This window comes from Elgaria multicarinata, chromosome 6 (assembly GCF_023053635.1).
Source record: "Elgaria multicarinata webbii isolate HBS135686 ecotype San Diego chromosome 6, rElgMul1.1.pri, whole genome shotgun sequence".
Lineage (NCBI taxonomy): Eukaryota > Metazoa > Chordata > Lepidosauria > Squamata > Anguidae > Elgaria > Elgaria multicarinata.
This window is the reverse complement of record NC_086176.1, coordinates 51,367,506-51,476,567: the sequence shown is the minus strand read 5'-3', so window position 1 is coordinate 51,476,567 and position 109,062 is coordinate 51,367,506. Positions and strand designations below refer to the sequence as shown.

General features: G+C 40.9%; 1 protein-coding gene across 5 annotated transcripts; it reads left to right on the top strand.

The window, feature by feature from the left end:
* The first annotated feature begins 1,089 nt into the window (after positions 1-1,089).
* AGTPBP1 (ATP/GTP binding carboxypeptidase 1) lies at positions 1,090-58,839 on the top strand. 5 transcript variants are annotated; one of them, XM_063129401.1, is made up of 27 exons: positions 1,090-1,104; positions 8,486-8,576; positions 16,294-16,421; positions 17,886-17,953; positions 18,561-18,628; positions 19,131-19,273; positions 23,185-23,316; positions 24,528-24,621; positions 25,395-25,432; positions 26,379-26,587; positions 27,651-27,828; positions 30,074-30,171; positions 33,003-33,119; positions 34,602-35,311; positions 36,422-36,460; positions 39,228-39,311; positions 40,666-40,752; positions 40,837-40,985; positions 41,946-42,033; positions 42,275-42,419; positions 44,394-44,547; positions 46,070-46,250; positions 49,156-49,285; positions 51,036-51,167; positions 53,299-53,475; positions 54,443-54,603; positions 55,733-58,839. In XM_063129401.1, exons 2-27 carry the CDS (start codon positions 8,545-8,547, stop codon positions 55,908-55,910), a joined length of 3,720 nt encoding a protein of 1,239 aa, XP_062985471.1. In that variant the 5' UTR covers positions 1,090-1,104; positions 8,486-8,544; the 3' UTR covers positions 55,911-58,839. The 5 variants fall into 5 exon arrangements, with proteins under 5 accessions (XP_062985471.1, XP_062985469.1, XP_062985470.1 ...); XM_063129399.1 differs by lacking the exon at positions 1,090-1,104 and adding an exon at positions 1,398-1,592 and having other exon boundaries at positions 18,561-18,624; positions 19,127-19,273; XM_063129400.1 differs by lacking the exon at positions 1,090-1,104 and adding an exon at positions 1,398-1,592.
* The last annotated feature ends 50,223 nt before the right edge of the window (positions 58,840-109,062 follow it).

Sequence of the window (109,062 nt, the reverse complement as noted above, 5' to 3'; positions counted from 1 at the left end):
AAGCACTTGATCATTCTATGGATAGCTTTATGCAGAGGTCTTGCTGCGTAAGTGCAGCTTTCTGAGGATCAGGATCTTACCCTGGCATTTCTGAGTTTAAACATTTAGAATGTTGTACCCATTAAACAGATTTCTACAGTAGTTCTAAATATGTATGTTTGAATAGTTACCTACCTATTACCCCAGAGACCTCTTTAAAAAACTAGACAAATTACATTAAAAACAACCCTAGACAAATTACATAGATAACAAAGAGTTTTGTAGTGCCTTAAAGACAGCACACTTCTATGGCCTTAGCTAGACCTAAGGTTTATCCCGGGATCGTCCCAGGGTCATCCCTGCCTGCTCCTAGGATATCCTGTGTGCCATTTACATGAACAGGGATGACCCCGGGACAATCCCCGGATAAACCTTAGGAGGTAGCTAAGGCCTATGAAGGTCTACTGAGAGCCCCATCATGTCCAATGGATTACAGCCTTAGAAGACTACAGCCCACTTGGCTTATGTTGTACCACTTTCTTAAGGTCTTTATGGTATCAGGACTCTTTGTTGTTTTGGCTATAAAACCTATAGAAAATTTCTTAAGATAGCTACACAAATCTGGAAAAGAACTAGAATTTGCATAGGGCTAAAATGCGAGAAAAATAATGATGAAAAGCTCTCAGCCCTTAACCAGCATTCAAATAAGAAATAAAAAGCTGTGTGCTCGTATCTATTATTGAAGTGGCTTCTCTGCGTACTTAAAGGCTTCAAGTTACACAGAATTCTATTTCAGGATTTCCATCTTAGGTTGCTGAAGCAAAAACTTGCCTAATGCTATCTCAATAAAAGACGCGACTGCACCATTTTGGATGTGTCTCCCTCTCTCTTGCTCGATTTAGAAAGGTGGATGCAGTTTGCATGTCCAGCACAACCGCCAAGCCTTCTGGAATTGGTTTAGCCAGACGGAAGCCACGGCTACTTTCTCTGGAACACACAGCCCTGAAATTGAAGGACAAGCTGGACGCCCTGCCATTCTCCCCGCCCCCTTTCCCAGAGGTGGCGGCACCGGTTGCCAGGAAGCGGCTCCCACAGGTGTCAAAAATGGGGGGTCGACTGAGGACGGTGGGTCTGTGCTGAAGGAAGGCGCGACCAGTCCTCCTTCCCTCCCGAGGGGGTGGGCGGGGATGGGGAGAGAGAAAAACCGCAATTCAAGGGGAAGGGCGTTTAACCGCCTGCCTTGGGCGGGGAACGAGCGCGCGAGGGCGCGCGCGCCTGCGGGTGGGCGTGCACGCGCGTGGAGAGAGGAGGAGGAGGAGAGCGCAGTGACGTCTCCAGGATGCGGACAGGTTTCTGCCGCGTCCTCCTCCTCCGCTTAGGCTTGCCGTGTGGAGAGCCCCTGGTGGGGTCGCCGCCGCCGCGGTCTCTCAGCGGGAGCGGCGTTCGGCGGCTGTGCTGCCCGGCGCGGGCCCTGCCGCCTCTCACCTGCCCCGGCCCAGACGCTCTCCCTCCATCTTTCCCTCTGGTGCGGCCGGACCTACCCGGGTGCGGCTGCGCTGAAGGTGCCCGGAGGTCGGACCTTAAAGGAAGACCACCGCCCTCGACGAAAGAAGGTGACTGACAGCCTGGGTGGAAAGGCGGGCAGGTTGGCCTCCCCTTTAACCAGTCCCTGCCGGTCGGGGGAGCTCCCGGCACCCCCTGAGCACGGACAGATAACGAAGGAGAAAGGGGAGCTTAGCCGAGGGATGGCTCTGCAAGCAGCCAGCGAGGAGGGGGGCTTAGTAGTCACGGGGGTCTCGCCAGTCATTTCCTAGAGCGACGGTGTGTTTTTGGCTGGGGCCCTTCTCCAGGCAAAGCCGTGGGCTTCACATGCATTCTTGAACCGGCAAGTTTATATTTTGTTGTTTCTCACAGGTGTTACCTCTAGGCTAGGATTGGAATCTGGCAGTATACAGCTGTGCTGTATTTTATGTTTTTAATTGTGAACTGCCCAGAGCGCTTGGGCTACTGGGCAGTATAGAAATGCAATGAATATATAAACAAATAAAGCACACTGGTTATCCAGGGTTTGCAGTGGTGCTCTTATAGTGGATGTTTTTTATTTATTAAGTTAGCTTGATTTGTTTGTGATCTCGGTGGCTTGGTTTTTAACAGAAGATTGTTTATTTATTTTGAATATTCTTCCATTTTTATTCTACCCACAAGAGGCTCTGGACCTGGTTTCCACAAGCAACTTTACTGTCACAATATCTATAGCAATGAACATTGAAGCCAGTGATATTTTTGAAACAGACCAGATCAGTAGAGCACAGGGGTTGAGAATGGGTACCTGTGTGCAGAGAATTCTATCTTTTTTTTCAATGAGGAGCGGTTTATAAATATTCTAAATAAATAAATAAATAAATTCCCATAGAGCTCAGTAGAGCCCTCTGTTTGCCTCCAGCTACCTGTGTGTTACCATTAGGGAGGGTTGTGCAGGCCTCATATCTGTATTCACCTGTTAATCTCTGGCTGATGTAAGTAAAAAGTATTTTTGAGCATGAGAAACTTCTGCTGAGACAGTGGAGTATCTGTGGCTGGATGGGAATGTGGGCACAGGCTCTCATCACCCCAACAGCTGGCTGTGCTCCATGGCATTTGCCCAGGCAAAGAAGGAAACTCAAATAGCTCTAGTGAGCCATATGAGAAACAACTTACAGAAGACATAGAAAAAGAAAGCTTCACTGTTTTTAATAAGTTTTTACACTAAAAGCCTTATAAATGTGACTTCAAAACAGTCTTCTCGTGATACTATCATGTTTATAAGTATGGAGTTCTGCACACAATTTCAAAATTAATTTATATGGTGATACAATATGCTGTTTCATAAAGAAAATGGAATATTACCCTGAAACTCTCTTATAAAAATGTCCCTGCTTGCATGTGATTTTGCCACTCTTGAAATTATGTTGTAATAAGTGCAACTGAAATTAAATCAGATGCTAGAAAATTTGTAAACTCAGTTGTATCCAATACTGGCCTTCTGTGCATAGAATACTCTTTGAGGAAGGCTCCATGACCTGAAGGGGGAGGGAAGTGAGTTTTTTTTCATTTGCATTTTCTCCTGTAGCTTCCTGTACCACCTTGCATGCTGTTGCAGAGAGTCTCCCAACCCTCTTGTGCAAATTTGGGGATGGGTTCTGGGGGCTACAAAGAGAAGGGTGAAACAAAGATTGCCCCCCTCCCATCTATCCATGGAAACTTTAGCTGGAACAAACAGCCTTATATTAATGGAAGTACACTGTATACAATCTATAAGGCTCGTTGGTAAAGTCATAGCACTGGTCTCCATCTGTCAAATCACATGGGCTTCCCCTACAGTTTCTTGTTCATGTTGAGTTGAAAAGAAAGAAGGGAACCAACCCAGGAAGAGCAGAGGTTCAAGCTGCATTGAAAATGTGGTTGATTGGGTCCAATGTGTGGAGACGCTTCACCAGCAGCACTGAGCTCCATATTCTTTGATGCAAAGTAATTTTGAGTAGCAAGAGGGAAAAGTGGAAGCTTTCTCTTTCATTTCTCCTTGTCCTGCCCCAAAAGCTCACAAATGAAGTCATGTCCTTTAGCACCACTCTTTGGCAACTACCCAGAGCTGTCTGCATTGCTAACAAAGCACTTAAACTCTTGTCTAAGCCTATCTCTTTGTCCATCAGAGGGGAAGAGATGGTCTGCAGTTTGCAACAGGCAGTTTTGTTTAATTGTTGTATATTTGTAGATGGAAGTTTAAATATTTCAGTTTGTGTAAATTTGTTGTTCAGCCTTTGAGGATTTTTAAAATAATAATAATAATAATAATAATAATAATAATAATAATGGTTATTATTACCCCATTAAAATGTATTCCCAAGAAAACTGGTATATTTTAAATACACTGGGAATTAATGAAACAATCTCTTCTTTTCCTTCATTTTTCCAATTTTCTCTTACTGTTACACTTACATCTATTCCTTCATTTTCTTCAAAATGATAACAGAAAAAACACAGTCTGAGGGTGCAATCCTGTACATACTCACTTAGGAGTAAGTCCCATTAGACCTAATGTGCCTTGCTTTTGAATAGACATGCATAGGATTGCACTGCATGAGCCTTACAAATGTCATTTGGTCATAACTAAGTCAGCTTGCATGCTCCACCTTGACGTTTTCAGGAAGACATCTACAGTCTTCATATGTATCCTTGCCTCACCCTGTTTGCTGTGAGAAGTGATTTCCCCCCCTCGTCTGTAGGCTAATTAGAAATAGAAAATGTTTTTTTATTACCTTTTTTCCATGCTCTTGCAAAGCTTTGATGCATACCCTGGCTATGAGAAGATGGGTTCTTCCAGATGAACCTTCTATCCTTTTGTCACCCTGCTTCGGTCATGGAGTTTTTGGGAGGGCAAGTCCAGATGTCATCTGTAATTTATTAGCCTGTATTTCCCTACTGCTACTTCTGTCTTTTTTCTTACTAGAAAAAAGACCTGTTAAGCAGAGAAAGATGGAATATCTGGAAATACCTGATATTCATGTTTTGTTGGAAAAAAGATCTAACTGATATAGTTATGTCCTTTATTGTGGCCTTTTATGAGCTTCCATAATTTTCTCCTAGGAGGAAGTGATATGGGCCTTGACTCTTTTGGTTTTTATTTGTTCAAGAGCTATGTGGGAACTGCTTTTTTGTGGCTTTATCCCATTATGCACTGAAATGCTTAGTTCTGGCCATGTAATTAAAGGCCTTTAATTTCATGGGTTCTTCTTATGCAATGAGGATCAGGGCAACGTCTAATGCAAGCTTGGCCCTGCATACTTGATGCTGAACTTTTAAACATTGCAGCAACACCATAGGATAAAGCCATAGAAAACTGTTTCCCATATCATTGATATAATATAAAGAGTTCCCAAAGGTACTGGTAGTTCCAGAAACACTGTTTTGGTGGGTTTTTTTGCAAGTATCTCCATCAAAGTGAGAGCCTTCTGCTTTAAAACCTGCATTAGAAATGATCATGGCAAGTAGTACGCTTCTCTTAGGTAGAAGAGAGGTCTCTTCGACATAAGAAAAAGTTTGCAATATTGTCCAGTTCATATTTTTAATTATGTAATCAAATGTAGAATCTCTAGTATTTCCATGCAAGAAAGTTCTGCGCAAAAGGAGTGCTTCCAGACAGACAGATGCTCGCACTACCAATGATAGAAACATAGAATAGTAGAGTTGGAAGGGTCTTATAAGGCCATCGAGTCCAATCCCCTGCTCAATGCAGGAATCCACCTTAAAGCATACCTGACAGATGGCTGTCCAGCTGCCTCTTGAATGCCTCTTGTTTTGGGAAGACATTGGCTTCGATCAGACAACACGATAGTCAGTGGTGGGGTTATAATCAACTCAACAGTTGTTTATCTAGGGAGTACTCCCTGCACAACATAATAATCCACCGTGGTGTGGATTAGGATCAGCATTGAGCTGACTCTTAGTCCATGCTGAGTTGACTCACTCGTCCCCCACCCTCTCTCCCCATTCAGTCTTCCCGCTAGTTTCCCATCAGCCATTGCTGCTGAAAATCTATCCTGATAGCTGGACTAGAGTGGCAGCTGCCTCTTCGACTGATCTTGCCTTGTGACTCTGTGGCTGATGAAATAACTAACTGTGGCCAAGGAAATAACCAACAGTGCCCTCCATACAACACAATAAGCAACAGTGGTTCAAATAGCCAACTCTACACATTGCTGGTTATTTGCATTCCTTATTTCAGCCAAATAATCAACTGTTGGTTAAAAAACTCCCACCACACAACACAATAACCCAAGGTGGGTTAAATAACCAACCATCGACTATTTAAACCACTACTGGTTGTTGTGTTATCTGAACTCAGTCATTGTGCAGCTATTCCATCTCCACATACCTTTTGGAGAAAGAAAAACGATGGAGGAAGCAGTGTAAAACACTGCAGGGTTACTAATGGAAGATGATGCCTGGACCCACTCTAATATTCGGTGAAAGATATACGACAATTTCACAATAAAAGCCTCAACTTAAAGCATTCAAAGGCTCATGAGAAAGATGGCCCTGGAACTGGTTTGAGGTGCATGCATATAGAATGTCTAGAAAGGGAGAATGATTGAAGAGAATAGAACTGCCTTTTGCTGGTGTATATCTGTGTCATTTCTGTTGCATTGCTTAAAATGGTTGGGTCTAGTTCTTGGGGAGACACTTGTGAGAATCTAGTAGCAAGATGCACTACACACAGGAGCTCTAAATTTTATGGGCCCTTTCTGGATCCTCTTGTAAGTGCGTATTTTTTCTGCCAGGAAAAAACAGTTAGGCCAAGTAACAATACAGGTACAATATTGAAGATGTTAGCTCTTCTTGCTACACAAAAACTTAGGAAAGTGAAAATACTTGACCATGTTTACCCAAAGGGATGATATTCTAAATAGTACAATCTTTTACTAGTTATAGCCAGATATGAATCTAAGTTTGAAGGCCTCTTAGGAATGTGATCTTTGAGTCATTATGGCAATGCACTTTTAACAATTGGGCCTGCAATTTCCATATGCAGTAAAATACAAGAAAATTGCATTCAGTTGATATGGTGGGATATTGAACTCTCATCCATGTGAATTTAGAGTCCGTATAGCATCCTTCCCCAACCATTTTCCCTTCAAATGTTTTGAACTTCAATTCCATCAGTCCCAGCAGCATGGCCAGTGGTCAAGAATGCTGGTGGTTGTAGTCCAAAATATCTGAGGCGGACCAGCTTGAGGAAGCCTGCGTGACCTCTCTGGTGATAGTGCTTCTTAGTTTCCCTGTACACAATAGTTCTGTGACAGCTGTAATAAGAACAAGACAGTATGCCCATATGCATGGGTGAATTCTTAATCTGAGCGTGGAAGGTATTCCCAAAAGTAGAGAGAAATCCATTTTCCTATAATGGAGTAGAAATATACAGGATGTCCTGAGCAGGGAGTCTTTAAAATTGCTAGTTGTGCACTTCTTCTATGTCTGAGTTTTCCACTAGCAGAATAGTCTGAATATGAACCTTCCCTGCACTGAGTTAGTCTGCTGGTTCATCTAGTCTGGTATAGTCTGCTGATGGTCTGTCCCAGCCCTCCTAATTGATCTCCTCTGTCTGGAGGTGGCAGGGATTGAAGCTGGTCCTTATGCATGCAAGCATGTTTGATGGTTGCATTATGTAAGTGCAGCGGAGTATTTTTGTGGATTGTGCGCTTAGTTTATACAATTTTGTTTTACTGACATTTAAGAAAACTAAGAACTTTTTGGAGTGGAACACAGATCACATTTATCCAATGGACTAATGACTAGCAGAGATGAATAGCTAATGGACAGCAACTTCCTGATACAAATCTAAAGTGCTATTTTCCATTGCTTGTTCCCCCATTAGAAATCTTGACGATAGTTTTCCAATAATGGCATATGCTTGGGGTCTGTTATGAAATCATTTTCAAAATAATAACATTTTAGAAACCACACTATAAGTAAATATTTTGATGGATAAAAATTGCAGTGGTGATTGTGCAAACAAACCGTACATGGTTCTTGCAAAAATAAATCGTCGTGTTTATTTAGTAAGATTTTTGAGAATATGCTGCTTTGTATTAGCCAACTCCCCCCCCCCCCGCCCAAACCCCCCTGTCCACAAGTATGGAAAACCTAGCTTTCTGTGATTTTTCCTCTCCAGAACAATTACACATACAAGAATTAAAATCTGGGTTTGTTTAGCTAAAGGCACAGACTTGGATTTGGCAAGGCTTTTGGTGATGTTATACATCAGCCTGAAGATAAGCTGAGGAGTTCCAGACATCTGCATATATAGAATTGTTGGTACCTTGTTTTGATTGGGTTATATTATGAAGTAGCTTCTATGAGGTCTGGTCAGAAAATCATGTGGTATTTCCCCAAAGGAAATTAGTGTTTGGCATGTATGAAATTTTCTGTAAGAAATCAATCTTAGACTTGAAGTATTTTTTCATTACGGACTTTGTATGGATACAGTTTGCTTTCCTATTGCTGATGAGTGAAAAACTGCAGCACGCCGAAACCTTCATAGTGTTAAGAAGGCCAGTAATTTTCCGTTCCTAACTATTCACCCTTTCCAGCAGTGTTCTCCATTAACTGGTTCTCATTGAATTTTTCCATGATCTCTGACACTTCTTGCAACTGTTGCAGCTTCAACCTCCTTAGCAAGCACCCCTGCTTTCTGATTGACCATGGCTCTTGCTAAAACCATTTCCCTGTCCCTGTGGCCCTAATGCCCCATATGAGTATGACTGGCCTAATTTGTATTTCTCTTTGTGCAGCCCAACTCAGCTTACACAGTTACTGTCTGTTTTGGTCAGATTGTGTGACTTCTGGCATGTTCCTTGAACGTTAGCCTGATTCTGACATTAGTTCTTGATTAGGTGTCATTACTACATCAGCTTCACGTGCCAAATACTGCATTTGAATATATTCTCAATCACACTTTTTTTTTTTACAGATCATCTCAGATGTTGATATGAGGTACTAATATTGATATGAAGTACGAGTCTTTCCAGGATGAATAAAGTAAAAATGGCATCAGAAAAAAGGTAAGCATGCAAAACAAAACAAAAAAGCAAATAGGATTACAAAAGAGATTGTGTAATCCTATTTGCAGGAAGGTTTTTTGATTCCTGGGATTGTATTCCTTAACGTTCACTTCTGATGTGAACATAAAATGATATTTGTGAATGTTCATTTTCACAATATGAAAACTTGAATTGTAAATTAAAATTTGCTCTGAATTAATTAGAGGGTCTGAAAAAAATCTAGGACTCTAGGATTGCATTTCTTGATGAACTTGCTTCCATGGAAGTTGCAAAGATGCACCATCTCCTTCCTCCAGGGACAAGATTTGATGAAGAACCTTTTCTTCCAAGCCATCACATAATTTGCCTTTCAGCATGAAGCTCCTGTGTCTTTCCTTCTAACAATAAGAATCACAGGCAACTAAAGCTGATCATGGTCAGCTGAAATATATGTCAATATGTAGTTTATATATCAGTTTTCACAATAAAGGTGAACCTTGAACTTGGTTTTTTAAAACCATTTTGTTTGATACATTAATAGAGTAATTTCGTATTCCTAAATTTGATAAAGAAAATACAAAAGATGAGCTTTCTTCTAAGAATAAAGGTTAAATTTTGTGTATTAAAGTTTAATCCAATTTAAGGTTAACTATCTCATCCATTTAATGATCTTCAAATCTTGTATACTTTTTAATGTTTACTATTTTTAACTGTTGTAAACCGCCCAGAGAGCTTTGGCTGTGAGGCGGTATATAAATGTAATAAATAAATAAATAAATAAATAAATAAATTTCACTTTCACTGAGGTTTTGTAGTGGGTAGATTTTATTTAAATTTAACCTAAACATAAGCGCCTAAAAGGAATTGTGCAGAAACTCATAGATCCAGTTGTTTCAATATTGTATCACTACAAAAGTAGGCATATGTTTAGTCTTTGCCCAACCTGAGAGAATAATTTGATTTTTCATTTCTATTGGTAGAACTTAAAGGACTATATTAATTAATTAGCCTTGACACAAGTTAAGAAACAATGTGTCATATTTCTGGAGTACTTGATGAGTCTGAGCTTGCTACATATGGTAGTTATTAGCAGAATACAAGTATGGCCTGAAGCAAAATGTTGTCTTTTAGGGGACTCCTGCCAGCCCTGCCCCTTTTAAGGATATTCCATTCCACCAGCAATAGCTTTCTGTTTCTTCCACTCCAAACAGTCAGTGATTCTCTAATCTCTAAACATGCTTTTGAATTTTTCTCCATTAGGTTTTATTTTCTTAAGGATTTTTTTTTGTTTCAGCAAACCTTGCAATTCTCTTAAGTCTTCTGATATCTCCCTCTTGTGCATTTAGTCCTGTTTTCCCTACATTCGGTTCAACACTCAGAGAACAACTTTACTATTAGTGTATATATGATATATGCCTTTGAAAATAGTGTGGAAATATGTATTTACATAATTTTCTGCTTTTTGCAAATCTGAGAGCACCTTGCAATCATGCTATTTTTAGAGCTGTTATCAGAATGGTCATATTAGGAAAAGATAACATTTTTTGCACATCTTTATTCTTGGGAAATACTGCATGATATTTACGTATATTGGGCGTTGCTATTTATGTGTATTGGGCTTCACATGCACAAATTACACCTGATACTAAAATGGCAAAATATGGAATTTGTATCAAATGTTCTTTTTCTAGCAATTACATAGTGGTTGTAAACTGCTTAGAGAGTTTTGACTGTGGGATGGTAGAGAAATGAAGTCATCATCAGTCACCGGCATCACATCAAAAAGTTTTACAGAAAACCTTCAGAAACTGGGCCTACCAAAATACATCCACACCAACATCCAGAAAGCAATCATACATAAATAGGTTAAAACACATTAAAACAGGTTCAATAGTCATGAAATTCCCAAATCAGTAAAAGACAGCATGACTTGGCAAAGCTCGTCATGTCCATCTAGAAAAACTGCCACGAGCGAGAAAAGAGAGATGATGATAATCATCATCATCATCATCTTCTATGCCAGAAATACTGATGATCATACCAAAATCCCCTGGGAATATTTGTTGCATATTCATCCTGGGCTAGGATATTTCCCCCCTCATTGCCACACTTAACATCAGTGAGTTCTGTCTGCATACTTGCAAGATTTTAACTTTTGTGTTAAGCATCTATATTTCACAAAAATGTTTTAATAAAATGTTTACCTTTCACAACAAACGTCTTCATAATCTCAGCTAGTCATGTAATCTCAGATACAACTTGAAGCAAAATACACATGTGTGAGAGCAGCCATTTGGGCATAATTTACTGCAAAAACCTTGATATAGAGGGGTTGTTTGTATAACATGACAGACCACGTGGATTATTTAACATTTTGAATATGCAAACCCTTCTCGGGGGTTGTGTTGTGTGAACTCGGCAACTATGGGCTATGCGAGGATTAAACAACACATGGTCTGTTTTATGGTTATGCGAGATATGTAATACAGTGCCCACGACAACCTGCGGCATAAATAATCCACAGCAAGCTGCAGCATGTCATCCAAACCCAGTCAGAGTGTCTGCAAATAAGAAAGGTGTTTGTTCAAATATCCAGAGGCTTGAATTAAAGCAAACAATTACTGAAGTATTGGAGAAATGGTTAAGTACCGGAGAAACGGAAGTATAACAAGCCATGCTTTGAATTAGCCAATAGATATTTCAAAAATAGAACTGGAATTCCCCTGTGAGTTGTACATTACAGAAAATATTTCAAAAACTCAGAAAAATACAGGTATTTTTGTCCTTGCTGAACACATTTGGTTGGATCCAAAGTTTGTACAAGTGCAAAGCTGCTCTTTCCCTACCCTTCTTTCTTCCTCATGCTTATGTACTATAAAATTTAGAAGTAGAAAGCACTTCTGGGTAGAAATTAGTGAATGTGACCTTTGAAGAATTTGCATGTAGGGTTATCACTGTTTGTATTATTGGTGAAGACATGTTGGGAAGCTGTGGCTAGTAATAGCTTCCCCTTCATGTCAATACAATGAAAAACTCATATGTTAAAATAGTTAAGTGTTCTACATGTAGGAATTTTGTATTGTGTGAAGCAGCCCTTTATCCCATATATTTTAAGGAAACCTATTTCCAAAGACGTTTAAGTGCTGCATCTGCTTGCTCCATAATAATTAAACTGATTTCAACAAAACTAACTCAGAGTAAAAGTTCCTGGTCCTGGATTTACAGGAACTGTATCCTTATGACATGAAATGGTTGCCCTGGTAACTGGCTAGGATGCAATTGTGTCTGGGACAGGCTCTAGAATTAGATCACTGTGCAAGGAACGATTAAGCTGCAGGTTACACTTAGTTTGCAGCTTGGTGAAAGAAATTAATAGAGGAATTAATGCAGACATGAGGCGTGGTCGTCGGTTCCATATCACAGTAAGGATGTTTAGACCGCTTGGGAAATGGTCAGGTACTGACAACTCTACTCACTCTTGGCAAGTAGGAAACATTCCCCGGTAAGTGAAAAAGCCTATGGGAAGTTTAAAATAATAAGGGAAGTAAACCTTCCAACTATTACTTGCTCATGTACTATAGTAATGTTTATTCATACTATCAAGTGCTCAATTCATTTTCACATCAGTCTTGAGAGTAATTGCGAGGACCTCCATAACAATTTATTTTAAGTGTAGGAACTGAAAAGGGATCACTTTCTGCATTCTTAAATTTTGTTGATGCTCTGAATAGTTAAAGCAAGCTTTCCTGAAGGTAATCCTACAGATTGTTCCATTCCTTAAATTGCTAGTTCCAACACACAACTCCAGATGGATAACACACAACTGAAGAAGTTATTAGCATTTCTGAAAGATATTAAAATAACAATTTGATTCTTCTAAAACATTCTAAAATCTTGTGTTAAAAAATAGGTAGGCAAACATTTGTTAGTGCTGCCTATTGTTAGCGCATGAGAGCAAAGTGAGGGGTGTAGGACACCTCAGGCAGCACCAGAAAGGTACCTGGGGGGTACACTGGTGCCCGCAGACACCATGTTGCCTACTGTGGCTTTAGGAACACACTGTTGAGTTTCTCCTGTGGGGAGCCAGTTGATCATCACTGACCTCCATTTATACTCCTGATTTCCTATTTGTTCTCCAGATCTTACCTGAACATTAGTACATCCTAATTCACTTGCCTGGTTCAGACAACTAAATCTTGGTGTAATAAGCCAGGATATGCAACAGGGTTCATGCACATATATGTTGCCGCTTTGGTCCTGCTTTGGTCCTTTCTTTGTACAAAGGGGAAACAAGCCAGGATGCCACAATTAGCCCTGGCTTCCTGTAACATCCAAGCTGGAAACTATGGTTAATTACAAGCCAGGATATGAAGCCATGGTTTAAATTTGGCTTCTGAAAACTGCCTTGTTCACAAATAGTGATCCATATTTCTCAGGTTAGGTGTAACCAAAAGGTATGATTACCCTACCCAGTGCCTGTTTACCCTACCCTGTGCCTGCTTGCTTTCTCTTCCCCTCCTTATTGTTTTATTATGGTTTTATTAGAATGTAAGCCTATGCGGCAGGGTCTCGCTATTTACTGTTTTACTCTGTACAGCACCATGTACATTGATGGTGCTGTATAAATAAATAAATAAATAAATAATAATAATAATAATAATAATGATTAACTGTGGTTGCCTGGCTGACTTGATCGCTTGGGGAGGAAGTGGGAGGAAAGAGGCTGCATATTTTTGTATAAAGCTCATGCATATCCTGGTTTATTAAGCCAGGTTTTGATTTTCCAAATGCAGCCACTGATATAACAACTGATCAGAAGATTTGAATAGTACATTGTATTCGTCTCTCTATATTTTATATTATATGTTTTGTTTGTTGGTAGTGGGAGATATTTTGAAATTAGTGGATTGCTCTTTGCCTTTTTCTTGGAATAAGCAGAGAGCAGTAGTTACAGGGTTGAACAATGTTTTCCCATGAGATGGTTAATAAATTTAAAAGAAGTGATTTAAATAAAGCCAGATTTCAATTAAAAATGAACACATTTAACTCACTGTGGTTCTAAGTTCGAAAGCTGTCATTGTATAGCAACTTGATTCGAAATGCACACCATTTGCTAGTTGTAGCAGAACTGTTTTACATCTGCACACTAAGGAATATTAATCCATCATAGACTTGGTAAACTAGCACTGACAACATTTATTAAACAAGTGCCAAATACTTTTTGTTTTATTGCAGATAACCATATTTCATTGTATGTATACAATAAATTGTCACTCACTATATACTGTATTGTATGTTGACAGGCAGAATGGGTTACAGTGCTTGTCCTTAAAATGTAAGAGTAGTTTCTTGTATTGCCAGAAAAAAGAAGCAAAGAAAACTATCTCCACATTTCCCTATATTTCTAGATGCCCTATATGTTCAGATTGAATGTTGGTGTTCATATAGTCAAAACAGTACTACCCACAAACATGTGCAAGGTATTGGCAGGCTTGGGGGAAAACCCAAGCTTTACCAAAGTACATTTTATTTATTTATTTATTACATATTTATACTGCCCAACAGCCCAAGCTAAACATAAAAACTGGGCAGCAGACTGATGATCTGATAGTGGCAGCGAGGTTTGTTTTTTTCCTTCCCTCACTCCTTATATGGCAAAGATTAATCTTGAAAAACTTAAAACTAACCAATTTCTATAAAAATACCATCATGGGTTGAAATTTTTCATCTGGAAACACTTTATTGGTTATCTCAATAAATGAGAAGGCAACTGTTTTGTTGTTGTTTTTAAGTGGAAGTTTATTCAAGTTATTTAGCCTCAATAAATTCCCAGTGATTTAAATTGGCTTCCGCTGTTTGTGCCAGGGGTATAGAACCTCTTTCAGCCCAAGGGCCAAATTCCATTTCAAGGAAGCTTTCAGGAGCGACATTCCAGTGGTAGGTTGGTTGGAAGGCAAAAAAGGCAGAGCCAAAATACCATGCTGTTTTAGCTTAAATTTCTTACTGCCATTAACTAAGCATTTTAAGCAATTAGAATTAGCGGGGGTCGGTGGGTAGGGGGACACTGCACAAAAGCTGGGAAACCCCCAAACAATCAGTAGTTGGGGGAAAGGGGGTGAGTCCAGGAGAAAGGCTAATGGTGATCTGGAGAACCCCAGAAGGCTGGATTGTGGCCCCTGGAGGCCTTGAGGATTCTGCATGCCCGGTCCATGCTGCGGAAAAGCAATGACAGTTCAATCCTATGTATGTCTACTCAGAAGTAAGCTCCATTGAATTCAGTGTCCAGGGAAGTGTTACGCTTGAAGCCAAAGCTATGTGTTCTTCAAAAACTTTCACACTAACTCTGTTGTTTGACCTGGATCTAGGGGCTGCTTTGGCTATTAGCCCCGACACGCTAGTCACTTTCACAACTGCTCTAGATTGTCTAACAGTCACAAACTAAATTAGGCCAGCTTGATTGAACAATGGAGCCAGTCTCAAGTAACTGATACCAATAAACACCTGTGTTTACCTGGAGTTGGGCAAGTGGAACCGGCAACAAAATGTTGTTGTTTGGAGTTCCTTGTTCCAGTGAGCTGTGCCCTCTTCTAGAATATTCTGTTCTGGGTTGTTGTTTTCATATAGTCAGTCATCATTTTGGGGTTTCTGTGAAAGTAGCCCTAGCTAAGACATGATGCATGCAGTGTAGTGGATTCTGGGAATTGTACTTTTGTTAATGGCTCTGGCAACTGCCTAGAATCCACCGCACCAGCATTCCTGTTTCTTGGCGAGGGTAGAGAGGAGGGAGAGACCGAGGCAAAGGGCGAGAAAAAAACCCTCCCTTTTGATACTATTGCTCCTGCTCTTAAAAGCAAGGGGGAGGTGGGAACGTTAGCTCTGGGATGAATTGGAGAGAGGGAGCAGGAACAAGCACAGGCCATGGCAAAAGTCATGCTTGTTTGAATCAAACCCTTTCTCCTGAGTTTGGGGGAGAACTTAAAAAAAACCCTGAGCCAAACCAAAAGTGAGTTTGCCTATTCCTAGCACCACATCGAACAATTATTTTGGAAACTGTAGAATGGAGCTGAAATGGTGAAGTTGACAAAGCTAGTAAGGACTTGCATACCCAGTAAGTTTCATAGGAAGTTGGGAACAGTATATTAATTTCAAGATAGACTAATCAACAAGTTTCTATTCATCTTTTCTAGGACAGAACTAGATGTTATAAGGGAAATGCCAGGTGCTCTACCCTACATTGTCCTTGTAGTGTTAATGGGGATGAGTTGGCATTTGAAAAGGAGGATTTATGGTGAGAACTGACCAGTTGTCCTCTGCACATGCCTTTCAGGCCACTTTTAATTCAGCTACCCATTTCACGGCTGTTGCAAAAATTGCCTGTGCAGGTTTTTGTAATCTCAGGAGAGGTTAATTACCACTTTTCTTCTACTTGCCAATTCTCCCGTGTAATTTTCCTCATAGCTTTAGACCATTGCCTCGGTAAATGCAAGTAAATGGCTTTATGTTACATATGTATTTTTCATACATTCTCATTTTAGCCCAGACGGAACCTAAAAAAAAAAAGTTTTTAAAAAGTGGCTGGGGGAAGATTGGAATAGCAAATGAATACCTGCTGTGTGTGCACACTTCACTCACATTGGGGATCGTGGCCTTAATGTTAAACTTGCCTAAAATTTTGCTCTATAAAATTGCCTATCATACTGAAAGCGGATAACAAACTATATGTGTTTATTTTCTCCAGTGTAACTAACAATTCTCGGATTGGGAGCCTGTTAACACAACTGGAGAAGAACAATGCAGAATGTTTGGTGGAAGCAGATACCACCAGATATGTTACATCAAAGATTCTTCACCTGGTTCAAAGTCAAGGTAAATGAATAAAAGCATATTGAAATGAACCATTAATTTAGGTGTATTTTGTTTTTTCTCCTCAGTTTTTAGATGTTGTATTCATCAATCTGTCATGTTCAGGAATTTACCTTTTCTTATGTGATTATTTTAAACAATAGAAAGCTGTATTCTTATTGTATTCTTACTGTTAGTCCATATTTCTGCATGTGTGGAACTGAACACTTTTTTTCTTACATAGAGGATATATTAACTTCAGCTAACATTTAAAACATTACCTTTTATAATAAAGTTCATATTCATTTATAAGCCTTGTTTGCCTTTCTTTTAATTTCAGGACTTGTTGATGTGGACGGATAGGAATTATTATATTGATAAAGGAAATTATTTTCATGGGTTGGAACAAGCATCTGTTAATTTTGCAGTCTTGATATTTTATTTTAAAACAGCTAATGACAATTAAAACAAATGATTATATTGTACTTATGTTTTTGAGCAGCCAAGAGCTGATCAGGCCAGCTCGGCACAGGATTTACCTTGTTTTTCGTCCGCTCTCAGATCTGGTTGATTAGTACAAATCAGTTTGTGAAATTCATTCCATTCTCTTCTGCCTCTTTAGGGTTTCTAGATTCCAACTGAAAGAGGATAACTATACCTTTAGGAGTTGCATGGAAGGGAGAATTTGGCTAGGATGGATTTTCTCATCGTAGTGCTGTAGCAGTGTAAGAAGCTGCATGTGGTGGAATTTCCCTTTTTGTTCATCTGGGATAGGGTCTGCAATAATCCTATTCATTCCTAGCCCTCAGTCTTCCAGCTTCCCTTCCTTCTAGTGTTCTTTCCATAGGCCCATGTGAAGATTTCCTTTAGCCTTATTTTCTTCTTTGCCCTTTTTTCAATACCATGCCATCTCCCCTACACCACCCCAATTTTCACTAGAGTCATGATTTCGAGTCCCAAACTTTCAACTTGCTCCCTCTGCCTGTCTACCCAGTACAGTCTTCTCCACTCATTCTGTTACAGCAGAAGTTAATTTCAGTTTCTGGGAAGGCTCTGCTATCTCCTCCCTTGTCAGCTGAAGTGTGGATAAAAAAAGGCTTAACATAAATAAATTAATAACCACTACATTTCTAAAGGGTTTTTTCATCCTTCTGCAAGCCTGCTGGTACCTCCCTCTTGTGCATTGGTAGTGACCTTTTGGCTATACAAAGATCAGCACTAGAATGAGTTTGCTGTTAGTTATTAGGACTGACTGATGCAAAACTTGTGGCATGTCAAGATGCATTATATTTTAACAAGTCCAGACTTGAACATTTCTAAAATATGGATCCACTAGTATTGAAAACAGTTTATTGATATTTTGTTTATGTATTTAAGCAACGATACAGTCTTTTCTACGCCTTTTTAAGTCATCCACATTTGAAATTAATTTCCTACTTATAAAATTACACATTTATACAGTAGGAAAAAATCACTTTTAACTTTCAGAAAAAATCAAGAAGGAAATGACTGCCAAAGGTTCAACAGGAATAGAAGTTCTTCTCTCAACTTTAGAGGTAACTTTTTATAGTAAATCAGTGGGCTAATATGATTCAAATTTGAATTCCTAAAACTTAGATCTTAATTGTAGTCAGAGTAACCACTTTATTCACTGGATTTTGTGAACAGAGTAAGAAGCTTTTTTTCTTTTATTTAAGGTAGATGTTTTAACTATAGCAACTTCTTTTTACACAAAAGATTCAAAACTTAACATACAAACTGTTGGTGTATTATTTAAAATAAATGGCAACTTTGGTTATTTGGCCAGTGCCACTGTTTAGCATGTAATTTTAAAACCTAGGGCCTGATGCAGCCAAAGGTAAGCCCATTTAGTCCCTCTGATGTTAGAGATCAGCAGAGATGGTATTTTTGAGATATATTTAAATATTCCTCTATTTACTTTTATTTATTTATTTTATTTATTACATTTCTATACTGCGAAATACATCGGATTCTGAAAGGAAATAGGGGGAATTTTCACGGTGTAAATGCTAAGCCTTAATAATTTCTAAGAGCTAATTTGTCCTTGTTTTCACTTTAAGTATGTGTATTTGTTTGCATTATTTACATTATGGAGGTTGTGATAGAAACACCATGAAATACTTACTATTCATTCAATTTCAGAATACAAGAGACCTCCAGGCTACACTAAATATCTTAAACATCTTAATTGAATTGGTGGCAGTAGGTAAGTTTTTATATGAAATCGTAATTGGTAGCGCCCATTTGTGCTTACAGTGCCTTTGGCCTAATAAGTGTGACTTGTTACCTTCCAATTTAAACACATGCAAAGGGGCTGTTCACATGACATAACAGCCGACTGTGGATTACCCGTGGTGTAGCTGAAGCATGTGCAGGATGCGTGAATATGCATCCCCCTCTTGAGGGTTATCATGTAGTGTGAACTTGGTGACGAAGATTAAACAACACTCATATAACACATGGTTTATTTAACCCTCACTTAACTCATGCTTGCCAGATTCACACAAAATGATAACCTGCGGGAAGGGGTTGCTTATTCAACCTGGTGCATGTAGGTGCCATGGCTTGTCCAAATGTGGTTATGCAGTTCATCTTTTTCTGACATAAAGAGAAATGATGCTTCTTTTAAATGTAACTTGCAATTATATGATAAAAAAAGGTCCGCTATATTTAAGGCTTGCTGCTGATAGCTTATATTTTAATTCTAGGCAGTAGCCGTAGAACAAGTGTCCTTGTTTCTAGAGGAGGGACACAGATCTTATTGCAGTTGCTTGTGAATGTCAGCAAAGAATCACCACCAAATGAAGAATTAATGGTGCTACTTCATTCTGTTCTTGCAAAAATTGGTCCGAAAGGTGAGTTAAACCTAAATAAAATCATGTTGCAGCTGTTGTTTGTGTTCTGGTCGGTATTGCTGGAAGAAAAATGCAGACATAGCACACAGTCCCTGAGTTATGCAAACTGGACAAAAATAGGATCACTATTAAATTCCCTTGCACCAGCAGAACACAAAAATATGCTGACTTTACATTGTCATAACTGATAAGTTGGTACTATAGTGCCAGCACAAGGGGCAAAATGGTCAGGGTTTGGGTTGTAGAATCATATATTCAGAGGCTGGTCCCATCAGTAATGCTTGCATAATGTTATGCCTGCAAAAGAAATGTTGTAACTGAAAGCATTTGCGTTGAAATTGGTGAACAGCCTGAATAACTGCCTCCATAGCTAGAAAGCAGGTTAGAGGTCTGTCTAGCTCATAACCAATGATAGCATACTCAGAAATAGCCTGGCCACTGTTTTCCATGCATTGGTAACTTCTAGATGCAATTTGTTATATGTGAAAACTATATAAGAAGACTTCTTGAAGATTTCAATTAGTACAAAATGTAGCAGCTTGGTTGCTAAGTGGTTATATGGAATATATCTTGTTCTTCACTTGTGATTTTCATGCATTGAAAGTGGAGAAGATCCACTACCATTCAACATGTACAGAGGCAAGGATCCTCCCCACATCTGATGCCATTAAAATTCAAGAATGAAGCCAGCAGCAGCAGTCAGCCACATTTTTTGTTCCAGAAGGCTCCTGTTGCTTTTCAGAATGAATGACATAGGAATATGACAGGTGCATAGATTTAGCAACAGGAACAGTTGCACTTCTTTCTTCTCTGTTGTGCCATTTTCCCAGGCACAGCCACCCTGCAGAAATAGTCCCAGTCATATATATTGCTTTCAGAACTTATTATATCACTGATGCTGTTCAATAAAAGATGTTGGTTTCAGCGGTGTGTCTGTTCTAATAGGGACCTCGCCATCCCACTTGTTCTTTGCCAAAGCTGTCTTCAGGATGGGACGCTGTGAGGTGGGCCTAGGTTTCCCCCCCCCACAACGATGCACCCACTAGGTCCACAACTTCTCCATAATCTACCCTTTGGAGCACCAGTAAGATGCGGGGGGCAGAGTCCAGCATCCTATGTCCATTCCAAACTTCCTTTGTGTTATTGCTGCCGTGATGTACTGTGCAGTTGGGCTGTGTGTGGGAAGTGGGAAAATAGATAATAAGGTCTGGTGGGAAAATAACCCGTAGATATTTGAATTCAGCCCAATGACAGCAGAAAAAGCTATCCAATTCCAATGATGAATAGATCTGGAAAAATAAAGCCACTCTGGGTCCCAGTTGAGCACACTCCTACCTGACTGAATTCATTGTTTGTTGCAGCATTTGCAAGGATTGTCTATAGAAGTACATGCCTGAAGTTGTGAATGTCTCTCTTCCCCGACCCGGGAGTCCATGGCCAGGGATTGAGGCCTCTTGTCTGCTAAGCTTCTGCTGTTCCACTGAGCAACAGCTCCACATTAGGCCTCTTCAATATCATTACTAGCCAAATCCTGAAAAGCTAGTACTGTATTTCCATCTCTTTAGGGTAGAGTATCCTCATCCTGATTTTCAAATGACCTCAGTTGAATTTGTTTGTAAAATAACAAAATTAATCTGAAAGATGAGGTTGGTGGTGACTACAGAACAGGCCTTTTGGTGGTGGTGTCTCAGTGGCTCAGTTCGGATGACATGTTAGTCAGCGGTGGACTGTTTAATCAACCATTGCTTAAACAGTCCACTGTTGACTATTGTGTCGTCTGTTGGGCAAAAGACACGCCACAGTTGGTTATTTTTTGGAAATAGTTTGGATAACCAACAGTTTGCAGAGTTGTTTTTCTTCACAACCATTGATTATCATGTTGTGTAGCGGGCTCCGTTGATTATTTCCCCTGTTAGCAGAGTCACAAGCCAAGAGTGGCAGAAACCCTGGCCACTCTAGCCCAGCAGGGCTCCATCGGCAGGGAAAATAATCCCGTGCCCGTAAATGCTTGGGGATCCCTGATTGTGCTGTCCCTGGGTGGGGCAGTGTGATCCTCAGCTCCCTATGAGCTTTCCGGCACAGGCAGAAGCTGTCCCTGGATGGGGCACCACCAATTGCGGTGCCCCACGTGTTCCCAGGGACATGCACATCCTTTGCTACCACCCCCTGCCCCTTGAGATAGACTCAAGGGGATAGAAGGAGCCCCTTCCACCCTCTCAAGATGATCCCCCAAGTAGTTCGCGGAGCGGGGGGGGGGAAGGATGCCTCCCGCAACTGGACGTGAAATGTCCAACCGTTAGAGAAATCCATCTGCCGATATCGGGAGGCAGGGAGGATGCGCAAGGATCCAAGCTGCTGCTTTGACAAGCAGGATGGATCTTTCCACATTTCGTCCCCATTCATGAGAACAGAAGGGGCAGGAGGGATGCTTGCGCCTCTGATTCCCCTGCATCCCTCCTGCCTCAGCAAAGGATTGCCCATCTGTTCTCATGATGGAGATTAGACGGGATACAGAAGAATCTGTCCTGCTCGTCACAGCAGCAGCTCAGAACTTTGTGCCCCCCTCTTTCTTAGTCATTTCCATAGCAACGGGGCAGTGTGGTAGCTGCCCCATCCCTGTTGCTGTGGAGACAAGGGTGAAGGACACATCAGTGAAGAGAGAACTTCTCCGCTGAGAAGGCATCCGTTGTCTTGGCGACCCCTTTTCCATCCCCATTTACTTTTGATCCAGAGAGTGGGGAGAGCTGACAGTCATGGTGACACATGAGGAGTCTGCTCCGGAGCTTCCTCCTTCTGCAGTAGCCGTGGCGTGCGTCCTCCAGCAAGCACCTTCCACAGAAGGAAGAAACGCCAAAGCAGTCTCCTCACATGTCACTGTGACCTTCAGCTGTCCCTGCTCTCTGGATCAAAAGTAAATGGGGACGGAAAAGGCGTCACCGAGACAACTGATGCCCTCTCAGTGGAGAAGTTCTCTCCGCGCCGATGTGTCCTTCCCCGTCAGGGCCATGGCAACAGGGAAGGGGGCAGTGTTGCTGTAGCTGCCCACTTCCCTGTTGCTATGGCCCTGATGAGGAAGGACACATTGACGCTGAGCCATGTGATCACTTGTGAGGGATGACATTGCTCAGCACTGACCATCCTTAGCCAGAGGATGAATTGCATGCCCTGACAGGCCATTTATACGTCTATTTTATTTTCGTTTTATACCAAACTTGTGTTTTTATTGTTTGATTGTATTATTTGTATGGTTTTAATATTAAGTTAGCTGCTCTGAGAATCCTGTGGGATTCCCAGAGAAGACGAGCAAATTATAGGAATAAATAATAATTCCCTGGAGCCTTAGAATCAGCTTGGGGGGTATGTTGTTGCTTTTGTTAAAGCTCTTATTTGATTAGTGTCTAAGACCTGGCCAAGAATAGATTAAAATTTGAGAGGCAGTTGAAAACATTACAAACCAAAGGGTGAACTCTTGGAAAACAAAAGTACTTTTTTCAACTGCTTGCTAAGAACGCTTGTAAATTTTGAGCTGAGGAGAATTTTCTATTGGTAAGCACCCATCAGTAGTGCTTACCACTGAAATGAGCACAAAAGCGCAACTTGGAGTTGAGAGTTAAATTAATATTATTTTCATATAAAACCCAAACTAATCCAAGAACAGGGTTGGCATTCAAGATGTGTGAGGAATTTGGGTGGTTTTGCTGTTCTGAAAATGTTGCTTGCTTAGATGTAAAGACAATAAATGGGCTGAATAATACCCATTGCTTATTGTCCTGAATTAAAAACTGTTTCTGTTTCATTCAAAGTGTTACCACTTACATGAAATTACAGTGAATGAATTAATTCTATAAATGTGTCTGAGTTAATTTGAGTTTGCGTAGGTGCTAATAATTCTGCCTCTTCTGGATTTTCAGATAGAAAATTTGGAGTAAAAGCCAGAATTAATGGTGCTTTAAATATAACGCTGAATATAGTGAAACAAAACTTACAGAATCAAAGGTTAATACTGCCTTGTCTCCAAGTGTTACGAGTATACTCAACTAATTGTAAGTACTGTATTTTTCTCCCGTCTCTCAGTTCACGTAGATGATATTATTATTATTATTATAAGATGAAAGTACCTTCATATTTATTTTTATTTATTTTATTTATTTATTTATTACATTTATATGCCATTAGTGCTAAAAGCTAGTAGAGGTGTGTTTGTGTTAGAAAAATCCGTAGGCTGTGTTTCTAATCACTAGAATTGCATGCAGTTGTGCATGCAGAAGTTCTACTCCTGTCCTTCATTGTCAGTATGTTCTCAGGAACCCATTACAACTGCCTCTGTTGAGCACTGCGTGTTAAGTCCCATTTCATGGATGATCAGGCAGTAGATTCCGCTCAGAGAAACAAGGGTCCAGGTTTATACTTAGTTACTGTAAGTGTTGCATTACCAACTATTTCAAGCTAACCAGGATTCCCTTGAAAATGGCTAGTGCTTATTATTGCTAAACATTTTTAACATGCTGGCAATGTAATGATTAACAATACTTAAGAATGAGAGGAATTCAATAACAAGAGGAGAGGGGCTTGGAGAGGGGGATCCGTGGCCCACTCCCATTCTCTTAATCATGATGAAGAGATTGTGAGTATCACTCTGCAACAGCCCTAAAAGTAAATACAATCTGGTTTGCACATAAAGGTAGCCCATGGTTTTGGGGTTGTGGACTTCTGCATTGTTGTGATGCTTGAACCCAGCCATGCTAACAAACCATGGTTTATTAACCATGATCAGCCCAGAAAGTTTCAGCTGTTCTTGTGTTGTGAACTCTGAGTTGTTTAAACCATGGTTTGCTGTTACATATGGACCCAGAACTGTTGATTGTTCATCTCCAGGCTACAGAGGCAGAGGGCAAGAGGGGTAAAAACAAACAAACAGCTGCTCTACATGCCAGTACTGCAGTGCTACAAAGATGTTTGGAGGGAGCAAGTTTTTCCTGTGATTGAAAAAACAAACCATGGTTTGGTTGATCGTTTGCCAGCTAAATCCTGGACGGGGAAACAAACCATGGGTGAAATAAACCATAGGTTAGCATTTTGTGCAAATCAAGTCATTATTTGAAGAAGGAAATGTTTCATTTTGGTGTTTTATCATCTTAATGAAATGCCATTTGGTAAGCTTGTTTTTGGTTAGATTTGCAATGTTTTAAGCGTAGGCATTCACATCCACATCTTTTGAAAATTGGTGTTAAATATGTAATCTTTTTATTTTCAGCTGTAAATGCTGTGTCATTGGGTAAGAATGGAGTTGTGGAGTTGATATTTAAGATAATTGGTCCTTTTAGCAAGAAGAATACTGGTCTTATGAAGTGAGTAGAATATCTAAATATATTAGATAGATGTGTGTGTTTCTTTAATGTTGTGGACAATATCTGAGATACAGTCATATGTAGAATTTGAAATGGGAAAAAGAGTGTGATTTTGCTAAGTAACTCTTTGTTAAGAAAATTTGATCAATTGATCATCACTCTCAAGAAGTTGCTCTTGAGACTTGACATACAAAATGACATACCAAAGCACCCTGCCCCCACTTTTTATAGGCCACACTCCAGACAATGATGTGACTTGTTCTTTGTGCCCAACAGGCTTTTGATTTCCCTGACACCCACAACAGCTGCCACCTGCTACATTCACAACACTTTGAAATAATAATAATTTGGTAATAACAGAACTACATAGAATAATCTCTCTTTAGTACAGTTATTTTTATTTGGATACGCCAAATAACACGCACCCTAATCCTATGCATTTGTGCTAGGAAGTAAGGCTCACTGATTTTCATAAAATGTCTATAGGTTTCTTTAAAATATATTGTAACCAGAATGTTTGTAAGCCAAGGAAAATTGTCTTTGAAGAGACAATCGCACCACTTATATCTGGTTTTGTGTGTACATGCTGCTTCAGAGAGTCAAATCTTATGGAATATGACACAAAAATGCTTTAAATTATTTATTTTTCAAGGAAGTATCATGTTAAAAGTTAGGACAGCAGTTTGTTTACCAATAAGTTGCTTAACTACGAGGAAGTGTCATCTAGATTTCCTAACTTGTCTATGTTTTGTTTTGTTTTTTTATTTTCACAGGGTTGCTTTAGACACCCTTGCTGCATTGCTAAAATCAAGTAAGTGTATGAGTCAATATTTTAACAAAATTACATTTAGGACATATGGAATTTGAGCAGATTAAAATACAGTTTTGCTTACAGAGATAACACTGAAAATTAACATTGTATAGAATGCAACTGACTAACTCATCTTGTGCATTGAAAGAATCAGGAACTTCATGATGGTGAGAGCAGTGGGGGATTCTGCTGAAGAAGTAGAACACAAAATACAGGAGCACACACAGATCTGTCGTCCCCATTTTGGGGGGAAATAACCAAGGTTTTGCAGTACTCAGCATGCTTCATGGAATTGTTTCCAATATCTATTTGTATTTATTTATTTAATTACAGTTTCTACCCAAACCTTTCTCCAAGTAGCTCAGGGTAGTGTACATTGCCCCTGCTCCTTCCAATTTATCCTTACAAGAACACTGTGAAGTAGGTTAGGATAAAAGGATGTGTGACTGGCCCAAAGATACCCACTGAGTTTAATTCTGAGCAGGGATTTGAATTGCAAGACTTCCCACTCAGTCTATATCCAATATGCAAACTTAAGAGTAGGCAATCTGGTGCTCTCCAGATGTTTTGGACTACAATCCCTGTCCATAGGTTTTACTTATTGGCTCTTGTGGGTCTTATAGTCCAAACATCTGGAGGGTACTAGGTTGCCTACCCCTGTTCTAACTGCTGCATCACACTGGCATTACTGACTAATTTTCAGTTTCAAGCATCTTTAAGAGCCACTTCATGTGTTTGTTTTCAGTGTTTTGCCTAAATATTTGTAATATGAGAGCAAGGCAATATAGCATATCAAACAGGTGCGCTTCTGAGAGATCCAAGCTTGGTACTGGATTGCTTTCATATTTCACAGCAGAAACAAACTCAGTTATTGGAATCTTACCTGATTTGACACTCTTAAGTATATATAGTTTCTTAACAACTCTTAAAACTTTTTCTCCCCAAGAAACGAATGCAAGGAGAGCTGTAGACAGAGGATATGTCCAAACACTTTTAACAATTTATGTAGACTGGCACCGTCATGATAGCCGGCATAGGCACATGTTGATCCGCAAAGGAATCTTGCAGTCTATTAAAAGTGTTACAAATATCAAGTTGGGCAGAAAAGCGTTTCTTGATGTCAATGGAATGAAAATTTTGTACAACACTTCACAAGTAAGTTTTAAGACCTTATCTTGCTATGAATGCATAATGAAGCCCCTTTAGATGCCATTAAAATGTCAGCAGATGTTCGCATGACACAGCAGCTAGCATGGGTTATAGTCTGTTTTGGGATTATGCGAGGATTGAATAATCCACATTCACTGGATTCACATGATACAACAAGCCCTGACTGGGAATTGCATATGTAACCTGGTGCCCATGGTTATCGCGGCTCGTCTGAACCAGGTCAATTTAAACATGAATGAAATCTTTAAAACTGTACAAATGAAATTATTGCTATCCTCCATCAGCTGAAAAATCATCATGCTTCACAGTGAATTACATTCAATCTGATCCACAACTTTTGACGTTCAAAAGTTAACAGATAGCCTGCACTTGACTATACTGCCTTTTATAGCTCACAGTTGCTAACTAGGATTATTTATTTATTTATTTTTCTAAAGCGTTTTGATCAGTCTTCAGCCAAAGACGTTCCCAGAGAAACTTATATATTTATTGAAAACTAGTATTTGCTGCAATCTGGCGTAGATTGCACTGTGCCATAAAAAAAGCCTCATTCTACCTTCTTACCTCTGAAATAAATATTGCCTATCTACAGCCAGACTTGCACACTGAAGTTGTTCAACAACCAAAGTTGGATGTCTGCGGAGCAAAAGGCTTGTTGGTAGCACTTCAAAACAGTAGATGATATCTGAGCACAGCAAATAACCTGGCTGACATTCCAGGAGAAAGTCTTCAACATAGCTAAGATCTGTGCCATTGAGTACTTTAAATTCTCCAGTACAGAAACTGTGCGCACAAGTCCCTGCACTCTGAAATAATGCCAACAGTTTTTGTTGACCCATTAAAGCAGTCTTCAAGAAGGAGATGCATGCCATGGAACTTCTGGAATAGTTTCAGCTTGTCTAGAGCCATTTCTAAATAAGACAAATATGCCATTATCAGATACTGAAGATCCTTAAAGTTCACATTTCTACTAACTGCCATTGTTCATAAATAGTAAAATGTTTGACATGCAATGCTTTATTTTATAATTGCTTATTTGTTGCAATAGGAATGCCTTGCAGTAAGAACTCTTGATCCACTAGTCAACACTTCCAGTTTAATAATGAGAAAATGCTATCCTAAAAATCGTCTTCCACTACCAACCATTAAAAGTGCTTTCCATTTTCAACTGCCTATCATCCCTGTTAATGGACCAGTGTATCAACTGTATAGTTTGCCTCCTGAAGGTATGGCTAATTTTTAAACAGAATGGTCTTCTGTGTATTTGTTCTCTGAGAGTACTTTAGAAAAGTATCTAGATATACAAACTTACAATTGTATATTCCTTTGCTTTTCATTGCTTTTAAGGGAGGACTCCTGAAATCCTAATATTACACAGTTCAGTATAGATTCTATCTTTTAAAGCTGTACGCCTGTTTTTAAAGGAAAGGAATGGAAAATATTATATTGTATGACTCTGCTTGAAATTTATATCTTGCATGTAAATAGGAGACTAAAATGTGACACAGTTTCCATTTTCAGCTATTAACCAAAGCAATACTTTCAGCTTAATAATGGGCCTGTTCAGAAGAAATCTTAAACCCTGCTGGTTAAGGCTTTTGGTTAAGTAACAGGGTTTAAGGTATCTTGTGCAATTCATTTTGCTAAACCCTGCTCACTCACTAACCACAGTCGGACCGTCTGCAGCAGGGTTAGCAACTCTCATCATGGCTTAAAGTGTTGTGTGCGACAGCACGGCTTGTGGTTAGTGCTAACCCTAGAGTTTCACTAACCACAGAACCTGAAGTGTCGTCTAAACAGGCCCAATGATTTATTAAGGTAACAATACATCTCAGTTATTTTAGTTTGTCCCAGTAGGTTGTATTCATTTGTTGTGGAAATGGAAGACAGTTCATACAATGAATGTTTCCTTTCCCAATTCTCCCCCATGGAGTGTACTCCCTGAAAACCCTCTCTCTCTCTTGAGGGTGTGCAGTGGTCCTGAACAGTGAGGGCTGTGTTGTACAAGGCTGCAGTGGGAGGGAGGAATCCTCCAAATTTAGGTGGAGAGATTGATTGCACAAGCTGCCTTCCATATGTGCAACCATTGGATACAAACCAGGCATACATTGCCTATTGAAATCTTTTTAAAATCTTTAATAGATACGATTGATCTGAAGCATTAGATTAAATTGTATACTGTAAATCCACACTTCATATCTTTATTAATCCAGATTTCAAAAAGTTAAGAGAATGCTTGTTTGCATATGTCAAAAGTGAAAGTGCTTTGTGCAATGTCAATCATGTTAGGCTTGAAGTTTACAACGGGTAGATGTACCCATTGGGGACTAGCCAGGTGTATTGATGGATAGCTCCTTGACGGATAGCTGAAACAGGAAAGGTGTTATGCAGCCATTCATGTGTTGCAAGGTATGCTTTTTCCGAGAAAGAAACAAATTTCTATATAAGAAGGTGATGCTGATAGGGCTGGCATTAAAAGGTGCATCCTAGTCTGACCAGCCGTAGCAGTTGCTACTCAGGCTGTAGCTGGCTGACATCTTTCTCCATTTATCAATCTGCTTCTCCTGTACCTACCTCTATGCTGTTGATTTCATTATTGCTGCCAGTTTTCCTTCCCTTGTGGGGAGTTGACTGCCTTTGCTGTGGGTACAGTTTTTACAGAGTCATGATATTAATTTTTGCGCAACTTTCCCACTTCCCATTTTAGCACTTACGGTACTGACTCTGAATTTAGAAAGTAAATGGCCTGTTGTAACACAGTGGAGCCTCCACATGTGTCTCAATCCTATGTTGATACGAAAGATACTTGCTGTAAATGGCCATGCAAATGTGAACTTTCAAGGCTTTTTTTTAAAGTGAGAAGTATGCAATAAAATACTGTTAAGCTGTCAAAGTGTGTAGATCAGGTGTTATTTTCAAATCACGAAACTTTGTGAATTCTGTTTATTTTGGCTGGATCCTGAGAAGCACCAGCAGAAAGAAGTCAATGGAAGGTGGTTTTTCCATCTTCTTCTCCTCTCAACAGCTCTCAAAGCTCCCTGTCCCCAAAAGCCTCCTTACACCTTGAATTGATTTGGGCAAGGCCCAAGGGGCTGAGAGGGATGGGGGTATGCTGAAAATTGGATGGAGGCACCTTCTGTGAGTGGCAAGCCCTTCTCAGCACTCACCTCACAGCTCATTCCATTCAGGAAGGGTAATCCAGGTGAGGGGCTGCTGGGGGAGAGGCACTACTGTGGTCCTAATGACCCTCTTGATCATCTTTCCAGGAAAATGTTTAATGATTTGTTTCTGTAGCATGGAGAATCTGGGTAATTAATAGACAGCACATGATCTCATGGGAATTTTAATTCACAAGTACTATTAGGTTTCCATTGGTTAGTGAAAAGTTTCACATGCATCATTTTTTTTCTGGGATGTACATGTTGTAGAAAACGTACATCTGCCCTACTTATAGAGCATTTTATATCACAGTGGATGACGTAGTAGATGAAAGTGATGACAATGATGACACTGAAACAGAATCTGAGGTTGAAAATGATAATGAAGATGACATAGATCAACATTTTAAGGTTAGTAATTGAATTGAGGAAATAAACTCATACCATATTCGGAAATATTTTTATTACTTTTATGAAAAATTGCTTCTATATGCAATATGTTTTCAAAATCATAAATACATTAATTACATTGTACTGTTTACAGATGAATTATCAAAACACTATGGGGAAATGACAGTGAAACAAATTTAGATTTGTATCAAGTAAGCTTAGATCTGTGTTTTTGATTGCAGTATTTCACAAACTTGCTGAATTCTGCCTAATCCTTCAAAACTTCTAAACTTTTCTTCTTGTTTAACTAGTACAAACTACCTGTTTAGCAGGAGAGTATCCAGAGATCCCCGTGGGCAGCGTTCTGCTGCATATATGAATTTGTAGGTTGGGGCAAAAGAATAATATCAAAGATGGTTCCAGCAGCAACTCTTCCCCCATGACATCCATACTCTTGCTGGCTCAAGTCCCCCAATTTATTCATTATCCCCTGCAGCAATGATCCTGTTCTGGCAGCCAAGTTACAATACAGGCAGCACCTATGCATGAATATAGAGCAGCGGTGAGCAGAAAGTAGATCTAGTTCTATTGTTGGATCTCTGGGTGACTTGCAGTATATTGGAACATTTTCTGACTCCCAATTGTGTACCAACCACACCATGACTCCCCATCACACTAAATTATGCTACTGAAATGAAGAAAGTCTTGGGGTGACCAAGAGTAGGTTTTTGTTTTCATGGACTGTAAGCTCTGTTCAGTTTTGTTACTCAGAACAAATTTCTGGTTTCAGACTTTTTAAATTCTAAGTTAATGTCTTTTGCTCCAGTTGGTGCATTTTAAGTTTCTAGTAAATAACAAACTAGGTTCTAGAGTCCCAGTACTACCTGTACCCCACAGCAATGTGGGGGTGCTAGCAATTGTGGGGAATTAGGCAATGTGTCTAGAAATACATCCTAAGAAAATTTCTTATGGCTTCCCACCCTGGGGGACTTGCTCCAAAATATGAGAATTTAGATTGTACTGTAGAATAACAGTTTTCATGCATACTACTGTTCTTTTTAAGAACTCATACCTTTGCTTTTTAACAATATATTTTTGTAAAAATATGATTATTTTCACTAGGAGGAGGAGGAGGATGATGATGATGATGATGATGATGATGATGATGATGATGATGATTAATTTTGTGGAATAGTATAATGCAACATTATACCATTCTACAAATACAAAATAATTTCCCAAGTCCATTTTAAATTATGCTTGGTATCTGTATCTCAGTAATGTACCAGTCTGCTGTCAAACCTGAAACATTCCATATGTTTATGGCTCATATACACTCTTGATCGCTGTTTGTGTTAGCAAGATCATCATCCATGTAAATCAGTGCTGCATATCTTTCACTTTGAAGCTGCTCAGTTGAGTTGATATCATTATTGTCTTATAACTTGCATAGCAGTCACTTTTAAAGGGAATGTATGAACACACATTCAGAATATAAGTCAGATTTTACCTCTGTTTGAATATCCACACTCTCCTTTAGTGAACTAAAAAGCTTATGAAATATTATAAAATAATTGGGATCTAAAGTTTTCAACCATGATCTCTTATGCATAATGTTTTCTGAATTACCAGTGCTAACTAATACTATCCCACTAACATGAGCAATGTTAATATTAAAGTAGCTGTGTCACATTAAGACTGTTGCCCTGATGCAGAGAACTGTGTCCTCAGCTGCTTGCTTGAAGCTTTTATGTACATAGGGCTTCATGCTCAATTGATGGAGGGAGCCATCAATTTACATGCTTAAAGGAATCTCCATGCAGATGATTCCCTTGTTTGATATGAACATGAGAGCACTTGCAAATAAGAAAATATGATATGCGTACTGGAGCCCCGATATGTGGAATTGGGGTATGTATGTGGTGTTCCCTTAACACAATGAGGTGGCTACTGCTTAGAATGTTTTGCATAATGCTGATCACATTGATAAGCAAAGGAAAGCTCCTAATTTCTTATGTTTAGCCCAAATAATCTGATTTTATATTTCTTAGTGCAGATTTTTATGTTAAAAAATCCTTGACAAATTGAGGCTTTAACAGGTTTTTTTAGCTTCTCAATAGAAAGTGACTTCTAATGAGTTGAATCCCTAGATTCCCTTTTTCCAATAAAAAGAGACTTTCAAAAGAAGATTCCTCCCTTTGGGTCTAACCCAGTGGCTGCATTTGCATGTAACAATATACCAGGATTTAGCATTACATATGTGAGCAGAAATGAGCCTGCCCAAGTGCTGGCCACAAGCACCCCCCCCTCCTCCTCCCATGCAGGCAGGAGGAAAAATAAGCCAGGATTCTACTTCACTTTGCCATTTTCCAGGCTTTTCATTACTTGTGAACCAGGAATTGTAGTTTAAAGCAACCGCTAGTTTATTAACCAAACCAAGGTTTGTAATTGACTTTTGTTCAACAATTGACTGGAGATCATTTTAAATTATAATCCTGATTCACAGGGAACGACAAATCAGGGATTTGGCAAAGTAAAATGGAATCCTGCAGTATTCCTTCTGCCATGTGGGAGGAGGAGAAGGAAGGGGAAAGTGCTTGAGCCTGGCTTCACACCTGCTCTTTTCTATTTCTGCATGTAATTCTTAAATCCTGGCTTAGTATTAGGTATGAATATAACCAATGTCAGTGAGTCAGTAAGAGCTTTTGTTGTGCATCCCTCTTGAAGTGTGCAAGAACATTTTTTTTAATATTAAGAATTATTAGGCATTCTTAATAACCTTAAACTGAAAAACATATCATTTACTCCACAAGATTTTAAATAATGTAGGTTGTCTCCCTCCCCTCCCCCAGAATGATGATATAGAGACAGATATCAGCAAATTGAAACCAAAGCAGGAATTGGGACGACCAATAGAAGAACTGAAGATGTATGAACAGTTTTTCCCAGAACTTATAGAAGACTTTCAGGTACATATGTTGGTATCTTTTTAAACAAATGTTCATTTTATGAGAAATCTAAGTAAGCATACAGAACCCATAGGGTTGGCATTTAAATAATTGAATCTCACTGAGAAGGTACAGTGAATTGCCATAGGAAGTTAATAAAGTTAATTAACCTAAGTTTAAGTAGAGATCTTAACCTGTCTCTTCTGACACTTCCTTGGCATACACTTTCTTCTTTCTCCATAATGCAGCCCGCTGATATCCATCTTTCAGGCTTGTTCAAAACTTCCCATATTTAAAGAAAAATATAAAATTAGACCAACTCCTTTTCCTTTTGCTGCTGTTCCTGCAGCTTCACTGCAAGGCTCCTTGAGATAGTGGCCTTCACTTAATAAAACCACTGTAACCAAGACATTTTCTTCTTCCTTGATTTCTGTGGCTCTTTCTTCTCAGCAATCCTAATGTCTTTCTGACTGCTCCTTTTCTAGAGATTTTTTCCTGCATCAGTTCTTTGGCTTTTCTCCCCCATACATTTATTTTGGTCTTATGGCTTCAGCTAGCAGTGTTATACGTCTGACTGTCCCTCAATTTGTCCTCTTTGTCCATTCTCATATCTTGATAGAAATACCTCCTGAATGAATTTCTAAATCTAAAGATCTAAAACCTATATTACCAAAGGTGGGGTTCTTAGTACCTCCACCCAAAGCCCCAACATATCTCTTGCTATCAGAGATATGCCTGGGTAGAGCTGGTGTGCCTGAGGTAGAGTTCACAGGTCTGGGTTGAGATGCCTGGAAGCCCACATTTGACCAACAGTCTGGAGGTTCGCCAGTGGTATCTAATCTAATGGTATTTGTGAACCGCCCAGAGAGCTTCGGCTATTGGGCGGTATAAAAATGTAATAAATAAATAAATATTTGGCAAGCTACTTTTGGAAACAGGTTGCTGGACTGGGGATGGACCTTGATTTGATCCAGCAGAGTTGTTTTCTTCAAGTGACTCCCTGTCAATTTCTGCATCAGTGTGATGCTCTTCACTTCTGACTATGGGCTTGCCCTGATATCACGCTAAGCCATGGTTAGGCCACTAACCCTTTTGCAGCAAATGGTTAGTGAGTGTGTTTAAATCGTGATTATGTAGCCACCATGGTTAGGAATGGTTCACATGACACGCTAAGCCATAATGTTTAGCTCAAAATGCTTAATCACCATGGTTTAGCGAGTCGTCTGAATAGGGTCATTATCTCTACTCTTATTTTTCCATTTTATGCTTGTTCTCCCAAACAAGCTAACCTGCAATTGGTTCACTTTTCTCTGTGCTCCTTCAGCCTGTAACAGCTTCTCTCTTCTCATTCATTAAACCTCCATCTCTCTTCAAAATTCAAGACTGTAAACCCTCAGGGCAGGGATTGTATTATTTTTGTGTTATTTTGTGGTGTGTAAATCAAATGTCTAAATGTTCCTAACTATGATTCCTCCCCCTTCCCCCCCTCTTTTTAATGTTAAGGAATATGATCTAGTTTCCAAGGAACCAAAGCCTTTTTCAACCAATATCACCCTCGGAGGGCCTATTGTTGTTCCTACTGCAGGAGAGGATCAGCCTCAGGCAAACCATGCAATAGAAATGCCTGTGAAGGATAGTCATCCTCAACAAACAGAGGATTCTAAGAAAAGACCAATCTTTTTGGGTCTGGTACAGAATGATAGTAGCATGGACAATAGTTTACAGCATCAAAGTGATCAAATGAAATTGCTTTCATCATCATGCCAGTGCCTAAACCATGAAATAGTTAAAGACTTTGACAGAATTTCTTTGCAAAATACTTCCAAAAATGAACAATCTTACACGACAAGGGCCATGACCAAAAAAGAGTGTAAAACTAGCCTTAGTGAAATTACCTGTAATAAACCTTTTCAGCATGTTTCATCCTGTGGAAGTGTTTTGTTTGAGGGACGGTCTGTCCAGCTGGGAAAGCTGTGCTGTGCTGGACCTGATCCTGAAGAGGAAGATGTTTCCTGCTCAATTTCTTTGGGAGACCAAGTCGTGCTTGAGGTGCCTGATACATTACAACTGCATGACCCAGAACTTTATATTGAGGTAGTGAAAACTACGAAGTCTGTTCCTGAGTATTCAGAAGTGGCATATCCTGATTATTTTGGACACATTCCACCTCCATTTAAAGAGCCCATTCTTGAAAGACCCTATGGTGTACAGAGGTAAGTTAGTCTATATTTCTAACATGTTTCAAGGATTATCTAAAGCTATAACTTTGTTTTGAGTGTTAAAGGTTTGCAGTAAAAGTAAATTAAAAAACAACGTTGGAGTGGATTTGTGAATGGAAGGGACTTGGATCCAGTGGAGATGCCACAATTGTAAAAGGGATTCTTCCTCTCCAGCCCACATCCTATGCTTTTACAGTGTATCCCCAAACCTCCTGAGCAGATCTTGGAGGGGCTGCAGGGGAAGGGGAAGCCTGTCTGTGAGTCTGTCTGAGAACACCCCCATTCCATGTGTGGAAGTCCCCTGGATCTAGCCTACAAGCTTTTCTGTCAGTAAGAAAGAATGTTTTTGGTGTTTGCTTTGGCTAATAAGTAAGAATGTTTTGTGAATGCACAGGGCAGTATTCAACTGTGTCATTCCGTCAGCACAAATGTTGCACTAGCGGAAACTAGGTTCTGAACTATGTGCAAGAGGAGAATCAAACTAAAGTGACGTTTGCAAAACCGGTTGTGCATTATAGTCATGCAACCGTTTGTGCAAGTTTAATCGGCAACTGCTAACATTATGAAAAGATTTGGCAGAATTCCACTAGTGCTGTTTGAGTTTATAGAAAGACGCCATTAGATACTGCCCAGAATTTCTGCATTCTCTTAATTTTTTTGCCTTCATGTTATAGGAAGCATTTAAATAATCAAGCTTATTGTGAACTAGAAATAGAATATTCTGAAGCATTAGAAATTTTATTAAATAAAATTGAAATGATATGAAATATATAAAACCAGAGAGACATTATCATATGATGATTAGCCAAGAGTGAGATAGTTAATCCCTAGTTCAGGTCCTAGCACTGCCATGACTCACAAGGTAGACACAGGGACTCTATTAGCCTGAATTTCCCCATCTTCAGTTTGGAATTATTATCTGACTTATGGGGGTGTTGTAGAGTTTACTAAAATAATGTATGTGAATTGCTTTCAATGCTCTTAAAGTGCTATATTAATGCTAAGAATTAATATTCATATAATTAGTATCATCATTAAAGTTATAAAGTCTTAGAATTCATAGGTGTTACATAATCTCAAACTTTATTCCTTTTCTTCCACAAGGAAGAAGAGAATGGCTGCCAGTCACATGCGAACTCTGATGTATGTGAAAGAAATATTGGATATTTCTCCTTCATAACATCGGGGTCTTTTGAACTCTCTTTTGGGGGAATAGTTGGCAGTGAATGGGTGTGTGCAGTTTCCTTGAACCTTGTATTCCAAATTGACAGGCCAGAAAATCCAATTTCTAAAGATCTTTGATTATTTCCCTTTTCGTTCTCAAAATCTCTCTCTTCTTTTCATAATATCTAAAGCACATACAATTAGTTTAATATACACAATGTGAATTAGGGCCAACATCCATTCCAGAGACACTTCATACTGTGTAGCTAGATCCTCATAATTAGTAACTAATAGTGACACATTGATAATTTGATCATGACGAAACACTCGGATAGTGAAACCATGAGCTCCAGCATTCTCACAGCCAATGCAATTCTTATTTTTTTATTATTATTTTATTTTTGGTGCCGTCTTTTTGGTTCCATGTTTAAGATGAGGACTTGGCTACAACAAAGGTTAGATTGTTGTACAACAGGACATCACCCTAGATTATTACCAAAAGGAAAGTGTTTGCATTTTATTAAGGTGAGGCGTCATTGGTTAGTGGGAGGGCCACTCTTTCATGTGTCATAGATATCTTTTGTTCCTAACTCTCCTTAATACCTTGCTATTTTTTCTTCTGTATCTCTGGTGACAACTAGGAGCACTGATTCATATTTAAATCTCTGCTTGCTGATTAATGTAGAGACATGAACAATGAAAGTCCTGGTTTGTCTGACACGCTCAGCGACTGACTGAAAGAGTTAAACACGTTACAGAAGTATTCGAAATATTTGTTAGTAACAGCTTTAAAAATTAAATATCTGAAATCATAAATAAAGCATAATTACAGAGAGATATTCAGCATCCAGCTTCATATTATTTATCATGACTTGTCAATACCTAAAAACCACCCTATGTTGGTCTCAGTTAATGAGAAAAAAAGACAAAATTGACCATTGTTGGTCGGAATGAAAGCATGTGCAAAGCTAGTTCATTAAAAGAAGAACCAATGCTTTCCTGGTTTGTAATCTTAAATTTTACTAATGTAAACAAGCAGGAAAAAATAATAGGTGTGTGATTGCTCTTATGAAGGAGGATTCTAAGACCATTTTAATACGTAAAAGAGCTAATCAAACAAAGCATTATTTCTAGAACAATTACAGACATTCTAGCTGGTCTTGTAATTCTTAAATACCAAGCTTGTCTTAAGAAACAAGAAATTCATATGAACCTGGGTAAACGTGGCAGAGGAAACAAGACTTTTTCTTAGCACTGTGTCCTAAAAATGTCGGTGATTATACAATATTCAGTCCGTTGGATAGGCCCTTTAGATTAATGTGTTTCAACAGGGGCATTCAAATTCTGCCAGGTATCTCTAGATTTTACTTGGTAATAATTTAAACTTACTTTGAGTCATTTTAGAGCTGTTGTTGTTGTTGTTGTTGTTAATACTGTAGCGCTTGTGAGTCTGTCTGAACAAGTGAGATGTGTATCCCTTCTTACTTGCACCATGGACAAGCAGCTGGGTTTAGCATGTACTGCCCTAGAATGAACTGGAGATGAGAAGGTTCAATTACTCATTTGTACGTATTGGTAGCTGTCCTCAATCTGTCTTTTGATTTATAGTTCGCAGTAGGGTAGCATTGAAGTATGATTTCGTTTTCCTTTGTCGCGTGCAATTCACAGTTTACTGATTCTTTTTTATGGTCCATAAACGTTAGCTGCTTAAAAATATGTATGTAAGTGAGGAAAGAGTCCTGTGACATCTTAAGGACTACCAGATAAAGTGCAGCATAAACTCTTCTAGGCTAGAACCCATTTCATCAGCGAGAGCAACCTTGAGATTTCTTTATAGCAGAACTGACAGGGTATAAAACTGAAAAATAAATATTATGGGTTATATCCAATGGTGCCTGTCTGCTAGCAGAATGGATTCCCTCTCCCCCATTGCAGCCTCTTGTGTGCCCTCCAAATCTGCTCGGGTGCAGCAGGCGTGAAAGGGGGGAGGAGAGAGGAATCCTTTCTTGTGATGTTGGATGGAGCCCTATGCTAATACATTTCATTAATGTGATCTGTAAAGTTTCTAGACCATTCATACATCTGGTAAAACGGGCTCTAACACAGAACCAAAAAAAAAAAGTCTTTGAGATACCGCAGAATTCAGCCTCATTGCTTTTTTGCTACACAGACTCTAAACAGATACTCCAGCAATATAATGGTTCTGTGGCATTTTGTTCTGTGAGCCCACAAGACATCGAGGGCCACTTTAGGGAAGACTTCTCTTACATAAATAAAACTTTTGTGTAGGAAATAGAGTGCACCCTGCACACATGCAGTCATTTGCATCATGCTCAGGCAGCAGTTCCATGTATATGTGGCAAAATAAAAGCATCCTTCATCCCTCTTTCTTACTTAAAACTCATCTTTGAAAGGAGGTTTCCAGAGGTGAGAGGCTCGCACACTAACCCAATCACTGCACAGTATAATCTCTGAATCTTTTTAACCTTTATCTACAGCTCTAATTGCATGAATTGCTAATGTAACTTAATTGTTACCAAATGTTAACTGAATTTAACTACTAATACTACTTGAAAAAATAATTGATTGCTAATGCAAACTAGGCACATGGAAAGGAAAAGATTCCTCTGACAAAGAAACCAAATATAAGTGGATTCTTCCTTATTGTATAGTTTTAAAGGTGGCATGGCACCTTTCTAGCTAACAGCTGTGAAACATGACATAAGAACTCTCTTTATTTTTATAGGACAAAAATTGCCCAAGATATTGAAAGACTGATTCATCCTAATGATATCATAGACAGAGTTGTTTATGACCTTGATAATCTCAGGTAGGTTTCACAGCAAAAGTCCCTTTTGTAACTTTCTTCTTCGTGTCTGGTTTCTCTTCAGTTTAAAATTATTTTGTACTTCAAGCAAATTTAGAAAAACCAAGTGACGAGTTGGTTTTCTAGAGTGTTTATACAATTGATAATTGGGACATGTCAAAAATCCAGCTAGAGGCAGTTATAGATGGAATAATCCATGTCTTCTTAAAATAATCAATTGTAATGGTTTTATGTTTTAATGGCAATTTAAAAACTAACTAATGTTCGCTTTATTAATGGCTAAGATCAGTTGATTTGATTCACTGCTAATCCATCCTTTTTTTGTAGATATACTTATTATACAGATTTTTGTTTATCTTCAGAGAGCCCATTCTGCTTAGAAACCTTTGTAGGCCTGCAATAAAACCCTTTTGTGTTGCAGAGTGCCTTGCCATCAGTCCATGCCATGCCATGACGGTGTTCATGGCTGCACACTGCAGGAAAGGTCAGCATTAGTGAGCATTAGTGAGCAAGCTGTCATCTTTTAACAGATGCATCCTGTACTTGTTATTGATCTCACTGGCAACTATGAGAAAGGGTTCTAAGATATCCCGCCTTGGAAACTCAAAAAACACTATTCTAAGTAATAGCGTAGTTTACCTGGGCAATTACTTAACCTAATATGCACCTATTTAATATCAAAGTGTAATGTATTTGTTATGTCAAATAATCCTTTTTTCTGTTTACCTTTGAATTTGATTATTTTTATTCTTAGATTTAAAACAAACATATTTTGAAACAAATAAAAATATTAACATTTAAAACAACTTACTCCTGGCTATCTTGGCTAGGGCTGATGAGAGTTGTCAGAAGTTGCCCACTCCTGATTTAAAAGATCCTCTTAATCATAAACCAAGAGTAAATTAGTCAGATATGGGCATAGAAAAAAATGGGGCACGGGGAAATCAGGGAGAAAAGAAAAAGGGTTTTCTTCATACTTTACGGTAGCTGAACATTGCATAGGTACTTAAGCTGCAGTTTTGAAATTATTTACCATAGAGTAATCATACAGATAAGCAATCCAGAAAACTTCTGTCTGCCTTATTCATTAAATCGTATTCAGAGAAAATTACAGGAATGTGAAGTGTGAGTGAAGGGGAACCATTTCTGCAATTTAATAATGAAGCAATTTAATAATTATCATAAGATTGATGACTATTCGTGACATTTGTAAGCATTGTTAGGGTTAATTGCATTATTTCTTCCCCACCTCCCATCATCCTTGATTATATATATTCAGAAATATTTAAAGTCTGGTATAAAATCTGAAATAAATTACCAATAAATATCACTTTCCTTCCCTATTTTTTTTAAAAAGTTGTCTAGTGCCAGATGAAGGAGATGTCTTGAAGTTTAACTCCAAATTTGAATCTGGAAATTTACGCAAAGTTATTCAGATCAGAAAGTAAGATACTGCCATTATTTTATTTTAACATTTCCTTACAATTGCTCTTAATTTTAAGACTTATTTATTTCTGCTCATTTTTAGAAATGAGTATGATCTCATTCTGAACTCTGATATAAACAGCAATCATTATCACCAGTGGTTTTACTTTGAAGTCAGCGGAATGCGGACAGGCATTGTTTACCGATTTAATATAATCAACTGTGAAAAGACAAACAGTCAGTTTAATTATGGTAAGACCTGTTTTTCTTTTCCTATTGAAAAGAAGCCCTTAGGAAGTATGGAGAACCCATAGTCATAGATCGACCTTAAACAGGCTTTTTGGTTTGAGCAAGCATTCTAAATTTAAGATTGGAATCTATAGTTTGATCCTGGTTTGCAATCTTAGTTTGTGCTGGTTCAGATGTAATGACAAACTGTGATTTGTTCAGCTGAGCACACAAAAGAGGAAGCAGAAACAGTGAATGCAGTCTTGTTCCCAATCTTCCAAACCATCCCTGCTATTCCTGTTCAGTGCTAATTGTGAATTATCCATGTGTTTTGGAGGATTGGAAAAATAACATCAGAATACATCATTGGGCAGTATCCAGTGGGGTGCTTATACCCCTGCTGATTCTGCTGCACCCTGCCAATTGGCTTCCACAAACAGTGCCCACCATTTGCAGAACATAGATTGAGCACTTTTGGGGACAACCAGAAATGAGTAAAAATGCTCGTTTCTGGAATGGGGCAGGTCAGTGGAGCTCACACAAGGGAATTCTGTCGTAAGGGAGTTCTGCTTGTTTCAGGGCTTCCTTTAGGAGGAAGCATTAAATCTCTATTGCACAAGTGCTGGGTCCCGCTTGTGCAATAGAATCAGCACCATGTTGGATGCTGCCCATTAATTTAAACAGCTCGTGAAATACAAGTATAAAGATAGCAAACAGCCCCAAAGAATCTTGAAATGTTGAATTGTTGTACAATTCATTAATACTATCAACTGTCAAAATAACATCCAGGCCTAGCTAATGATTTATTATAGTATATCAGAATGTGGAATGATAACTCTAATAATTTATTACATAGTGTTTTCCCTAATTAAAAGAGAATAATTTGCCTCTAATACTATAGTGAGTGCAGTAGGTATAGACAGGCATAGTTCTTTGCTGTATATGTGCAACCATGTTCTATAGCATAATATATTTGTTTTAAAGGTATGCAACCCCTCATGTACTCTGTTCAAGAGGCACTAAGTGGCCATCCCTGGTGGATTCGTGTAGGAACAGATATTTGTTACTACAAGTAAGTAAAACGGTGAATGGATGAAATTAAATACTGAATGAATAGGCTAGAAAACTACCTTGAAATTCACTGTATTCCTGTTACTTATATCAAAACCAATCAAGGAGAGTCAAAAATTGAAGCCTTATTAGGGTGTACTAAACATAATACTTGAGCAAGTGATGTGTGTCTGGAAATTATTTACATGAAATGATAACTTTATATGCATTATATCTTTAAACTAATGTCAACATGTTCCTAGGAATCATTTTTCAAGAAGTTCAATTGCAGCAGGAGGTCAGAAGGGAAAATCCTACTACACAATTACCTTCACAGTCAGCTTCCTGCATAAGGATGATGTTTGTTACTTTGCTTACCATTATCCATATACATATTCAGCTTTAATGGTGAGTTAATTTTAACTTGGATAGATTATTAATATTTTTTCGATACATATGGTTTTACTATTAGACTTTAATGGTTTCAAGTCCAACTGATTGCAGTGGTGGCTGGTGGCCAATCTTACTGGTAAGATAAGATTGATAAGATCACCAGAGGTCAAGCTAAACCTTAGCTGCTAAGGAGTCACAAGAGATGGAGTTCAGATCAGAGGAGCATTGAAAGACTTACAAATTGGCAAGCCAGTGTAGCATAGCAGCTTTTAAAAACATTACGTGGTAAAACAGAGAGTTAATGGCAGAAGAGTATTGAAAGGCATTTAAGGTTGGCAAGAATCTTGCAGCCCCAAAACAACAAAAGCCAGTGGAGCATCAAACAGTGGCCATTCCTGCCTGTGGATGGTGAATCAGTTTAAATTATCTTAAAGAATTCATTCCATTGCATGCCTGGAATAAATTCATCAAGATAAATTTAACATAAATTCCCATGTTTTAAGTTGAACTACAAACCCACTAATGAATTTTTAAAAGGCAACACTATTTTTCCTTGATCCCAGATCCACCAATGGAAAGTTTAGAAGACAGCAATTTTTGAACTACAGACTCACCAGTTATTTTAAAATCAGAGCAACTCATACATTTTAGGGGGAAACACAGAGCTACCCAGGCCATTTTAGAAATTAATTGAAATTGATTGATACATTTATTCTGCCTTTGAGCCATAAAGTCTCCCAAGGTGACTTACAACAATAAGAAATAAGACGGTCCCTCCCCACAGGCTTATAGTCTAAAAAACATAACACAAAAAGAAAGGGGATTGGGAGGGAGGAGGAAACAGAAGGGTGGGTTGGAAAAGCCACCTGGCATAGCAGTTTCTCATTACCCATTGCAAGATGCATCCAAGAACACAGTGTGAAAAAGAGGAGAATCAAATCAAACTTTCCATAAAGGCTTTAAAAATAATTGGGGTCACTTTGGACAAACCAGGTTTACCAGGTCTTTAAAAACTGGGCAACAAAACATATTGCCTGAAATCTGGACTTCCTGTGAATGGATCTGTGAGTGATGCCTTTGGGATGTTCCTGCTGGATCCAGTGAACCCTCTGAAACAGCATGGGAGGTGATGTCGGCAGGCTACAGGGGGAAGGGAGGACCAGCTAAATCTTTGTTCCTTTGGCCACTGGAAGGGGCCTTTCTGTTCACAAAAGGACAATCTGGATCTAACCCCTTTTGTTTAATATCCATCCACATTGTTTTTACAAATACAGTGGTGGAGCATAACACAAATATTGTTATCACATTCATCTAAAACTACTGATCGTATCTGCTGTGTTGTAAGCTCGCTAAAAGCTTAATTTACAAACTATGCTATATCTAGCAGCTCTTGAATGTATGTGGCATAGTTCATAAACTCTGTCTTCACATTAACAATGATTAAATAACTAAAGCCTAATTACTTTAAATTATGTTTTTGTATTATACTGATACAATCTTCTCCCTTGATAATATTTATTCGACATCCATGCAGAAGCTCCTTTTTAAAGGAGCTGACCTATTGGTTACACGTAGCAAAGAAAATGTGATTAAAATGGAAAGATGTCCTAAAACAATGCACAGAAATAGCATAAGGTTGTGCCAATTTCAGAATACTGTTAAATAATTTTAAATAGTTTTAAAAATTATTTGTTTATCATTTTGAGAGGAGGAAGCATGTTTTAGTCTATTGCATCAAAAAAGAAAAACACACCAGAAACAAAAGTCAAGTAGCACCTTAAAAACTTAACAGATTTATTAGAGCAATAAGTTTCCATGGTGGCCTGTAGTCCACAAAAGCTTTAGTCAAAAATGTGTAGTCTTAAAGGTGCCACAAAAGTCTGTTGTTTTCTTAAAACACCTAAAAGTAATAGGTGTTGTGCTACAAGTAAACGATAAAATGAACCCTGCGTACAGGTTAACAATCTATTATTATTTTTTGTCGTGAAGATGCATCTCCAAAAATTGGAATCTACACACAATCCTCAGCAGATATATTTTCGACAAGATGCTTTGTGTGAGACCCTCTCCGGAAACAGCTGTCCTATAGTAACTATAACAGCCATGCCAGAATCAAATTACTATGAACATATCTGTCAATTCAGTAAGTATAATCTTTTTCTCTTTGATGCTGAAAATATATTAAAGTCATTTCAAAGTAAAACAAACATTTACGTGTGTACATATATTGCTTTCCTGTGATAGTAGATAGGTTTGTAAAAAGGCATATATAATAAATTATAACAGACACAATCCACTGTGGGTTAAGTACTTTTAAGTCCCATTCATTTCAGTTGGTGAGAGTTTGATACATCCTTAACTCTCCCATTGAAGGGTGAGTTAGGGTGCAATTCTGCCAGTCTGAGGAAGGTGTACCAATGGCATTGGGTATTGTGGATTTCCCTTTCCATGAGTGAACCATTCTCTCTACTAGTAGCAGAGGAAGTTTGCTACTGGAGGTCCCTTGATGAGGTGGTGGTGGTGGGTGAAACTGTTGCTGTCATTGCCCTGCTGGTAGTAGCTCTGCAGTGCTGAGATCTGGAATGTTGGGTGTGACGGGGGCAGGGGATGAGGTTCTGTAGAGCTCTAATCCTCCTCAGCCACCTGACATACTCCCAAAATGGACTAGAAACTATGTTAATTCTGGACTGGATGTAATTTGCCCCCCACCCCCCTTTGGTACAGAGAAAGGAGAAATTAAAACAAAAGGACCATGAAAAATGGCAGCAACAACTACAACAAAAACCCTACCTCCCAATCTGGTGGCAATGAGCTAGCAGGGTATAGGAAGCAGTAGTAGCAATGCTGCAGATTCTCTCCTCCACAGGATTACTCTGCACAGGAAGCAATGCAAGTGTGGATTTCTCCGCTCTTTAGAAGCAAAAAAAAAAATAGGAACAGGGCCGTCCCGGTCCTCCCCTTTAAAAAGAATTAGTATCTGTATCTCCGCAGCTGTGCCAATACAGAAAATAAAAAAGGGGGGAGGAACGAGTCAGCCAGAGGAGGACGTGAGGAGAGGGGGCAGGGACTTGGGGCAAACCACCTCTACTCCCTCTGGCTGCTCGTTCCTCCACCCCCATTTATTTTTATTTTTATTATCTGTATCTGCGCAGCTGTGGCGATACAGATAATTCCTTTTAAAAAGGGAAGGAGGAACAGCCTTGTTCCTCTCTTCCTCCTCCCACCCCAATTTTTATTTTTATTTTACTTTTACACGCACTGGGCTGCCCATGGCAACCAATCGGGGTGCCATGGGCTCCGCTGCCAAAAAAGTTGGGGTAAGGGCCTGACTTTTTTGGAACGGAATTTCCAAGGTTTGGCCCCAGATGGCTTCGCAATGGCAGCTGCGTCATGTAGACGATGTGCTGCTACTGCGAAGCCACCCCGGGGCAAACCCTTCGTGTAGACATGCCATAGCTGAATCAACCTCAGTGTGCATTAGGATACCAATTATTTTCTGGTTCTTTATTCATAAACTGCTTTAGTGAGTAAAAAACATGGTCAGAGATTATTTAAATGGCTAGAATGTATTTCATGTTTTAATTCTTATTTATGAATTTATAATAAACAAATTCATGTGCCTGGTGATTGGTTGTATCATACTGTTTTGTTTGTGCTGTCTTTAGGAAACCGTCCTTATATTTTCTTATCTGCTCGTGTACATCCTGGAGAGACTAATGCAAGCTGGGTTATGAAGGGAACATTGGAATATCTCATGAGTAATACTCCTGCTGCACAGAGCTTACGTGAATCGTATATTTTTAAAATTGTACCAATGCTTAATCCGGATGGAGTTATCAATGGAAAGTAAGTTTTTCACTGCATTCAGCAGCAGAGGTAATACTGCTTAAACACTTACCAACCAAGCCCTGTTTGAATTATGGATCTTCTACTCCTGTCCTTTGGCCTTGGTACCTTTTGGAATTTATCCATTGGAACCTTCACCAACTAATCACTCTACCATACCAGTATCAGTCTTTTTATTAACAACTTATCTATATGCACTCATACACCAAATTTTGTCTAAATTTCTCTTCAGATATATTTACAGCTTTGTTAGGAGTTCCTCATTTTCGAATGTTAAGGTAAAGGCAGCAGTACTGAATGTTGCCTCGAAGTGGCTTGACCAGGATAGATAAAATGTTGAAATTATCTCGAATGGGCTGTTACCTATTATGAAGTGGGATGTTCCTCCTCCAGGAAAGATAAGCTAAAGTGTGAGAGTGACTTGAGCAGAAATAGGACTGCTAAACCTCCTTTCTCCTAAAAGAAACAGCTTTTCTGTTCTCTTCAGTGCAACTTACAGTCTTTGGCCCCATTCAGAAGACACCATACTATGGTGGTTAAGCCAGAAAGCTGGCCCGTGTTCAGAAGACACCTTAAATCATGGTTTTAACCATGGTGAATATATCTCACCCCATGGAGAACCCACAGTCATAGATAGACCTTAAACAGGCTTTTTGGTTTGAGCAAGCATTCTAAACACCTTAAACCATGGTTTTAACCACGGTGAAAAAGGCTTTTTGCCTTAGTCACTGTGGTTAAAACCATGGGTTAAGGTGTCTTCTGAACACGGCCCGGCTTTCTGGCTTAATCATCATCTATGATTAAAGCTGTAGTTTAAGGTGTCTTCTGAGCGGGGCCTTTCAGCGTTATGCAGTCAAGACAGGTTAATTCTTCCTTTCAGAAGGCTGGGGCAGTACATAGGATTGCAACCTTAGGCATTAATCCTAAGCATGTTTATGCTGAACTTAATAGGACTTATTCTGTGGTAAGTGTATGTCAATTGCAGCCAGGTCTTATAGCTCTACTATCTAATGCAGCATTTTCCAGCCTGATGCTCTCCAAATGTGTTGGGCTTCATAGAATCATAGAATAGCAGAGTTGGAAGGGGCCTACAAAGCCATCGGGTCCAACCCCCTGCTCAATGCAGGAATCCACCCTAAAGCATCCCTGACAGATGGTTGTCCAGCTGCCTCTTGAAGGCCTCTAGTGTGGGAGAGCCCACAACCTCCCTAGGTAACTGATTCCATTGTTGTACTGCTCTAACAGTCAGGAAGTTTTTCCAGATGTCCAGCTGGAATCTGGCTTCCTTTAACTTGAGCCCGTTATTCCTTCAATTCCCATCAGCACCAACCAGCATGGCCAATTGTCAGGAATGGTGGGAGTTGTAGTCCAAAAGTTCTGGAGGGCACCAGGTTGCGGAAGGCTGGCCCAGTAGAATCGTTTCTTCTTTCCATATGCACAAGATTCTTTCATCCTGGAGTGGCCTGTCTTCCTTCCTACTAATGATGTAGAGAATTGGAGTGTTGTGATTTTGCTTATTGTTTTGTGTAGATTAAATAGATTAATATCTGTCTGTTCAAGTTCCATGGTTTAGGTAAAACATCTTGCTGACTTCAAGATTTCAAATAATCTTATGCCTGGACTTTTCCACTCCCAAATGAGTATTTTTTGTGCATCTGATCTGCTTACTTTCTTCAAGCCTTAAACAATGTGATTTAATGGATATAGTGCTCTCAATAGTGTTCAAAGACTATTAAATACTATTAAATAATATGAAGCATTAAAGAGACAACTACATTATTAACTTTACATTTTTGTGAGCTTCAAGCAGCCTTCCCCAAGCTGGTGCCCACCAGATAGCAGGAGGATAATGGCTGGGGGATGCCAGGAAGTTGCAGTCCGAGACATCTGGAAGATTGGGGAAGATTGCCTTCAAGTAACTGATTGAAGTAGTTCAAGGAGCTTCAGTATGATCCAGTGTATAATATTAAAAATTATGGTTCCAGACTTAGTCATGTCAAGAGTCAATGCATTGAAAACAATATTAGTCAAAACTAACTTGTTGCACTGATTTAAGTGGATCTATTCTAAGCATTACTATGTCTGGATGCAACCTGCTATTGTAACAGCCAAAAAAAGGCTTATCAAAAGCCCTGCCCCCTTTTGTATCAGGTCGCTCTAGTATAGCTCCTGCAATTTTAACTATTGTGTTGAAGAGGGAATTTAACCAGGTGCTGCATGCATACAAATGACACCCGCTGAAATTCTCTTTTTAATACAACTGTTAAAGATACAGGAACCCAGTCCTCCTTTTCATATGGTCACCCTAAGCAAATCTGTTGAGCATTTTCATTATTGTACATTATAACAACTAATTGACTTCCTGCATGTGAGCATATTGTGAAATGTCACTCCAACTGTATGTAATGAAAAAGCTTGCTCCAAAAATAACATGAATTTGATGAGAGAGAAAAAAACTGGGAAGCAAATCAATGCCCCCTTTAAAAGTAAAACCAGAAAAAACCCAAACTTGAAAACCAGTTTTTACTTTAAAAAAAAGAAGAAAAAGTTATGAACTCCATTTTCTACCTTTCTTCAAAGTTGGTTTAAAAACAGAAGATTGGGTACACACAGGTTAAAGGTGTGATCCTATGCATGTTTAAACAGAAAAAAGTACTACAACTCCCAGCATTCCCCAGCCAGTTTTTTTTCTGTCTAAACATACTCAGGATTGTTCCCTATATTTCCAACTTCTTCATTTTAGCTGAACAGCTAAAAAAAAGAAAAGAATTCAGTGAATAGTAATAATCATTTCAGCGAGAAACGTCTAATGCCCCATCACACTTGTTAACCTCAACTTACTGCAGGACAGAAATAATTTTATTTGGGAAAGTAAAATGTTATTGGCATTACATTTCTCCTATAGTCATCGCTGTTCTTTAAGTGGGGAGGACTTGAATAGGCAATGGCAAAACCCAAACCCAGATCTGCATCCCACAATTTATCATGCCAAAGGCCTGCTCCAGTATTTGGCTGCTATAAAACGTTTGCCACTGGTAAGTGTTGTTGTTGTTGTTGTTGTAATACATACCCAGTTTAATCCAGTGGAAGTCATGTTGCATGAAAATACATGAATCTATTTGGTAAATCTTTCCAGAAACACCTACCATTTACCCTAGCAGATCCCATTAGCAGCTATAGACAGAAGTGTCTGTTCCTATGAAGAAAGCAGTGGGTATTGCTTAGCTGAGATACAAGAATGATTCCCGTTGTTTCAGGAGCTTTTCTTTCAGCCCATCTCATTTCTATTATTGGAGCTGTGCTGGGGGGAAATGGAGCTTGGTTGATGGATGGTGGGAAGGTTTTTAACTCCCCTCACCCAAGTTGTCTTTCAGATAAAATTAGATCCCAGCAAGACAATTCCATTTTATATGTGAGTAGGGCAGAGGTGAACGAACAGATGGGACTGTCTCTGTCGCAACTAGTTTAGCCCTAGATTCATTTTTGTCCTGCAAAGGGGTAGTTTTTTTACATGGTTGAGACATCTGAGAAAGTGTAGTGAATGTTCATAGGGGTGAACAACTTTCCCCCGCTAAGGATTTGTTGCTTGAAAATCCTATTGATATCTTAAGGGCACAAAGTCCTATGCACTTCAAAGGAGTTCTCCAAATATCCTATGTTCTGCAGGCAGACGCCCAGCAGAGCAGAAAAAGCGCCAGAGCCAATGTTCGCCTCTGTTCTCCTTGTTGTTGCTTTTTTCCTCTAGAAGGGCTCCTGAGTCTGTCTAGAGAAGTTGCACTGCTGGAGTGGGAATGAGGCTGGAGAGGCCGCAGGTTACTGGGATCTCAGCTTCTCCCCTACCCCACCCACCAAAATGCCCCCTTTTCCATCTCCCTGAAGCTGCTTTTCTGTCCGTGGGGAGGAGCTGCTAAAGTTCTTTCTGTGGCAACTGTAAGGGGGTGGGAAGAGGAATCACAACCCAAAGCCCTCCTCCCAAGGTGGTAGATGTGTCTATGGCCTTAGGAGGGAGAATTCGAAAACTCCTGTGGTCCCTGGTGCACTCTCAAGGGACCATAGGACTGCTCTGTAAGCAACTTCTAAAAAATGTCTTCACGGTTTAATCCTATTGCATTTCTGTTACATTTCCTTTCCCCACCTTTAAACCAAAGTTATAAACTAAATTTCACATTTGGGCCCATGTAACAGTCCTAATCTGATAAACCACAGTTTATCAACATGGGAATGAGCTGTGTACCGGCACGTTCCTTCCATTTATTTATTTATTTTAAACATTTGTATCAAAATGTTTATTTTGTATCAAAATTGTATCTATGTCATTAAAATCTCAGGGTGGCGATCTTCCCTCCTTTGCACACCCAGCTTCAGCACAGCTATGTTGGTTTCTTAAATCACAGCTTCCCTTGAAGCCTGAACCTGATCCATGTTTCAGATCCTGGTTTGGAGGGAGCCGTTAAACCAGAATTTCCCAGTACTGACATAATGGGAAATTGTGGTTTGAGAAACCAAGATAGCTGTGCTGAAGCTGGGAACGCAAGAAGAGGAGGAAGCATACAGCTTGTTTCCGGGATGATAAACCATGGTATATCAGACTGGGATTGTTATGTCTGAACTGGACTTTTGACTCCCTATTGAAGAAAATACACATATCAGGCTAAAAGGCATCACAGTAATTGAACAAAAATATTTTCTTGATGAGCTGGAATGTTGGTGAAAACCTCTTTGGCCCACTTTAGCTATAAAAAAGATGTATCTTTCTGTAATTTTTGAATATATTCTTTCTTGTAGGTTTTTTGTGATTATCATGGTCATTCTCGCAAGAAAAATGTGTTTATGTACGGCTGCAGCATCAAGGAAACAATGTGGCATACTAATGTTAGTGCTGCCTCTTGTGACGTGGTTGAAGACCTTGGTTATAGGGTGAGCTTTTAATGTATATGTATAGTGTTGAAATGAGGGTACAGTACATTTTTAATTTTTGTCTAATCCTTAAGTGACATTCACTGGAGATTATGTTGCCAACAGTATTCTTGTAGAAATTTAGATACCAAATCCTACCATTTCTTCAGTGGAACCTGTGCAGCAGAACTGTGCTGATGAGTAGTAGTCAGGGGGTAGGGGAGGATGTTTGGGGTAGGAAACATAACTCATTGGGCCTGTTCAGATGACACTTCAGGCAAAACTGTGGTTTCCTGGGGTTAGCACTAACCACAAGCCGTGCTGTCGCACACAAGCCATGGTGAGAGCCACTAACCCTGCTGCAGATGGTCTGACTGTGGTTAGTGAGTGAGCAGAGTTTAGCAAAATGCATCGCACATGACATGTTAAACCCTGCTGCTTAACCAAAAGTCTTAACCAGCAGGGTTTAAAGTGACTTCTGAACAGGCCCATGGATTGAGCATGTGCTTTGCATGCTAAAGAGTTGAGATTCAGTCATCAGCCCCTCCAGTTTTGGGTCGGTTGCTTTTAAAAAAAACCCCCAAAAAAACACAAAACCTTGGGTAACAGGATTAGGATAGGATCACTACCTGAGAGCTGCTGCTAGTCAGAGTGGACAGGCTGAGCAAGATAAAACTAATAGTCTGATTTAGTGTATATGGAAAAAGAGAGAAGAATATGGTAGAGGAGGGAAAATGATTTTAAAAATCATTAGATAGTGTAGAACATTCTATATTGTAAGGAAATTCAGAGGGTTTCCAGCATTTCAGCCTAGCTGTGCTTTGTGAATGGGATTGGCAGCTCAGTTCTGGAGCTCTGATATGCTCTCTCCCAATGGAGGCAGCCCCTGGGTACTTGCCCTTAGGTTTGGCTTCAGTGGAGGATTCTCCTTTGAGAGAGAAAAACACACACATCAGAACTCCCAGGGATGACTTTGGATAACTTAACAAAGAAGTCCAGAGAACTACCTTGCTGGGATGTGCTTTAGCCAGGATTCTTTGGTTTCAAGAGCTCAATTGTAGCTTTCTATCCACGTACATACCCACACATATTATTTTCAAAATTGTTTCTCTTCTGTGTCACCACTCATGTGTTCCTACATAATAGTGTCCCATAGATCCTCATGAAATAATGTTTTGACTTCCTGAAGAAGGTATCCCTGTGAGCATGTAGTCTTTCCATGAAAGTAAACTTACAAGTGTTCATTCTGTTGACTTTAAGAGCACAATCCCTATGCATGTTTATATAGAAAAAAAGTCCTTCAACTCCTAGCATGCCTTAGCCAGCCAGCTGAGGAATGCTGGGAATTAGACTTTTTTCTGTCTAAACATGCATAGGATTGTGCCCTAAGAGTTTTACATTTAAGGTTCCTTTCTTTGGAACTTTAAGTCTGTATTTGCTACATGCATAAAATTGTTAAACCTTACATTTTGTTCTTCTGCTTTAAGTAAATTTGGTGTTCCACATGACTCAGACTATAGAGTAAAGCCCATCTTTATGAAAGTGGTTTTCTTGTTCGCCTGAGGAAGATCACTAGAAAATGGAAATCATTGGTAGATCCCGCTTAATTTTAAAATACTGATTTGAAAGTAAACATATTGTTTTATAGTAGAAATAATTAAGTTGCCAAAATGAAGGGCTGATTGCAAAACTCAATACCAAGAACTCTTGCTGTGCACTGCCATCTTGTGACAACATTAAGCATACAGTTTTTTTTAAAGAACACTGAATTTTAGAACTGAATTCAAACCTCACCTTTAACTTTCCATATAGTGAAAGGCAGGTGTATTCCATAATATAAAGCATATGTGTGAAGTAGATAGTCATAACTAGTAAATAATTATTCTATTTTCTATTTCCTTTCAACTTCTTATTCAACACAGCTGACCGTCTTCTAAATGGATACTGTTTACTTTAAACCATTTCTACCCTAGATACAGGAAAGCTACACAATTCTGCTCTGTTTGCAAATACTTTATTTCATTTAAGCTTTTCCATCTAAGCTTTTAAAAAATATATAGCTGGGATCCTTGGTTTTGTCCCATTTGTGGGAGAGTCCCCTGAGCAGAGTTAAAACGATTTCAAATGGGTTTAAAATGCTTATTTCCTATAGACTCTTCCTAAGGTTCTGAGTCAGTCTGCCCCAGCATTCTGCATGAGCAGTTGCAGTTTTGTGGTGGAAAAGTCCAAGGAGTCTACAGCACGTGTTGTTGTCTGGAGAGAGATAGGTGTTCAGAGGAGTTACACCATGGAAAGCACCTTATGTGGATGTGATCAGGGGAAATACAAGGTAAATAAAAATTGATGGATTGCAAAAGAACATCTGTGGATTTAATGATTCTGAAAAGTTATCTTGTGCTTTGTTTGAGGGGTTTTTCAGGGGAACATTGAACAGTCTGGGGGCCAAACGATATAATCTGATAAACACTTTTTTTTAAAAAAAGTGCGTGCTTAAATTGAGAAAAACAAAGCGGCGGCGGAGGCGGCAGCAATCTGGAACATGCTCCCAGTCCGGACTGAGAGTCTTCACTGGTTTTCTGCCAATTCTCACTCCCACCCATGGCTTGTATTTGCCCTCAGAAGTGCTGTCTGCACTAAACAGCAACTTCAGGGGCAAATAGCAGCTAGACAGAGATGATTTATCAGCAGAAAATTGATACAGGCCCCAGTCTGGATTAGGAACACATTTCAGATCAGTCACCTGCAACAACTTTTTACTTCAAAATAAAAGTGGTGAGTTTAAGCATGGTTTTTAAAAAGCAAGTAGTTTAGATAGGAAGCAATTGCCTTATACCAGCATTTCAAAGTATGTGTGGATAGTGAACAAGGTCTTATATGCTGTCTCCTCCACCCCCATCCCTGACTGTCTAGCATTCGAGAGGATTCTGAGTGCAGTTTGCCAAATGTGCAAAGAATCCTGCTTAAGTTTTCCCCGCTCTACCTAGGAAAGTCTGGAGGCAGAGCAGTGGGTGCGAAGATGTTGGGGAGAGGGACAGCACACATGGCCCTGCTCCCTTTTTACGTAATTGAATATGTGTGGGAATTTCACCTGCATAGGGCTAGTAGCTTAGAAAATTCAGGTACCTTCCGGTTTTGATTTGTTCTTTTATGGCTTGAATTTGCTTATTTCATGGTTGGCCTCTGGGGAAATACAAGGAAAGACAAATTGTATTCGGAATCAGTAGTTCAATACTTGCATTATAAATCCATAATTACTCTAAACTAACCATTTATTGTATATATTCTTCCCTAATTAGGGCTTACAAATTGGAACACATGAACTGGAAGAGATGGGAGCCAAGTTTTGTTCTGGTTTGTTGCGTTTGAAAAGATTGACATCACCACTGGAATACAACCTGCCATCTACTCTCTTTGACATTGAAAATGAATTGATTGAATCAAGTTGTAAAGTGACAAGGTAGAACAAGTTAAAACGTGTTACTTTTTCTAACAAGTTGATTCAAGGATTTTCTTAACATAAAATAATGATAGTTGCAAGCAGATGTTCTTGCTAGTGAACCTTTGAAGAAATTTATCAAATAGCAGCAATATGGAACATTCTTATCCTGATCCAGAATGAAGCATATTGCTCCCATCACACATCCAAGAGACTGCATTCATATTTCTAGATCTTAAGTGTGCATAAAAAATCCAGAGCCTAGAACAATTAGTTAATACTGAACAACATTTACATCTAATGTTCAATTTCCTCCGAATTAATTTATACTGTATATTCTATAGTGTGTACTCTTAGTATGTTAAACTAGGAAGTTAATAGCTAGCTAGAAAGCAAGTCCAGGAATAAATTAAAAATAAGTTGGAAAATAATGGGTTGGATCCTGATTTAGTTATACTTAAAGTAGACCTATTGAAATGAATGAGACTTAAATTAGCTATGTTTAATTTAAGTCCCATTGACTTCATTGGAACTACTGTAAGTATGACTAAATCTGGATCTGATATGTGTAAATGGTAAAAGCATTTTTCCTATCTAGTGAAATAACTAAAAGAAAATCAGTGCAGGGGACAGGACCAGTGCTGGAGCTTAGTATCAGATTCAGTCTTGTATCTCTTAATTACACTTCTTTTTTTTTTAAAAAAAAAAACAGCAAATGGCCTTTGAGGGGTGAGCAACTTGTGGCTGTCCAGATGTTGTTGGACTACAACTTCAATCATCCCTCACTGGTTAGGGCTGATGAAAATTGCAATCCAACAACATCTGGGGTACCACCAGTTGCCCATCCCTGGTTTAACCAAATGCAGAAGTTTAGGTCTTTGCATGCACACACCATTCTTTTGCTGAACCCAGAAGGTTTGTGCAGGCGCACGATTGTTCCTGCATCTTCTCCTGCGTGACATATGATTTGGCCCTCAGTGATAGGTTAAATGTTGCTGATATAGTCATCGTGTCAGTAGTCAAATGCCTCTTGGTCACATTTTATTTAACTAATTGACTTTTTCTTGCATTTTTTTTAAATATACATATTAAATGGCTTTACATGAGCACCTTACGACTTAGAACCTGCTCTTTGGTATTCTTGCTGTAGCCCCACTACTTACGTTTTGGAAGAAGATGAACCTCACTTCCTTGAAGAGGTGGATTACAGTGCAGAGAGCAATGATGAGCCGGATGTTGAATTGGCAAATAATGCTGGTGATTTTGAGCCCTGTCTTCAAGAAGATGGACTTTCTGACTCTGAAATTACAAGGACACATTTACCTTGAGACATCCTTGGGACATGAAGAAGAAATTAAATAATGTGGCTTATTTAAGATGGGCATGGAGGGTTATTTAATTTTGGGACTTCGCTCAAGCAATTTAACTGCAGTCAGTCTAGTTCAAAAACAATAAATGTTTCTGGCTTTTAAATTAATTGACACTTGTTTTATTTAAATACTGTAGTTCTTATCCTTAGCACCAAATTGCTTTATCACTTGATTGCCTGCTAAATATTTTTGCATGGCTTTTTGTATTCATCCCTACAGTCACCAAAAAATTATAAAGCTATTTGTATATCAGAGGGCAAAAGCTAAAACTTATACCTTGGGACAGTGGCTGCTGAGCTAGTTACTGAAACTCCACAAACACAGTTACATTGAAATAATTTTGTGTGTGAGTGTGTGCTGATACTATTTTCCTTCAAATTTTGTGTTTTGTGTTTTGGCATAATGCAGGGCTTGCTCGGGACTAGTTTATTTTGCACTTAAATTTAAAAAAGGATGTACTGACTGGTATATATTTTCAGCCTTAAATAAAATTTAATTAGAGGGTTTTTACTAACCATTCTTGATTTTAAAAAATACAATGATGGCTACATTTCTAATTAAAGGAGAAATTGTGTTTTGCACAATGGTTCCATTTGCTAGGTAATAATTTTAGTGGCTTTACAAACAGGTACATCTGTATCTGGATTATACCACCTCAGCCTACAGGTGGAAATTTACAGGACTGAATGCTTCTCTATAAGAAAACAGTTACTACACATAGCCAGCATGTCAGGGAGAAGGGTAGCCAGGAATTTCTTTTCCTTGACATCTAGTTTCTCAGTGCAGGGATTTGTTGTATGGAGAAGCATTCAATCATTTGAGCCCCCACCTGCATTTTAAGGTGGTTTAGTGAGAGACAGCTCTACCACCTCATCTGTTTTTTGTGAGAAGTAGACCTCATGTGCCCATACATACTATAAATTATATATTTATATAAAGTTCATAATTAAAGCACATACCCAAGTTCCTCTTGAATAAATAGTTGATATGAAACTTGGAGCAAACGTGTTCTTGGTAAGCATAAGTATAAACATTTAATTGTCTGTATATTTAGTGTCTAATGGCTATTTTCTTTCCCTTATTTGATATGCACTTAGCTAAAATGAGCTCTATGTGCTCTGGATATATGTTTATATGTTTTATATATGATTTTTTTATAGAGGGATTTGGTCTGAAGTTTCTTCACAGCAGACTTAAATTGTTATACCACTAGAATTTACTTTGCGTGTAATCCAGAGAAAAGTAAGCATGCTTGATGATTTTAAAGAAGGTAGCTAAGCGCGCAGACATGTTGGACTCCTGAATTTTCAAATGCTTTAAAGTGTACCTAATTTTGTCTGGAGTCTGCTCTCCCCCACTCCACAATCCTGCTTTACTGAGATATTATGGATCAAAGGAGATACAGAACTGGAACCAAGTCGTTAATACTGAAGAGGGCAATTCTTCACATGTGATTTTCAGCAGTGAATCTTCCTAAACACAACCCACCCGATTCCAACGCGCCTTGTTTCAGAAAGTAGTACGAGTGGGATGGGTTTGAATTTTTATTTTTTGAAAACCAAACCCAACTACTTGCTTAGCGTAAAGAGGAATAATCTTATTATATGATTTAATAAATTGAAGAAACAAAATATTTTGAACAGAAATATGAGAACCAATATTTTATTCATGGGTTCAAAGTCATGAACAGTAGTTCCAAACAACACAGCACTGCGGGGTGTTGTGCTAATACACCTCTTCAACCTCAGCAAAACCAGCTTATACCTGGATTCCAGAGAATGCAGAGATAAAAGAAAATAATAAGAGCAATGGTGGATCAGACTACAGTCTGTTCACACAGTAGCCAATCAGCTGTCTGGAAACCCCCAACCCCCCACAAATAGGACATAGTGCAAGAGCACCATACCGCTCGTGTCCCTCAGCAACTGGTGTACAGAGACCTCTGATACTGAAGGTAGCATATACCATCATGACTAGTAGCCATTGGCTTGTCCTCTGGGGACATGCTGGGTTTACAACTCTGGCCTGGAGGCAACAGTAGCATGGAAGCAGTACCCTGGAAGCAGTTTGACAGCAGACCCCAATATTCTCCAGTCCTCAACATTTATTTGAGGGGGTGTCAATGGAGCACTTTGTAGTGCCGTCTAGTGCAACAAAATTGTGAATCAAGTACTTAATTCAGACCTTTTACCAAATGTAAGGGGGGCGTCAAATAAATGAAGTGATCCTATAGTTTTCTGGGGTTTGCATTCTTATAACAACTGAATGTGGAATGTGAGGGTTTATAAAATGTAATTGGCATAACAAGATGTACTACTTTCCCCCGTTTTCTTAATTTAAGAGGATTTAACAATCTTGCAGTTAATCTTTTGAACAATGGAATAATTTCTGGTTTGTTTTTTACCTTTGAATATTTTTAAATCTAATTTTGATTTTACAAAATAATTTTTGATGCAAGCTTGATATAAAACACAAATACTGCAAATCTATAAAATTGAGTTGTACTTTCTTTCAGCTTGTGAGGGTGTGCTGATTTGGAAGGTAAAAGTTATGTATCAGTATTTTTTTTCCAGTAATACACTTCAATGAATGCTGGAATCCTCCTTTTTTAAATATTGTACCTCTCAGGCAAAAGTTGCCATTTGTGCCAACTTTCAGATGTTAATTTAATGTGGAATTCTACTTGTAGCTGAATAAAGGCAGTAAATATTCAATTTATATAAGGCTGCCAAAACACAAAATACTTTGTACAAAAGCCATGAAGCCCAGGTTTTTAAATAATTATTCATTGTAATGCTGTTAATGATAAGTTGTGGCAATATTATTGTGCATGACCCCCCAGATATATAATTTCTCAAGTAAAAGTATAATAAAATAATTATGAACACCTGGCTTCCCTATATTTTTTGGGGGGTGGGGGAAGTTGTGGGGAGGTAAGGAATAGGAAATATTTTAACATAGGAAAGTCCTGGCATGTTTTAAGAGCAATTATAGGCAAACTGAAAAAAACTACTACTATTCTTGGTACTAAGGCATTTTGTAACATCGTTAAATTTGTGCAGCCATGAATCTGGTATCTTACATGTTTCAAATTCTATTTTGAGTCAACCTAAGTAATGGATTTCGTGTCAGATAAATGTTAAAACTGGATAACTCTATCAATAAACAAAGAAAATTTACAGCGTCATCATATGAGCATTTTATAGCACGCTCGCAGCTAGTCACTCACGGTTCTTCGTGGGACATTTTGACGACGCAGCGTTCCTCCTGCTTTTTCTGCTCTTTTTTCCGTCACAAAAAAAGACTCAGAAAATCCTTTTTTTTTTTTTTTTGGCTGTAACAAAACTTGTCACCATTTCCTGCTGTGTGCAGGAGAAGCTGTGCGATAAAAATGCCCATTGAATGGGCTATGTGGTCACTGCTTGCTCCCTCTTTCTCCCCATGTGAAGGAGGAAACTGCTCGTCCCCATTGTGGGACAGAAGCAGGAGGCAAAGTGATGGTTGGGGAACGCGATTTCCCCACTGTCTGGTATGTCCCCCTCCTGTGTATCTCTGCATGCAGAGAGATAATAAGGTAAAATGCTTGTGCATCTGCAAGACTTAAAGGCAGCTTAATTTTTATTGCCTTTCAGGCTTTCACCCCCTTGCTTGTGGCTTTTTACACATCATTCCACTAAGAGTTTGAAACACTCGGCTCCTCAGCTTACAACATCAGTTTCCAATTCAATAGATCAATGGTGTGTCTGTCTTACCCCTCTATAAGTCAGAGGAGTCTAGAATTATGGCTCAGCAAATTCTGGGAACTTTGGCCATGTGCAGGCTGTGCACTCCCCACTGAAGAAGTGATGTCAAGACAAGTTGCCCATATCAAAGATGATTCCTGCACTTTAGTTGTATGTGCTAACGAAAGTGCCTTCCAGTAATGAAGGAAGTTTCATGTGCATATAGGAACAGTAGAAAATAGCCAATTCTGCAGGATGGGATTACCAATTTCACTTTCATATATACCAATATATGTTGGTACTCTTATCGAGAAATAAATATTTGCAAAAAAAGAAGAAAACTTCTTAGCAACAGAACTGATGAAGTAGGACCTCTAAGGGTAGACCAGCAATACATAGCCAATTCTGATATCAATAAAAATAAAAAGAGAAGGTCATAAAGAGACAAGGAGAATTTACATTAGACTTTAAAGTTCCTGTTCTTACTGCCCATTAATACATTGGGCTCCATCACACCAGTGTTTTATCGCACTCTCGTCATGCCTGGTATGCAGCACAGCACTCTGATGACAAGCTTGTCTTGCAGACACCCTGCCTCTTTCCCTCCCTTTTTCGTGTTTTCCTAGAGCAGGGAAAGTCTGGATTATTTCCCTAAAACGGAATTAAAACACCCTTCAGCCCCTGTGTAGTGCCATCCACTTGCTATTTCCTTTGTTGGGGGTGTGCTTTGAAGGGAGAGCTTGCTGATGAAAGGGCAGGGCGGTTCTCCTCCAGCACCGTGTCAAACCAACAGACTTGTGTTGAGACGGTTGAACGAGCTTTTACTGCTCCAACCCCACTCATTGCCTGCAGAAACGGAGCCCAGCCAATGAAACATTAAATCAGTAAATTGCTAGATGACAAAGACAGAGTGTGTGTGGGGGAGCCCACACCCATCACAATGTTACAACCAATGAACTGGAGGTGGAAGGATAAGAGGCAGGGTGGAGCGGAAAAGCAAACAACGTTTCATTGGTATAGTGTGATACCACAAACTCATGTGAAAGGGGCCAATTAGCTTGACACGCTAATGAAATGGAGCTAGAAATTGCTGAAGCAAACCAGGGGAAAAATGTTGATGTGATGGAGCCCATTTTATCTATTTCTCCTATTTCCTTTCTGTAAAGGATACTTTCCCACCACCACCACCACCCCCAATGCCCCCACTCTACCACACCATTTTCCTATGTAGGTATAAATTCTTTGTCGAAAACCTGTGTGCTCATGTGTTTGACCCAACTTTTCCACCTCACACAACTTCTTTCCTTTTGTAACCACTGCACTCAAATGTACTCAGCAATGTCATCTGTGCAGTATATTTGAACAGCAAAGACAGAAAGATGGGATTGCCATTTAATATGGAAGTCTCTTCTTTAAGGCACTTGCTAACCTCTGGGCATTTTCCAGTTCTGTGTAAGATATCTGTTCAATCAAGAAATTCGTAGCCAGAGCTTAAACCAGTATGGCAGTAAGTCTCATTTAATAATGATGTTTGGTTTATGTATTTTCATTTTCTACTTCCCTATTTCCACTGTGTCACCAACCCTGCTTCTGGGGTTGTATCCAATGGTTTCTTTCTTTCAATGGAATGGGATGCAAATATAAACAACTTGCCTCCAATACTGTTTTGCTTTCTACATTAAATAAAATAATGGAAAATAAGTGTGCACTATTTGATTAAAATGCCTTTAACAATGAACAAAAACGAAATAAAATCCTTGAATGTCCTTATGCAAATGCATGAAATCATTGTATTGTGTTGTACTGTGGGTTGAAACCTTACACAACATGAAACATTTTTTCTCTTTGATGAGTTAGTTATGCACATCTTTAATGTAAGAAACTAAACTTTTCTCCTTTCCCCCCTGCCTCTTTAATTTTATTAGTCCTACATTTTGTGTATTGTTTTGGCTTTCAGTTCAAAAAGGGCCTTTGTAAAGTACTGAACAGATGTAGAGAGATGAGAAGATAGGTTTCACTTTACTAATTATTTATAAAAGATTAAATTTTCAGACACAATTGTACCAGTCTCTTCCCTGGTTTTGTGATATTTGCCATTAGAGCTCTAAACTGAATTTTAAAAACTGGATTTTAGAGATGTTGGGGATAATATATTAAGGATCCAAAAATAAAGAAATAATACAAATGGTCCTTTGGTCACCAACAAAACCACTTTTTATTCACGGTGGACTTTCTATTCACTTCTGGCTCCACTTTGTGCATTTTTGTTGTTGGTTTAGATCCAGAATCTGCCTTCCATGAGATGAAGGGCTCTGCTTGCCGAAGGTCTCTCCATCTGATTCTCAGCAATCCCACACACACTACACAGCCCCATTCAGCCGGGTCTCCTGTGTAGCATTTTCAGAGGGCTAAAGAGGTGCCTTGGGAAAGAGGAGTGGGGTAGTTGATCTAGCTCTCATTCCATTGCTGTAGTTGCTACTCTTAAGTCTGCACTCTTATACGCACTTACATGGGAATCTGTCTAGGTGGCCAGGAGTTCTTCTCAGAGGACTGTCCTCTATTTGAAGGGCTGTGTCCAGTCCAAGTTTAAAAATAACCATAAGACGGGAGAGCAGGGAGGGACCCTGAAGTTGTCCATCAATATCTGATAACAGTCTTCCCCACTCTGACGAGATGTATTTCTGTTTAAATGATAGTAATTATTTCCAAATTTGCATCTCTACATGTAAATTAGCATAAGCACATTTTATGCAAATCTGTATCCTCCTTTGTCATATTTGGGTGATGGGTAAATGGCCACCCAAAGTATGTTGCACTGAGCTCAATGGAACTTACATCTATATAGATATATGTACAGGATTGCACTATAAGCAAATCTTTTCCTCATCCTAGTGTCTAATGTAAGGTCTATTGTCTTATCATATCTACTCTAATCCTTCCTTATCTCCTGTCTCTCAGGACCAATTTTAGACTTTTGTCAGAACATGACTGCAGTGTTTGGGGTGAGCAGGAGAAAATAGCAGGACAAACTTGCCTTGAATGTCTGTGGTCAAACATGAGACCAAGGCCAGATCTACACCAAGCAGGATATTGCAAGTACAGCGTTGGTGCTATATAAATAAATAAATAAATAAATAAATAATAATAAAAGCAGTATGAAAGCAGTATATAAGAGGCAGGAACCACACTACTTCTTTATAGCAGTATTGAAGTGCACTGACAACTGTTGGGGCCCATTGACACATACCAAATACCGCTTTCATGGTGTTATATCCTGTTTAGTGTGGCTCCTGCCTCTTATATACCACTTTCATACCTCTTTCATAGTGCAATATCTTGCTTGGTGTAGATCTGGCCCCAGCCTCTAAAGAATTGCATGCTACCAAAAGCTACCATCGAAGCGTTACTTTGGTTTCTCCCATATTATGAGGGCGATAGACCCAATCATTCAGCTGTAGTGTGCTTGATCACCATATAATCAGAGCCTTACAATCAACTTTTTAAGACTCTGAGGGTGGGGGGAGTTCTACAACTGACTGGGGAATCCTGGGAATTATAAGACTTTTTTCTGATTAAACATGAATAGGATTGCGCTCTGAGATGCCCAGAGGCTGAATGTACATTCAAGGAGCAGTATCTTCTCTTTTCAGCTGGAGTGTACTGTACATCAATGTTTATCTCTTCCTGCAAACTCCCCCCGCCTCAACTGGTGGTATGCATTTTTTTCAGAATGAATGATAAATTGAGCCATTTGTGCCCATTAGGTTCAATATCCATTCATTCAGAAAAAAATGCCATGAGCAATGAACAGGTACTTGTTTTGTTTTTTAAAAAATATATTCACATTTGTGAGGGAGTGGCTTACCTTTGGCAGTGGTGGTAGCAGCAGCTGATCCCTGGAGCTGGCTGCCATTTTATTTTCCCAGAATCTCCTGGATGATGCAGCCTTATGAGGTAGGGATGTGCTCCGCTTCTCCTCGGACCGGAGAAGCAGGAGCGAATTGGCCTGATCTGCCTTGTCCAGAGGAGCAGGAGAAGCGAGCCAGGGGCCTGGAGAAGCATGGCGAAGAGAAGCGGCCATAGGCAGAGTGCTTCTCTTTTCGCGGAGCGATCCACCCGCCATTTTGGATTTTTTTGCCCATAGGATTGCATTGTGGAAAAGATTATCGAATAACTTTTTTGTTTTTAAAGCTATCTTTCTGAAATTTCGTGTGCTTAGAGAGTTGTGGCTGGGGGTCATTTTGAGCCTACTCTCAGCACTCTGTGTGGTGCGGTTTGCTTGCTATAATTTTTGGAAAAATTGGGTAAAAAAAGCGGGAGAGGTACCTATTTGAAGTGCTGAGAGGCAGATTCAACTCCCAGTCATGATCACCTGATGAAGCATCCTCCAATCCCAAAGTTGGAGGGGAGGATAGGCAAAACGGGATACTTAGTAACTTGGGATACTGGGAAACTTCTCTTTCTTAGTCTGAACGGACTTTTCCCAGTGTTTTTTAAAACAGTAGCCCCACCAAATGCACAAACACAACCTGAAATCATATACTAAGCAAATAAATAACAGATAGGAAACACAGCACTGCTACCCACCCTAACCTTGGTGAACAACTGAATAGATGTGGTGCAAGGGGATGAGGTCCCCTAGGGCATGTGGACGTGCCCAGTGCACACACACTGTGTCCTGCCCTTGGAGGGTAATCACTCAGAGCCCTCCAAAGAGTAACCAGTGGAGACTAATGCCTGTCATGAGTTGAAGTGACAGGTAGCTTCTTAAAGACTGGTACTTACTTAGGGCCAGTCAAAAATTGGCATATCCTCCTCCCCCTGGGCACGTCCACTTTCCTCTTACTGGTAAAAGACAGACATAGCCTTTAAAAAAAAAATTCTTCTTGTTGTTTATTCAGCAACACTGCTGCTTTTAATTCCACCCCTCCTTTGTTTATTTATTTATTTATTTATTCATTCATTCATTCATTCATTCATTCATTCATTCAATTTTATATATATACACCCCATAGCCCAAGCTCTCCTGGTTTTTCCTCTTCAGTGAAGTCAGGCAGGCTTTCATTGTGTTTCAACTCCTTATTGTTGTTGTTGTTGTTTAATAATGGCTGTGATCACAGTGCAGTCAATCATCTCTGAAGCAAGGATCACAAAGCTTTACTCTTATCCTCCTAGCCTCCTAGTAGTTATGGGATGCAAAAGAAAAGGCATCTCTCTGTGCTGCTCCCGCCTCACAGGGATGGTTTGCATTACTGGCTTTGAAACAATCCTTGGCTCACTTCCTTGTGCCCCCAGAAATGTCTGCTGCCTGCCTGCCTTCCTTCCCCCCGGGGTGCTGCTGTGGTGGGGCATCTGCCGGGACTGACTCCCCCATAGATCTATGGCATATCTCTGCCTGCCTCTCTGTCTGCCTGGTGTCTGGGAGGTGGGCTTTGTGGTTCGTGCCCAGCAGCCTCTGGCATGCTTGCTGCCAGTCGTCCTCCTCTGTGCCCGCCTCAATGCGTTACTGCTGGCTTAGAAAGAAACAAGCCATCCTTGGCTCACTTCCTTGTGCCCGCTTCGCAGGGTTGGTTTGCAATGCGTTACTGCTGGCTTAGAAAGAAACAACCCATCCTTGCCACACTTCCTTGTGCCCCCAGAAATGTCTGCTGCCTGCCTGCCTGCCTGCCTTCCCTCCCTCCTCCCCTGCCGGCCTCGCAGGAATGGTTTGTGTGTGTGTTGCTTTGACTCAGGGGATAAGTCCTACTTGCGCTCACTTAGACCTTTTGAAGTTCCAAATAAATTTTTCAAGTGTGGAAGAAGATTCATATTTAGGTTTATCTACTCCCCAATTCATGGCATGTTGGGATTTCCTTTGAAATGGCCCCATTGAGCTGTCTGCAGCTTTAAATCTGAGATACTGGGGTGTCCGATTTTCAAAAATTCCCCAAAAATCAGGGGAGACTTGGATTGTCTTGAAGCTTGGCATGCATGTGTATACGTGCATGAGGTGTCATGGTGCCTAATTTGAGGTTTCTAATGTGAAAAGTGACGGAGATATAGAAAGGGGTGTGAATTGGGGTTAGGGGTGATGTGTTAGAGGTTAAAGCCCCCCAAATCAGGGGATGATGGAATTTGCTTGAAACTTGCCATGAATGTGGGTGTGCCTGCTTCCAAGTTTTTATCTGTCAAAATGTTGGAGAAAAGCCCATGTCTGAAAATGGGGTGTCCGATTTTCAAAAATCCCCCAAAAATCAGGGGAGGCTTGGATTGTCTTGAAGCTTGGCATGCATGTGTATACGTGCATGAGGTGTCATGGTGCCTAATTTGAGGTTTCTAATGTGAAAAGTGACGGAGATATAGAAAGGGGTGTGAATTGGGGTTAGGGGTGATGTGTTAGAGGTTAAAGCCCCCCAAATCAGGGGATGATGGAATTTGCTTGAAACTTGCCATGAATGTGGATGTGCCTGCTTCCAAGTTTTTATCTGTCAAAATGTTGGAGAAAAGCCCATGTCTGAAAATGGGGTGTCCGATTTTCAAAATTTCCCCCAAAATCAGAGGAGGCTTGGATTGGCTTGAGGATTGGCACACTTGTGCATACATGTATAAGCTATCATGGTGCCGAATTTGAGGTTTCTAACATTAACAAAAAAAAAGTTGTAGGCTTTTTTTTATTTCAATGCAAGCCTTTGGGGGAGGGGGAAAGCGGAGCTCCGATCCGGATCTGGAGCTTTGCAGCGAACTGGAGCCGACTATAGGCGGAGCGGAGCGGACCCGATCCGGAAGTTGCGGATCTGGAAGAGAAGCGGATGGGGGGGGGGTGTCCATGCACACCCCTATTATGAGGCATTGTCCTATAACGGCATTGTCCTGTAACGATGTAACCATTGTGGCTTTCTAGTTGCTGGTGGGGATGATGACTGCCAGAAGTTGGCTCTGCTAACCCCATCACAGATGCCAGAAAAAATTCAAGTTAAGACCACAAAATAATGCAATCAGAATAAATGAAAAGGATCTGCATCTAACAAATGAGTAATGAAAGTAATATGATTATAACAAATGAATAATGGAATGAAAGTAGCTTTCAATAATGGAAACAATTGGATAATGAAACATGACATTTCCCCCCTTTTTTCCACACCTCTGTACTCCATGTGTGGTGCCTGGAAGAATTTCTCCCATGCACTCCCCACACCAGTTCTGGGGGAACCAATTTGGTGCTATCTTTTTAAAAGGATGTGTATTCTGATGAAGGAGAGCACACATCTGTCATAAGGTTCATGAAATGGCAGAACTTTGCTCTAAGAGGAAAAAAAAGGTACCTACCAGTATTTGGAGGGATTTGTTTAGGCTACAGGAAATGCACACCTTGTGCTGATCTGGAAATGAGAGCCATTTAAAACTGTTCGAGATCTGGAGCATGGAGAGGAAGGCATTGTTGTTGTTGTTACTGGAAATATCTCAGCCAAATAGCTTCCAGCGATACCACGACTGGATAAACTGCTAAATGGGGCAGATTTTGAATTATAACTGGGTGGCTATAAAAATCCAGTTTGCCAATAACAAAAATGTAACAGAATTTCATGCACACATACGCATGGGCCTGATGCTTGTAGCCTTGGTTCTGCATCTGAAATGCATTGTGCATCTAACTCTGCTCCTCTTTCAGAATGAGTTACTGATGTAACTCCTGCTCTAGGTGGCAGTCTCATCCCGCCTGTGCCTTTTCATTACCAAGATTCCATGTTTATTATGCCAATAGAACCTAGTAGGCTGTTCTAATGAAATAGAGATCTTAAGCAGCTGGGAGGGAGGGATGGAGAGAGATCGAGAGAGATCGGTAGTTGTGGTTGTCAACTCCTACCCCACATTACCATTCACTACCAATTTCTCTCTCTGTGTTTTTGCTGCTTAAGTTAGGGTGACCATATGAAAAGGAGGACAGGGATCCTCTATCTTTAACAGTTGTATTAAAAAGGAATTTTCAGCAGGTGTCATTCATATGCATGTGGGATTTGATGCTGGAAAATATGTTTAGGGTTGAGCCAAAAGTTCCAATGTAACATTTTAATTCGAAAATGGGTGCAGGGAAGGTAAGGGAGGGCAGGAGGAAAAATTCTAGAAATATTGGGATGGGATCCTATTGGGACAAGCAAAAGAGGCAGTGGCAGCCTTTCTCCCTCTTCTTTTTAAAACCATTGTTTGGCCATGGTGGAAGCCTTGCTGTATCAGACCTAGTGTGTTGCTCTCCTATAATGCCTGACTTGGAACAATGCATTGTGGGGGAACATAGAGGACTGCTGGGCGGCAGATAGCAGGGCTGTCCCTGCCAGCAGCCAAACTATGCTATTAAAAAGAATAAGGGGGGGGGAACTACTTCACCCCAATTTATCCCTGAATATTTATAGAATTCTCCCACTGAAATATCACCACTGTTTCACAACCTATGACTGGGACAGGAGAAACAGAGTGGCTCAATAGCAGACTTTTCCATTCAGACTTTTCTATAAATCAGAAAAATTGGGAGCAATTCCACAGCTGTCCCTTTGAATTTCAAGAAGCAGCTGGTTTTAGGCGCTACAGATGGTGTGCTAATTTTCTGACATATCTATAGAACTGCTTCCCTTGAATAACAGGTACCAAATTGTCCTGCTATGGATAAAATGAAGGCCTTTGTTGGGACCATTTGGACCCAGTTCACACATAATGGTCGAGTGGCCACAGTTAGCAGTGGCCACATCATGGTAAGCAAGCATGCTGCCTCCATGAATCCGTCACTTCTACTTTTTTTTCAGATGACCAAACCACCCATGGATGCCCCATTTCTGGGTTGTTGCCATGACATGTGAACACAGCACCCTGAGTTGTTGAAGGGGAAACAACCCAAACTTTTAACCAATGGTTTGTTGTTAAACTAAAACTCTGGGTTATTTCTCCCTCAACAACACAGAGTGCCAGGTTCACCCATCATGGCAACAACCCAGGATCACAGCTAACTATGGCTTGTTTAGCCTGTAGTTAGCAGTTATGTGTGAACCAGATGTTGGCTCATTTCTTTGACATGCGAAATTCTCCTTTAACAGTTTGACAGTGTCTTATAATCTGGAAGAGGGACATCCAGTTCTTATGTGTGGTTGGGAGAGGAACACTCACCATTCACTGAAGCAAATATGTGAATCCATATGAGCCCAGATGCAAATGATTATCACCCCCCACCATTTTGCTCCTTGGGCAACACAAGAAGCAACAAGACAGCAAAAAACAAACAAACCACCCAACTTTTTCTTTCATGGTTTTATGTAGTGTTTCATGTGTTTTCTACTTATTTATTTATTCATTTATTACATGGCAATTGAAAAAAGACTTTGGTTGAAAAATATCTTTTTGAAGGAGCGGGTAGAACAAAACATGGCAACCTTCAGCTGTGTCCTAGTTGCTGTGGTTTCTATGGTTACCTCAGATGCATCGCTTTCTGCTGCTAGTTAAAAGTCAGCTTCAAAACTGATGGATTTAAATGACTGCCGCTACGGTTCTACTGACTGAGTTGAGAAAACTGAAGAGGGAGGTAACAGTATGGAAGTAGGTTTTACGTCATACTAGCTAATCAAGGACCTATAAACATACACTGGTTATATTAGAGCCAATTCCTCCCTAGTTCTATGTACTGTCAGGTTTCAGGTGAAGTGGAAAAAATGGTTCTCTGATGCAAATTTTTTCAAAAAGAATCACTCCAGTCAGAAATAAAGCACCCATTTAAAGCCTTCTGGGCTTTAGGGTTTAACTTGTAAAGAAAATGGCTCCATCGACTTCTCTTTGTTCTCTGTGTTTGAGGCTTGAGACTCATTTATTTTAAACAGCACCTCAGCAGCTACTGCTGACCAAGTGTTGCACTCCCCCAGCCCCCAGACAAAGATGATAAGGCTAGAGGGCGATGGTGTAGTAGTTAGAGTTGCTGGTTAGGAATGGGGAAACCCAAGTCCCTACTCCCTGCATGAAGCACACAGGGTGATCTTTGGCCAGGCACTATCTATTAGTAGGTAGTATCCAATGTCAGTCCAACGTAGAGTAGACCCCTTGAAATGAACAGGACTTAAATTAGTTGTGACTAACTTAAGTCTCATTCATTTCAATAGTCTACTCTACATTGGACTGACATTGGATAATGCCCAATATAACCTACTTCACAGGTTGCTTGTGTGAATAACATGACAGGGGGAACAGTGTATGCTACTTGAAATCGAAGAATCATGATGTTGGAAGAGACCTTTGGGGGTCATCTAATTCAACCCCCTGCTCAACACATGGATCTGCAGTGCAGGTGTGATAGTTGCAGCCCAAACATCTGGCTAGCCATCTGAATAAAGACAGGGCAGAAATAAACAATCCTACTCTGCTCCTATACTCCTACTCCATTCCTGCTCATTTCACTGTGCCAGCAGGACTCTTATTTTAGGGCTGCCCAGTCCAAGTCTGGTTTAAAGATTAAAGAACCATCAGAAAGGGAGGGGGTCTTGAAGTTGCCCCTCGACACTCAGCACCTGGGCAGGACCTGAGCAGGCACACAGCTTACCTGGTCCCAGTTATAGTGAGATGGATTGCATTTCTGTATACATTATCATGATTATTTCTCTGCTTGCCCCTATATACAAAATTAGCATTTGCAGATGCTATGCAAGTCTCTGTTTTCTTTTGTCCTCTTTTTTTATCATGCTTTTTGGGGTGATGCGCAAGTGGCCTCCTTAATCCAGTCATATAAACAATGCAAGGTTTACTCTGTGTTGAGTGCATCCCTCCAATACAAGGGAGGATAAGACTTTAAAAGGCACTCCCCTAGACCCCCACCCCCATAATCTGGCCCTATTAACCACAATATCCTAGAAGAGCCTTCCCCAACCTGGTGCCCTCCAAATATGTCAGACTACATCTCCCAGCAGACCCAACCAGCCCTTTACATTGTTCATCTAGAGCAGGGCTAAGCGAACTGTTTGTGCCCGTGGACACATTCGGCAATTTGAGCAAATGTACTGGGCACCACCACGAAATGGTTGCCACAGGAGGCCATGCTAATCACAAAGGATACATAACCTGTTCAATAGACCAGGTCTATTGCAGAGGTGTAGTCTGCTGATGGCAGATCAGCAGGAGACCCTCACTTCACTTTGAAGAAATCCCAACTGCTGGTAAGAGCTTTTGTTCATTTAAAAAGTGGAAGAGAGGGAGAGCGGCGTGCTGCCTATCCCTGGACAAGAAAGGTGTCCTGCCTACCCTTGATCTAGGGCAAAGGATGTCCTAGCTAAGGTCTGTTTGGATTTCTGTGCAACCTAATCCTGGACATCTGGCAGCATCAGAAGCCAATTTCAATAAGAAAATAAATATTGCTTGTATAGTTTCCCCTTCTCTTTGAAATGCATGTGCAGCAAATCCCTGCAAAGTAACACCCCCTCTCTTTTGCTATTACTGTGGCCTCCCCCTTGTTATTCTAGTGCCTCCGCAGATTTCAAAGACATTTGTGTTTGACTCTTCGCTTCCACAAGATGGCTGTATCCTGCCAGATATCCATTTAGAAAGCTGGGAATAAAGGCATGGAGGTACTGAAGGGCTTCAGAATGTCTATTTAATAGACTTTTGAACCCCACAGAACACACACACACACAGAGATGCCAGTATTGCACATTGCCCCACCTGTCTCGCTTTGCTAGCTCTCCAAACAGCCACTGTTGCTGTGCCTTCACCAGCGCGGTGTTAAACTGGCATGAGCAGGTGGGCAGTAGTGCTCAGCTCCAGGCTGAGAAAAGCTTCCATTGGCTGGCCCCACCTTGAGCCAGACTGAGGTGGCCACCTCAGGCAACTGATTCTGGGTGTCACAGAAGGGCAGCAAATGGTTCGTTATTTCCTTTATTATTGTTGAATTTGAACGACCATAGGCACTGTGTACCTTGACTTGGTGGGGGGGCATTTGCTGCTTCACCTCAGGCAGTAAAATGCCTTGGGCCAACTCTGCCTGCATCTTAATCTGCAATTAAGATTAATCTGCAGGTGAGGGCATTTATTTTCTGGTCGGCTGGCAATCCTACTCCTTTCATTTCCCAGTAGTCGAATCAACGACAGTCAATCAGATATCAAAATGGGCCTCGCTTTCTGCCCAGTGGGGAGAAGATTACTTTCTATTCTGACAGTGCAATACAATATACAGGTTTTCTCAAAAGTATGCACCACTATGTCCAAATGGATTTATTTCCGTGTAAGTTTGTATAGCAGGTTTGGGCAACCTTTTCCGGTCCACGGGCAAGATTGCCTCCCTTGACCAAACTAGCAGGTCAGATGATGGCAAGGCGATGCCGCCCCTCCACCTCCCAGGACATCATCATCCTTCCCTTCCACACCCACTTCTCTCTCTTTCTCCTGCAAGCCCCAGCTGAGTCGGGCACTTTGTTCCCATGCCACTCGCATCCCACTTAGGGTGTGAGTGGTGCAGGAAGGGACTTGGCCAGGGGTTGCAGGGGCTGGTCCTGCAAGCCTTGGCTGAGTCAGCAGAATCCCTAAGTTATCTCCAGTCTCTAATTGGAGATAACATGGGGATTTCCCTTTGCACCACCCCTTCTTGCCACTTTGCATCATTCAGAGGGTGAGTAGTGTGAGGAGGAATCCCTTTCTTATTTCCAATCTGAGATTGGAGATACCATGGATATTCTTCTTCCCTGCCTCCTCCCTAAGCCTCCATAACAGGGCTCAGGGGGTGAGACTTGGGGGGGGGCAGGAGAAGGTGCCCATGAGTTACCCTGGATTAGGCACTTTGGCAGGCCATATTAGGCTTGCGGGCCACGGTGTGCACTCCCTTGGTGTGTAGGATTGGCCATAATGGCTAGCACTGAGGGGAGTTGTAGTAAAAACTTTGGGAGGACTCTTGGGGGGGGGGGCGCTGTCTATATGTTTTTAAAACTGCCAATTTGCTGCCACTGCAGGGCTTTCCCACAAAGCTGCACAACTTTTTACATTGGACCAAGGTCACTATGGCTCTTCCGCCATCTGACCTCACTCCAGTGTTGAGCTGGGGGTGTTCCTGGGCAGAAAGCGACCTCTGATTGGTTGCCAGAAGGGGGGCAGGGGGCAGGGCCACGAGCAGAACGGTTACCGGAAAGCCCGTGCTGCCTCCTGCTGTTGGGATTACCCACAGCCACCCCGCAGCAGTGAAAGTGTGGGATTTTCCCCAATGCGGTGGCAATGCGGCACCATGAAGGCAGCCCCCAGGTTGGGGAAAGGCTGGTGTATAGGATTGCAGTCAAAGTATTTGAACAAAGCATATCCTAATAGCAGGATACTACATGCTATGATTTTGCACTACAATGCTAAGACAAAGGGATTCTTTAGAGAAGACAGCCTACTTGCTGCCACCACAGTTCAGATCACATGTGGCTGGCTCTGTGGTTTTATGTGTGTGCGTGCACTGGGTATGCATGGTAAAAAGCCCTTTCCTTTCATTTGTAAATTGGGCACCCTGCATAATAATAACACTTTTATCATTATTCTGATGTATACAGAAAGTAGTCTCAAAATATGCTCTTTTGCAATGTATTTTTTGAAAATACTGAATGAATCCAAATGCGGAAATTTGAACCTTGCTGAATCCCCTTTAGTAAAATCTCTTCCCTCCACCCATTATAATGAAATGGTGTTCTTGTTCAGAATAGAAGTATGGAAACTGCACCAGAGCACTCTTTCAGCCTGCAATAGCCAGGAATGTTGGGAGTTGTAGTTCAAAACATTTGAAGTCCAGACAGCTTGGAGAAGGCTGCTATTCACACTTACCTGGGAGTAAGTGTCATTGAACTCAATAGGGCTCACTACTGAGTAGACATGTATAGGAGTACACTGTTAGTGACGTCTGCCTGATTAACTTTTATTATTATTATTATTATTATTATTATTATTATTATTATTATTATTATTATTTATTTATTTATATAGCACCATCAGTGTACATGGTGCTGTACAGAGTAAAACAGTAAATAGCAAGACCCTGCCGCATAGGCTTACAATCTAATAAAATCATAGTAAAACAATAAGGAGGGGAAGAGAATGCAAACAGGTACAGGTAGGGTAAGCAGGCACAGGGTAGGGTAAAACTAACAGTAGAAAGTAACAGTAGAAGTCTGCACAACATCAAGTTTTAAAAGCTTTAGGAAAAAGAAAAGTTTTTAGTTGAGCTTTAAAAGCTGCGGTTGAACTTGTAGTTCTCAAATGTTCTGGAAGAGCGTTCCAGGCGTAAGGGGCAGCAGAAGAGAATGGACGGAGCCGAGCAAGGGAAGTAGAGACCCTTGGGCAGGCGAGAAACATGGCATCAGAGGAGCGAAGAGCACGAGCGGGGCAATACTGTGAGATGAGAGAGGAGAGATAGGAAGGAGCTAGACTGTGAAAAGCTTTGAAGGTTAACAGGAGAAGTTTATATTGGATTCTGTAGTGAATTGGAAGCCAATGAAGAGATTTCAGAAGCGGAGTAACATGGTCGGAGCGGCGAGCCAAGAAGATGATCTTTGCGGCAGAGTGGTGAACAGAAACCAACGGACTGATGTGAGAAGAAGGAAGGCCAGAGAGAAGAAGGTTGCAGTAGTCCAACCGTGAAATAACCAGCGCATGAACAAGCGTTTTGGCAGAAGAGACAGACAAAAATGATCGCATCCTGGCAATATTATACATGAAAAATAGACAAGATTTAGCTACTGCCTCAATATGAGGAATAAAGGAGAGCGAGGAGTCGAATATAAAGCCAAGGCTACGAGCTTCCTTGACCGGAGTAAGCGTAACATCATTGACAGTAAGAGAGAATGAGAGATGAGGAGAAGGTATAGGAGGAAAAACAAGCAATTCAGTCTTTGCCATGTTAAGTTTCAAGCGACAATGAAGCAGCCAAGCTGAGATATCTGGCTCTCTCTCTCTCTCTCTCTGTGTGTGTGTGTGTGTGTGTGTGTGTGTGTGTGTGTGTGTGTGTGTGTTTTAATTAAGAGAATGAACGGGGGGGGGAATCTCTGCACTCTCAGTTTCTAGGCGCTCTCCACTTCTTGGGCCCCCTCACCTTTAATCAGGAACACTATGGCTGTGCATGCTAATGAGAGAACTCTGCGCATTGGCTCGGGATGTAGGAACTGGCTTTCACACATTTGTTTTAGGCTCTCTATTTTTGGACATCAAGTCAGAAGGAAGAAGAGCCCTCCTTTGGCTCACAATCACACAGTTGTGCAGAGTTGACGCAACTGGCTTGCCACAATCCTCTGCTGGCTACTTTGGCATGAAGAATAAATGTCTCTGTCATGTTTTAACATTCCTTGCTACTAAAACCATCATGGACTGTATCTAATGGGTCGAATGTAATGTTAGTCTAACTTAAGTCCCGTTCATTTCAATGGGTATCCTCTAAGTAGGACAAACATTGTACACAATCCCATATATCTCTTACTTGATTTTACTCTTAAGGGCTAAATACCTGTAAACACACCTCACAAAACCTTGACATCGATTGCGTTTAAAAGAAAAGCAATTTGGGGAAGGGAAGATTTGAAGTGGTGAAGTTGTAGGGCAGCCTTCCCCAGTCTGTTGTCTTCCAAATGTGTTGGACTACAACTCCCAGCATACTCCAGCCAACTTATATATCCCAGAAGCCAGACTCTGCAGTGCGAGCAGCCTATAGGCCTGTGAGTTCCAGGGACAAAACAGACATGGGAGCCTGTCTACCATAGAGTTTGGCAGTCCTCAAAGAATGTCTTAACTATTTATGATGGAAACCAATATTTGGTATACAATGTTGCCAGATTGTTTTTAATATCTTACAATGCCTGGCCTCAAGCAAGCTGGTGTTGGTCTGCTAAAGATTTCATATTAACTAGATAATTGCTGAGTGGAGAATGGATCCTTTGACAAGACAGCCAAAGTGCTCTTCTCATTACATCCAGTGAACTCACTACCATTTTTGCTTACATCCCAAACTCATCTCTGTAGTGGGGGTTCCCAAATGTTATCAACGTTTCACCACTACAAATTGGTTACCTTCATAAACATAACCAACATTTCCCCCCAAAAATATCCAGGAATGTATTAAGCTGCAGTAATGTTATTGCCAAAACAGAAATAAACTGAATATCTTATACTCAAACAAAGGTAGAATAACCAAAGAAACAAAGGGGCACAAATAATGCTGTAAGAAGGACATAAGAATTTCAGTATTTCCATACAGAGTCTAAAATCCAATTTAAGTCTCATTCATTTCTGCTAACTAGGTCTTATGTTGGATTTTGCCCAGAGGTTGGAGGCATACAATCAGATTACTGCCCTCCAGTCCACATCTTTATTATTATTATTATTATTATTATTATTAATTTATTTATTTATATAGCACCATCAATGTACATGGTGCTGTACAGATTATACACAGTAAATAGCAAGACCCTGCCGCATAGGCTTACAATCTAATAATCTTCTTAAGCCACCAACCCCACCCGATGAATGATGTTTTAATTATTATTTTACATGTCTCCTTTTCTCTGCTTGAACTTGACCTTTCCTTTGCACAATAGTAGTTTTATGGCAGCTCTGATGTAACTGGGCCTGTTTAGCTTGGCGAAGCAAAGACCTAGGGGAGACATGACAGAGGGGAGACACAGAAGAGGGCCAGGATCTCTTCACGATCTTCTCAGAATGCAGGACACAGAATAATGGGCTCAAGTTACAGGAATCCAGATTCTGTCTCGACATCAGGAAAAACTTCCTGACTGTTAGAGCAGTACGACAATGGAACCAATTGCCTAGGGAGGTCGTGAGCTCTCCCACCCTAGAGGTATTCAAGAGGCAGCTGCACAGCCAACTGTCAGGGATGCTTTAAGGTGGATCCCTGCATTGAGCAAGGGGTTGAACTCGATGGCCTGGTAGGTCCCTTCCAGCTCTACTATTCTATGATTCTATATTTGCAATGGGATTGTATGTATATGTAAGCAAAGTTGTCACTGGATTTTAATGGTATTGTAATAATACATTAAGGGTACAGTCCTATGCATGTTTAGACAGAAAAGAAGCCCTACAACTCCATGCATTCCCTATGACTATTTTCTGCCCAAACTTGCAGAGGATTGCGCCCTAAATGACTACATAAATCTACATCAAAACAACAACAACAAAACAACACAAACAGCTCAAGCTTAAGCACTTCAAGATCAGGGAGAAAGATTACACACAGTGGGCAGTTTTAAAAACCCTGACACTAGGGATTGCCAACCACTGGGTATTTTACCTTCATTTCATTTTCATTTATTGCATTTTTATACCGCCCAATAGCCGAAGCTCTCTGGGCGGTTTACAAAAATTAGAACTACAACAATATTTAACAATATACTAATCAGCAACATCACAATAATACTCAAAAATATACTAAATACAAGTTCACAGCAAAACAAACCAGATAAAAAGAAAAGAAAGCTTGGTTGGAACAGCGTTTCTCCCCCTGAAGCAGCATCTCCCTTCAGCTCCAGCCTTGCTTTTAACGCCTCCAGGTGGGGGGGGGGAGCAGGTGGAATAGCTCACCCTTGGTGGAACAGCGTTTCTCCCCCTGAAGCAGCACCTCCCTTCAGCGCAAGCCTTGCTTTTAAAGCCTCCAGGTGGGGGGGGGAGGGGAGCAGGTGGAATAGCTCACCCTTGGTGGAACAGCGTTTCTCCCCCTGAAGCAGCACCTCCCTTCAGCGCAAGCCTTGCTTTTAAAGCCTCCAGGTGGGGGGGGAGGGGAGCAGGTGGAATAGCTCACCCTTGGTGGAACAGCGTTTCTCCCCCTGAAGCAGCACCTCTCTTCAGCGCAAGCCTTGCTTTTAAAGCCTCCAGGTGGGGGGGGCTTTATTCCTATTCGATATCTTTCTTCCATCTTAGTTTCCCCCCCAAATAATGTTGGGAGCTTCAGTACAGATAGAAAGAATTTCTTCTTCACACAGTGTGTAGTTAAATTTTGGAATTTGCTAGCACAAGGTGTAGAGAGGGTGAGGAGAAATTAAAAGGTTCCACACATTTGCCATGCAGCTAAAATTCATTTTGTGTGTGTGTGTGTGTGTGTGTGTCTTCTGTCAGAGTTTTTAGCCTGAACTGCCCCCACCTCACAACCCCAACCACTTGCACAATTCTATCCTTCGGTGACAGCAGCTACTGAATGTTTAAGGCCAAACCGTTGAATTCTGGTCCACATTCCTCAACCTTTCGTTTTTGTGATGAAACCACAGCATAAAGAGGTCAGGATGATCATCTTGAGTAGTGCTCCAATTTTTTTGTAGCGCACATAACTGAGCGTTAGTTTGTTTGATACTGAATAAATAGCATCAGTTTACGCAGCATGGGATTTGCTTGAATTCATTCTTCTGAGAGCCAGTATGAAAACTACCAACTGTGGCTTCATATAGCAGCTAATCACGGCAGTTGAAAGCTCATTTGGTTTTGTATCTGCAAGGCATTGTAAATTTTCAGTTTTCTTTTTTTAATCTTGTTTAGCAGGTGACATCAGAGACTGCAGCAAATTGCATTGCAAATTATCACCAGCCCCAGCCTCTCTGGAGATGAATCTCTCCTTGTTGAAGTATGCGTGGCGTTTATGGGTGCGAAATTGCTGGTGGTGGCAATGACTGAGAATTGATAGCAGATAGCAACCAAATTGTGATATACTCTCTGTCCCCATCCCCATATTTTTAAGCCAAAAGTATGATAGGAAATTTTGGGACTCTGGTGGACAGCCTTGTGCCCATATATCAGCAGAACGCTAAACTACACACATAGGGCCTATTCAGACAACATGCTAAGCCATGGTTAGGCCTTTAACCCTTTGCAGCAAATGGTGAGGGAGTGTATTTAACCCATTGTTATGTAGCCACCATGGTTAGGAATGGTTCACACAGCACGCTAAGACATGGTTCACATGACACGCTAAGCCATAATGTTTAGCTCAAACTGCTTAACTACTGTGGCTTAGCGGGTCGTCTGAACAGGGTCTATGTTAAATGTGTAGCATGTAGTTGACCCTAGCTTTTTATTTATTTATTTACTCTAGTTTAAGCATGTGGGGCTAAAAAAAGAAGAAGAAAAAAGACCACTGCATGTGGGTAGGTGGGAGTTAAAACTTCCCACCCAGCCACTTCCCCCCTAAATTTTGTCCTCCATCCCATGTGGATCTAAAAAAAGAAGAAAAATCCCTTCACTGGCTCATATACGATAAAATTGCAAAATTGGTCACTTTTCACTATATGCATTTTAACTTATGTAGTACACTGATTTCTGGGGGATTCTAGTATGAATCAACCCCCAAATGGATAAAAAGCTGAAGTTGAAGGACCATTTAACAATTCATGTCAAAGTATACATGAAACATCTTACTTAAATATATAGTACCTAATAACTGCTGAATACAGCACTAAGTGGTATGTTTTTTCCATCATCACATTATGCTTTTGAATTCTTTCTCAATTCCTTATTTAATTACATGGTCACTGGAAAGTTCTTGAGGGGACATAAAGTGGCTGCAGTTTGGCTTGAAATGGACCATAAATTCTTCTCTTCACAACTTGTCACCCAATCCATTTACTTTGTGTTAAAAAATATATACTCTGTATCATTTTGTCCTTCTTTTTAGCCTGTCATCTTACACACCTCACTATTAAATTCTACTGCTTTTGGGGGCAGGGGGGGCGGGAAGAGGAAAATAAATGCATCTTTTCACAAGGCACACAAACTCCACATCTCTGGCTGGAACACATAGGAAAACATTTCAAAGAGAATATTACAGGGTATCTGTTGCGGGGATCTCTTGAAATTATTATTTTCCCCTGGCACACTGCAGCTATGTCATCTTTTCCTCTTGGGTGAATTTGGGCTGTGGGAAACAGCAAATTAGGATGCACTCCTATTGGGATAGTCATAAGTGTCCAACCTCAGGGGCTAACAGCTACCCTATGCAGGGCAGTGGCAACACTGAGGGCCTCCTCTGCTCCGTCTGCCCTGCAGTTTTTGCTAGACACTCGATTTCGAGCATCTAGCTGGGGAGTTTTGGAACGGGGGTGGGGGAGGCCATGCAGTGCATAAGAAGTTGGTCTCCTCCCTTCCTTGCCCCCGGGCTCACCCCCTTTTCGCCCTCTCCATGTTCCCTTCCAAGCATAGAAATGGAGCCAGGTGGAGAGAAATGTGCTGGCTGTGAGGCGGTGGCGGGGCGAGCAGTTTCTGGGAACCAAGGTTGGAGCGCTAGCTCTGACCTTGGTTCCAAGAAACCCAAAAATCCTAAACAGTGTCTAGTAGCCATAGGATTGTTCCCTCCTTCACTGACTTCAGATTGTTCAAGAATAAGTTAGTTACTGACTCTAAATCAAGTTGTATTTGGCAGAGCCAATATTGGTCCCTGTGGTTTCTCATTCTGTAATATAAATTATCATAGTAATATAAAATAAGGTCAGAAGTTTAAACGCACCCAAAATCCCTCAATAGGTGACAGAAAGCTTCCATACTAGCCCTATCCAGGCATTCTATTTCTGACTTTAACAAACACATGAGGACGACAGGATAGGAGTTTATTTAATTTTTGTGAACTTCCCAGAGAGCTTTGGCTATTGGATGTTATAAAATGTAATAAATAAATAAATAATTTGGATTTAGCCATAGGCCAAAATTACCATACTAGGCAGTTATTCTTTACTAAGCCACTGCAAAATTCCCTTGCGGCCATTGCGAACAGGGCTACCATGTAACTAACAAAAGGTAGATCATCACACAAGAGTTCCACTACAATATCCTGAGGTCACATACTGAGGTACTGGGGGATGAGATGCAAAATGAATTTCCCCTATGGCTCCACGTTCAAAGGACAAAACAGCATGTAATATAGGAGGTCCTCAACCTAGCCACAGCCATAAACACAAAACTGTTCCAACCAAGTAACACTCCATTATTTCCCCTCCGAATAGGTGGAAGGCATCACCTGGAACCTTCATTCACTAAAAGCTCTCTGACCTGAGGAGGCGTCAATGTCTGAAAGTAATTTGCCCTAGAATGATTCCTTTTGATTTTTACAAACAAGTGTCAAAACCAGGAATAATTAATAACTCCAGTATGAGCTCCCTCTCCCCTGGAAAATCTGGGTTCTACATCACCTGGGGAGCCCATTCAGATAGAAAGGGATTCCTACTGTTTGCCCCCAGCACATGAGAATAGAGATGGAGAAGGGCGGAGCTAAAGGCCTCATCTGTGCACTTCCCTTTGATGTGTTTGCCAAGCTCAGCCTCGAACCCATGTAGTGGACATGAGGGTGCACCAGTTAAACCCCCAATATTATTATTGTTATTATTATTATTATTATTATTTATTTATTTATTTATTTATTTATTTATATAGCACCATCAATGTACATGGTGCTGTACAGAGTAAAACAGTAAATAGCAAGACTCTGCCGCATAGGCTTACATTCTAATAAAATCATAATGAAACAATAAGGAGGGGAAGAGAATGCAAACAGGCACAGGGTAGGGTAAGCAGGCACAGGGTAGGGTAAAACTAACAGTATAAAGTCTGCACAACATCCCTGCATGTGTGCTGACCCAGTCCTCTCTGCTCCCCAACTTGCTGCATTGAGTGGCAAGGCCTGAAGGGGCCTCTACTTGCATTCAACTGAACATGTGTAGAACCTTCTGGGCAATTGTGAAGCCTGCTTTGATAATGTTCCTAATTGCATGTAAGCAAACATGATTACAAGCCCGCTTCAGACCTTGCCACTCAACATGGCAAGTTCAAGAATGGAAAGGTTATAGATGGTGAGTGCATGGGAATATTGGGAGCAGGGCTAGTGTCACTTGGGAAAACGCCCTTCTCATTTGACTATACGTGGTCTTGATATTGCTAGAAGTACCCAAGAGTATGAATGTAGCTTGTTTCTTGAAAAAGCATAAAATCAATGGGTTGGATCCAGATGCAATCATGCTTAGACTAGACCCATTGAATTATATTTATTTTCTTACAGATTTACATCCCTTTTATCCTGCTCTGTAGCCAAAAAAGGCTCCTAAGGTGGCTTACAAACCATGGGCCTGTCCAGACAACAAACTAAACCATGGTTAGGCACTAACCCTTTTACAGCAAACGGTTATTGAGCATGTTTAAACCGTGGTTATGTAGCCATGATGGTTAGGAATGGTTCACATGCCATGCTAAGCCATAATATTTAGCTCAAAATGCTTAACCATCGTATAATAGTGTGTCATCTGAACAGGATCGTTCTAAACGGGGCTACACAAAAGGAAACGGGATTTGGAGGGAGGAAGAAAATGACAAATTTGAGCACTAGATTCTTAGTTGCAAAGATCAGCAAGTCATGGGCACATAGGAAGGGCTGCTTCTTCGTCTGCTTCTAAAGGCCTCAGCAGTGACCATCGATGGTTGAGTAGAGTTGGTCCATAATACCTGGAGAACAGCAGGTTGGGGAAGGCTGAGCAAAGGTCAAAGAGTGTGACTGGAAGAGCAACATTCATCTTATGCAATTTGTATTCCAGAGTCACTAGAATTCACTTGAATTCAGTGCCATTAGTATTCATGCTTGCGTCAATTTTTCCAAAACCAAAACATGTGCATCCTTTTAATCTGTACACACTCTTCCTGCCGTGCCCCTCCTCCTCCCATGTACTTGGCCAATGCCAGCTTTCTTCTGCCTTTGGTGTGCTGCTGAGACTTGCTGCTGTCATCTGTAAAACAGAAGTCAGGCTGCTCAGTGGTCAAATATTAAGATCTTCTTGTGCTTGTTAAATTCCAATGTGATTTGCTAACTGCTGTTGATGGTACACTTTTATCCACTAACCAGTAATTTCAGAAAAGTCCCAGCAAAAGCTGCAGATCCACTTTCATATCATCCATTCGCTTAGAGTCTGTTCATGAAGACAGACTCTAAGCAAATGTTTGGGGTCCCCGGCCTTATCTGACCTTCTCTGCTTCAAAGCAAAGCCATAAAGACCTAGAAGTAACTATGCAACAATGAAAAATGCCTTTCGGTCATTCAAGATTCCCTTCTAGGGTACAGAAAGCCATCCAAGTGCAATGCAGAAGCAGCAACAGAGTGATTAAGAAGGCTAAGGGGTGGAATGAGAGAGTTCCTCTCTTGAATCAGGCAATTCAGGTTTCTTATGGAGGAAAGCAGGCCCGAACCCACCATTAGGTAAGTTGAAGCAGTTACCTCAGGCAATAGATGCTGGGAGGCAGCAGAAAGGTACTGGAGGTGAGGGCTATGGACCATGTGACTTGCCCTGCGCCCCCAAAACTGCTCTCTTTCTTCTGGTGTGATGGAGGATGCTGACCCACTGGCGTTGTTGAAGATTCAGCTGCCAGTTCAGTTGGCTTGTGGATGTAGAATGGGGACGGGAGGCATCTTGACCTCCGCCTTGTGTGGGACAGCAGGGGAGGCAGGACCTCATCATCAGGGCAGCTGGCAACCCAACAGCAAAGGAGAATATGGGAAGCCCCCCACTCTATTTCTTATAGGAATGGATGGATCAATGTATTTTCGATCCATGTGAATTTCACATGTGTTCCTAAGTCCGTTCCATTATATGAAAGCATGCTTTAAAAAAAACCCTACACAAATATTAATGTATACATGCATATTTAAATACATCTTTTCTCTCAAAATATGCATTTATAAACGACATGTATATATTTCAATGAGTCAAGGGTCGGTATGGTTGGGCACCTGACGAGGGCTCACACCCCAGCAGGGGACCCCTGACAAGAGGCCCCTCGTCCTCTTCATGATTGCCACCTTCTTGTTTCCCTGCTTCTCGCTCTGGCCCAGAGAATGGTGGTGGTGAAAAAGAGGAGCTGTAGACTCCACTGCATGCTTTTTGCCTGTCAAGCAAGCAAGTGGTAAAAATGATGATAAAGAGGATGAGGAACAATAGAAGCTGGTGACAATGGAGCTAAGAAGACAGACTCAATGAGGGAGGGGAGCCATGGAAGGACATCTTGCCCAAGGGCCCTAAAAGAAAACCTGGAGCCAGCACTGTTCATCCTAAAATATTGGAACACATTTTGAGCCAAGAAATTTGTCATGAAACCTTAGGGATCATTTGTATCTTATCTGCGTGATCGTCTGGAAGGAACAGGTCAGTCCATATCAGAATTCAGAAAGACTGGATTCCTTAACTCCCCCGCTGCAGAGATCCACAGCTCCAAATACCTCTCGGATTCATGCGATAGAGGCCACCTCTCTTCATATAGCTTTTAACAATTTCTCTTCGTTTCAGGAAAGCATGACCTTTTTGTCAAAATTAGGATTTATAAGAGATATAAATCTCTCAATTGTTCTCAAGGGGAACAGCTGCTTTAAAGTGTAATCATGGGAACTGAAACCGGTTTCCTCCTGCAATAACGTTTATATTGGTTTTCCTGACATCTAACACATTATAAAATTAGCTTCTTTAGCAGATCCCATTAAAGCCCAAGAGAATAGCGGAGTACTTCTGTTGCTAAAACAGCACCTCAGAACAGGGTCCCCCAAGTCCTCAAAGATTTCATGGCTGCCGGGCGGCCAATCTCAGATTTTGTTTTTAATCTAACCTTTATCATAAACTATGCAATTCTCTACCAAAAAATGCAGTGATGTCCATCAACTTGGTTGGCCTTAAAGGAGATTTAGGCCCTTTTTAAACCTACCTTCCCCCCCCCCCCCGGGAACCAATCTGGGTCATCTCTGTGCAACCAAATGACGCACATGAGATCCCCGGAGAAGGCAGGGACAATCCCTCCATTTTCCCGGGATAACCAAGACCTCGGTTATCCTGGTTTTACCTGTGGTCCCAGGATGATCCTGAGGACCACTGGTGGTGTGGGTGCCTGGCTTCTTCCCTCCTCCCTGTGAGTAGTGGGGTCAGCAGAGGAAAGGAGCCGGGCTGGGGGGAGTCCAGGGACATCGGGGGTGGGAGGAGCGGGGGCAGTGCCTGCCACGACACAGGCTCTGAACACCAGACCTCACGTCTGCCACCATTTCTTATGGGGCGACACAGGCTCTGAACACCAGACCCGGCCGAGGCTACTCCCTGCTCAAGCCAAGCACCACCGCTTGATACGCCTGAGGCAAGGGATAAAACCCACCTTCCTCTAAACTATGTGGAGAAAGGGGTTAAAATGGAGAATGGATTTTAATATATATAATAATGCGCTGTGAGTTATATCTGCTTAGGTGAATGATTGTCAGAGTGGGTGCTGTATGTTTAAACTTAAGATGATAAATGCCAAACAGACACGTGGGATTTTTGTGGTAGTTTTAAAACAAACAATCAAAATTTATTTTTAAAAGTTCATAAGCTTTGTTTCAAATAACAACATTTAAAAACCTTTTTGAAACCTTCCATACAATCCTGTCACTTTCACATTCGTGCTTTCCTTTTTCTCACACAATCACTCTTGAACTTTCTTTATTATCAGTATTGATTAATATACTTCCACTTACGTGCACACCACACTCTAAAGACACCACTCACTACACTGACTCTCAAATTCTCCAGACCTGAACACAGAGAGCAGAGTACCTAACAAGTCTCCCTGAAAAGGTTTCCTGAAAAGAACAAGAACAGAACTCCCAATCCCCTCAGTCCTTCCCTTATATATGACTCCTCCCCCTCCCAAGACATTCTAACTCCGCCCACTCAGGCCAACATTCTACAAACCACAGACTTACAAACTGCAGACATACATTTGGAATTGACTTGTGGGGTGTAACGCCACAGTGCCCTTTAAAATGTATTTTGTTGGAGCACAAGTGTGCTCCGGCTCCTGTTTTCGTTTTTGTTTGTTTTAAAATGGTGGACGTGATGGGTGTAACATCCCTCTTCCCTTTCAGGATGTTGTACTTCCATGTAGATGCCCATGGATGATCCCAAAAGCAGGTAAGTCTGGGATTGTCCCCCCTCCCTCCCCGAAGGCCCTTAGGTATAGAAAGGGCCTTAGACAAATCCATGGAGGATAAGGCCATGAATGACTACTAGTCATGGCAGCTATATATTGCCTCCTGTATCAGAGGCAAAATGCCTCTGAATACCAGTTATTGGGGAATATGAGGGGGAATGTGCTATTGAGCTCATGTCTTGGTCGAGGGCTTCTTACAGGCATCCGGTTGGTGGCACAGAATGCTGGACTGGAAGGGCTTGTTCGAGCATAGCTGTTCTTACATTCGTATCTGCTTTGTTTTTATAAAGTTCTAATTTATCATTTATCATGAAAAGGTGACTATTAAATAATGATATCAAACAGCAATGTGGCAAATGATTTATTTATTTATGAAATTTATATACCGCCCACACTCTGGGTGGTCTACAAAAAAAGAAGATCAGGAAGGCCATCCAATTGCAACTGACCACTGCAAGATAGCCCTACCATCCTCCAATGAACCAGTGTGTCACAAACTGAGAGAAAATGAAATGAGAGAAGATACTTACAAGATGAATGCCTCAATGCTACTTGTTCAAACATGCTGCATACAAAAGCAAAGCATAAACAAGCCCATCGTTGCTGCGAAATCGACATTGGGGAGTGATAGCATTGGAATTATTTCCATATCCTAAATATTATTATTGTTGTTGTTGTTATTGTTATGATTTATTACATTTATATACCAACCCCACAGTCGAAGCTCACTGGGCGGTTTACAAAGTTTAAATGCAGAACATTAAAAACAAATATACCAAATTTTAAAACCATAAAAAGCATAAAAACAATTACATACAATATTCTGGGTCAGTTAAAAACTCAACACATGCTGTTAAATGCCTGGGAGAAGAGAAAAATCTTGACCTGGTGCTGAAAAGATAACAATGGTGGCACCAGGAGAGCTGGATGAAGGTGGAGAGAAGGTGGAACCAGGTTTCCTGAAGACCATCTTCTCCCATATGAGCTTGCCCAAGTCTTAAGATCTCCAGGAGGCTGCTCTTTCAGTTAAATCATGAGTGAGAGAAATCCACACACCACATTATTCGAACAATTGATGTCACCCCACTCAACTGTGTTTTGCCCACCCACTCACCTGTCGCTTTCCCATCCACTTCATGTGTGGCTGTGCAACCTTACCTAAATCATGTGTTGGAAACTCAATATACCCATTGCTCCCCAAGATAAGAAACATTTGCCGCGTCGGCCAACATAATGACTGGTCATGGCCTTTCGGTAATGGTACCATTGTAAAAACTACATTAGGGCTACAACCCCATGCATGGTTAAGCCAGCCTTGTGTAACATGAAGTGTCCCTTTAGTTTTGCATGCATGGATTGCACATTATTCAGTGCATGTTTCCTTGTTCCTAGTCAATGTGCCAGAATCGGTCCAGTTGCTTCCAAGAGAATTATATTATTTACAGGACAAGAACAGGAGCACTATCCAGTGCTACTGCTGTGCCTCTGCTGATTGTGTTGCACCAGTGAAACCCACCACTTGTGCAACAGGAAGCTAGTGCTTCCCCGAGCAACCCCAGAAAGGAGCTGAAATGCCCGTTTTCAGAATGGGACAGGTCAGCTGAGCTCTCCTCTGTGAGCTCTGCTGACATGTTCAGTTCTGTAAATGAGTGTTTGGGCTTGTTTCAGGTCACTTTCGGAAGTGCCTGATTCCCGTTGCACTGGTAGTGCATCCTGCCGACATACAACCAGTGTTGGATACTACCCAGTGTACTCGGGGTTGCATGAATCCACTACATAGCAAGCAAAGGCGCAGCAAAAATTCTTACGGCACAACATGATTGTTGGAAGGCTTCCAGGCAGAAGGGAAAGACTTGATGAGCAGTATGAAAGAGAGAAAAAAACTGCTAGTGATGGGAACATCTGTACGATTCTCTGTACTATGTCAAAAGAATCATAATATAGTTATTGTACACTGAAGAGTATTTCTGGCAGAGGCTTGTAACAGACCCTTACACAATTGGCTCCTTGGGAGGAGAACAACACATCTAAATGAATATCTGATCCAACAGATGAATATTCAAAGAAATGACTCATACCTTTGATTCTCATACATATCTGTCTTTATAGCTCTTTTATGGCCTGATTTTGTGGCCCATTGCATTGGCAACAAAGCCCATAGACTCAGCTATTATATCCATTCACTGATCCAACACTTAAGGTTGTTCTCAAGTTCCAACTCTCTACATAGAATCAATGTGTGGAAGTGTGCCTGCCTCCCTAATCCCAGTGGTTGCATGCCCCTGACCTGTGCCATGAACAGGATGTTGGAAAGGGATGTTCATTTGGGTATCACTGTAAGTGCATAGGTTCTCCTTGCCATCAGGGACCATGCATGGTCAGGGTTCACAATGGCACACAGATAGCCTGGGCATATATAACTGTAGGTAGGTAGGCAGCACTTGCTGTTGTTCTGATCAATGTGGGGTTGATGGGGCTGGGAGGTTTTTTTGACTTGCAGGCATGGCCCTGTTCCTCCATCCCACATTGAGTATATGCCAGGGTGGGGAGGGGACTACTTTAAAGAGCTCCAATGTGCTACTGGCAGGAGTCACCCCCCACCCCACCCAGCCACTCACTGCATCAATGCAAATGTAAAGGATGTGTTCATAACCACTTGGAGCATCAGTAGACATGGAGTGGGGTTACAGCAGAGCCAGGGCTGGGCAACTACTGTAGGATATACACAATCCTAGTAGGTGGATTCCTTAAAAAATTCTCATTTTAGGTAGCTCAGGAGGACTTTCTGTGGCAGAAGGCAGAGCGATAGTTGCCATATTTGAATGTCACATTAAGCTAGGAATCCTGGGTTAACAAACCATGATGTGAAAAACACCCATCTTATTCACTTACGTTCCACTCCTATTTTTGCATGAGCAGGTAAACAATCTAGGAAGGGATAGTTTTGCATTATGGTAATACCTTGCAAATCCTGGCTTGTTTGAGTGCAGTAAACCATAATCCTAGGTTCAAACATAACATTGTGTCATCTGTGTTTGGTTTGTTTACCAACTTGCATGAGTAGGAGGAGCAAACCAGAAGTAATAGGCTGTATGCCCCAGCGGTATATAACTATAGTAAATAGATATTGATCACTGGTATTTCACTTCTTCTCTTGAATTTTGACACCCTTTTTATATGTTTTCTCTACTTGGAAAATATTAATATTCTTCTAAACTGCTGAAGGGTAGATTTTCTACTAGTTTTACTGTGATTTTATTGTATTTTAATATGCAGTCATTATGTTTAAAATTATATTGTACAATGCATTATTTACGTGTCTCCAATGTTGACGAAAAGAAGATGAAAGCTTTGGGCCTCAATCTAATACAGACATACTTAAACACATTGAAGCCAATGGGCTTACATATGCTTAACTTGCTTTGGATCGAGATCTTTGTGTGCTTGGTCTGTGTGCCTGAGAGTGTCATCAGATGAGCGTTTTATCGCACGCTCGTTACTGGCCATTCACGGTTTTTCGCAGGTCCTTTTGATGATGACATCCACCTCCTGCACGTCTCCCGCTCCTTCTGGTCTTGTTTCCATCATAAAAGAAGAAGAGAAAATCCAATTTTTTGGACTATAGCAAAACATGCCACCATTTCCTGCTGTGTGCAGGAGAATCAGCGCGATAAAAAAGCCCACTGAATGGGCCATGTGGTCGTTGCTTGCTTCCTCCTTCTTCCCCATGTGACAAAAGAGGAAGCTGCTCATCCCTATTGTGGGACAGCAGCAGGAGGCAAAGCGATGGTGGGGAAATGCATCCCTGTCTGCTCCCGGGATCCCCTGTGTGTCATTTGGATGCACAGGGATGATCCCGGGATGATCCCGGGATATAGGCCTGGTCTAGCCATTGCCTCTCTCTTTTTGCCCATTGTCTCAGTCTTTGTCCTTCATTATCTGATTTTCTTTCTCTCTTGTGATGAATTTGTGCCATTGTATTTATTCACCCAGAGAATTGTTTAAACATTTAATCAGCTAATTTCTTTTAGCAGCAACAGCAGCAGCACCTGACTGCTTCATATAAACCTTCCTCAAGAGTCATGTTCTCTTCTGTACCCCTACCCCCACCCTCCAGCAAACTGGGCCAAATATTTCATGAAAGAATGGGTGCAACTGGACAAATCAAGCATCTTAGGCCAGATCGACACCAAGCAGGATATAACACTTTGAAAGTGGTGTATGGAATGCATCATGGGCTCCAACAGTTGTCAATTCCATTATAAACCGTTATAAAGCATTAGTGTAGATCCTGCCCTAATCTCAGTTCTAGTAAGGAGGGAGTGTGTGTGTGTTCTGCAATATGTGATAACTGGCAGGTGCAGTGTAGTTTGGCCACACTGTTGTTTTGTTTTGCAAGAATGCAATCTCTTCCTCTCCACTTCTCTGTAGGGGTGCACACACTTCTTGCACACTGTCTTATATGTTACAGGTTAATGAGACAAGGGCCTAATCCACACCTGCTATTTATCCCAGGATAATATTGGGGTCGTCCCTATGGGGCCACATCCCGAGGTGAACCGGGGATGACTACTCTGTTATCCCGGGATATCGGGCACTGCAGTCATCACGATTTCCCCCCCTCTCTCGGGGCAATCCTGAGATCCGCAGGCGGTGTGGGGCCCCCTCCCGAAGTCGTTGCTGTTCCCTGTGAGCGGTGGAGCTCAGCGAACAGGCAAGCAGCAGTGCGGAGGGAGCCCATGGGTATCGAGAACGACAGGGAGAGCATTTTCGCCGGCTCCTGGATGGCTCTCAGCATCTTCCAGCGCTGAGTTTTTGGTTGGTTGTTTTTTTTCAGAAATTGTACCTTTGCAGAGGATTGCTGTTCAACAATCGTCTCCACTTCTTTTTTTTTAAAAAAAAACCTTTGCCCCGGAGCATTCCTCTTTATTTCCAGGAAAACTTGCTGGCGTCTGGTCCCGGAAGTACAATACTGCTCGATCATCCCTCCCCGTTGTCGAAAGGCCTTTAGGTGTAGACCAGGCCAGAGACCCTGAAGCCAGAATCCAAGTGGCAGGAACTCAGTCTGGGTGTTGGGAAAATGGAACATTCATGGGAAGAGGGGATGCGGTGTCCACACCTTGTTTGCTTAGAAACGTCTTGCTCTTTCAGAAAAACACATTGCAGTTGGTAAACAAGCATTAGAATTCCGAGCAGATCCACATGGCTGGCAGGAATGAAACGTCTCCAAACAGCTGCAGCCTCCTCCTAGCAGATGGGAATTAATAATAGCCTTTGTTCTGTCTGTTCTGTCACTTGTAACTGCAACAAAGCAGGATAGTGCCTACCTAACTTCATCAAAGCACCATTTGAGGGTCGTAAGGCAGGATATAAATAAATAAAATAAACGAATATAGAAGCCACTCTTGAGCAAAAGCACAAACTTGATGCATGGACATTGGCGGAGTTGGGTCGGAATTTGGGACCATGATCTGGGGCCCTGCAGCCCAGCCCCCCGCCCCAATGATCATCCACAGAGCAGCAGGTGATGAGGGCATTAGGGCAGCAGAAGCCAACTGCCTTTTTATTTCTGTAGTCATGATGGTGCTATGCTTTCAATTTATTTATTTATTTGTTTATTAAATTTATATACCGCCCCATAGCCAAAGCTCTCTGGGCGGTTTACAAAAGTTAAAAATAGTGAACATTAAAAAGTATACAAAATTTTAAACCATCAAAAATAGAAAAACAACAGTATAAAACAACAATATCCATTTAATGGATATTGTTTAAATATTAAATATTAAATATTAAATATCCATTTAATGGAGACTGAAAGAACTGGGCATGTTTAGCCTGGAGAAGAGAAGATTGAGGGGAGACATGATAGCACTCTTCAGATACCTAAAAGTTTGTCACACAGAGGAGGGCCAGGATCTCTTCTCGATCCTCCCAGAGTGCAGGACACGGAATAATGGGCTCAAGTTAAAGGAAGCCAGATTCCGGCTGGACATCAGGAAAAACTTCCTGACTGTTAGAGCAGTGCAACGGTGGAATCAGTTGCCTGGTGAGGTTGTGGCCTCTCCCACACTAGAGGCATTCAAGAGGCAGCTGGACAACCATCTGTCAGGGATGCTTTAGGGTGGATTCCTGCATTGAGCAGGGGGTTGGACTCGATGGCCTTGTAGGCCCCTTCCAACTCTGCTATTCTATGATTCTATGAAACAACAACAGTTCTGGGGTCCATTAAAAAACAAACAAACTTAGCATATGTTGTTAAATGCTGTTAAATGCCTGGGAGAAGACAAAGGTCTTGACCTGGCGTGGAAAAGATAACAATGTTGGTGTCTGGCGAGCCTCATCGGGGAGATCATTCCACAATTGGGGGGCCACCACTGAAAAGGCCCTAAAAAATGAGTTTAAAATGCAAAATTGCACACACTCGGGATTTTTTTTTAAAAAAACATCATGGTTGGAAAATAGTTGTTGCTGTAACATATCAAGAATATAGAAGTAGCTGTAAAGCATGGGATGACAAGGAGGGAAGGGAAGAGAAATGTCAGTTGTGTGCTGTCTAAGGGTGGGGGCATAAGACCATTAACTCCAAGGCCTACAATTGCCCAGTTGTTGTTGCACCACTGCAAACTAATGAATTCATCAAAGCCTCTCCTTCCCTAACGGCGCTCCCCCCCTGCCCCAGGGACCGTCTCATCCTATCGTCATTTGGGGAGCAATATTTTAAAAGCCATTCTGAGATGGGCTCACCTCATATTCTCTGTAATTATTACAGAGGACAAAAGAAGGAGGCCTCCTGCTCTGTTTTCCTGCTGCCACTCATTGTGAGCAGTGCCTTCTTCCCCCTGGACGTCTGAAAAGGATGTCCTAAGAAACACACATGGTGGGAATTGAGCATGCAAAGAACAGAACCACACACTGAATGTGGCAGATCTGAAGGTTCAGTGAAGTCATGCAAGCACACAGTGTCCCTCCTCCCAAAGCGAAGGCGGGTGGTTGGTCATCTTATGGCATTTGTGAATTAGGGAACTCCTATGGAGCTCTGGGGCATCTGCAGAACAGAGATCAACATGCAGCCACCTCTCTGCTGCCTTCTAGTGCTTGCTAAGTCAATTTTTCTCATAACAGGAATCTTTTTTTAAAAAAAACCCCAAAAACAAAACTTGCAGCTTTTACTGAGCTAAGGGCTGCCTAAACGTGTTCAAAACATCGCAGTGGCTGTGAATCAGCGCTGTGTCAGTTATATGACGCAGCCACACATTCGCAGTCACCGCAGGGCTTTTCTGTGAAGCTGTGCGGTTAAAGCGACAGGGACTTACCTGACTTTTTTGTTGGGAGCGAGGTCACCCTGGCACTTCTGCCATCTGATCTTGCTCCATGGTCGATCGGGGTGGGTGGGATGGGACAGGGACATTCTGGGTGGATGGCAACCTGCGACTGGTCGCCAGAAGCCAGGAAGTGGGGGCTCCATTAACTGGATGACTGCCAGAAACCCCATGGTCTGGCTTGGCGTGGGGATTACCCAGCACAACCCTTCAGGAGGGAAACCGCAGGGTTTAGGGAGAATGCAGCACCAATGCTGCACTGTCAAGGCAGCACCCTAGATGGGAAGGCAGACTCACACTCACAGAGGTAAAAGTTGGAGTACTTCACAAAGGAAGCTGCATTATACCAGGTCAAGCTCTTTGTCCACCAGGCCTTTCCCCTGGTTGTTTTTTTTTTAATGGATGGTGCCAGGAACCTGGGACCTTAAGTATGCAAAGCAGATGGCCTCCCAGTGACTTGACCAGTGGCAGTATACTTCCAACTATCTTCAAATATAATTCAAGATGCTAATCCTAATCTCCTCCTCCTCCTCCTCCTCCTCCTCCTCTTCCTCTTCTTATACTTATTAAAGCACACTTGTGTGTACTACAGTGGCCACTTAGGAATTTCCCCCAAAGAGGAAATGCATCACTAAAAAAGAACGCCCAAATCTGCATGACATATTAGCACATACTAATTTATATGCATAGATGCAGATTTAGAAATAATTACCATAATTTATAATAGAAACTATTATAATTTAAGAAACACAGTACCAGGTGACCTGTGTTCCTTGCTCAGGCTGCTGCCCAGGTGCTGTTGATGGGTGCCTTCAAGGCCCAGCTCTCCCTTCGAATGGGTCTTTCTCTTTAAATCGGTCTTGGGCTGGACAGTCCTTCGAACAGAGGATGCCTTTATAATACAGGGAAGTCCTCTGGCAGCCCTTCAAGTAAAGGACTGTCCTATGTAAAAAAGGACACTTGGCTATATAGGTTTTCTCAGTGACATAGACAAGAATAGACCTCATATACATATATATTGATCCACAACCCTAGAACTGTTTTTTCAAGACTGTTTTTTCATCTCTTGATCCAGGTTTCAGGCCTCAATCTAGTTAGCAGCCTGGATGCTTTTGCACTGCAATTATATGCATGCTAACAAGACAAATGGCATAGAAGTCGTGTGTGTGTGTGTGTGTGTGTGTGTGCAAATAAGTGTTATTTCTTTGCATGGATCCTGCTGTGTAATTATTTCGCATTCATTTGTATATATCAATTAGGCATCATTATCAGGGCTGTAGTAAACTTCAGGCCTACTACGCTCTGCATATTCATCACCAGTCTCTCTTTTGTTCAGTACTGTGATCAAATCCCCTTCATATGAGGACTCCTCCTTCATACCAAATCATGTCATTGCATATTCTGTATTAGGGAACATAAAGATGGTGGGTTGCATTGAAACCAAGTTAAATAACAGGAGTAAATCCCATTGAGACCAATGGGATTTGCTCCCAAAACGTGGGTATAGGGAGGCAGCTTAAGTGAAGTTGTATTTAGGTGCTATGCAAATCAATGTGAAAAGTTAGCCGTGACTTTTAATTTAGTCCCATTGATTTCTAATTTGGAACTAATGTAGTCAGGATCCACCCCAGTATTTAAGCATCTTCTGACATGCGAATCTAAATCCAAAAAAACACACCTTTATGGCAGAATATAACATAATCTGAACTATATTATTGGACAATAAAGTATCTCATGTGCATGTGTTTTTGGACTGCTGGATTTCTTCTGCGCAGGTGTTTGAAGAGAGGTGAAAAACCAATTTCCTAAGCCTTTTAGGTTTTAGGAAATACTTTGGCCAAGTGAAATACTACCATATTTCATTACAACAGCAGAATGGAATACTTTTAAGAACTTCAAAGCACTCAACTATGAAAATCAAGGACAATCTAGCCTAGGGAGTGTTAAATGGTGCAAGGAGAGGCAACACTTGAGCTGCTTTTAGCAGAGATAAGATGATTCCTATATAGGCTGAGATACATGCAGACACGGTTTTGGAGCCCTATCCACAAAGTCAAAAATACAGAGGACAGAAAGGAGAGTTATTGGGGGCAGAGGGCTATCCCTTTCCTAAAGGCATGCTGCCAGGCTAGCAGTAAGAAGAAATTTGCTTCATCTCTTTGACATGGTACAAAAAACCTGTAGAAAACATAAAAGAAAACATGGGATTCATTTGCTATTTTTAATATAGTGACATGTATTCTTCTTTCTAAAGAGCATTTGGTGGGTGTTGAGATAGATCTGAAGTTGATGCACACACTAAAAATTCCAGATGATAAATGGCAAGGCAAAGAATGCAATCTGCAGGAATTACAGAGAGTAACAGGGTATTATTAATTGTGGTAATTTTCCCTCTTTCAAAGGAGAGCTGGATTCTGGCGGGAACTAAAATATACTCTCTGAAGCTTTATTAAAGGGTTTTCATAAACAAAATCTCATTAGATGGAAGCTCTGCTGCACTCCATCATTCGGCTAATATCCAGCAGAAACCGACAGGCCACATACGGCCTCGTCTCCAGTAAGACGGTGATTCAGGGAATCCTCTCTGTTTGGAAGGATATCTAAGCAAGGCTGGCTTTCTATATACGGATGAAATGGGAAAGCTTTCTGGCTTTGGTTAACTGATGACCTAGCTATGGTAATAATTTCTAGTAGAGCACAGAAGAAATAGGTATTCAGCAATGAATTTCGCAGGCGGGTAATCCAACTACTTTTATGCACTTCCCATTGAAAAGGGACATGATGTATGTATTTTGGAGACCACAAATGTTGACGGGGAGGTGGAGGGGGGCATGGTTGGGCACCTGCCAATGGTCCACACCCCAGCAGGGGCCCACTAGTGACAGAACCCTGAACTTGCTTCTCCTTTTCACCATTGCACCGTGCTTGTTCACCTGCCTTTTGCTCTGGCCCAGATAATGGTGCTGAGAAGGAGGAACAGTGGATGCCCCTGCCTACTTGCTCATTGGCTCTCTATCTGTCAAGCAAGCAAGTGGTAGCAATGATGAGAAAAAGGAGGAGGAGTTATAGAGACTTTGGGGCGGTTCGCGCCATCACAGCAAGAGAAATAAGTCATGGTGGCTTATCCTCCCCCCCCAACATGCGCACTAGTCAAGTGCCAGCCAGATTTCCCTAATTACGTTCGGTGGCATGGTTTGTCATGTCGTCTGTACCTGGTGGCATGGCTTGCTTTGGGTCAGGCAGCAACCCTCCAATAACCCAACAGCATGGGTAATTTGAGGGTTGCTGCCCCCGCAAACAAGCCATGCTGCCTGGGTTGGGATGACACAGCAAGCCACAGCTAGGGTAATTAGGGAAATCCAGCCAGCATGCGACCAGCATGTATGGCAGAGTTAACCATGGCTTCTTAACCATGCTATGATCGTGCGAACCAGGCACTGAGAAGGTAGACATCTTGTCCAAGGGCCCACAAAAACCTGGAGCTGGCACTTTCGGATTGAGTTAGGGTTACTCTCTTGCTCTGAATATAACATGTTTATGTAAATGTTAATTGGATCATATTTATATGGATTTGGGTCCAGATTTATGCTGGATCAACTGCACTGATGGAACTGTGCAGCCCCTCCAGTCCCCTGAAAATGCTACACAGAAGACCCTGTCAAATGAGTGAACTGTAGTGTGTGTGGGGTGGTGGGGATCCCCCCAAATCAGATGGAGGGATCTTACGCTAGCAGAGCCCTTCCTCTTGTGGAAGGAAGAATCTGGATCCAACCCAAGAAACATTAACCTTAATGATTTTATACTTGTGTTAAGATTTGTTAAAAATCTTCAGGCCTTAATATAATGGTGCCATATATTATGAATAAAACCTTTCCTTTGTAATTCTCATTTATCTTTTTATCTTTTCTAGTTTTCTGTTTTGCGTGTTTCCTGGGTCTGTCTTTCCTCCTTCTCGTCCTGCTTCTCACATTTAATTACCATACTCAAATCCAGTCGATGACTTTCCCAATACAATTTGTTTTTGTTTTTCATTTTCCACATCATTACATCACAATTTGCTTGCCTTTTCTTGTGGCTCTTTTAATTTTACACAGATGGAAAAGGAAAAGCACTTTCAAAATTATCGCGTTAAAAGAGTTTAAAATTCAAATCCATTCTCTTCATCTTGATTGGTGACAGATGAGAAATATGGATTAATTGCCCACAAAAGAATTTATAATAAATCACACTTACTTCTATGGAAAGCATGTAGATGTGAACATGGGTATATTTCTGAATGAAGTCATGGATCTAGGCTCTGCTTCTAGTTTCTGTAGTTATCTTAGGGGCTAACTACATGTTACATAACATACACAGCCTCAATGTCCTTTTAAAGTTATCAGTTAGTATCATTTTTTCTTTAGAAGATAACATGACGCCCCTTGTATTAAAGTTGTGGCTTTCTGCCCATGCCTTTAAAAATAATAACAATTATTTGCAAAGAGAATCCAGCCAACTTTAAACCAATATCTTATCTTTCCTTTTTAAGGAGGGGTATTGACAGTGCGGTAGCAGAGCAACTGCAGCCATTTCTGGAGCCTTTTATGTAGGAGGCTAATATTATGCATTTGCCATTTTTCATTCATGGTTGTTTATGTTTTTCCCCCCCTGCACTTTCCAAACACTTTTGTATTTTCTTTGAGTGGGTGTGGGAAATGTGGTCCTTTTTAGAATTGCAAAACAAAGCACAAATCTCCACCAGTGTAGTTGCATTATTCTGCTTTGCTCTCTTATACCACAGTGGGAAAGTACAGAAAGGCAAGAAAGGGGGAGAAAAAACAACCCTTTGGGTAGAGAGCCAATCTTAAACCTGCAAAGAATCCAGAGTAGCCATTTTTCTAGACTTGTCCAGAAAAACTCTTGATGACACAGCTGACCTGGTTATTATGGGACTGAGATGGCCCTGATAAATGATCTGTGTCTGAAGGTGGAAGGGACAAACACCTCCCTGTTGATTCTGTTTAACCTCTTAGGAGCTTTTAGATCAGCAGTGCATAACCTTAGCGGTCACCTTAGGGGGTTACATGTGTGGAATGGGCCTTTGTGAGCAAATGGGCCCTTGGCAGGTGGCCCACCATGTCAACCCCTGACACTGGGCCTGGCAAGCTCCAGGGCAGATATAGGGGCTACAAATTGTCTTGTTTCTCAAAAACCTCCTGCCTTCTTGGGAGACAATAAAGAGGCTTGCGAAGTAATCTACAAAGCTTTGTTTAAGCAATAAACATCTCTTCCCACCTGAAGAGAGTCTAATCTCTTGGAACTTTCCCCTAGGCAAAACTATGCAAACTAAGCGAGACAACTGTCTGTTCAAGAACAATGGAAAGCCTTTTCCAAAGAGAGCTCTAACTTCAGAGAGACTAGTTCTGAGGCAGCTTTTAATGCGATGCGAGCTGGGCCGACTTTCTCTTGCCTTCTTTTTACTCCACTCGTTTTAATCTGCGGCGTACTCTAGGATCAGCTAAGTTGTCGGTGCTCTTTTCTTCAGAAGAATGTTGGCTTCCCACTGAGTGTGTATTATTTGCCCTTGACGAGATAAGCTCTGGAGCGAGTTCACCACCAGCTGGTGAAGAGCTCATGAGAGCTTTCTCCCCCACTGGCACAGGCTGGCCTGTGTCTGGTGCCGACTCCTCTACTTCAGAGTCTGATTCTGATTGATTACCTGAAACACCTTCTTCCAAACTAAGGGAAGCAGAGCTAGACATGACACAAATGTAGACATGGCAAGGCAGGGGTGCAGGGTCTTGCCTGTTCTCTGTGTGCACACAATGGAAACTCTCTGTTGCACACGCCAAGACATCTCCTTCTTAGAAGGGAAAGTGTGTATGGAGCTCCATGTGTACACCAGAGCCCAGTAAATCTTTGGAATGTAGCCATTCCTAGACAGCTGATATCATTCACATCAGGAGATGTGTGTTTGCGCTCAGTCAGCTGGGTCATTAACCAGTGGACGAGCAAGAATTGCCGCCAAGCATCCAGGCAAGATAGACTTTCATTCCTCCCCCACTGTTTCTGTTTCGCATTTCTCAATCTTTCATGCTGCCTTCCCTTGCCATAATACTGGCTAGAAACCTAGCACTGTGCTATGGGACTCATCCCTCCAGCCATCAATTTCAAGAAGAAGCCATCAGTTTCTGCCCTAGGGCAATGATCTGGGGAAGAACAAACACATGAAGGGTGAGGGGAGGACATCTGGATGGTTATGGTGAAACATTTCTGGAGAAGTGATGTTTCCCAAGGCTAAATTACTTAGGGTACAATCCTATGTGTGTTTAGACAGGGAAAAAGTCCTATAACTCCCAGCTGGGGAATATATGCTTGGAGTCCCAGGAATTCCCCCCTGTCGAATACACATTGGATGGCGGGTTCTTTTATTTATTTAAAGTATTTATATGCCACCCTTCATTTTATGGTACTAGGGCAGTTTACAAAATGCATTTTTAAAAAATCCTAGTAAAACCACAACAAAAAGGGCAGAAGATACATAAAACAGGAACCGTCCAGCTTCATAAACCAATTTATAATGCCTGGGCAAGAACATAAGTTTTGACCTGGCATTGAAAAGAATACAATCTCAATGCCAGTCACATGTCCACGGGGAAAGTGTTCCACGGTTGGGATGCCACAAATGAGAACACTCGCTCTCTTTCTGATTGGGTACATGGAGAAGGCAGATACAGGCAGAAGCACTCCTTTAAATATTTGGGTCCAAGCCATTTAGGGCTTTAAAGTAAGCATTAGCACCTTGAATAAGGTTCAGAAGTTGATAGGCAGCCAATGCAGTTCTTTTAAGATGAGGGTGATGTGACTCTACCTGGCTAGCTTCTCTACACACAGGAAAAATCCTGCGGCCTTACCGGGTCTTTCATCCTTGCAGTATTCCTACCATGGCACTGTGCTCCTTCACATGTGACCACATGATTTTGAATTGAAAACGTCCCTTTCTGTTTATTGAGATAGTGCCATCTGGTGGCAGAGAGAACATGTGATATCCCAGATAATGCCACATCATCTCAGTTTTGTTTAAAAGCAAGATTCCCAGGGGATAGAGCAGGAGACGTCCTGGATGTTGACATTATGTAATGGACCCACAAATCTCACCCACAAGCGTGCAATAACTCACTTCTTTAGAGAAGCTCTATACCAGTTGCAAGCCTGGCCTCCATATTCTCTGCTACCTGAAATTTCCGAGTCATCCTAAAGATGGGAAACTTGGCGATTTCTCACTGTCAGAGACCATCACTTAGTAGCAAGCAAATTGCTACACAAAGATAAAACTGCTCACTGCTCAGCTTTGACAAAGAGCTAACCCCACCATCCAGCCTATGTGGCTGAAAATATATTTTGAAATGTTTGCTCTGGCAATCCTACCATGGCTCGATCTTGCCCAGCTTTTGTAATATTTCTCCTCCAATGAGTCTTTATTACTTCTAGGTTTTTCTTTCTTCTCCTTCACTGTGACCTCCTCGCCCCCATTTTCTGCCTACCCTCCTTTCCCCTGGAAATGCCTTTTCCTGCACCCCCGCAACTTGACAGGAAGTGCAGCCCCCTCAGCTTTATTTTGGTCTCTTGAGAGGTGTGGGCAGGTCTACCTGCCCTGGCTGCTTTAGATAGCTCAGTACTGCATCACTAAATGATCACTTTTGTTCCGAGTTCTTTTTAAAGCTGTTTTAAAAAGAGAGGGAGAGAAACACACACACGCACACACACCACTGAATCCTGAATAGCAGTATTTCTATCATCTGTTGTCATGACAGAGTTGACGTAGGAACATTCCTCAGCAACAAGGCTCAATTGTTGTTAGAGGAGTTTAATTTTGGTGCAGAATTCTAATAGGAAAGGATGTCAAAAATATATCCGGGTGGGAGAGAAGCAGGTGGGCCCTTGGCTCCAAGTACAAAGGAGGCGGAAGTAGCTGGCAAATTGCCACATTTGCCCACGAATAATTACATATTCATTTGCTCCTTGGTTCCTGCCACACTTCATGGGAGTGTGGAGATTTATTTATGCTACCCTCCTCCTCTTTTCTTGGTTCTTATCTGGAGAAGTTGCTCGTTCAGGTGGCCAAAAAAGCATTGCCAAAAAAGAGAAGATGCATCACATGTTCAAAAAAGAGGGCACACATAAAATGTGCATGCACTAATCCAGGGGTATGCATAAGAACCTAAGAAGAACCACGCTGGATCAGACCAAGGGTCCAGCTAGACCAGCACTCTGATCACACAGTGGCCAACCAGCTGTTGACCAGGAACCCACAAGCAGGACATGGGTATAACAGCACTCTCCCGCCCATGTTCCCCAGCAATTGGTGTATACAGGGCTTACTACCTCTGGTACTGGTGCCCTCTGGATAGCTTGGACTACAACTCCCCAAATCCCTGACCATTGGCCATGATGGCTGGGGCTTATGGGAGTTGTAATGTAAAACATCTGGAGACCACCTGGTTGCCTGCCCCTGCACTATCTTATATCTATAGATGCACATTAGAAATAATTACTATAATTTAAATGGAAATGCAGTACATGTCGTCATAGTGGGTCAGATTGTGACCGGTCGTGTGCCTGCTCAATTGGCTGCCCAGGTGCAAAATTGCAGGGACCCTGCTCTCCCTTCTAATGGTTCTTTAACCTGCAGGAAAGATTGAGAGTACACAACCCTTCAAATCAAGGATTGTCCTAGGTAAAGTAGGACACACGGGTATGCTATTTCTTATGGCTCACACCATGCAAGAAAATCTGGATATAGAGCTAATTTTATTGGGCCTGTATTCCCAGGCAGCTGAATTAATGAAATGACATAATTTGTACGGACAGAGAACTCTGACGCTTCCAATGAAAGAGGCAGTAGCAGAACGTTCTCAGCATTTATCCATTCCAGTAGTGAGTGAACTTTCCATCTCTGGTCACTTTCTCCCATGCCCAAGGTTAATCCCTCTCTCGTAGAGAATTCCCTATTTCCTCCAGGAAGAGGTGAAGCTTTCCAAACCATCATCCGTTTGGCTAATTTTCAGCAGCCGAGTTTTGGAATGGTTGGAGCACCATACTTTAGATGTCTTTTTTGGATGTGTATCTCACCTTTCCACATGAATGATGCCCAAGGTGACTAGTGACAATAACACACACACGCACACATGCACACACAAATGAACGATGTACAATTTAAAAAATAAAAGAATTAAAAAGAATTTTAATAATCATAATAAAATGAGCAATAGTATGAAAAACCAGAACAGATAAAGCAATCAATAGAACAAATCAATAAAACAGTGGCCAATTAAAAACAATTCAAAAGTATATCGTGGCAAATAAGCCAAAGGCCTGTTGGTGGAAGTTCGCCAGAGAGGGGGTTCAAGAGGCTTTCCTTATCCTAGGAGCAGCCAATTAGTTTCAGCTGCAATGGTTATTATTATTATTAATAATATTAAATCATGTATTAACTAAGCACTGTACACAGGTTAAAAACATAACAGTTCTTGCCCCTTGCCCAGAGGCTTACAAGAAGATATGACAAAAACGACAAAGAAATGATGAGAGAGCTAGTAATGCTTACTCTGTCTTCACCCCCTTCACTCTCAAAGCCTCCTTCACTGCAGGTTGGGGGGAGCCTCTTTCACATCTTCTGTATGCTCCACATCCATCACACACCCCTGACGCTTTCTGTGGCTTTGGTACCAATTGAGGAAGAAACCAAAAAAGAGCCTTAAGCTGTGTGCATTCATCATAAATTCCTAACCTCTGCATTGACCCTTCTGATATTCTGTGGGTTTCTTACCTTGGGTCACCAGTGAGATGTATGATGTTTTCATTCAAATTGTCCCCCCCCCCAAAAAAAAATACATGGGGGGAGGGAAAATGAATCACTTTCCTTCCCCCAAACTTTGAAGATTCGCCTCCCGCAAAATACTGCTGCCCTTCTCAAATCTTTCAAAGTTCCTTAGTTAAGGTTACCTCTATGCTGCATGCCATTTTCATAACAATTGCCCACAAAGAACGTAGGGGATAAGTAAGTGCATACTGTTTTGGAAAGCCTCAAACTGTAAATGCTGCTCTTGAACAGACACCCCTGCATCTATTCTGGCAGCTTTTGTCCCCTCAGAAGGGGCAGCTATGGCTACAGCTGTCATCCAATTCCCCCAAGAAATAAAAGTAACTGGCAGTTTGCTTTATCCAAACATCAAAATTTAAAGATGTCTCGATCAAAGTTCCCTGTACCTATGTCTGATATTGCATCCTCTCTCGCGGGGGGGATTATGCTGTGAATTCCATCCAATTCTGTCAAAGAGCAAAAAAGTTGTAGCCATTTGTTGATTTCTAATGATAGTTGATTGTGGGCATGGAGCTTCAGATACTCCGAATCAAGATTTAGTTTCAGCCCCCGAGTCAAGTTTGGAAGTCTCCAAATCAGTCTGAGGCTAATCAGGTTGGTTTCTGAATCATCAAATCAGGGTCAGGACCAAATCTTGTGGTCTATGCATACCCCTGGGCAGGATCTACACTACTGCTTTAAAACGGTTTATAACAGTAGTGACAACTGTTGAGGCCCAGGACACACTCCCTATACAGTCTTCAAAACGTTTTCAAAGTGTTATATCTTGCTTAGTGTAGATCTGGTATTTTTACCTAAAGTATCGTTCACATACATAACTGTTGGAGCGGAGCAACAATGCTTGTGATAAGTCATTTGGGAATAGACAGAAAGGGAACCTGTTTCTTCCTCCACCAGTTTCTTCTTGTAACTACTTGTTGATGTAGATTGCAATTCTTAGGCTTCACTTCCTTCATCTTTCTTCTCAGTTAGTTAACTTCCTCTTTGTCTGAAGCATACAACCATAATGGCTGCACTTAACTCTCTCTGAAACCACTTTTGTTTTCCCAGGAGCTATAAGCTCTTAACAATGCTGTATTTTAACTAGAAATAGCAGTGTGTGTGTGTTTCTTTCTATAGCCTTGCCTTACACCAATTACATGCTGAAGTTACGCAGCTGAACTTTACCAAACAAAACACAACTCTAACAATAACAACATATCACTTATTTGTTTACTTGAAAGTAATGTTTTTACAGAGGCTTCCAATATGGCAAGTAAACAGTGTCATCTTCAGAATTAACATATTTAAAGATATCCTAAGCATGTTTAGCCAGAAACAAGTCATATAAATCCCAGCATTCTCCAGCTAGCCATGCTAGATGGGAATGCTGGGATTTGTAGTTCTTGTTTCCGGCTAAACATGCATAGGATTACACCCTAAATGGTTCAATAAACCACTTTCTAGCTCTGTCTAAATACATTTTCTCTAGGGAAATATTTCGGTCTCAAGTACAAATCTATCTTGTCTTATAATACGTCTCTGCAAAGGCTGTTCTTTTGTTTAAACCATAATACTGCTTGAGTAAATAATGTGCTACAAGCTATCTTCACAGTGCGCGTTCGCACACACACTATGTGCTTAATTCCACAAATAAAAAGCTTTTAAATTGAGCGCTCTGAATTTTGCTTTGGCAAGCTAAGGATTCATAAACTGTCATGAGGTGCATTTCCCCATTAAGAACGAAAACGCCAGGAGGACAGAAAGAAGATAATACTTCAATGTCAACTGAACAGCCTTAAGTGTAAAGAAGATTTGGGTTGTGACAGAAACTAACAAAACCCAGGAATTCAGCTTGACTGCTTGACTGAAATGGCCCTTGACTCAGCCTGCTGTGCTTTTCCCTGTCTTACAGTTGCTTATGTTAGTTAGTTGGTTAGTTAGTTAATGGGATTTGTGGGCTCTAAACGCGCCAGCAGGGATAATTCCTGTCTAATTAATGTGTGAAAACAATTTATACAAAATAGGGAGATAACATTTTTAGAAGCTTAGACTACCATCCTACCATTTGGTAGGCATTCTCCAATTCCACAGAGACAAGGATCCAGAAACATTCCAAGACACTACGTTCAACACTAGGGGGATTGTTTCCTCTGTTTCACTTCTTAGTCAACAATTATTAGGGTTAAAAGGAGGCCAATCGGCCTTCATTACGTAAATAAATGGAACAGAATTTAAGTGGGAGTTTGCTCCACTAAAGACCAAGCCCTCCCCTGGAGTAGGCTGTACTCCTCTTTTCTCAGGAGGGAGAACAGAGTTTCTTGTAATTGGCCTAACTCTTCTATGTCTTTTTCTTGGGCCTGGCTACTCATCTGTTCAAAATGAGCAACTTTGACAGCTTCCTCGGGATGTAGTTGTTCTGCCAATGCAAGCAATCCATCTAGGAGTGGTGGCCTACAGGAGGCAGTAGAATATTCTTTCTTCTGCACCTTGGCCCCACTAAACCCGGGATGAACCATCAATATTTCCTGGAGCAAACTTAAATTAAACAGTATCTCCCCCTGTTTTGATGATTGCACCATCTGGGAATGCTTCACCAAATCTGTTTCATCTGTCAACAGGAGTTCATTATCTTCACCAAGCCCTATCTGTGCAGTACTAGAACCTGGCTTTGGGCTAGAAATCTCGGCTTGCTTCTTCACCTATTTTGTGAGTAGCTACCATTCTTTATTTTATAACTTAGCACCTGAGGAATCTTTTAGTCCTTCTGGCATTTCTACTGCCCTCCTAAATTAATTTGATCAAAGCACTTTCCAAGAGCTAATTTGGTGTCCCCTTCCCCAGGTGTTGGCTCTGAGTAGGTGAACTGAATGAAGAGAAAAGGTTGTAACTTGATGGTAGTGCACATGCTTCACTTGCAGAAATTCCAATCCCTGTATGGAGAAGGCTCAAATCTTGCATCCCTGCATAAGGCTAGGAAAGACCCTCCCTTAAGAGCCGCTGCCAATCAGTGCAGCTAGATGAGCCCATTGGTCTGACATGGTCTAAGGCAGGTTTCCATATGCTTAACATGTGCTGGGAAGACAACGCATGGTAGCTTTAATCTGCTGCCACTGTTTGTTTACCTTGCACATTTTCCCCCCCAAAAGAGATATATTTTCAGTATTCAATATTTATTTGTTGTAAACAACTTTGGGCATGTGGAAAGGTGGGATATAAATGGAAATGATAGATAGACAGATAGATGCCAGCGTGGCAATTGTGTTGCTTTGAATGTTGATGGCTCCTTATTCAAAGGAGTAGGGACACAGCTGCTCCAGAAAGGAAGCGGCATGAATGCCATCTCAGGGTAAGTTGCCATTGGTAACAGCATCGTAAGTATGTGATCCTAAGCAGACCTAATTGGAAATGAGCCCATTGAAATAAACAGCACTTCCTTCCTTCCAGTCAAATGTGCCTAGGGTTTAAAAAGAAGTCTTGTACTTGCCTCCTGTGAATTCACCAATGTAACACTTATCATTGCAGGCAACAACAAAAAAGATTCCACGGTAGCTTCAATTTGGCATTCTGCTGATTTTTCGTTCTTAAAAATCATGCACTGTATTACTATTTTTTTTTAAAAAAAGCACTCACATCTGATCAAAAGAGTTTGAATAATGCTGTTACGTTTGGCAAAAGGGAATATCAGTCTAATTTCTGCATGAATGTACAAGATTCTTCAGGCTAAAATAATAATAATCCCTCTTTCTCCCTGTGGTAGTAGAAAAGGCTGCATACAAACCTGAATGGAAGGACGGGCATCTTTTTAACAACGTTTTCTGGTCTATTTAAGGCATGCTGGTATCTGGATGTTGCTTAAAGCACTGGATCAAATAAATGCATAAAACAAGCTAATTAGAGCAAGTGAGAAGGTTTTTTTTGTTTGTTAAACAAACACACTAACGGCCATTTACCAAAGTAGAAATGTTTTTCTTCTTTCACATTCAAGACTTTTATTCTGGATTTTTTTTTTCTTGGAAGACAACAATATGACCTGCACTAGCTAGGACCCTTCATTTTACTTCATTTAATGTGGAAAAGGATGCAGGAAGAAACTGGCTCTTTAGCGCAGAACAAAGTGTGGTTTCTGTAAGGTTTGGGAGAGACTTTCTTTGTGATGATCCAGAAATTGGGCTTAGAAAGGTGGTGTATTTTTTAGAAGTCAAACTAACCTTAACATGAAACTCTTCCAACGCATTCATTTCTAAAATCTAACACCATCAGGTGGGGTTCAGGGCTGGTGCACCTGTTACATTTGCCACATGGATGGTTTTGAAAACAGCCTCCACATGGTGAGTTATCCCTCCTTCTACTAAGGCAAAATGTGAATTGGAAAAGGACTTCTTGGAATGTCTGCAATCCAATGTTCTTCCAGGTAAGGCTCACTGGAAAAGTGGTGGTGGGACTCTCTTTTATTCAAAGGACCTGTTTAAACAACACACAGAGGGGGTCCAGGTCCAGGATCACTTTTCAATCATCCCAGAGTTCAGGTCATGGACTAATGGGCTCAAGTTACAGAAAGCCAGATTCCAAATGAACATCAGGAAAAACATCCTGACTGTTAGAGCAGTACGACCAATTACCTAGGAAGGTCGTGGGCTCTCCCACATTAGAGGCATTCAAGATGCAGCTGGACAACAACCTGTCAGCCTTGGAGTTGGAAAAGTTAACAAAAGAGATCTAAGTTACAATAGCAATTCTAGTGGTGGAACCAGAAAAAAAGTGGGGGTGGGGGGATGGAGGAGGCAGCACAGGAGGGGCAAAGTACATTTCTGGGGAGTGAAAGTCTAACATATCTGACATGTTAGTTTTTGGAAAGAGAAATAACAGTACATTCCACATTAACACTCCCACCCCAGGCATGTCCCCACCCCTGAAGTGCACCCTGTTGATACTGATGGAGTTAAACATTTCATCCTAATTTTTATGTATAAGTGCCTCTCCTTCAAGTAACCACAGTGGTCCGTCATTGAAGGGAGGGTTGATCTACATGTCAAAGTGGGGGTACTTGCGCGCCCTGGTGGCGCCACAGATATACATGTGCAAATGAAGGCGGCACAATCTAACAGCCAAGGTTGAACATGTGAAGCTTCAATCAGGCTGTTGATTATCTGCCCACAGGAAATGCAGCCCCTGAGCTCTTCCCCTTAACACCTAATGGATTATCACTTCTGTCAACAATGATGTGATTTGAGGCAATGCGTGTGCTGCTTTTACTTCTTTTCTAAATATATTCTCAACACCATTTTTATGCTAGTACACTAAAAACAAATCATGTTCTTCTGCTTCCGCTAATAGCTTAGTCTGGAGGAGAGAGGAGGAAGTCAACCCAGGAGGCTTTATCCTATGCCTGCCATGTACTGAAATGTCCACATGACCAGGTCTGATTATTGTTAATGGAGTATAGAAAGCAGGGGAGACCCATTTTAAAATTGAATTGACATTCTTGCTAATGTAGCTGCCTCCCCCCCTTTTTTTTCATTCAATTTCCCTTAGTGGAAAATGCAAAACCCGGCTTAAAGATTACTTGCGCCGATGACCTTACAGAAATTAAAATGGCATCTTGAGTTGTTTTATGAGTAGTCTAAGAGCCACTTCTCATGTGATTATTTCAAGAGGAACATGTCAAAGACCCATGCTGTGCACCCATTAAAGTGGCAATATTTGGAAGGGCATATAAATCTTCTAACCAAATGTACACCATGGAAACAGGCTGAAATTGTCTTTGGCTTTCTCCAGTCTGTTTCTGAGATGTACACAAGCTTTTTTGAAAGCGCTGTTTGCTTCAAATCTGGTTTCAGCGGGTAAACAATCAGCGTCTATAATGCATCCCCATTAGAAACATTTTGTATGAAACGGCCCTGAGGGAAAGCAGAAAGTTATGTCTGTGAGTATCTGACGGTCGACACATAAAAGAGATGGCTAATTCTGAAAGCTTGAGAACCATTGAGAGCCAAATATTCTTCGCTCCCTGATTATTTACCAGCAACGTACCTTAAAGATACAAAAGGAAAAGAAGGGGCCATGTGTCCTATTTTACGGAGGTCAGTCTTCTATTTAAAGGGCTGCCCAGTCCAACTCCTCCGATTCAAAGATTCTTTAAAAAAAATATATCAAAGTTTTTTTTGTTTTTGTTTTTAAATCAAACATCTTGACGTTGCTCAGCAACAGCACCTGGAATAGAGACTGGTGCTCAAGTCACCTAGTCCCATCCTTCCTCACTATGGTGAGATGTACTGTATTTCATTTACATCATAGTAATTCTTTCT

What these genes read in the sequence shown, in the direction of transcription:
- AGTPBP1 (XM_063129401.1), top strand. Translation starts at nt 8,545, where the DNA reads ATGAATAAAGTAAAAATGGCATCAGAAAAAAG. An exon ending in AAAATGGCATCAGAAAAAAG is followed by an intron (nt 8,577 to 16,293) that starts GTAAGCATGCAA and finishes TATTTTCTCCAG; the next exon opens with TGTAACTAACAATTCTCGGA. An exon ending in TTCTTCTCTCAACTTTAGAG is followed by an intron (nt 17,954 to 18,560) that starts GTAACTTTTTAT and finishes ATTCAATTTCAG; the next exon opens with AATACAAGAGACCTCCAGGC.